At 41.9% G+C, this 140,419-nt stretch overlaps 1 protein-coding gene across 1 annotated transcript; it reads right to left on the bottom strand.

Moving 5' to 3' along the window:
- Positions 1-59,562: 59,562 nt before the first annotated feature.
- Positions 59,563-95,058, bottom strand: KCNK1 (potassium two pore domain channel subfamily K member 1). The gene is made up of 3 exons (XM_075748690.1): positions 94,486-95,058; positions 65,079-65,474; positions 59,563-62,200 (listed from the first exon to the last, which is right to left on the bottom strand). The coding sequence occupies exons 1-3, from the start codon at positions 94,838-94,840 to the stop codon at positions 61,941-61,943; spliced, it is 1,011 nt and encodes a 336-aa protein (XP_075604805.1). The 5' UTR covers positions 94,841-95,058; the 3' UTR covers positions 59,563-61,940.
- Positions 95,059-140,419: the final 45,361 nt, after the last annotated feature.

Genomic DNA, 140,419 nt, shown 5'->3' with positions numbered 1-140,419 from the left:
AATATAAACTGTTCAGTTTCTTCTTTGCCAGGTGCAGTGGAAAATAGAAGTCCTTTATATTTGGAATTGAAAATAGGCCCATTTGTTGTTTTACTACTCATTGTTGGATGAGAAGTGCAGAAATAACTTTTTTTTTTTTTTTGGACATTTTATCATGTCTTGGTGGTGTATGAGCCCTGCCGTTGCCTCTCTTCCCAGTTCAAATTGAAAATTGAAATACAAAGAGCAGAACAGCAGTAACATTTCCTTCCTCCAGCAAGAGGCCCCGAAAGGACTGTAGGATGTGTCAATGACAGAAAATACAGCAGATCTCTTCGATATCTCATATTTTGAGAAATGCCAGAGGCTTGCATCTCAAAGTCAATCTGTGTTCTACATAGGCTTGATATCCCTTCACATTCTGCCATTTCAAGTAATTTGTACTAGAAATAATCATATACAAAACAGAAGTTAAGCAAAGACTAGATACTGTCTTTCAAGTTTTCTGTATTTGTCTGTATTTCATTCCTAGTTTGTCCTTTTCACATCATTGTCCACAGTAAGAGTTTGGCTGAGGCGTGAGCAAAACAATCAGGGAATAAGGAAAAGAGGGAATCATAGCAGCAGTTATCTACCCTGCCTAGCCATGAAAACCCACAGGGGAAAAACAAACAAACCCAAACACCCTCCTCCCCTGCCAAAAAAAAAAAAAAAAAAAAAAAAAAAAAAAAATTAGCCATACATAACAGCCACAAAGATATAGGGGAGAGAATTAAGGACTCTAGAGAAAACTTGAAAGAAAACTTTTAATGGATTTGTGCTCAGAGAGGGCAGTTGCTTCAGTGAATCAGAGCACAATGTTCATATTGTGTTTAAAGTTGCTTATCTGGAAGGTGTGCTAGCCCCAAGAAAAAAAAATCTGATAATTCTCACCCTTCAGATAAACTTTTGTTTTTCTGGTTTGAAGGTGGTTTTTAAGTTGACATTTTTTGATGCAGAAAATGTGTCACTAGCCTTGGACTGCACAGCTTTCTCAGCAGGAGAGATTTCTGAAGAGAAAGGAACACTTGGGGACTGATTTGACAGGCAATTTTTACTGTATAAAATTAATGGCAGCTGTTTGAAGCTGCTCATGTGTCTGAAACATTAAAAATCCCAGAGCTGAATTTTTGATCTGGGAGCATAGAAGATCAAGGAGCATTACACTTTTGACATATGGTTCTATAGTGGGGGGCATAGACGCTTACTTCTATGTATGCATTTTGAGGCCTATTCGTAAGTTAGCCACACTTGTTTTTCCAGGTCTTCTGGAGATAGTTTTGGAAGCTACTATAAGTGTTCTGCTGCACCAATCCAGACCCCACTTCTCCCCACATTATACAGAAAGGTGCCCTCTCTTCACCTTTTGCCACCTACAATGGATATATTTCACCATATCATGGATAAAGACTGTATCTTGCTGCACTTTTTTTCCAGGCTGTTTTTTGAAATTAAAAGACTTCATTAAAAATCTGTTAACAGTATAAAATTTTAGTGAGAGTAACAGTAAGAACCATGGGCAGACAGTTTGCAGAGGTGCTGTGCAGATCCCTCCTGTAGACAACATCCCCATATACTATATACCTACATCGGGGCAGATGTTGGCACTACTATAAGCCTCAGGCCTGCACTGCTTGTAAACTGATACACTACCTGTAAACTGATACAGCATTAAAAAATGAGTTCTTTCATCTTGTATTTCTTTAGTAGATTGTTTTATTGTGGTGATAAATTTGGAACAATAAGATTATTTGATTAAACTGTCTCAGTCACTGCTGAATGGACTACCCTGCTTGTAGAATTAATAAAAAGGCCAAGACACCTCATTAACATGCTCAGTATTGAGCTGGATTGGCAGCGGTGCAGTTTAATCCTGCCAAAGGGCATTTGCTGAGGAAAGTCAGAAAGCTTTTAAATCATATTCTTAAAGGTTGAGGCAGGAGAAGATGACCTTGCAAAAGCTGTAGTCATGAACTGTCCAGACTTCCCCCCCGGCCCATTCATGCTAGAGCTGCTTACTGCACAGAACAATATGGTAAATAATATGGCTTCTCCTTGTGTAATTCAATGCATTAAGCTCAATTTTGCTGTGCATGCTGATTGGGAAGCTAGATAGCAAAGCTTAGTTTGGAAAAAGCTGCATTCACTAGCATCTTCTAGCATTTTTTTTTTAGTTGCTGAAAGTACACTAGCATCACCTGATGGTCTAAAGGTAAACTTTCATTTACGATAATTGATACAGACCCACCACACCACTTTCACCAATGCCTCACATTCTGTATAAGCAATTACACCTCAGAAAGACCTGGAGAAAGTGGATGGAAAGCACCAGTTCTGCATAATTGTGACTATCAAAACATCACAAAGATCAAGATTAACGTCATCATTACTGTTTGAAATCATGCATCTATGGCAGACATAACTACAGAAAGTTATATTGTCAAGCAAATTGCATTATAATTCTCATACACAACAGCCTATAAAACAGATCTCAAAGTTTTTTTTTTAAACACTGTTTAGATTATTTACATCAACCTGTAGGGTGAACATCCTGGGTAATTACGACATTCTTTACAACTGGTTGTCCAGATGGAAACAGGGTTTTTTTCTATGTAGACACAAGCAGCTGCACTTCTCAACAGAAATGAGAAGTGCTCAAGCAAACTAGTTTCAAATCATTAAAATTTAAGGCAAAGTTATCTGCCAAGCTCAATCAATCCAATTTATTTCATGCTGCTGAAACTTCACTAGCTTAATGGAGTTGTCTCCAACATACAGCTTCTGAATTCCCAGGCAGGTTCTCATTCTGAGGAGCACCATGATTTTTGTGATCAATCACTTTATCATATTTTCAAAAGAAGTGTGACTGCAAAAAAAATTTTATTGCAAGTATCTTAACTTTTTCTAATTTTGCTTAAGCTTAGTACATAAGAAGTTCTTAAAAATTGGTAGGTCCTTGTGTTCCTTTATTGGTAACATTTCTTCTAAAGTCAATTTTTATATTACTTTTTCTAGGCTACCTTTATTTATTTGAGCTAAAGATTTTCCTTTTTATATAAGTTTTCCTTTGTTGGCCCATGCAAAATTCCTATTCAAGTAAAAATAGGGGAATGTGAGAAAATCCAGCAAAGACAAATTACACCATATTAGCAACATGATAAACATGAGGCACAGTACATGAAAAGCAAACTAAAAACCATGTATGAAGGTAAGGAAGAAATCACATTATGCTTAGATTACTTCATCAGGAAAGGGACACTTGCCTTGACTGTCTTGAAATACTGTGTTGGTTTTGCGTGGCAAGGTTTTGGTAGCAGGGGGGGCTACAGGGGTGGCTTCTGTGAGAAGCTGCTAGAAGCTTCCCCTGTGTCTGACAGAGCCAATGCCAGCCGGCTCCAAGACGGACCCGCCGCTGGCCAAGGCCAAGCCAATCAGCGCCTCTGTGATAACATATTTAAGAAAGACAAAAACAGTTAGAGAGAGCTTTTGCAGCCAGAGAGAGGAGTGAGAAGATGTAAGAACATCTGCAGACACCAAGGTCAGTGCAGAAGGAGGGGGAGGAGGTGCTCCAGGTGCCGGAGCAGAGATCCCCCTGCAGCCCGTGGTGAAGACCATGGTGAAGCAGGCTGTCCCCCTGCAGCCCATGGAGGGAGGATGAGGGGGTGTAGCGATTCCACCTGCAGCCCGTGGAGGACCCCACACCAGAGCAGGTGGAGACACCTGAAGGAGGCTGTGGCCCCGTGGGAAGCCCGCGCTGGAGCAAGCTCCTGGCAGGACCTGTGGATCCGTGGAGAGAGGAGCCCACGCCAGAGCAGGTTTGCTGGCAGGACTTGTGACCCCGTGGGGGACCCACGCTGGAGCAGTTTGCTCCTGAAGGTCTGCACCCCGTGGAGGAGACTCACGTTGGAGAAGTTTGCGAAGGACTGTCTCCTGTGAGAGGGACCCCATGCTGGAGCGGGGGAACGATGAGTCCTCCCCCTGAGGATGAAGAAGCGGCAGAAACACCGTGTGAGGAACTGACCGTAACCCCCACTCCCTGTCCCCCTGTGCCGCTGAGGGGGGCGGAGGTTGAAGCCGGGAGTGAAGTTGAGCCCGGGAAGATGGGAGGGGTGGGGGGAGGTGTTTTTAAGATTTGGTTTTATTTCTCATTCCTCTACTCTGTTTTGCCTAGTAATAAATAAGATGAATTCCCTCTCTAAGTTTGGTCTGTTTTGCTCCTGATGATAATTAGAGAATGATCTCTCCCTGTCCTTATCTCGACCCGTAAGTTGTTTTTTTTTTCATTGTACCTTTTCTCCCCTGTCTAATGAAAGAGGGGAGTGATAGAGCGGCTCTGGTGGGCACCTGGCCCTCAGAGAAATGTTGTCTTTGAAATAGTAATCCAGAGACAAAAATTACAAAAAGCTTTCCTAGGCTATAGGGCTCCACGGCACTTCAGGAAATGGAAGTGCTGTGTGAGACTGAGGACCTGTGAGAAAGAAACACTCTTCAGGCCACTCCAGGTTTTTTTAATAGAGTATTTGGCTATAAATAAAACCAAAAAATGCTAGCCTTCATATTCTGTTAGTATCTGCAGTAAATAGAAAAAACAAGGATATTGCAAGCTTCCCTAATAGGATTTTTTAATGCTTGTGAGAAATATAAGTTTTAGTTGTATCAAATAGACAAAAAAAATTCAAATAATTCATTATTATTTTATTTTGTTCTCCAACTACATAATGTATGGATGAAGCAGTTGAAATTTCACACATTAAAAAGTTGAAAACCAGTAACATTTTATGCTTTACTATGCATTGAAGAGGTAATTTGCACCCTTTGTATCTCACATGGGATTTTTATATTGCCTTCAATGTATTTTTTGTAAACATTAAAAGGGAATTAAAATAGCCCCTATAAAACACAGCCATTATTACTGCCTGAACACTGAGCTGCAGACAGTGTTTTGCAATCCTCTGGTACTCACATGCTTATATACCAAGATTTTTAGCTCTCAACCGCTATTAAAAATAATGTCTCAGAACCTTAAATACAGTGTTTCTCTACTAAAACAAAATAAATCCTCATCACAACAGATTTTAGCCTGCCTTTTGGCACCAATTATGGACCAAAATTGTTATTTATGACAACAAAAGGAATAAATAAAGGGCCTTTTTTTGTGGCTTCTCCTCCCTCCTGCTCTATGAATAGCCAGTTACCATGATACCCTTCGAGACAAAAGCCCACTCAGACCGTGCAGTTACCAAGGTGGTCACGTCGTTCCCCAGCCCTCCAGTTCACTTTGTGCTGTGTTAGACCATAAAACGCTGCCTTCTCCTTGCAGAGATAAGCAAGGGCTCCCTTCTCTCTCTCTTCCACTGGTTGTGGACATTCACTGCTTTTTCAGGTGTAATTCCTTAGTATTATACACAAGCAGAGATAGTGTAGTGTACAGAAGCCATTTCTTTTTTAAACCTAATCGTAACAGTCAAATTAAAAAACCTCAACAGAAATATATCCAGCTCCGCTCATGAAGTTGAGGAGACACACAAAAACGTGCAAGTTATTAACAGCGATTTTTCTGATGTTGTAATAATCTGTGGACTAGCAGGCTAATTCTAGGTTCTGGTACATTTCCCACTAAAGATTAAATATTCATCTTTCTTCTGTGATCTGTAGTTTTGGTAGCATGTGCTTATTTTAGTATTGAGATATTTTGTGATAGTAGGACAAGTAAAAAATAATCTACAAAATAACTGATGAAAAGTTACCATTGACTGAAACAGGATCTTTAAATTAAGCTGATGAACAATGTGCTTTTTTTAACAATTTTGCCAGTTAGTAAATCCAAGTGGTGACTTTATTAGATCATTCTACAACTAGTGACTAGACCTTGCAAAACAGAAAACAACAGAAACAAGAACTGCAATAGAAGAAAACATGCAAAAATCCTAGCTGCCTCCCAGTTCTTCCAGAGTACACTTTTTGTGTACTTCAAAGAAAAATCTTAGTGGCATTAAGCAAACCTCCATCTATCATGGCAGCACACCACCAGATCATATGCAAAGGTTTATGACAAACCCCTCATGCACTCCCCATGAGATAGACCAGGGAGAAAAGCTATTTTTCAGGTTTGCGCATCAGCAGCACAAACAAAGGTTCACCATTTAGGAGATACTTACTGCTATGGGAAAGGAGAAAATAGGGGTATTGTTTTCACTTTCTCACCAATTTTATTCCCCGCGGGGCAATAGAACTGCACAGGGTAATGTGTCCTTCACTTAAGTTAGCAGATCAGATTATAAACAGAGGGGATGCAGCAAGAAGCTGCCATCTTTACAGAGTCTCACAGTCCTGTAGTTGAGAGACTGGGCAGGAGAAAAACCAAACAGAGATGCTAATATGAATCCCTTGCAGCCATCTGTTATGAGAAAGAGACAATACATCATTTTTCCTGTTTGCCTGGGACAGGAGAAGTAAGGGACTTACATCTCGGCAAAAAGCTTACAGTTTAGACACTGAGCAAAGCTTTGTTTTGGTAAGGATAGTTACCAGCAGAGAAGCGCCTCGCTTAGGGTGTTTGCGGGAGCCTCCATGGCCAGTATTTAAGCAGCTGGACGCACATCTGTCAAGGGGTGAACCCTGACCCATCCAGCTCTGTTCTCCACAGTGGAGGCCTCGATCTCCATTGCTCATTGGCAGCAGCCATTTCACATGGTAGGCCAAAATCATGCCAGAAAACGCACAGACTCAATATTACATTTCTAGAGAAGCATTGCTGCAGTTGCTGTTATTATTCCATTTAATGTTTTGTGTTGCATTAGTCAATAGCTACCTCATTATTTGCGACCTCCTTGGGTTTTCCATTTTATTCCATTTTAGTTGTCAAACAAGACTGAAAAGAAATAAATCCTCGAGCTTGGGTAATGACTTGGTTTCCCTTTTCTGAATGCTCATACTCTGGTTAAGAATGAACCTTTCCTGCTCCTCTCTAGAGTTAAGCTATCATTTAATCTGACAAACTGAAGTTACTCCTGATTCCCAACCCTTACCCATGGATGCTCATCAGCTCTATCGCACATGACTCAGCTCAGAGCTTCAGAGAGCATTACCTGTGTCATGCCTTTCAGAAATGCAGATTGTAGCACTAACTTTTGAAGACATTCTTTGGTGACATTTTGTAAAGATACAAATGAAGAACAAAAGAGATTTCCCTGCAGCCTGCAGCGCAGGGGGTTGTGATGGGGAGCGCTGCTTGCCTGCTTCCCTGGCTCCGATTTCATCACATGCAAGAGGCAGTCATCAAACCAACAAAGCAGAAGCAGCCAAATCACAAAGGAACAGGATCCAGATGAAGGGTGGCCATGATTTCTTCATCAGCCCCTAATGGAAGTAGAAACTACCAAGAAAAAAACAGAACTTCCTCCCACTACCCAGAAGCAGAAAAGGAAGCTTTGGGAGGAGAAAAACCCAGAATATCCTTAAGAACTCAGATTACCATGGAATCTAAATTGCTGAGTATTAGACAAGAAGGGCTATAACTGTTACCACTGGTAGATAACTATCAGCATGCCGTTTTCTTCCAAAGTTCAGCCTGCCCTCTTTTACCTTGTTTTGGGATAGGCAGGATGACAGCAGAGCACCCACTCATCACCTTGAGGTCCAGCTGACTGCAGGGGTTTTCATCCAGTGCCGCCCGTGTTGTGGTATTGCATGGCACAGACCAACAAGACAAGCACACATACAGCAGAGAAGTTCACGAGAGACCAGCTAAACTGATTTGCAGAAAGTACATGTGATATAAAGGTCCAGAAGGAGGGAAGTGAGTCCTCTCATGTGGCTGTGAATGTTTTTTTACCAGAGATGAAAAGGTAATGTGCAATTATAGTGTTCATCTACACTGAACATATCCATTATATTTTTAACTTGAGTTTAAAAAAAGTTCATCCTCCCCACACTTAATTTCTATACCTTTCCTAAGCACCAGTTGATTTTTAAGGTATCTGCCTACACAGACACAGTGCTGCCAATGTTAAGCAAAGGGCAGTAAGAGCTGAAGGGAGGAACAGGAAAATATCCCCGAGAGCAAACTGTGAAATTCTGGGTGTGAAACTGCCTAGTGCCAGCATATACATGTTCTTACCCTCCATCAGTGCCTTCCCAAAGAGGTGCGTGTGTCTGCACACACACACAGCTCCAGTCCAGGGCATCGATCAGCTCATTCTCCGAGCTGCTGTACCAGCTGCAGGCACCACTGGTGGGGCTAGGGCATTTTTACCATCTTCTGCAGAAAGATGGCTAGGCCCTAAATAAACAAAGGATCTAGCAGTAGACGTATATAAAGAGACTTATCTTCCCTCCCTTCCTCTACCTCGAGCATTAAATTTTTAATAGAAGGACAGTTTTGTAGTCTCTCTCCCCTTTGATCATCGAGGAGGTTTTAAAAAACAACTCATTGGTTCCCTTCCTTTTGAAGTTGTACACAGCAGGATCATTAGTGGTAGATAAGCAGACAGATGTAGCACTCAGTGTTAGATTTCCACTGTCACCATAACAACATTGAGTAGGGATGCTGAGCTACCATCATTTGAAACGAGACTGACAAGTGCTGCAGAGTTGTGGGAGGGTGACATAGCTTTAGTTTTGAGGCTGCTCTCTCCAGCAGCAAGCCAAGAATCTGGAGAAGGACCTGTTCCTTCTGGACAAGAGGCTGGAGAGTCTTTATGCTTCGTAGAACAATTAGAAACTTTCAGCTCTGCTTGTCTCATGAGAAGAGATGAAACTTTGCAGGCTTTGGTAATTCATCGTGCAGCTTCTAGTTCTGGCTAGTTTGCAGCTCCTGCTCTAATTGTCAAGCTATAGAGAAGCTTCTGAAAATGGTTGCCTTCTTTCCACCCCTTTCCCCTCTACCATCCCAAATCTATGAACCATCATTAAGTGCAAATCTAATGAGCTCAGTTCAAAATTTAAGTCATTTATGCATAAACACTTCTGTTAGAATTTCCTTTTCTAAGCATCATATTGGTGGAAGGTGGTGGCTGAAAAGTAATATAAGAAAAGTTTCCTTTTTCTCCAGAAACCAGATGTTTAAACTGTGTTTAAATAATTTTTAGGCAATTACAAACATTATGTCATATTAACAGCCCTAGCTTGTCTGCAACAACACTTCATGGGGCTCATTAAAGTCATAAATCCATCCCAGGGGCAGCCTCTTCACTGTGAAGTGCAGTAATCTCCTTTCATATTGGTTGCTTAGTTCTAGACTGGCAGGCAATATACATGGGTAATTAAGGACCTGGTTAAAATGGCAAAAGAGAGTTGTTTGGAATATGTGTTTTAAGGTGAGATAAAGTGATTCCTAAATTTCTATCCTGTTTGATGACAAACAATAAGAGATTCCTGAGGTGTGACACCAGATGCTTCATGGCAGAAGGTGGTGGGAATTGGCAGCAACCTGCACATCACCTGTGCTTCTATGATACATACTATCCAAGAATCACTTCTAAGAAAACAGCATTTCTCTGTGCTGTAGGTAGCTTCAACTATATCTTTCCAGATGGTGACAGTACAGCACAAGAGAGATTTAATATCACCAAAACTTTGTGTTGGGCACAGAAATGAAAGCCCATTTCCTAGTTCTGGCGCCTAACCCGTGACACCCAGTGAACGATAGTGAAGCTTCAAACATGCACTTTTCACTGGTGCTGACACTAACCCTGTCCACTTTGCTATAGGATCACCTTGTGTAACTTGTCCAAACCAAAAAAGCCCACCCAAAATATCCATAAATAACAGTCTCCTCAGTGAGCTCACCTAATGTCAAAGACTTGGAGGCAAGAATACTTTGACATTCAAACAATAGCACAAGAGTTTACTGTCAGGAAGAACAGAGGGGAAATAGCAAAGGACCTTACTTAGGACTTGCTTGTGGGGTTGGCAACGTTATGCTGAGGAACATCATTTCTAGTGACACCAGGCACAGGCAGAAAAAAAAAATCTCAGTGGAATGAGTTTTGGTGCCAAATAACAGCAAGTCGCTAGGCTGTCTCAGTAGACGTAAGTGAAAATCCACATTTCTCTCTATTTGGAGAAGTTCATTTCAGCAGCCTCCAGCCGGTGCAAAAGCAAGGCTTTGGACAGGTGAATGTGGCACAAAGCCCCATGCAGAAGGTTCTGCTGCTGCCACAATGGCACACTAAATTGCTAGCACTTTTAGCTGCTTCCCCTGGTGGCTCTGCTATTCATCCTCTTTTTCCTTCCCGTAACAATTTCTTGTTGTTTATCCAAGCTTCAAGATGCAATAAGTTACTGTGTTTTTGTGCAAATATATTTCTTCTTGCCTGTATAATGAACTCTATTCATTTGTTTCTAATGTTATAATATTAGCTTAGTTAAATATCTACAAATTTCAGTGCTAGAATGAAAATGAACAATACCACACTAACACAAACCTCCTCACTCCATCACATACGCGTTAGAAGAATACTAACTTTGTCCTCCATTGTTCATGCATCTATAGTTTTCCACTGCTTTGCAGATTATAATGACCATATTGATTTTCTCATGTGTACACATACAAAACTCTGCAAAAGAGCTCTGCAGTGAAAAAACCTGCATACTAATATCCTAGCTGGTATGTTAAGGGGCTGCTTGTGGGCACTAATGTCTACTTAGAGCTAAAAGAAACCGAGCCTTCATTTGAGAGTAAATTAGAAACATGACAGAGGCTACTAGACCAGTACAAAGATTTAGATCAAATAACTCAATCAACTGTAAAAGCTACTAGACCAGTACAAAGATTTAGATCAAATAACTCAATCAACTGTAAAAGCCAGCAGTCCATGCTTACACCAAAGCAAACTCTGAGCACACTAATTGAGCAATTTCTACCTGTAGTACTATGAAAACTAGTAGGAATCATGAGCCTCAGAGCAAGAACTTTGAAGTAGAACAACAAAACAGTGTTCTTGTGCATCCCAGTACACAACCTTTGATCAGGATAATCTGAAACAGCAAAATCCTTTGGCCCCCATAAGGGCACTGGCAGTTACACTACTGCACTAAGTATAACAGTTGTTTGTGACTTTAATCTCATGGACATCATCTCCTTTCATTACAGGTTTGGTTTTTGTTTTTTTTAGGCTGCATCTTACCACACATGACTTGGAAACTTTTGAGAGGGGTGATAAGGGTGCTCGCCAACCTTAGATTTGGTGAACGTGAAAGTTAAATGCAGTACCATAGCAAGGAGAGAAGATGTAGTGCAGAAGGAAGGCAATGCAACTAGAGGGAAAGACTATTTACTAAGTTAACTAGATGACTTGGCTCGTATTATAGAGGGTAACATCTATACCACTCACTCTATCATAGCAAAAGGAAGGAGAAATACAGAAACAGAAATTTAGACTGCTCTTAAACTTGCAAATACTGAAGTGGAGTTTATTGGCCTAGGCCCACACTTTTGTACTTCATGGAATATGAACTCTGTACTGAACTCCATACTTCGGGGCCTTTTGATTACTAATTGCAGAGAGTTCATTACAAGCATTACTGTCCGAGTGCAAAACAGTTCAAAGAGGACAGATAAAGGTAAATTCTAAACATAAAAACAAAGAACCAAAACAAAGATGACAGATAAAAGCCCTAAGAAAGGAAGGCAAAAAAAAAAAAAAAAAAAAAAAAAATCACAGAAGACAGACAAAGCCCTGGGATTCCCAGGCTGGCTGGGACTGTCATGCGTCTTTCATGATGCTGGTGGTGATGTTCCTCTAGTACCTCCAGCACTGCTAGAAAAAGCCCACCACAGCTTTCTTATGGACATGGTGTGAACAGTTAGATCTTCTGTTTCTAGAGTGCTTGTGGAGAGACAGTTTTATGTTAGCACTGCATACCCAAAGCAATAAAAACCCCGTAAGAGAGCAGATTACCTCACGCCTCCATTCTGACATGAAGACGGTGCTCTTAAAACATATACTGAATATGCCTTTAATCAGTGCTTTGCATTTATGTATGACAGCAGTGAGCTTTTTTCTCATGACCTTGTCTGTAGCTTTCCCGAGGACTTTTTCCAACATCTCACACTTAAAAAGAAGAGGACACAGGTGTCTGCCTGTCCATTCACTGGAGTGTAGCCTAATCACTAATGAGAGAGTCCAGAGTTTCAGGATTATATGGTCTCTTCCTTTCACTTCTCTCCCCCAACAGCTCACTGTTCCTGAATAAAAGAACCTAATAGGCTTGCTTGGATGAGCTTTGTTCTTCCTAAATCTCAGACACGGCTATAGCACTGTCCTAGGAAAAAAAAAGTGAGATTGAACATCCTCCAGCATACTTTGGATGTGAAAACAGATCTTCCACTTGCGCTGCTTTTATCATAGCATCATCTCAGTCCTGGCATTTTAAAATTAGCGGCCAGACCTGCATTTTCTGTAGGGACTAGAGTCTGCTACCCAGGTTCTGAAAATGTAACTACTGGCCCCCTTGGAAGACCAATATTTCTTCTGGATTCCAAGGAGACTGATGTGAGCTAGAGGCAGAGCTGCACAGCTGAGACTTCTGACCAAAGGAACATGCACAAGCTCAATAAAGGTAGTTTCTAGAATATTGCAGTTCAGTGTCTGTTTTTCTTGCATAGTCAAAACTTTAATCATCATTTTTATCCATCACAGAAATTCACTAAGAGCTTCAGAAGTGATCTTTGATTGCATTAAGGGGCCAAAGTCGAGGTGAGTGATCATCCATTTTCTGTGGCCAGTGAACTTGCACTCATTTATCTCAGGGCCTACTTTGGGCAGACATCTGAAAACACTGTAGTATTATTTCCCCCAGCACTTACAATCCTGCTTTAAGCACTTTAATCAACATCTGATCTGAAGTCACCAACACTATGAAGCAATGTTTAAGGATCACCCAATTGATTAATATTGCATTAAAAATAAAGTCTGGATGTCTTTAAATACATTAAAGGATAAAGTCCCTGAATCCATAATAAACAAGTACTACAGGATTTTACATGAAAGTGAACATTAAGAAGATAGCTCTTGTCTTTGTATACTTAACTGTATGATTCCAAGTAAATGAATTTGTAGCATCATATTTAGAAGATTTTACAATTGTCTTAAGAAATAAAAGCAGCACCATGCTTAGTAGTGAAGAAAGTAATCTGAGGTGAAAGTCTTGTTCTCTCATGATTGCTTTCTCTCTGAGGTTTGTGCACCCTCACTCAGAGCACAAAACAATCTTGTGAGAAGTGCTCGCACAAACCCTTCCAATCCTTCAGGGACTTTTGAAGGACTCAAATCTGATCTCTCTCTCAGCTTTTACTTCCATTTTCCTTTGTTGACTGGCTCAGTGAAACCAGAATCACGTCTTAAGGATGAGTCTTCAGCAGAGCACAGAGTAGGAAAAACACATTGCTGGTGTGACCTGCTCCCCCCAGCATATAGAAGGTACAAGCGTAGGGGTTCCTCCCAGCTCTCTGTTCATTTACATAGAGTGCTCTCAGTTATCTCCTGTTGGTATCTGTGTGAGCTGTACTTGCAGACAGAGCTACACACACTGCTTCCACTGAAAAAAAAAAAAAAAGAATGGACCAAGCAACTCACCTGATCTTATGTGTCCTCTTAGAAGCCAAGCTAAAGAAGCCAGACATCTAATTCCAAAGCAACTTACAATTTCCTCAAGCTTTACCTTTGAGATAAATGCAAGTGTGATTGTCTGCTCAGCCATTAACACAAAAGACTTTCAGTATTGAAGAGTACTGAGCTACCTGAATGCTAAGAATTGTTTTGCTTGGTATAATGTCAAGGCCAACATTATCACACGCATACTCTTTTCATTAACAGGGAGAAAGTGCATTTGAACAGCAGGAAAAGCAGATCTGACTTTGCAATACTTTCCAAAATACCATACACCTGCCTAAGCTAAATGAAGTTTTATCAAGATCTTTTAAAAAAATTAACAGAGTTTCTCTCTTTTCTTGCATGCTTTGATCAGCTGTGAGGAAATTAAAAAGGCCGTCGCTGTTTGGCTTTAGCACTAAAATCCTATTGAGATGAATGGTGCAATTAACACCTCTGAAAGCATTTGCTTAACCATTCATACAGTCCAGAATATCATCTTTCTCAAAGTAAGTGGTTTTTTTTTTATAGTTGGCATTTAAAAATATCAATAAGTGTCAGAGACGCTAAGTTGAAGAATTGTTCTAATGTACAAAATGCAACCTGTAGAGAATTTTTTTCCTAACAGGACCACATAGCTTTTCACTATGCTGGTCTGAACTGGAAGCTCAAATATCATCACTCTGGAGCTAGAAAGATGCATCCAAGTTTTGATTTTTGAAGGACTTTAGCTTAAAAATAAATTAAAAATTTTGAAACCTCATTTTACTAATTCCTAGCAGCTCAATTGTTAATTTGAATTAAAAAGCCCTGTTAAAGTGTAGTAGAATCAAACTGTATTCTAGTATTAAAGTGTTTGTTTACTACAAATATGGAATAGAATTTCAGCAGGTACTGCAGTTATGTAAGAGTTAATATTTGAGCTTGTTTAAGTCTTAAGCTGGTTTTGGAAAATGTTGATCAGTTACAACAAGGAGTGTTTGCCCAAATCTTTTGGTAAGAATGTATTTATACCTATCTGTTATGTCTTTTCCCCAAGATAGAAAGTTCAGAAAACAAAATCCACTGGTTTATTTTTATGGGTGTACATCTACTACTGCCTATTTAGGACTACTTTAGAAAATTAATTACTATATTCAACAGTAGTCACCTACTGCAGCTCATCATTCAGAAGGGGACACAGGGAAGAGCTTAGTGCTCCATCACCATGCTTTAGATGCTATCATCTGAAGTCCTGAGCTGGCTGAGGGTGTTGCAGCCCCCAGTAAGCACACCCAGTGACACATTGATAGAATTGCTGGGAGTTGAAGTCAGGCATATCCTCCAAGATCACTGAGAAGACAATTCAGCTCTGACTCATTCAACAGGCTTTGCAGGGCTTTCAGAATACTTTTCTATAGGTTGTCTTCAGGAGTGAGGAAAAAAAAAAAAAAGTGGCATCAAGGAGGTCTGGCAATTTTACCTTGTGCTTTTCTTGAAGCACAAGCAGAAAGGGCAATCTGAGAAAGCAGTATGCACAGGAAAATAAAAGCAGAGTGCTTAGAGAGGTTCCTTTTATTGACCTTTTTTGAAAGCTTTCATAGCTCTGCAAGAGAGATCTCTTAATTTTGCAGTTCCATCAGATCACTAGTGCAGAGATCTCACTGACTTTATACTGCAGCTTGTAAGACACAGCACAACACTTCGTTTCCAACCCAAGGATCAAACATAGTTTACCCTAACAGACTATTTGAAATAGAATGGGTTATGGCTCAAATAGTTCCCGCAACAGTGATAATAGAAACCTAGAGCATCTGCAGTCAATGTTGAGCAGACAGATTGCATTGCAAAGCTAGCCCAACAGCCCTACGTTACTCCTCCTTCTCACTCCGGATAGGAGTAAAGGCTCCAACAGTAACCTGCCAGTGTTAGTGAGATACACATCACTCTCTCAGTCCCACTTTTCCTCTTTGAATATCAAGTTCTCTTATGCAAAGAGGAAACAAGCAGGACTTTGGAGTAAGCAAGAGGAGACCTACAGTTTGTTCTCATTTGCAATACTGTTCGAGACATCTGGAAGATTCCTCTTTACTAACACAGATTTTGCAATTTCTACTTTCCACATTAAACATCTATACTTCAATATTCAGTATTCTATTACAAAGATAGATATCCCACTTCTTGTTAACACAATGAATATTTGTAGTCCAGTAGCAAATAGTTATAGGTTCTATAAACACAAGAAGAAAAAAAAAAAGGATATTTATATTTCTTATTAAGACAGTTTAAAAAATTGTTAATTATTCTTCCTATTAAACCAGGTAAGCCATAACACTATCAGCAGCATAACACAGAATGTACCTGTTAGAGATCACTGATCCAAAAGCTTTTATAGCTCAGTTATGTATTATATATGTGATAAGTGACTTCCCCTTCCAGCTTAATCAAGATTAAGTGTTTGGACCACAAATACCCTCTATTCTCATATTACTGAAAACAATTATACAAGTACGAAGACATTTCTTATAAAAATTGTGTAACTGAAAATAGGAATCAGCATTAATCAACTTAATCACTGAGTACGGACTGCAGTTCTGTAGTAGAAACCAGTTAATATTCAGTGGTCAGGTAAACATCTTCCAGAGAGCTAGAAGTGTGCCCAAAGTACATCAGCTGCTGAGAGGAGAGGTCAGTAAGAGTATTTCTTCATAAGGGCCACTTCAGAATGAAGACTTGAGGGTTGTGGTTTTGCTAGCAATTAACCACATTTCTGTACTTTCCACAAGAAAGCCCTGTCCTAGATTCATAATCAGCATCTCTCGGCATATCCCCAACAGAGCTTTGGCACGAGATCCCCGGCCATAGCCCAGATGCAGACATTTTTCAGAGCATAGTTCCTCCGGCAGCCCAGCCTCCCCCTCAGCAGCCCCTTTACAGCCCCGCGCAGGCTGGAGCTCCAGCCTCTCTCCACCCTCACCAGCAAAGACCTCGTTCCATTTGTTTCCTCAGTCTTCCAGTCTCTGTTCACAGCTAGACAATCACAGAGGGAGCCGTGGATTACTTCAGCTGAAGCAGAATTCCTAGCGAGAGTATTCAGACACGGCTCTTTCTACTCTGAAGATCATACACTTTGATAGTAAGTGTTCATACGGACGCAATAAATGCAGAGTATATTCCGCAGAAACATAAAGCTAACTATTATTCTTTAAAGGAAACTGTACTTCAGAGAGTATCACTGTTATTAAGAGCACGTTATACTGTAGGTTCAATTCTTATTAAATGCACTTTCTCCAAAATAAAAAAATAATTCCTTACTCATTAAGTATCAGTTGGGTTTTCTTTTAGCATTATTCTGTCTATAAATTATTTCATTGAAAAGGGTTACACAAAACCGGTATCATCATGTCCTCTTGGTATCAGTACTCTATTTTGTAAATCACACACTCAATTAAGCAGCACAAAATGTTCAACACCTTCAGCCTCCGAGGCTTACAATTTGAAGTCTTGAGATGATGGCTGGTGTGGGACAGGGAGGGTCATGGCTTTTGTCTGTTCCCCTCTCACAAGTATATCTTATGGCATGATTGCACCTCAGAACAAGGCAGATTCCAAAACTAGCTTAAAATGATCTGCATTGAAGGGTGCTTTACTATAATTAAAGTATGTGCTTATGTTCTAAAAGCTCCCTCACTTAGTTCTAAGGTCTAAGGCACCATGGGACATCAGCGCTGGAGCTGGATATCCCTGCATGCTCTGGGGTATGATGCACTCTTCAGAGGTCTCCAAATTACCAGTTTCTCATGGGATTCTCATCAAAAAAATCTTTTTAGAGTTATGTGGAAGGGAGAATGGGCCAAGGTCATGTTTGCTGACAGTAGACACAGAAAAAGAAAGGACTAAATTCTAGTTTCACTGCTCTGATTTTAAGTTGTCCCATAATTGCAGAGCTTCATTTCCTGCTTATAAATTGAAAGGCTCATTGCAATGCATTTTTGCAAGCATAATTGCATACCCAAGTAATTCAATCCTTACTGTATTTTCTACTGTGCATTAAACAAGTTGCATTAGAAAACAAACTCAATGGTTCTTAGTTGTTAACACATTTAGGGAATTACATCAAGCTTAAAACCATTGCTGAAGCAAATCTCAAAGCAAATCTTAATACAAATCTCTATCATGTACCCTCTTCTGTAGTTCCGTGTTACACCCTCTTTGGGTAGGAAAGGGAGTACGTGCCAATCTACTTACACTGACAACAGCTTCTAATAGAGTTGTGTCCCCTTCATAAATAATGTTTTGCGTGCACCTTAGTAACTGTGTGTGTGGGAAGCCTCTTTTCCAAGGAATCAGTTGGGTGCAATTGCAAGGATGCCTTTGTCTTCATTTTGACTGGGGCTGACCAAGGTACTCTGCACATTAAGAATCCTCATTGGCAGGCATTTTGGGTGTGCAGACTGTGCAACATAAGACCATGAAATTCTAGTCACTGCTCTTAAACTCCATGAAAAAATAAGTCTTAAGTTACTGATGCAACTGTCTGGTCAATTAGGAAAGAAAAAACCCTAAGATTTCTGAGCTTCTAGTCTAAATTTCAGAAGAACATGCTCCCTGTGGTCTGGCAAACTGTTCAAAAAGTGCCTATCAAAAGAGTTTGAAGGAAGTGAAGGAATGTGGAGATCATACCTACAGAATGCAGGTAAAGCCTTGAACACCTACTCAGCTTCAACATATGGTTAACCATATTCCTCCACCAGCAGCACCTGTCTCAAACATGATCTTGGTTTCTGTTAAAACACATACTCAGGCAAGAATATTTACTCCTTACTACCCCAGTACGTGCAGTTGTCTCCCTCAAACCTCGTCAGACCGATTCTTTTATTCGCAGTGTCAAAATTTCACTCCATTTCTTCCTGCTGTGGAAGGGAGATGTAACCACTAGAAGAGGGGCCTGAACCACTGGGTCTTACACAGTCCAGTCAGCTACAACTTAGTTCTTCCCTTTCCAGTTCCCTCACGATTTTTGGCTTATTGTCTTCTTTTGGCCTAAGCGAGTTTATAGACACATCCTTCACTGGCAGACACACCTGCCAATTTTTTTACCTCTAGTATGACTAATATAAAATGATAGACTACCAACAGTCTTAAGAAGAGCGGTTGGTGTTCTCCAACCTAGCCAGTGGCGAGATACTTTGCTTAAATCAATTTGGGCAATACTTAGAAAGTATTAGGTGGAGAGGGTAGGAAAGTGAGAAAAGTGGCACTTATCTTGATACTATTTGCTTCTCCATTATGAAGGAATCAATTATATCTTTGTTCCTACATTTGTGCAATTCTTTGTAAACTGAAGCTTTATGAAAGGCAAAAGAAAGAAGCAAACCATAATGCTTTATGCAATATAAGCCATGACCTAACAGATGAGTTTAGATGTCTCTGGGATCCATGCAAACACTTTCTACAAATTTCACAGCCTAACACTGCCAGAAGCACAATTATCTTTCTGACAAAAACCAGTCTCCTGGGTAACAACAAGGCTTCACTCGATTTTATTATTTTTTAAAATATTCTTATAAATAAAAAGTCTATAAAACAAAATAGTGTAATATTTCTTTAAAAGGCAGTTTGAAAAATTGTTATTCTCATTATTTTAAAATTGAATATATTTAAGTTGTGATTACAATTAGCGCAAGAACCTTGCAATAATAAGGTAGCGTAGGAAGTGGGGATTCATAACAAAGCATTTGTTTCAACTGATAATTGCTGCGAGTCATTTCTTTTCAGATCCAACCTTTCACCATTGTGTTCTTAATATCTAAAAACCTGAGAAGCAAAGTTTATCTTGTATGTTTTAGACAGGCAAACTAGGGCAAGGAAACCACAGTGCCCCACACACTGAACTAATGTGCCAACTACCAGGTTTTGGGAGGAGATTGAATAGGGAGTTGCTCTGGACTACTAGACCAAACCAGAGGATGAGATAGTATGCGAGGGCGGGCTGAAGGACCCATGCCAGTAATTAATTATTCTATACCCACCAGTTGTCACGAAGTTAGCAACTGGCAGCTCCCCAAAACACGATTCTGCTGATTACACTGCTGCTGAGGAGGGACTGGGAGCTGAAGCCTCCCACCCATGGTCACACTGCATCTCCTCCTGCTCTGCTACCTACCATGAGCACAGGCATCTCACTTTCCACATAGCCACTTGCAGAAACCCCAAACAAGGGGTCTTTGGGACTAAGTCTCCTCCAGGTTGCCTGAGGCACAGAAACCCATCATCCCAACACCTAGCCCTAAATAAGAGGCCATAAGTTAGCACCACAAGACACCAAACGATACCAGAGCAAGAGTGCACTGGAATTTTACACCAGTGGCTGGACCTCTGAAAACTGCAGCCCTTAGCTCTGTTGGGTTTGGCAGCACCAGGAGAGCCCCACAGATCTTGTGAGGCCCACAGTTCCATCTCAAAATGCTTACATGGATTAAATACTTCCTCAATACATCTTAGAGAGCCTAAAGGTGAGTTTAGGCAGGCAAACTGCTGCCTGAGGACAAGTCTCAACAGCTGCAATCAGTTCACTCTACCATCTCCATGCCACCTGGCTGAAGATCTAGACCTCCACACCACACCCACCTGTGTTGGTATGAAGCACACAAGGAGTTGATTTTGTAAGTCCCAGCCCCAAGACCCTAACACAGGGCATCAGATATGCACATCGGTGTCCTTATACCACTGCAAATCAAAAAGAGTACTTTGCTATGGCCTAGGACCATTGATCTCCCAAACACAGGTAGGGGAGAAAAGAGACAAAGACTGGATGGCCTGCATCCCTTATCCTCCACATTGCACACCATTACTCCTAGCACTCGCTTACTTTGGCAGCCCCCTCTCAACACTTAGAGTATATGTATGTGAAAACATAAGCAATGCATACATATACAATAGAACATGGGTGAGTGAGATCAGTTTTGCATAAAATAAGATCACTTGCCCTTTCCATAAGATCCTGCAATGGGTTCTGTTACATTCATTTCCAACATGCAGATCTCATATGAACCCTTCTCATTTTTCATCCTTCTCCAAGACTGCTTTCCTACCTTCCACATCTGACAGCCTTCCCTCAGTACTCTCCAAGCAGCTTCTCTCCATCCCTCCCACTACTGACTCTCCAGCACAACCTCCACTTACTGCTCACTTGTGCCTTGAGAGCTCCCTTTTAGAGCAGTTGTGCCTAATTGGCAATTTGGGGAAGAGGAGGAAGCAGACTTCTTTTAACCCTTTCCAGGCTGCTACAGGGGGAAGAAAAGGGTGCTTATACCTCCACATGGGTTACTATGTGCCAAACTGGATGCCAGGTGCCCACCAAAGCCATTCTATCACTCTCCCTCCTCAAGTGGACAGGCAGCTCGTGGGTAGAGATAAGGACAGAGAGAGATCACTCACTGATTACCGTCACAGGCAAAACAGACTCAACTTGGGAAAAGTAGTTTAATTCATAACCAATCAAATCAGAGTAGAGCAAAGAGAAATAAAACCAAATCTTAAAACATGTCCCCCCACCCCTCCCTTCTTCCCAGGCTCAACTTTACTCCCAATTTCTCTTCCTCCCCCCGCCAGCAGCACAGGGGGATGGGGAATGGGGGTTGTGGTCAGTCCATCACACGTCATCTCTGCCGCTCCTTCCTCCTCACGGGGAGGACTCCTCACACTCTTCCCCTGCTCGAACGTGGGGTCCCTCCCATGGGAGACAGTCCTCCACCAGCTTCTCCAATGTGAGTCCTTCCCATGGGCTGCAGTTCTTCACCAGCTGCTCCAGTGTGGGTCTCTCCCACGGGGTGCAGTCCTTCAGGAACAGACTGCTCCAGCGTGGGTCCCCCACGGGGTCACAAGTCCTGCCAGCAAACCTGCTCTGGCGTGGGCTCCTCTCTCCGTGGGGCCACAGGTCCTGCCAGGAGCTTGCTCCAGCGCAAGTTTCTCATGGCGCCACAGCCTCCTTCAGGTGTCTCCACCTGCTCCAGCGTCGGGTCCTCCAGGGGTTCAGGTGGAATCTCTGCTCCACCATCATCCTCCAGGTGGAATCTCTGCTCCACCATCATCCTCCATGGGCTGCAGGGGGACAGCCTGCCTCACCATGGTCTTCATCATGGGCTGCAGCAGAAGCTCTACTCCAGTGCCTGGAGCACCTCCTCCCCCTCCTTCTTCACTGACCTGGGTGTCTGCAGAGCTTTTCCTCTCACATATTCTCACTCTCTCTGGCTGTAAATGCTGCTGGTTTGGGGTTTTCTGCCCCCCCCCCCCCCCCCTTCTTAACTATGTTATCCCAGAGGTGCTACCACCGTCACTGATGGGCTTGGCCTTGGCCAGCGGCAGGTCCGTCTTGGAGCCAGCTGGCATTGGCTCTATTGGACATGGGGGAAGCTTCTGGCAGGTTCTCACAGAAGCCACCTCTGGAGCCCCCCTGCTACCAAAACCTTGCCATGCAAACCCAATACAGTGCCAAACTTGAGCTGTTATGATTGCATTGCTCAGTGGGCTGGTATAACTCCTGGGCTAAAGCAGACTGAAGGCAGGAGAATTTCTCTGTGGGCTGGTGAGGCTGATATAGCAATACAGTATTCAGCCCCCATTTTTTTTAAAGAACATTGCAAAATCAAATGAGTGCAAAGAACTGTTGTGAAGTGATTCAAGGGCTGGAGGAAATTCCCCATGGTGAAAGACTTTAGGAGGTAGTTTATTTATTTTGTCAACAAAGAGCTTGAGAGGAACATTGACTACAGAACATAGCTGTCTGCATGGAAATAAAAAAACCCCAACAACTCAGTATTAATGATCTCTGTAATCTAGAAGTATAAAAAAATTCAAATGAGAAGGCTCGTGTTTTAACTTTACATGAAATGTAATTTTCAAGAAACCACCCACCAAGAAAATGAATGTATTTCTTTTTCAGTTTTTGTCTTCATTATTTCAGATTTTATAACTTGGTAGCACTTTTTTTTTTTTTTTTTAATTCATATGAAAATCAATATACCTCTATGCCATCAATAAAAATAATTATCTTAAAATTATAAATATTAGGATATTTATATGGTAAAGTTTTATTAAACATAGTAAAATGAGACTAGTATGTGACTCGTGGTTACCTGACTATTAATTATGACTTTGGCAGAAACCTAATTTTGAATATTTTTTCTAGAAAGGACTATAGGTTTCTAAAGAGCTTTAAGGACTAAGGCAGGGGTGGGCTAGAAATAAGCTGCTTCTCAGAAGAAATACAGGCAAAGTGATGCACTTTCCATTTTGGATGTTAATCAATTTATGGGAGATTCCTAGAGAGTCTGACAAAAAAGTTAATGGGTTTTCTCCATGGCAGATCCCCTTAGAAAGTCTACTGAATATCCATGGGGAACTTAAATCATCCTTCCAACTGTATTTTTAAATTGGTGTTCTTGAAATAGCTCTATAGAGAAGGTATTCTGTATTGACTTCTGTAGTTATGACAATAGTTTCTCAAGCAGTCTACTGGTTTAATCTTTATTAAACCCTATAAAGATTTTTCCAAGAGAGCTTAACTATGGTTGAAATCATGTCAGTTTTTGCATAATTTTACATAATTTTATCTTCTTCCTGATGTGCCAAGAGGAGTCAGCAGCTCAGTTGGCCTCCCTCTAGAATAGAGGTGATGTGCCTCAACTGAGCAGATCCATGGTGAGCCCTGCGGCATGCTGCACGGGCAGGCTGAGGACATGGCAAGATGGAGCGCAGTGCAGATATCTTCCAGAACATATGCCGGTGTGTTTCTGTCTTTGAAATGAAGTCATGAGTGTGGGGACGTGGCTGGGTGATAGGCCTGGGTGTTTGGAAAAGCTAGGAGATCCCCAGGTTAGAAATGGCCATTGCTAGTGCCCTCTCCTTTCTAACTCAGCCCCAAGGAGCTGTACCTAAAGGTTCTTTCCTGCCTTCACGCAAGGTTTTCTGTGTTACTTTGACGGGAGCACATAAAAAGTTTAATGGGGAGTTCAATGGGCATGTTTTTGGGTGCTCCTAGCTCCTCCCTGACTTGTAAATCCAACCAACTCCAGCCAAGTGAATGCACTTGCCAGAGAGCACAGCTGCCACCTCAACGAGCCAGCCCTTGCTCCCAGCGAGGAATCCATGGGTGCCAACGCTATCGATGTTCAACTTGGTGTGACCTTGCTTCTGGAAGCTGCCATGGAGAGACAGAAGCAAAAATGCTTCTCTGTCAATCTGTTTTTTTCTGGAGAGGACAGGAGACACTTTCATACCTCTGTGACTCTCTGTACTGTGGTCACCAGGGTCCCCATTGACCAAGTAGTGACAGGAGAGTAAAAATGATTAATGAAGCAAATTCTCCCCTTTTAGCTCACAATGAGGTTCTGGATTTAGGCATGTTTCTAAAGTACCAATAAAGTCTTCAGCAGAATTTCTTCATGTATCTCCTGGATTAATTCTATGGAGTCTTACAATATTTGGAATTTAAAGCATCTTTCTGCTCCACAGAAATGAGATCATTGTTTCCCTCATGAAGAACAACCGAAATTAAAGAAGATTTTGACTGACATTTAATATTACTAAACCAGGACATTTTTACAATTCTGTAATGACAATAAACACCCCAAGCCAGCCCTCCCCACCCCGAAAATAACCAAGAGTGAGAGTAATAGCTCTGAAATATGCCTGTAAGAATGGGGGGAGGGATTGTTTAGTGTGTTGGGTTTTTTTTCATTTGGTAGAGTATGGCAATGTCTCATGAAAAAGGTGGTTTTTTTCTAAAAATCAATCACTTTAGTTCATAATTAAACCATTCCATACATTCCAGAATACCATATGGTATCTCTTTCAGAAGATGCAGGTTTTGACAATCACTCTTCTGGTTTGGATGTGCATTTGTACAGATGTTTAGGAGCTCATGTTTTTATGCAAACACGATACACAAACTGCTTGGATTTCCAGAAACACTTTGACATTCTTTTGCATTGCCCTGACAACAGAAAATCACAGAAAGCAGTTCCTTCATGCTGGCTGTTTTCAAGGGGTCCTCCAGGCTTTCAGAAAGGATCAATGTATTTCAGAGTCAGTATCTGCATTGTGCTGAAATGACTTTGTGAAGCAGAGGGTCAATTCTTTCATTTTCTTTCATTATATTTTAAAAGAATAAAGATTTTTCCAAACATGAGCTCCATTCTTTTTCTCCCTGCCTTAAAAGATCTTTAGGGCAGAAAGTGCACTAAACCATCCTACTTTTAGGTGAATTGTATGCTAAAGCTCCCTCCAGTTCTTTGACTATGAACGCCAAGGGTCAGTATGGTTTACCTACCCAGAATGTATGAGTTTGATCTATACGACACCGTGTGCCCTTGCAGGGCAAGGCTGGTGCACGTCTGGGGCCTCTGGACTCCTGAGAAGACAAGTAGGATAGGCTCCCTAAAACCTGCAGCATTTTGAAGTGTTTCAGCCATGAAAATACTTTTTAAGAAAAAGCTAGTCTAAAAGATGTTGGAGACTATTCTGACCTTTATTATAAAAACTTTACCAAATCTGGACACGGTCCTGGGCATGACCTAGCTGACCCTGGTTAAGCAGAGAGGCTGGACTAGGTGATCTCCAGAGGTGCCTTCCGGCCTCAACTATTCTATCATCAGAGGGTTTTATTTTCTGCCTTGCCAGCTGCTTTCTGCAGCAGTGTTCCCACGCACCTCAAAGCTGTAAGACCCAGCCAAGACTTCTTGTTACATGTTCTCATTTTGTGCAGTGCTGGCCACAGGGGACAGAAGCTTGTCAGCTAGCGGGGGGCAAGGAGAGACGCACACAGACCTTACAGAGGATGTGCAGAAGTCACCAGGGAAAACACAATTCTTCTCATTACCTGGGAGGAGGTAACACCCAGCATGCTGCAAGGTGAGCAGCAGAGCTCTGACGGATGTGCTGTGTCCTGCTGTGGGACCTCACGCCCGCTTTCCAGGTGGCCCTGGGGCTGTCGTGCCATCTTCTGCTCCTGCAGGGATCTGAACCAGATAGAGCAAAGGCTGAAATGGCTAAACCAGGCAGGTTTAGGAGGTGCCAGTAAGATGCAGAATCCTCTGATATCCTAGATCCTCCTAAAACACTGTTGAGCTCGTCCCTGTTTTCAGTATCACATAGCTGTTGGTTGATACACCTAAACAGATCCATACACAGATAAACATACACATTTTACCAACTTGGAAAAAAAAATACAGTCAAACTGTTGCATAAAACCTAGGAATAAGCATTACTAAACGACGTGATGGAATATTAACACACTCCCCCTTTCATTATTACAAATCAAGTGTATTAAACTTGCAAAGAAACACAAAGCAGTCAGAAAGGTGTAGTTTCTGAACACAAATAACAAGCAATAATGCCCGAACACAGAGAGATCCTGAGCCATGTGAAAGGAGCCACCACAAGTGCGATATACTCTATGATTTTCTGCATTTTTTTACTCTGCAAATACTTTCATTTATGCTCTGACAATAGTGTCAATCTGGACAAAAAAAACTGTCACAATGAGTGTTAAGAAACTAGTAACTTGGGAAAGTTAAAAAAAAAATAAAAATGGTAGTTTTCTGCATGGGAGCACCTGTGGAAATTGCAGTTGTCAATGTCATGGCTCATACACATGGAGCCAAACATCTTTGCAGGGGTGATTTTTCAGCCATACAAACTTAGGAATAACTCTGTGGAAAAGAACTTGGAACTATTTGTTTGTACTAAATTTGTCCTAGGTTTAAGTATTTTTCTCTGTAGATTTTTCAGGACAACATTCAGAGACTGCCAACCACACTTATGTCGCCTTACAGAAAACAGAATTTCTGCCGTGATTTCAATTATCACTTCCAAATATGCCCAATTGTATATGTACTGCTTGTTTCTAAGCTGGCAATGTGCAAGATTTCAGTCTAATAAACTATTTTCTTCTTTTCAAATCCACACTTTTGGTATTTGAACCCAAGTAGGTAACAATTGAAAACTGTTATGAAGACTGAAGACCAGTTGAAAACTGGTATGAAGACTGAAGCCTACAGCGTCCGTCTGTTTCTTCATAGAGCTTGAGCAGTATGTCCCAAGGCTTTGGATTTTCCTGCTTCAGCATCTTTCGTGTCCATAAAATCGGATGAAGAATTAAATTTCTTCTCAGCATTTTCACTGAATGGGACTACAGGTGAAATTTTCTTATCTCCTAAAAGAAAGGCACTGTAGAAGGTGCGTGTTGTTTTTCTATATGCAAGAAACAACACTATAGCTGTATTTTACTTTGGATAATAAAAGTAAGTTGGAGAAGTGGAGATATAACTTTGCAAAGACTATACATAATACGGTATTCATACTGATATGGATAGAAAGCTTAAGTATCAGCAAAATCCTGGGAAACAGGCAGAGATCAAAATTCTCCTTGAGAAAATAGCCTTTTATTTGAAGACTGTTACTTGATTTTACTACTGTTCATAAGAGTATTTAAGTATTCGCTGTTCAATATACATGTTCTCTATCTTACCTGTCAAGTTCTCCTTACTGCCTGAGATAAAACCAGCACTCTCCAAATGGATGGGTTGTGACTGGGTCTGCAAATCAAGACAAAGTGCTAATAATGCCTGTTAAAATGCCTCTACACATTACTGTGGGATGAATCAGAGTTGATGTGGGCAGTTAAGAATCTTTTTATGCAGCGTCCCCACTTCTGCTTAGACCCAATGCTAACTACTTCAGCCAGGAGAGTCCTGCTTTCAGGCACTTCTCTTCTTCAGGTCTATTTGTAACTTTGTGAAATGTTATGTTTTTTCCCTCAAGACTATCTTAGCAGAGTGTTGGGTCAAGCAACCACTTTGGAAAGGCATTCCAGCTGCTCTTCAAATAATGAACACCCCAACCCATTTTCTCCTGAAATCTGTTGGGATCTGGCTTTGAGTCTGGCTCAACGTAGCTGAATTCTCACCAGCCTCTAAGGGAGCAGTAAGCTAAGCCATCCTGCCTATTTTAAGGCATTAGAAAGCAAAATGCTAGAATTTTTATGCCATGACGCAAACCAGTTCCAAAGTATATGACCAGCTCAAGGGTTTCAAACTGCCAACGTCACATGCAAAATAAAATGTCGCTTTTCTGTTGTCTGTGTCATTTTAATATAAATCTTCCTTGTCACAAGACTTTTCATGAAAACAACCCTTTATTCAAATAGCATTATCTGAGGGAGGATGAAGTTAAAGAGCTGTGACAGACTGAAGTAAAAAAAAAAAAAAAAGTAATATTATCAAAAGGAGTCTTGTGTGACTCATTCAGTTATTTCATGCCTGTATAAGCACATACTTGCATTGCATGTTTTCATTGATTTTCATCACACAAAAATAATACTTAATTTTTAAGGTAATGTATTCTATATAAAGACAGAAAGATAATTAAAAGTATAATGGTAATCATCTGCCTATAGCACAGAATATTATACCTGGGTGCGTTTTATTGCCTTTCTTCATGGTACTGTCTGAAGCAGCAGCAGGAATTTGGAGACACAGTAAATCCTCCAAGCAAGAAATAGACTAGATGAAGCAGTTGACTTGCATATCCTGGACAGTACAGGTTTCAATTTTTGATTCAGCACAATTTAATTAATTTTTGGACTACTTATGTAGCATGGCAGTGACTGTTCAGTATGGGAAGGTGAGACATTGCACTAAAAATGATTATACACCAGAGAGTGTGTAAGAATAAGAGGGTTGCAAAGGAAAGTGGACATGAAGAGGTGGGGAAATAAATATTGCCCTTGCAGCCTTACCATGATGTGCTTATATACACAGTTTATTGGGGGCATAGGCAGAGCTCTGCACAGGACCTTCCTCCTTCAGATCACAGGAGAGAGCTGCTCGCAGAGTGCATCAAGGCTGTGCAAGGAAAAGGACTGCGAACAACTCCTGTGCCTGTTGTAGGAACTGGAAAGCACACAGCAGATGAGTCAGAAAGGATGAGCTCATGGTTAAGGCAGATTAATGCTGCCCGGGATACAGTTTTTCTATCACTGCCTCAGCCGCAGACGGCTCTGTGAAGTGCCACAATAGTGTCACCCGGTGTAACTCTTTGCACACACACACACTAATAAGCTGCGCTTGATGTGATCCAGGGGTCGATTTGTACAAGTGCTGAGCTGCAAATGGTGGTAGCACCCATGGTGCTGAGTGCTCTCAAAAAGCCAGGCTGGTCATACTGACCTAGGCCCTCCCTCAAACCAGAAGAAAACCTGCGTGTAGCAATGTGCAGAAGTCCCTCTATGTTCAGGATTGCTCTTGCCCATGTTTCATCGGGCTAATATGATCATGAAGACCACAGAGCTTAAGGATTAGAGCTCTCTAATGCCACAAAAGCATGAATTTCCACTTGGAAGGCACTGGTGTGCGCGCTATGGATGAGCTGCTATAGCTGCCAGCTATTTTGATTTGCCCAAACAACACTTAGTGTCTTTCTAATCTAGCCTGGGACTAGCCGGTAGTTCATTTTCTTCAGTTGTTTTCCAGCACCAGTAGCCTCTGTGCTGCCAGAGAAATGCAGTCAGTGAGTGTTCCTTGTGCAAGCCAAACACCAACGTATAGGAAGCATTGGCCTCGTGACAGACTGTGAAATTGTAGTACTGTCATTTTGCCTACGGATACCTTAATGTAGGCTTTATTTTTAAATAGCACTTTAAATTATACTCTGGGGGAAGATATGGGGGCTGTGCAATAACAAATTGCACCCAGATTTTCAAGCTAGAGGATCTGTACTGCTCACCTGGCAAACTCATGCCAGACACTATTTTTCTTCCACAATCCCCTGATCCATGTGAGCTCTGCTCCAACCTCCACTGACTTCAGCAGGCTTTAACTCGTACTGCAGAGGGTGGGTAAGGCGGGTTTGTATAAACTGTAAGTCAAACTGGTATCTAGATAAAGACAAATTACACTTAAATCTTCTTGATTAGCCTTAACCTGAATCAGAAATGACAGATTATGCCTTCATGTGTAGCTGTTCCTAGTACTGCTGTCTCATAAGCCTTTTGGAGACTGTGCGTTCTCCAGCTGTTCTGAATGCAGTCCTTCACATTTCCAAGACCAGTGAGTCTTTTAAGCCAATGGGAGGCAACGATCTTATTTTAAGGACAAGAAAACAGAAGAAGATATGCAAGCTGATTAAAAACCTGGTTAAGCAGACAGACTAGAGCTCACGGTTTCTTAATTATTTCTTTGGAGCCAAGTACTTACTGTGAACATTGTCATTCTGCTTTAATTCAGATAACAGAATTCATATAAATAAAAAAGTGAACTGCTAAATACAAGCCACAAAAATATTTAAAAGTCCAGTTGACAATACTGACAATATTTTTTTTTAATAATCACAATAAATTTAGGAAATAAAGAGGTTTTGTTGTAGCTGAACAATCCTACCTGTTTCAAATCACTGAACAGTTTCAAGTCAGACTAACTGTACTAAATTACTGCTCTTGAAACAAAGTTAGCTGTCCAAAGTCTATGCTGTTGAAGCATGCACTAGCAATGAGACAGAGCTTTAAAGCTCACGTACATTGGAGCCTATGACTTGTGAAAAATATATCAGTAATATTCATTCATGGGAAAAGCAGAAATCTAAGCTGCATCATTGGTTTCACTGCAGTACATTCACAAAAGCTAGAAATGCTATTTTGATTTTAAAGTTATTCTCAATTGCAAACACTTCATTTGATAAACATTTTAAAAATATTATTTATCCTTGCAGGATATTGCATGTATAATATTAATAGAAATCTTTACAGACATTTAGCTGGCTTTCAAAAAGCTTTTGTTTTGGAGGGTACAGATTCAATAGACAACCAGGTCCTGTGTGTTGCAAACAATTAATGCTTATAGTAATTCATGTGCTAAGTTGTTACTTCTTCAAACTCATGCAGTGCCTTGGTTGTTTGTTCAGTGTATGTTTGATAATCCCAAGAGAAAAGAGCTGCAGTATAACCAGACAAAGAGCAACAGCAAAGCTTTCTCAGACTCTAAATGTATATACAGAAGTACAAAGAATACTCTAAGGCGACTTTTATTCCAAAATAATTTTCCCTTCTTGTGCAGATCCTAAGATGATAAACCACAGAATTTTTTTTTAGTGTTTTCCTTGAACTTACCAACCACTTAAGACTATGCCCAGTGCTGTCCCTGGCATTTTTAAAGCAAATGGGATTGAAAATGCCGGTCAGAGTGTTGTCTGGCATACAGAGCTGAGACCAGAGCCAGGTGTGCTCAGAGCACTACATCTGGCAGTAGAGATAAGACAGCCTGTGGGGAATAAGTAGCTCTTCACACCCAGGTGTCAGAATAGTCCTTCCACATTGAAATTGGTGTTTTTCCCTAGTCGAGGTTCTGAAAGGCAAACTGAGATTAAGCCAGATTTCCTCAGCCAAGGGCTGTCCCCACAGCTCATAGTGCCCACCAGTGCAAAAGCCCTCACTGCAGCAATAGTTTTGCTTCTCTGGATGTCCTGGTACCACCTGCCTATGTGGACCACTCCACATTTCTATGGGGCAACCTCCCATGTTACCTACATTGCAGGGAGGGAGGTACCTGTTGTCTTATGGTCCTACCAATATAGTTTTTGGACCCTAATGCACCAAATTTACATACAAGACTGTACAGTGCAGCTGTAATTATGACTCAAGGGGACGGATCTTTCCAGATACATCAGTTACATTACAAGTGCACCTGGAATTTGATCTAGCAAACACAAAATGCCCATTGCTAAAAGTTTGTAGCTAATTTGGGCTGGCAAGCAAAGGATCGTAGTCACTGCAAAGAGATCATGTAAATGGGTAGATGGTTATTGCAACAGTGCCACAGCAAGCTCTTCAGGCAGTATGAGAAAAGCAATTTTGACCTTCTCGAAAGTGCTGGCAAAAAAAAAAAAAACAACAAAAAACAAAAAACATTCTGAAGACCTACAGAGCAGCAACCATCATAACATGGCACGTTTGAGCATTGCATCAAAATACCAGTGCAACTCATGAGGGGACAAATATCTCGGCTGTAGCAGAGCAGCACTGTCCTTGCAGCTCAGGCAACAACTGCAGCATAACATTTACCAGAGACACACTAAGCCTGAGGCAAAGCTAAAGCATAGAGATGTCGTTTTGCTGTGCATTGATGGGGGAAAAATACAGCAGAGCTGGGCTTGCCGGGAGGTTTTGTTCAAGTGTATCAGTGGATGTGTTGACTGATTAGTAAGTCCAGTTGCTAGGTTTTTAACTACTCCCTGGCCCCCAGTTTGGGGTCCTGAAGTGTAAGATCTAACATGATGAGAAGACTTCACAGGGCTTCCTGGCAGTCAGATTTCACTCAGCTGGTAAGGTTTTTCTGCAAAACATCACAGAGCCATGTTGAGTTACTTTGTGCATGGCCAGAGCTCTTCTTCAAAACTGTTTAAGACTCGCATATCCAGGTGGACTTAAATTAATACATTTTACTCTCTCACAGCTGTTTGTAGCTGCTGAGGCTAGAGGTGGGAATAGGGCAAAGGAGAACAAAGATCTGAAATAGAGTAGGCAACCACGACTGCTTCTGGTGGGGGTTAGCGCCAATTTGTACAGAAACACTCTATCTGACCAGTATTTATTTGTACACTGTGGGTGTTAATACAACTCAGAGCCATCTTCACAAGCTGCATGAAAATCTCTGCACACAGGCACTCTTAGGAAGCCATTACTCTCTCAAAGCAACTCCCATTAGTTTCAATAGGAGATCCAAGCTGATATCATGGGAGGTCACAGACCCATTAAAATTTGCAAATGAAAACCATAGCTTCCCATGATTGAAATACTTCTACAGAGATGCCCAGCAAATTTAGACAAGGTTAAGTGTATTCAAACCTGCTCCAAGATCACAGGGAGTGAAAATAGTCACCATTTTTAAATCAATTGTAGCTTGCATGAGCTAGGTGCAATTTTTGGAGCAATCATGTCAGTTTTGCAGATAACCATTGTGCAAGTTAAGAATATAAATTGTATGATATAAAAGAAAGAGAAAAAGCTAATTCCTTTTGAATTCACATAACTTCAAATGAAAGACAGCAAGAAACATCAGGGAGTCACTTCTCATAGAAGCACAGTTAGCAGGGGCTTAATTAGCATCGGATCATATGTATCAGGCTGAAAATGTGTAATGAATAGCTAGCACTTTCACATGAGACAAGGCTGATAATCTGCTCTATTCTTTCAGAAAACATTTATCTACGTAGAGAAATGATCCCGGCCAGAAATAATCACACTGACTGCTGTAGACCTGCAGAAAGGATAAATTTGAGCATAAAACACCTAAAAATGAGCATTAAAATGTATATTCAATAAGGCTGTAGTTTATATATGGCAGAAACCAGAACCTTCTGCCAGACTAAGCCACATCAGAGATGTACAGTTTACCTTTAATGAAAACAACCTACAGCAATTTTTTGGGTTGCTCGGATTTATTTTCCTTGCATCTGACTAAGATGAAGTACGTCATGTTTAGGATCTATACTGGTACATTTTTGGGACAATTTTGTAGAGCTGTATTAACTGCTACAAGTTTTAAAGTTACTTGAATTTTTGCACCAAGATGGCTGAAAAGAGAGTGAATGGGTTGAACACTGTATAGGGAAGCTGGTGGTGTCAGGGAGAGATAAATTTATATAAGTAATCCCATTTCCAGACAAATGAGACACCAGCTGGGGAACACATTTGCATTACGTCTTCATCCAGATGTTACAGAACTTACCAGCATGCCTCTAGGGACTTCTCCTCAGCCTCCAGCTTGCAGGACTGGCCACGCAGACCGATCTTTAATAACCATTACCTCTCGACTTAATAACTTCTTTCAACTTTCTCCCCCTTTTCCTCAGCAAAGACTTTCACTTGCAGATTCCTACTAATGACTGCTCTGGTGATAATATTTTATGAGGACCTGGCTGTCCCCTGCTCCTCCAAGCTGTCTCTGCAGAGTAAGCCCAGCCCTGGGCAAGTATATGTTTACAGTAAATAAAAATTTGAGGCATGCTTAACTTGCAGGCCCTTGCTCTTCTTTCAGAGCACTGCTGAGTTACCTGTCTTGCTCTGTCATAGTTTCAGTATGTGCCAGAAGAGTATTTCCTACAATGCCTCCCCCTTCCTTTCTTTCCCCACATTGTTGTGGTTCCTGCTGTGCAGCCAGGACAACCAGGGCTCAACCAAATCTATCCCTTGTCGCCCAGTTTGCTCATAGATCAATCTGCTATTTTTCACTGCCATCATGTGACATAATCCTTCATCTACCAGTCCATCATGGGAAATAATCCTTCACACAGCACAGCAGAGTGTAGATCTGAACACTACTGCTTCCTTCCATGGTCCTGTAAGAGCTTATTTAAAAAATTAGACAGAAAATAGTATCAGTATTTAAAAATAATGTTTCATAGAATCATAGAATGTCCTGAGTTAGAAGGGACCCATAAGGATCATCGACTCCAACTCCTGGCTCCACACAAGACCAGCCGAATCAGAGCATATGACTGAGAGCGTTGTCCAGATGCTTCTTGAACTCAGTCAAGCTCGGTGCTGTGACCACTTCCCTGGGGAGCCTGTTCCAGTGCCTGACCACCCTCTCAGTGAAGAACCTTTTCCTGATATCCAACCTAAACCTCCCCTCTCGCAGCTTCATGCCGTTCACTTGGGTTCTATCACTGGTCACCAGAGGGAGAAGATCAGCGTCTGCCCCTTCGCTCCCCCTCGTGAGGAAGCTGTAGGCCGTGATGAGGTCTCCCCTTGTGAGAAACTGGACTGTAAGAACTTTTGTTTCAAAGATTGCTTTGCTCAAGTGGGAAACCCCTCCAGCTACTGAATTCGATAAGGACAATAAGGACGATTGCTGGGTCGTCAAGACTTTCAACGTGCGAAAAACGCCTTGCCCAGTCATGTGTCATGGAGTCAGATAACAGTTGGGTGAAGAACGGGGGTGGAACTGTGTTTACGCATGTGCAGGAACGTGGAAGGCGTATCATACGTGCCATCGTGAAGACCACTACCAGTATAAAAGGGGACTGCCAAGATGAGGGTGGCACGCCTTCACCCACTGCCGCAGAACAAGAGATTTGGACTCTCCCGAGACAGGTCTCTGAGACGCTGTGGACCCGCGCCGCGCCTTCATCCACGGGACGGCGTGGACTCGCGTCTTCGTCCGCCGTCGCAGAACGAGAGATTTGGACCCCTCCACCAAGACACCGTGGATCCGTGGCGGTGACTATTCTTGCGGTTCTATCCAGGAGTCTTGCTTGGTTTTCTGCCTTTCTTTTCTGCCCTGTCCTATCGCTCTTATCAGTTACCTTTACCTTTTCTTTTTTACTCTTTTCATAATAAAACCTGTTTCTGTATACAGCATTTGACCTCATTTGTGTCTTAATCTTGCTCTTGGGATCGTATCGAAACCTCCCCGATATTGGATTGGAACACCCCTCAGTCTCCTCTTCTCTAGGCTGAACAAACCAAGGGACTTCAGCCTCTCCTCATACGTCTTCCCCTCTAGACCCTTCACCATCTTTGTTGCCCTTCTTTGGACACTCTCCAATAGTTTTATGTCCTTTTTGTACTGTGGCGCCCAAAACTGCACACAGTACTCAAGGTGAGGCCACACCAGCACAGTGTAGAGTGGGACAATCACTTCCCTAGACCAGCTAGCAATGCCGTGCTTGATGCACCCCAGGATACGGTTGGCCTTCCTGGCAGCCTGGGCACACTGCTGACTCATGTTCAACTTGCTGTCGACCAAGACCCCCCAAGTCCCTTTCAGCATGGCTGGTCTCCAGCGTCTCACCACCCAGTCTGTATGTATAGCCAGGGTTGCCCCTTCCCAGGTGCAGAATCTGGTACTTGCCCTTGTTAAACCTCATGTGGTTGGTGATTGCCCAGTTCTCCAATCTGACCAGATCTCTCTGCAAGGCCTCTCCACCCTCGACGGAATCAACAGCTCTTCCCAATTTGGTGTAATCTGCAAACTTGCTCACAACACCTTCTAGTCCTACATCCAAGTCATTTATGAAAACATTAAAAAGAACTGGCCCTAAAATTGAGCCCTGGGGAACCCCACTAGTGACTGGCCGCCAGCCTGATGTAATCCCATTTACCACAACTCTTAGGGCCTGACCCATCAGCCAGTTGCTCACCCATCACACTATGTTTTTGTCAAGCCGTATGCTGGACATTTTGTCCAGAAGGATACCATGAGAAACAGTATCGAAAGCTTTACTGAAATCTAAAAAAATGACATCAACTGGCTTCCCTTGGTCAACTAGATGGGTGACCTTGTTGTAAAAGGAAACTAAGTTTGTTAGACAGGCCCTTCCTCTCACGAACCTGTGTTGGCTGTGACCAGTGACTGCATTGTCCTTCAAGTGTTTTTTGATAACTCCCAGCATAATTTCCTCCATAATTTTACCAGGCACTGAAGTGAGACTGACAGGCCTGTAATTACCAGGGTCTTCTTTCTTGCCCTTCTTCAAGACTGGAACAACGTTTGCCGGCTTCCAGTCCACTGGGACCTCTCCAGATTCCCAAGACCATTGAAAAATAATGGAGAGAGGTCTCGCAATGACATCAGCCAGCTCTCTCAGCACCTGGGGATGAATCCCATCAGGCCCCATGGACTTGTATGCATCCAGGTGGAGCAGCAAGTCCCACACAATTTCAGGGTCAGCTGGGAGTTTATCGTTACTGCAGTCATGGTCCTGCAACTTGGGGCAACTGGGGTCCCAGAGCCCGTCATCAGTGTTGAAGACAGAGGTGAAGGAGGCATTAAACATCTCTGCTTTATCTATGTCCCTGTTTGTAAGGTGACCATTCTCGTCGAGTAACGAGCCAATATTCTCTCTGGTCCTCCTTTTGTTATTAATGTACTTTAAAAAGCCCTTTTTATTATCCCCCACAGTATTGGCCAGTTTCAACTCTAACAGCTTTGGCCGCATGAATTTTCTCCCTACAAAGGCGAGCCTATTATTATGCTCTTCTTACTTTACCCTAATTTCTCTCTTTGTTCCACACTGCAAACATTGATTCTACAGGGAGCAAGACTCAATAGTTCACCGTAGAAGAGGACAGTAAAAAAATTCAGATTTTCATCTGCACGTTGTTCATTTTCCTACACAACTCCAAAACAGACTTTAAACAAGAGCTTTTAGTGACCCAAAGAGATTTCTGAAAATCCTGCTTGTTGATGGAGTTTACAAATTTACTTGCACCTTTTCTATACCAGCATTTCCCCCTGCCTCAAATATTTCTCATAAATCCCTGAAAGAGAGCTTTTAAGAGCAGAGGAAACACTTCAGCCAGGGGGATGACTGCTTAGCTTTGGCCAGAACTGAACCTGATTTATGATGTTTGAACAAGACCAAGAATTAAAGCACAGTCTTTGGACACCATGCTTTAAACTAGACAGATAAATAATTTTTATACCTGGATGCTTCTGTTTATCTAATTCATGATGCCTTTAGTTTAATAGCTTAATATTTCTTTGAACAATCATGAGATAAAAAGAGGATTTCAGAATTGCTTCTCATCTGTATTAGTAAATTACAGACTAAGTTGCAGAAGTTCTCTGAATTCGAACTGATGAGGGCATACAAGATGTGATGGTTTATCATTAAAGCACCGAAGATTTCTTTTTTGTGTGGTTTTCTCCCTAAACATTCAAATCCCTCTCATATCCACATACATGTGGACCATGATCAAGTCACCTCTAACCTTCAACTGCAGTAAGCAAATAGATTAAATTTTATATCCTTTTCCTCCCATTTTAAAATCTTTCTTGAATACTTTTGCACAAAGCGTGCTAAGACACACCCTAGAGTGGGTTGTTATATTCCTGCAGTGGGGGTGGTATTATCCTGTACGGAAGCAAGACACTATTTCTGCTCATGTGATATTCCCCTGTTTATATATGCTTTGACACAATGCCAGGCAGATTCTTCATTGTCACAAAAAGGTATTTGAGTAGTGCTACAGGGAACATCAGAGCAGTGTACCGCCTGATTCCCGTTGAGTCAGGGAGCAAAATACAAATCTATTAATTAATTAATCAGATTTAAGTCCCACTTTTTGCCTTTAATATTGATCGAACATAGACTGTTGTTGTTGGCACTTTTTTTAAATAAAATACTGTTTACAGAATACAAGACAGGTCCCTAACTGTACCTGTCAGTTTAATATCCTGACTAAATACTCCCTCTGTTCATACTTCCATTACAAATGTCTTTAAGATGGAAGTAAAAAATAGCAATGACATATATAAATGCACAGATTTAAAAATTATATATGTTAATAGGTATGTTGATATATGTTAAATACGCACTTGTAGGCATAATATCAATCCAAACTAATTACACTTATTAGATATCAAAAGAATAATTTAAAAAATCTGTATCAACATAGGTATTTTGTCACAATCCTCCCCCACTCATTTTTCCTGAAGCACATTTGCCTTTTGAGAACTATAACTGGGCTTTTCTTACTTGTTCCAGAACCACATTCTTTTCCTCCATCAAGCTGTACTGTGATCATGCCTTGCTTATAGGTAGCTGTAGGAATTAATTGTTAAACTAGAAACATTTTTTAGAGATAATTCTATCTACCAGACACAGAATAATCCTAAACCGGTGGCAATACCTTGTTTGGAAAAATCACATTTAGAGACTTGACAGGTATTTTGCCATTGGCAGGGATAGCCCTATGGTATCTGTATTTAGACTTGAAATCAGCCATTATAATGCAGATCCTTTCTGCCTATGAAGAAGCTGCTTATCTAGGTCATTCCCCTGATTTGGGAACCCTTGCAGACTCCCTGGCAGCAAGTCCCATCACTGAACCAGGGGTGCTCTACACATCCCCTTTCAATTTGTCAATAATTACAGCAGATAACATCACACCCTGTGCGAAGTGCCAGTCCCTTCTGCCTTTCACCAGCCAGCGGTTCACGGGAAACTCATTTTTTTCCTTTTTGGCTTGGAGAGTGTGCATTAGGAAAAAAGAAATTCCAACACATTCATACATCCAGATTTAAGTCAAACTGAAGATGATATCCCAGCATGTTATGACTTTATGGAAACTATTTGCACGCAATTTTTACTGGAATTTTTTTTTCTGTATCAGTGGAAGGGAAGCTCATGAAGGAGTTTCCACATATTATTATACAAAGCAACTTGTTTATCAGAGTTTGTTATTTAAAATCTTCATTAGGCACTCAACAGCTAATTTGGAATTCTGAAAACCACAAGTGGTCTGCAGCTTTTGAACCTCAGGCTACTTTCTCACTTGAGGCACTTGAAAACTAGTATATGTGATATATATAATGAAGTTTGCAATGGAAACTGCAGTCCCAAAAGATCTTCCTTCCAAGAGCTAATGGGACTTATAAATCCTATTTTCACATGCCACTTTTATACACTCGATATGCATGAGCATGGTTTCTGGCTATTTATTTCCAGCTTTTTACATCAGCTGTATGTTTTCATCTCCATTTTTTTTTCCCCCAGTAGGAGAACTTCTCCATGCCTGTTAAGTAGATGCACCTCATCTATGAGTATAAAGTAAGGCAGAAAACAAGCAGAGATTTTATGTGACTTCCACTGTTCTCCAACAAATCTAGCACCTTACGGTACTTCCATATGCTATAGACTTTGAGTCATGCTCTTCTGGAAAAAGAAAATGAAAAAGGCTCCTCAGCCTGTCTATAAGCAACATGGTACATGTGTGTGTGCCAGAAAGCCTCAGCCTGAGAAGGAGAGTCTCTTAGCTGCGACTCAAGGATGGAAATATCTGCTAGCAGGTCAAAGTGAATGCAAAATCCTGTGAAAACTGAAAAGGAGCACTGAGGTACATGACCTGAGCAGCAGCAGGACAGGGGGCCTGCAATGGTGAAACCAGGACAGTGCCGTCCTGGGGATGATCTTTCAAAGATTTTTAGGGCAATAAGTGAGCAGCCAGCCATCATTTTGACGAGAAGTATCCTGAAGTTTAAACTAAAAGGGAACATGCTTGACTGGTGAAGAGCAACAGGATAAGAACATTTGAAAACTTCCGCCTATCAATTACTTGAAGAGAAAAACACATTTATATAAGAAAATGTGTACAACACTTGGGCTAAGCGAAGGCGGACACACAACTTGCCTCCAAACTGATGAGGACAGCATAACTATTTTTTTCATAAATAAGTAAAAAAACCCTCTGCCTGGGAAGCAAGTTATGACTAATTGAGAGAAGTCAAGGTGTGAAGGCACTGGCCCCACTGTAGTACCGAGGAGCTGATGGAGAATGGAAGCATTCACATAAGATGCAGAAACAAGCCTCTACCAACTGCACGTGTCACCTTTTGAGGACAAGGGCAGGGAACAGTGAAGTGCCCAAAGTGGTCAGGTGAGACATGGGGGATATCTGCTAACACTGAGGCAGTGGAAAGTTGGAAGAAGAAATGAGAAGAGTGACACCACCCTCCCTCAAGAGTCTAGCCATGCCCAATTAATGTGCTTCCTTGCTCCTGTTGCAAAGATGGAAAAAGAAGCCTCTGTATCCAGGGAAGAGACACTTATACTCATTTTTTGAGTCAGGTGGGCTAATACTCTAGGAATGGAGGCTGCAACTGCTATTTGATCTCTCCCATATCCCTCCCAGTGTTCAAAGAAGCTCCAGGAGAACTTCATCTATGAATTTTGGTCAAATTAAGTGACTAGTTTTGAATACATTAAAAAATACAATTGGGATTAAGAACATGATTTTTTTTTTCCTGAAATGGTTACTTTTGAAAAATATATTTTTAAAAAGAATGCTTCAATTAATTTTAAAAGATCAAATTTATACCTGTCCTAATATGTGCTAACACTCAATAAAAAAAAGCGTGATTAAGAGCTCCCTCTCACAACAGGATTACTTTTCATAAAAGTCTCATAAAGAACCCACAAACCTGAACTTTTCCTTTCAGGTTCAAGTCCTTTATTCTTTGTTTTGTTTTGTTTTGTTTTATTGTTTGGGTTTTTTTGTTCAGTCATCACAGCAGGAGGAAGAACCCCAGTCCATTATCAATTCCACCCAGACGGCAGGCAGCAGGTGATGACCCATTGTATGAGAGACCCTGCCTTGCATGATGATGACTGTACAGAGGAGGCAAGTGATGAACAGACAAACTACGCCCTCATCCAACTCTTCCTCGCCTCTTCCCCTACTCCTTCTGTCGATTAGGTCCCGTCACTCAAATGATATACTTTCCCACACCAAAGGCAGTTTCCAAAATGCTGTTTAGCTGTTGCTTCGGCCATATTACTTTTATTTACAGCCTTTCTTTTAACCATCATGCCAAATACGTAGCCTTACTGCACAGCATTGCCAGTGCAGACACTACTTGGTCCTACAGCCCTAGGGAGAGTGCCATAAATTTAAGACAAGCTCTCTCCTGGCATGTCAACCATTTCCTTTTGGAGAGAATTTCTACTGAACACGCCTGTGACAAATCTCTTTTCTCCTTCCCTTTTCTTGGATTATGAGTGTAATAAAACACACTCTATGACGTTAATGGTCTGGTAATATTGGTTGAACTATCTGGATGCTAGGAGACATCACAACTGAGGTAATTTGTTCAAAAAATGTATTGGATTACAGGATTCTTTTTGTTTTGCTTTTCCCTGCAGCACCCATTTGTACACTGAACGAAGTACGCGCTTGCTTAATACAGCTATTCAGAGTTTTGTCTCACCTTCATTGTCTTGTCTAACCAAACGGTATTTCTATTCTTCTGTAACAGGAGAACTGTCACTTCTCCCCTACTGTTCTGTGCACTCACACTATAATGTCTGAATCCATAATAAATAGGTGTACATTTACTGTCACAGCAATCTGGTGTTGGGGGACTTTCAGTTTCTCTCCCTTTTTACAGGTGGAGGATCAAGGGAAATTGAACTATGAAACCATCCATTCCTTGCGTGGTCAGCTTCAGACAGGTAGGATTTCTCCTTTTAGAGTGCTTATATTATACAAACTTGTAATACGTGATAATTATACAGTTCTATAACAACAGATGTGCTGGGGATGTGGTGACACTAATTCAAATTAGTAGTGCTGGGAGAGCCACAAAAATTGCAGTATTTGCATTTTGCAAGTGAGTGCCTTCCCTCTCAGACCAGTGCTACATCGTCTAGGCACGATCTCCAGCTTTGAAGCCCAGTTCCTAGCTATTTAAAAGTGGTGTGTTTGAGCATTAAGTGCTTTTGTAAGTCTTACAACAGAAAATAGGGGGTTAAAATTAAAGGATTTTTAAAGGATTTGTCTGCACAGCAAGATGAGATGTGTCAACTTTTGCATGGACAAGCTAGTACAGCTAATGCCATGAGTGAAGGGGACTCAAGTAGGCTTTGCAATATGTCACCCGGGGAAGGACACAGGCACCTGCGGATGCTCAATAGTTATGGCCCATGCACGCAGGCAAAACTTTTTCTTTATGGTTCTGTTTATAGTTTGCAGGAGCACATACACATTTACTAAGCAGTTACGCATGGTAATTCTAAAATGAGGCCACTCTTTGTCGGTTCCTAAGAGTCAGCACAGTCTCAAAGTAAAGATTCGGGTGGGCACTCAGTGCGTGGAGACAGCTGCTTGCCTGATGTCAGTCGGAGAGGTCATTGCTGGAGAGATCCTTCTCACAGAGACTTAGAACATAGGTTTTGCAAAATTTTCCCCTCAAAACTGCATCTTCCCACTAAGAAAAGCAATATGATTTATGGACCTTTCTTCCTGAAGCTGTCACTGGCAACAGAAAATTGTAGAGGATGAAAGTCTTTCTCTCCATGCCAGTTACAAAAGGTCAAATCAATACCCCCTTCTCTACATGTCTTATTTCTCCTTTGTGGCCCCTTTCTTTCTTCCCTTGGTGGCCCCCCATCCTTCTCCTCTCCTGCTTCCCTCAGCCGCAGGCACAGCATTTGAAGGCTCCTGCTCCACTGGATGCTCCTGCAGGACCTCACCCCACCTCTGCCAACACTTTGTGCCCAAACACGTTAGAAAGTAAATCAACATTTCAAGTTGCTACAGGCTTGGGCAGAAAGTCCAGAGAGAGTGGTTTCTCTCTTAATTTTCTCCAAGATAAAAAAGATCAAAACGATTGATTCTGCTGTGAACAGTGCCCCAGAGCCCCAGAGATCTCTCTGATAAGGTGAGGTACAATTAGTTCCACAGCAAACACAGGGCACAGAGAGCAAGCAAGGCAACACAGGGCACCAAAACCAAATAGCCCAACCGCTGACATGATGAAAGCTTACAGCTGATAGTGCCTGAAAAGGCCTTACTTCTTCCAGTGAACACCAGGTATTTATTACAAAGTCCGATCTGGGTTTGAAGGCAAGTATTTTTTAGCCATAAAACCTACAAACATGTGAAACCTGGAGGCCAGGTGTACTGTTCACATCAGCTGAACAGCTTGGGAGAGACTGGCGTTACACACGTGAAATTCAGAGGATTCAGAATTTCTTTGCCTTTCTTCCTTTCACTCATCCTTACTTTTTGGTAGAACAGAGAATGGCAAGCACCGGTTTTGAAAGCAACAAACCTGAATGCAGCCATAAAGGGTTTATACTCCTTTTTAGAAGGAAGTATCAGCTGCTGAGATCTGCGCACAAGTGACCTACCCTAAGGCTGAACTAATAGGAAAACAATGTGGAAAGGAGCCAAACATTGCAGAGGATAGAAGGGGAAAAGCAGCTGGCTAGCCACACCTGGGACTGCACTCATCAAACAGGAACTGGAAAAAAACTACCAGGCATTTCAGAGCGTGAAATAGGAGCACTGGGAACTCCCTTTAGGCCAAACCTCAAGAGATACGGAGATGGTGGTTTATTGGCTGTCGCCGAGGCTAAATCAGCAAAGCTGAGGCCCGTGGGGAAAGATTAAATAGAGGCAGGTCATTATTTGGGGAAGGAAAAGGTGTGAAAAGGGATTGCTGGGTAAAACAACTCATATGATTGGGGCTCTGTGGGTTACGTGTCAAACATCCGTGCAGCTGATCAACACAGCCTGGAGCAGGACAATAAACCTGGTTTTGTGACCATACTGTGTGCACCTAGCTTGCTTCCCTTGTCAGAGAGGTCCAGAGGGCATCCTCAAATGTGAGGCTGGAAGGGGTTGGAGGATGGACTGAACACCACTTTAATATCAGTGGTCCTAATCAATCTTCCTAACATACACCCAACTTTATTTTGTTTATTTATTTTCATTAAAATGAAGATTTAGGGCAAGAATAAGTGTTTTGAAGTAGGTCACGTTATTGGTCTAAGCCTATTTACACTCTTCTACCGCATCGTCCTTTGAAGCAGCCCTTTGATGAGCGCAGCTGCGGGGGCAATGTCCGTGCTTCAGCAACACCTTGGTGTTCTGGCCATACCCTGTCCCACTTGTTTTCCTTCATTAATATACTGCTCAGGGAAGGTTGAGGGACTTGCCAAAACTGGGCAATTTCTGGAGTTGTTTCCCTCAGTAAAGCGGTACACAGGAGATTGTGTCAGTCTGTCTTGTGGCTGTGCCCTTGTTCTCTTTCCACATTTGTGTGCTCCTCTCTACATTATTCCCTGTCAAATAGTTTCCCTGGTTAGCAGACCAGAAATGAAACGTCAGCAATACAGAGAATTCCTATGAGTGCTGGCAATGATCAGTTTCTACTTGAGCCAGTGGATCTCTATGTTAATTCACTCACGAAGAAAGTTTAGGAGAGAAAAAAAAAAATCTATTAGATGGAAAAGAAAAAAAATTAAAAATGGATGCATTTGTAGCTGACAGCCAGCTAAGGATAAACTCAGGAGCAAAAGCTCTGGCAGGCTGCAGCCATGCAGTGCAATCCTTTCCCAATCCAGTCACGCAAAGGGTGGTTGGATAAATCAAACACAGAAGCTGCAATTCTGCATGTCACGGGCAATTCCCTCACTGAATTTTGGTGCGATAATAAAAAAAGAAAATAACCCCCGACTCCTCTGCCAGGCGTGCTTGGTGCGAGGTGCCACCTGGGGCATCCTGGCCTTGCGGGCAGAGAGGAGAGCCTTGCCAACATCACGGCTTCCTTCAAGCCATAGCTGCCTTCAGCTGAGGCTGTGTGAGATGCAGGCAGGGCACGAGCCCCCCCTTAAGGAAAACATACCAAAGAGAAGGTCTACAGGCAGGCAGAGGCCTGTAATTGCAACTACAGGTCCCCAAACCCTACTTCTATACGAGGCACCTCCAAAAAGGCTAAAACCCCTATTCCAAATGGAGTTTTCCTTCATGCCCTGTGTTGGGACTCCAGGAGCAGCACCAGAGCCTGGGCTTGGCATTTTCCCTGGAGAGGACACCCTCAGCCAGGATGTTGTGACAGACCAAGCACCTTGGGGCAAGAAATGTACGCTTTCTCCAGGAAAAAAAAGAAGGGTCCTGTCCACAGCTCATGCTTATCTGTTGTGCTCAGGTCCTGTGCCCCCCTCCACAGCTATAGCTCCTGCCTGGCTGTGGGGTCACGCAGAGCCTCAGCACACACCCCCATGCTCCGCGAGCCACTGCATGGGTGAGGTTTTCATACCAGCTCAGACTCAAGCCGGGCCAGGGTGTCTGCTCTTTTGTACGCTCCTATGTCTCATCCCTAGATGATCACCTTCTTCTCACGGGCCCTGCTCACATATCATGGTTTCTCGTGTCCTGCTTTTAATGGTTAGCACCAAGCAGGAAATACATTTGAATTGTGTGCAGGAAATACATTCGCTATGCGAGATTTCACTCGACCTAAATCGAGCCAAGCACTGGCCTTACAAGGAGATCAAATGGAGGTCATATCATTACAGATGTGGTTTAGGGCATTGACATACACCTCCACCTCCCTACAGGCTTGAGGGGATGTCCCCATGCAAAAATTTCTTCCAAATAAGCACAGTAGGGTCATATCAAGCTTCCAGTCTCTGACAGCCTACGTTTTACTGAAGGTTACTTCATTTTTTGGAACTTCGTCAGCAGTCATCCCTAACCTCTGACACTCCACAGCAGTCAGCCATTTGGCATTCATTTGGCATCACAGTGGGGTGATTCTTTCCCCTGAGAAGTGTCCCAAGCAGCTGGGTTTCTAAAGGCGCCAGAGCCTCACCTCAAAGATACTTTTGCTTGCCAGTGGGTTTTAAAGCAGCCATTCACTTGGTGAACTGAGCAGAGAGAGAGGAAACAAGACCCCAGGGGTACCCAGAAGGGGATGGTGTGGCAGGAGGTGGTCAGAGGAGAGGGAGGACAAGGGTGAAGGAAAGACTGGGAAGAGAAAGGAAGCGGGCAATCAAGTGGAAAGTAAGGACTTACAGCGACGACAGCGATATGGGTGACAGCTGGGGTTTTATGAAGCATATGAAAGAGTGCCATGCTTTTTAGGCATTTTGAGCCTTTTCCGCTGCTGTGTGATAAGGGAAATGCAGCTGCAAAAGGCATATGGCTCAGATAAGAGGCTAATAAACATATGGATGAGGTTTAAACCCAGCTAGATCAAAGGAATGTATTTGGCTATTCTCATAACAAGGGTTTTATCCTTGCCTTGCTATTTCCCCTCAGAAAGGAAACTCATCCTTTAGTCCCAGGGCAGTTCAGCTTTTTTTCTCTAGGTCTCCAAACAGCACTTGCAAGGGTCTAAAAAGAAAATTGATCTCCTGGCTTACATTTGCTCCCAGCACAGCCCTCTGATTTCTCTCTAGTCTCAGCTTCTGGCTCCGCAGCATCACCCTCAGTCCTTTACAGCTGCACCCACCCCAAGCAGCAGTCACATCCCCTCACCAGCCCCTGCACCCCCAGATCAGGCCAGGATGCTCCACAGTTCTGGCCCTGGGCCGGGGAAAGGCACAGCAAATAGGAGATGCACGCTCAGACCTTACCTTTCTCCAGGAGCGAGGCCAGAGCTGTTGCACATACATGGATGCGCTGACCTAGATAGGCTGCCTGCGAGGCTGCTAACACCTCCCGCACCCGCCAGCACCGATAAAACCCACCATCACTCTCTGCTGCAAGTCCTCACTCCATAGCTAAAGATGCCAGGACTTGTTTTACCAGGTGTTTATCCTGTGCACGTTGCTTAGATTTTTGTGATGTTCCTTTTTAGCTAGCCTGACCCTCTGCAGAGGAGAAGCTCTTGCCCCTCAAACCACAGAGCTTTCCCCACCCAGGCACTGACTGCCGTTACCTACCCCAGCTGCCCGGCTTTGGTTCAAGGGAGAGCTGCCTGAACCCCAGAGGATATGCTTTTCCTTTAGGGAGCTCAGCAGATCACTCTGTGCCCGTTCACTCACATTTAATCCAGCAAAGTTAGCAAACATGTTTAGCTAAAAGAAAATGACAACATCTTAAAGATAGCATTGACTGTGATTTGGGGGCATTTGGTTCACTGAGGAATAATAACTCCCCCTTTAAGGTAATATCTACTTTATCTGTTGCAAAAAAATACAGCTACGTTTACTCTCTATTGGTATTTGCCCAGCAGACAATATTGTCTAGTTTTGAAAGCACATCAGGCCACACAAAAGAGCTGCCAGATTCTTACTGAGCTGATGATTCCTTTTGTATCCTCGTTTTCCTTATCTTGGGATCCAGGCTGTCATCTTTAATTATTTTTAAATGAACTGCCGCATCTTATCTCTTTTAGAATATTTTATCCTCTGTTCACTCTTGTATCTCTTCCTTATTCACAACATTAAAAGGAAAGAATTTTGATTGTTCTTCTTTGATTAGCTTTAGTTTTAGCTCATTGCTTCTTAAATTGGGGAACTTTTAAAAAAAACGATTTATACTCAGCTTCCCTATTCTGGTTCTCTGGTGTGAGTGTCCTTACTGGCTGCTCAGCTCTTTCCAGCAGACTTTTCGCCTATGCTGGATGATGAAGCTCCACATCCTCCAGTTTGCCTGGAACGTATCAGCTACGTGACATTGGAGGAGAAGGACTCAGAGACTAGAACAGGCGATACACGAACCCACCTGCTCTGTCTGCATTACTCCACTTCTCCTGCCACATTAACCACAGGTCTGACATCGTGACCGCTATGCCCCTCCCTGCCAGCCCAAACACCATGGCCCTTTCCGCCCTGCTTGACACAGTTTTTGTTAATAATTGCTATCTATCTAGGCACAATAAATTTGTGCATGGAGTTTGCAGTCTCCAGGCTCTACTTCACACCAAAGAAATACAGTATTTCACAGTTGCACCCTGCTCTGCAAGAAGGAGTGAATATGCCCATGAGTGTACCTGAGCATACCCATCAGGGTACATCGCTGTCACGGGGCTTGGCTATAGTCTGGGGAGTCAGGACAAACACCAAAGGGAGTGGCATTTAGGATAAAATTTTAAGAACTCTTGCTATGAGTGGCGTGAATGGACTGAGGATCTTTTTTAGATACTTGAAGTGTTTGTGAGATGTCCATAGAAGCCTTCCTAGTCCCTTGGCACCTGAATATTCTTAGGTCTGCGGGGCATCCACCCACAGGCTGTGATGTGGTGGGCCCCACGTGGTCGCTGCGTTATGGCCAGCCAGCATCAGCAGCCGCTCGCTGGTGGCCACTGCGGCCTGGGAGAGGAGAAAGCTGCTGCACCTCCAGGAGCTGTCTGCGGGGGTTGAGGGCCATCTTCAAAGCTGACTTTGGCGTGTGCGTGCTTCTTTAGAAAACAGGCAGGTGGTCTAAAAAGGTGACGGGCAGAGCTCTGAGTGGGAGAGGAGGGATCGTGGCTCTTAGAAACCAGCTTTCCTTTAAGATTATTTTAATTTTGGCCTCTTATTCGCAAAAATCAAACTGATTTACACAATCTAGTCCCACCATAGCATGGACAATATGTAGATAAATGCCTAGGTAGCTACATTTCTATTTGTTTAGCACAACACATGCTTCTAGTGGGCAATAAAATACAAATTTGGAAAAGTGGGGATTGAGTGAAATAGGTTTTTAGCATTTTGATTATCACAGGCAGAATGTAATAAAGTAGCTCTATGCCAAAACACTCAAACCGGCATCTTATAATGTGTGAGTGTGCCTGTCAAGAGCCATTTATTTAATATTTTATCGTATTAGCCTTAAAATTAAGAAATATTCTGTACAGAATAACAATCACATGAATCTGTGAATACAAGAGGGTAGTTAAAAGCTGGGACACGCAGGTGCGGAGTAGAAGTGAACCAAGTATACACATTAGTAAGAAGTGAGGATGCGACACCGGGCAACAAGCTGCACTGATACGGACATGGAAATAACTAGAAGCGGCCCAAAGAGTGGTGTACAGCACCCAGCAAAGCAATCGGAGCTCCGCACCGGAGAGCAGAACAGTAACTGGCATCAGAGCAGAAGCTGAAATGAAAGCTGACAGTGGAACAAATGTTGGTCGGTAAAACACAGGCTGATTATATATACCAGTTAGCATTGATTCGGATGCCAAGAATAACAGCAGGCACTGGAACAGAGTGGGGGAGTGCGAGGCACTGAGAAAGAGCTCGGCACAACAGAGCAGGAGATGATTAAACAAACAAACAAACATACAGACAAACAACCCCCCACCCCAAGGAAGAAATGACTAAAGCGGCACAAACAGGGGGCTGCAGCCACCTTCTGTGGGAAGCACATTCCGCGGTGAGCTGGCAGACCTGGGAAGCCATCAAATGGCAACTTCAAATTACTGGGGGGAAATGAATCTGGGTTAGCCATTAGCCTGATACGTTTGACCTTTCTGAGAAAACTGGCATAAGTGCTTTTATTAATGACCACGGCAGGGAGATGGGCTGGCGTGGAAGGAGGTTTGATTTCCGGACCATCTGCGAACCTGCCTGCCAAGCGATGGTAAGGCTGGTGGCCACCAGCCAGCGCTGGCCCAGGGCAGCGTCCCTTCTCACAGGCAAGGGAAGGTGAGACCCGCTCATCCGCACTTCCCTTATGCAGGGGTCTCATTTAACTCCTGAGCACTGGCATTTGGATTTGGGGACCTGTTGGAAGCTGTCATGCGAACAGGCACCGCTCGCCTGGGGAGCGGCACAGCCAGGCTCTGTGCAGCCACCTCATACCGGGAGAGAGGGAAGGGTAACAGGAAGACGCACCCAACAGGTTAAACCATGTCAGATCTTGTATTTCATGATACATAAAGCCCATGTTTCTGTATCCATCAAGTCATTTCTTTTTTCTTTCAAGTACCCATGGCAGGTTTTTTTGTCTCCTTTGTTACATTTTATCAACGAGCAGGGGTGAAGCTAGGCAGATAACAAAAAACATCACGTGCACTGAAAAGAATTAGAAAAGGTGATCGTAGAAATAGCTGGTTATTATGTACCAGTGCATACAGATGGAGAGTGCTGCGAAAAAGGTTATTCCAGTTAAGAGCATAGATTGGTTGGCCTCATCTCTACAGAAGAATTTAGTACAGTGACTCACAAGGATTTCTTTGTAACACTGGGATGTACTGTAAGAATTATAAACAGCGTAAGGACTTGGGTGAAGAGGACAGTATAAGAACATTAATTGGTAGGAGCGTTACCAGCACGTAGAAGTATCAAATCACAAATTAGCCCATTTCCCTTCATGCCTACGGTGCAAGACGAGGCCTGCGTTTATAATGGATGATGGGATAATTTCATGGGAAGAATTAGGTAGTCCTGGGGCTAGTGAAAGCATGAAAGGTGATGGAAAAAAAATGTGGCATAATTCACCTGGGGACAAAAGTCTGTTGCCGTGTGCTGAGATGTTATCAAGGGATGCTGGGGAGGAGGGTGACCTGGGTGCACTGCAAAACGATACGCTGCCGCTGAGCCTCCTGCACCGCACAGCCGGGGCAGACGCGATGGCAGATCCAGGAGGAGACAGGTGAGATGTTTTCCACAGCGGCAGGGAAGGCGCTGGTGCTGGCTAAGGCACCACAAGAGCCTCATTGAGCTGTCGGTGTGCTCTTCTCATCACCTGCCTTTCAAAAAGATGATTTTAAACAGACAAATGGGAAAAGGGCTGATTTTCTCTGTTTCTTAAGGGCGGGTTAAATAGCCTGTCTCGTGTAGCTGTGTTAATAGAAGGTTGAGGGAGGGTTGGATTACATTTGAGCAATAAATACAGGAAGGGAGAGGAAATATGTCCATTCAGATAAAAGCTACTACAAGATCTACCAGGTGCGCACTGACCCTGAATGAATTTGGGTTGCAAAGAAGATGATGATATTTAACTTTAAGAACTGCTTTCTGGAGCAGCCTTTGAACAGGGATGCTGGGAGAAGGTGTCTGACTGTTACAAGATAATGTCGGACTAAGTTACAGAAGAGATTGTGTGAACACAGGGATGGTTCTTGGTTTTGGAAATGATTGTGTAAGATATGGGGTTTCAATTCCTTTAGTATTATTCAGGGTTCTAGTTGAAAGGAGACTCAGTCATGTGTGTTTGTGACACTAGCTTTAGCCATTCAATCCCATGCTAGGTTGGTTTCCTGGTTATCCCCAGACTCCAGAACAGATTTTCTCTTTCTTGGTTAATGCTGTTCATTTTGATTTTTACTTTTCTTTAGGGCACTACAGCTGTTGCAGACAGCAACAGGGTGTTGGTCCAGGTGCATGGATGCCTCAGTGGCGCAGAGACCACTTTTAGGCACCCCAACCAGTTTGTGTCCCTCCCAATCCCAGAGTGGTCTGTCAGCTGAGACAGTTTTTCTTGCTCTTTTCCATGAAATTTTAACTTGCATTAGATATGATGGGAGAAGACTCTCCTGTTTGGCAATGGACAGAGCATGAAACTGGAGGAAAGAATATGATGAAGAAAGGCATTTCCATCTGCAACTGAGAAGTCCTTGCAACTGATGGACTTTTTCCTTTGACCTGGGCTGAGTCCAGTCCTGCAAACATTTCCACACGTCAGTACATCTGGCCTGGGAGAGACCCTCTGATTTTGGGGGAAATTTACCTACAGAAACCATGAGTATTGGTAAAGTGGGGCTTTCAGCCAGTACCCTTCCCAAGCTGAATGCTCATCCAGGCTTTCTTGTTTTATTAGAACAGAGAACCAAATCCTGTTGAGTGACAACAAAGAGCAAACGTTGCATATAAGTACCCCAAGAGGTAACAACCCATTTAAACATAACCAAAGGATCTGTTATTTAAAGTACATATTTTTTACCCAGGAATATTTCCCAGCTGTTAATCTGCAATGTAAATGGGCACAAAGTCTTTCTTCCTCAGCAGGAGTACCACTTACCCCAAACCTCCTTCAGAACCAGTCTTGCCCAGCCATTAAACACACTGGATGTATTTAGACTAAGCCATTTGCCAGCAGCATCTCTCAGAGGACCAGTAACTGAGCAAGACTTAAGCCTGAGAAAAGCATACACAGCTCTGTTGTGGCTTTAATACATACCTACAGCTAATATAAAGCCTAGGTCTCTATTGGTTTTGAATTTGCCCCTCTAGATGATAAATATTTATCCAGCATCTCCCAGTCTGTTATAAATATTTTCTTGCAATCCATTTAGCTGGGCTTCAGATTAAATAGTACCTCGAGGAAGAGCTGTTAATGCTATGGCTTGTGTACAACATGAAAGTTTGGATGTGAAATAGGCCCAATTTATGTTAAAATTGCTAAGCTCCCACGTAAGTGTGTATCATGACTGCTGCATGGGGGTGAGAATATGAATTGAATTGAAGCAAGAGGGGAACAGAAATTCACATCCCAGCTCAATGCCTGTTCGTGCTTCCTCACAGTCCTTCAGAAACCAGTTTGTCATTAAAGAGCTGAATTTGGGCTCTTGGGATTGAAGGAGAAGTCCCAGGTCTTGTACACATTTCTGATTCTCGGATAAACTCTGTCAATACAGTCATCTCTAGTAAAATAGTAGCAAAAATATGAGGGGGATAGAATGTGGCTGCACATCTAAAGTATGATAAAGCCACAATCTATCAGCAGCTGTGTTTATAAAATAAATAAAGAAGATAAGGAGCACCTCTCCTATGAAGACAGGCTGAGAGAGTTGGGGTTGTTCAGCCTGGAGAAGAGAAGGCTCCGGGGAGACCTTACAGTAGCCTTCCAGTACCTGAAGGGACCTACAGGAAAGCTGGAGAGGGACAGTTTACAAGGGCATGGAATGACAGGACAAGGGGTAATGGGTTTAAGCTGAAGGAGGGTAGATTTAGATCAGGTATTCAGAAGAAATTCTTCCCTGTGAGGGTGGTGAGGCACTGGACCAGGTTGCCCAGAGCAGCTTTGGCTGCCCCCTCCCTGGCAGTGTTCAAGGCCAGGTTGGATGGGGCTTTGGGCAACCTGCTCTAGTGGAGGGTGTCCCTGCCCATGGCACAGGGGTTGGAACTAGATGATCTTTAGGGTCCCTTCTAACCCAAACCATTCTGTGATTCTGCAGACTTGGTTCCTTTTGAGAGAGGTGCAAAACTACTGGCTGAAATTGGAGTGGTAATTCCTTGTATTATTCAATGCGTGGGTTTTCTACTGATTTTATATCTCAACACTTCACGAGATATGAGGGGTTATTAAAATGCCAGATTGACCATGGTGGCCTCAGTGAATGCCTCATGGAGCTGCCAACATGATGGCATTAGGACCCCATTGTGTTGCTGATGCAACATCTCTAATTTCAAAATAAACTTGGACTGCATTCAAGAAGGATGGTATCCCCTGGATTACAGGATGACTGCAAAGTGTAGCATCGATAAAAAGGTAGAAAAATAGCAGAAGCAAATGGTTGTGTTAGCTATCCCACTCAGTTACTTTGGTGCATAGACATCCTCTTGTTTCTTGGGATGCAGCAAAATGACCTTCCTGGGGTCTTGCTGAACTGGGGTGGTGTGCTTTCCATTTATTCCTGCTTCTCTGCTCCGGCTATCATCTCTGAGAGGTTCCCACAGGCTTAGATTTTGCAGCTGGGGAAGAAAGTCCTGGGGAATTATTTGCTCAGTGGATCTATTTTTGTTCAAGCATTCAGTGTCAGTCTCCTGTCTGTGTACAGATCAATACATTATTCTGTTTAGTCACCAAAATCACATTTAAGGGCATTCAGGACTAAAACCATTGGAAAAACTATTGACGTTTTGAGATTAGTTTTTGTTTCAATGCCTAACATGCAAAGAAAAAAACCTTATTAGCCTCCTTTGTGGGAAGGTGAGATAGCAATACTTGCACCATCAAAATAATCAGTAACTTGGCAGATACTCACAGGTTTTTGGATTGGTTAGAGGTGGGTCCTCGGTGCCTGACTCAGCACATTGCCTCCCCCACCTCGGTATCCTGGAGTTAGGGCTCTTGCCTCATCTCTAAAAGGAAATTGCAGCCTCAGCTGCATTTTAATCAAAGCCAGACCTCGCTAAGGGGGTCGCAGCACCAGTTTTCCCTGTGTGCATCACAGGGGCACTGTCTGTCACAGGGGAATGGTACAGCCTGAGAGCAGCTCCAGTGAATGCAACAGATGATTATTTTTTGAGCTGTACCCTGAAGTTAATAAAAATACCTCTCCCCTCTCTCTGCAATGCCCACCCTGCAAGGTGCTTCACTCCCTACCAAAGGTGCATTTATACTCTCAGACGTGTGCTCAGCACCTTATTGATGCCCGAGGTGCTGCCAGGAGGGTGAGAGGATTGATGAGTTACCCCTACTGTCGAAAATCAGTGCTCTGGGATTCCCTGAAGTAAATGTGTAATTCTCCCTTCCAGCCGGTCAGCCTGTTTCTTTGAGCTCTGACAACCTCTCGCATCCTGAGGATCAACACAAGACACAAACAGCTCCTGCCCAGCAGGCTGGGCAGATGGGCTGGAAGGGGGTTACAAAGCTCCTGGCTCTTGTTGGGTGCAGCAGATCGTGTTTAAAATGAACGTCACTGTATCACACACTTAGGACCATGTGGGGCAGAGAGGACTTGGTGCTGCCACAGCCTCTCCCCTATCCCCACGCATCTCCCCTTGGGTTAAGAGGGGTAGGGACAAGTACCCCCTGCCCTGCAGCCCCGGCTGTGGCACCAGCCATGCCCCACGGGGCTGGGTGAGGAGAGGGATGAAGGGAAACCTTGGGGTCCCCAGGGAGAGAGAAAACAGGGTGGTGGGGGCATGGTGGCTAATGCCATCTCCCCTTTCTGCTCCATGGCCACAGCCCAGCCTCCTCTGCAGGGGGGTACGGGCAGAAGCATGGCACCCTGGTTTCAGCGCCTGCACTGAAAAATGCATGTTGAAAAACTGAGCCAGGAATGAGCTGAGCTTTTGATACGATGCTTGCGTTCAGTGCCCAGAGCTCAGCCTGCTTCGCCTATTAAGGAGGACATTGAGGGATGCTCACCCACTTTCTCAGGACAAGCTGATAGCTAATGTAACGTAGTCTGTCACCTAGCAGACATAAACATAACAAAGCCCTATAGAAATGCTGCTTTTGGAACAATTAATTAGAAATTGTGCAGCCAGACAAAGGAAACAGGAAATTTTTAAGAGAGAAGGTAATTAGCTTCTGGGACAGGGGATGAGAGCTAGGGCAGAGTCTCTGTAAGACTCGGAAATCTCATCTGTCTTAAAACAGCTACTGCTGATGTGTCTTGACTCCTGCAAGAGGTCAGGGAAGAGCATTCGCAAGGGTCATTTCTGCCTTTAGAAGACAGAAGTCCATATTTTCTCTCAACACCTCCTAATTTTCACAGATTTCCCAGTTCCTGCTTCTCTGTGTTTCTTTGCAGTACACTTCAAAGCTCCCCACAACTCAGTGTGGAAGATGAAAAGTAACTTGAAAAAGCAACACCACCACCACCCCCTTTGATAATCCTGATACCAAATTATTTCACTCCTTTCTTCATGTTGCAGCAGGCGCAGGTCCTCCCCCAGGGGCTGGAGCAGGCTGTCTGCCCCTGCCCCCTCCAAGTCCCACTGCGTGTCCCCTCCTTTACTGCCCGTCTTTGCTATTTACCTTGGGCCTCAGAGCAGCTCTGGTTTCTCCTCTTGCATCCCAGAGAAGCTGCTCTTCCCTCACCGCTCCCCCAGGCCACCCCACCTCCTGAAGGCCAGGGATGTTGCTTGTAAGCCTTGCTGGGGCAAAGACTGCCTTCCTCCATGCTCTGCATGGGCCTGGACAGCCAGGGGATTTTCCAGCTCTGAGCATGGTTCAGCACTACCAGGGCAAACTCCCTGGGAGGTGGGGTATGAAATAAGGTCATCTTCTTTCATATTGATTTTTTTTTCTTTTCTCTGAACATGCAGTAGGAATTTGAGTTAAATGGAGTGTGGATTTTAATTTTTGCATAATAAATTTCAAACAAGGCCTTATTACCCCTTGCAAATAGGATTAATCTGCAAAAGCAGCTAACTAAACATTTGGGGGACTTAATCCCAAAGGTGATATTGTACTTTATTACTGGACATCAATATTTTTTGTATCTCTGTTCAGAAAGCATGCCTCAAATCACAGCTACCAATCGCTAAACAAATTTAACAGATCTTTGCCCATAATAAGGAAACCAGCCCAGGAATGCAGAATTAGGATTTGCTAATTCCCATTTAAACTGATACTACAGTTTGTTGTCTTCTGTTTATGCAAGCATACGAATTAATTTTTGCCCATGCGTGGCTGAGACAGAAGCTTTACAGTTGCGGGATAATGTGTCATTTGCAGGCCAGAATAAAATTAGTCTAAATAATGCCCAGAAGCACAGCAACGATGCACTTAAAAAGAAAAATAAAATAATTTAATTCTTCTAGATGAGCTATTAGTTTTTATAGTCATTACGTTACTAGCAGCATGAACTTTGGCTGACATACAGAGAACGCAGCTGGGTGAATCATACAGTCCTTATAGACATTGGAACAAGGTTTTGATATAAACCGGCACACCTAGCGGTGGCTGCAGCTGAAGGTAACGTATACTCGTGGGCAGGGATGGGGCTTTCCCAAAGACTAGCTCTCCTCTCACCTATTCTCATCACGGCTCCTCCTTAGGGCAGATGGTACACAGTCCCTTCTGTTCTCTTCATCTCACCTCACCGCCTGCTGAAGCGGCACAGCAAAGTACCAGTGAGCGCTCAGTGAACGGTGTAAGTCACATTCTTAAACGAGGAAGATAAATTCACAAGGTTGAGTGGGTTGACCAGTCCCAGAAAATTAGGCGTAGAAAAACTGAGTCCCAGTTCTCTGTGCTGCTCTGGATACTTGCACATGTAAACTATAAGCTCAAGACTACAAGACCTCTGGGATTGGCACAAAATGGGTTTGAGGAGCTTTGAGCCTCCCATAAGAGTGGGTTCCTCACTTTTTATGGTACAGGTTCCACTTTTTCTAGACAGTGTGGACTTTAAAAAGGGAGGCAGCCCTAGTGTCCTGAGCCACATTTGCCTCTGGAAAGTTTCAGCAGTGTTGCTGACTTATGCTCCTGCTCAGGGGTCTGAACAGAGTGACCTTAACACAGAAAAACTTACTATGATAGCAAGTATAACTTGCTTCAGGGAGCACAGGGACCATCTACACTGGGGAAATGCCAAACTTTTCTTGGTTCATGGTACATACAGTGCAACTGAAGTAACAGAGAGCTGCAGACTATAGACAAATTGTGAAAAAGGGTAATTCCATTGAACTTCATTTCAGATGACTTTTGATAATGTCCTTTCTCTGGAAACATTTTCCTCTTACTCCTAGCGACAGGCAACGAAGCCAGGTGAAAACTATGTGGTCACTTAGCAGTCTGCCAGGATGGTTTTGTCCTGACGTTGGCTGTCAGCCCATGCAACTGCTCCCAGCCACATTGTCCCTCCTCGTTACCTCAGTCTGTCACTTGGCCCCAACTGCCGCACGTGAGGTAGTCTCACTGTCAGCTAAGGCAATGGCTCTGACAAACCGGCATTATCACCAGCAAAATAACTCTACATTGCAGCACTCATCATCACTGGCAACATGATGACCTTTGAAGATAATTGGGGCAAGAAATCCAGGGTAATAAGCAACTAGAATGGTAACTTAGGAATTAATGAGACTAACACAGTGGGCATTAAAATGACACACATTAAGTGCGTAATATACATTAGCGAGCATGTGAATTTGCAGAGCTAGCCACAGTGATTTCAAAAATTACTGTTTCTGTTTGAAACAAGTAACATGAAAATATACACTTTTTTGTCTATCTAGGAGCTTCTTGATATTATGATGACAGTTACTAGTAGAACTCTCCACATCATAGAACAGAAATCCTGTTCTTTTTTACTGGTGCACACCTGGAATAACACTGCTTCCAGCTACAGGAACTTTCTTTTGCTTCAGTAGAAAGCAGCATCTAGAAGAATGAATAATAATGGGGTAGCATTAGGGCAGTAATGTTTTTAGCAACTTACAGTTCATCTCAGTACACTTCTGACTACAAAGCAAATGGTAATGTGGAGTTGCAAGATTTGGCATTAGCAAACAGGTTTTGCATATGTTCCTACCCACTCAGAGGAGAGCAATGTCCAAGGAACAGCATGTAACAGGCCTTCTCGTGCTTTTCTTCCCTTTTTCAAGAACCCATCCCATGCTTTCATGGTTTTAGTGCTGCCCCACCTGGTTACTGCAAAGCCCTTAACTTGAAACTGCTTTCTGGGAAAGTAACAGGTAATCTTCATTTGATCCTGTGTAGTACAGTCTCTTACTGACCAAAACAGAGAGCACGCACATCAGTGCAGCACGTCTTCTACACAGCATACCTACACTGACTTTCCGTACCTCCTACATACTATCATAGATCAGGGCTGCACGTTGGTGGGAGCTAGAAGAATGTTCTGGGGAACTGTTGCTACATGCTTGCCCTCTCCCTACACAAGTTCACACATATCCGCTCTTGGCCGTTGCCAGAGACAAAATACTGAGCTAGACAAATATTTAGTGTAATCCAGAACTGCTGCTCTTGTGCAATTGCTCTGACATAAACACCCAACTAGGTAACTTTTGTATTACTGGCATTAAAACTGCAAACCACCCAAGTCTCTGAAGCAACCTACTTAGAAATAACTCATTTCAACCTTCAGCAAGTGTTGTGTTCACCCATACTAGGTGCAATTGGTGAACCTTCAAAGAAACTCTTAGGGAAGAGGGCATTTTCTCAAAGGGACAAACGTGGCTGTCACTCAGCTCCAAGATCAAAACTCAAGTGGGTTCTTCCATTTTCTTTCCCCCAGCACAACTGAATGGCCTGCCAGTTCTTTCCCTTGAAATAATATTAAAACACATTTAATGACTGAAAGACAATGAGAAGATGGCAAGTGTCATCAGTAGCATGGCAATAAAGCTATTAATGGGCTATAAGCCTGGATCAATGGAAGACACGAGAGTGAGGATAGGACCCAGGCACTTCTCTTCTTCGTACAAGTCATTTGCTCACAGTTCTAACTCCCTCTTGCAACTTTTATTTCAGCACTGTTGTTTTATGACCCATGCTCTCCATTTCGGTTTACACGCACCCACTTCACAGTTTGCCTCTGGGAAAGATAAGGACTTTATACTAAGGTTCTTGCACGATAATCTTTCTCCTTCTAATCTAGATTCCGGTTTAACTATTCTGATCTTGTGTGTTAGCTTCACATGAAGAAGTAAAAGCTGTAGAAAATGAAGGCAATTGTTTTCATCAGTGGTACTGGTAACCTGCAATGACAGTTTTTCAGATTTCCTCAAATATTGGAGTAGTTGGGTTATATTGGAGTAGTTAGGTTATAAAGACAAGATAAATGTTATGTCACTATTTTTTATTTGCTATAATCAGTCAGCATCTGAAAGAAAAACAAACACACTTCAGAATGCTTTTTTTCTATAGGAATAATCAACACAATACTAAGCTACAATTAATATCAAGGTTAGGTAACACACTCTGGCATTAATGGTCCCTCCTTGAGTTGAGGAAGACTGAGGGATGCACAATCTTGACAAACGCAGACAAGATTTTTGCACAGTATGTGCACGCACACACACTACTAAAGAAAATACTCCCCGCTTCATAGTGCAGGCAGGCAAAAGCCAGACTTTTTATTTAAGTTTAAAATAAGAAATACTCACCTACATCACAGTATACTGCTTAGTTTATCGCTTCTGCTTTGAATTCTGTGCTTTCATTTCACGTGTCTACATTTTGCAATTGTGTACACGCTGCAAAATTAACTTTATATATCATTTAGCATGTGTGCATATCCTTTAGAGCTTAATGTTACACTGAAATTAAAAGAAATCTTGAATTTTAAGGTACCGAAAACAAATCAATAAAATTCCACTGAAAAAAACCCAGTATAAATGTTTCTTGTAGTACAGTACTCTTAATTTTATGTCAGTGTCATTTTAATGCCATAGATTTCAATTATTCACTCTATAAAGAGAAGCCTAGGGAAAAAAATTATCTAAAATGCCATTTCTAAGTCTGTTAAACTCTGGTGATTTGATATATGTACAGTATATAAATATATTTATGTATATATGTACATATATATTGGTTAACATTCATTATAAATAGAACTGTGTTAACTTAAGCAGTATAAAAATAGCCACTTTCCTGGGAACATGCAAACACAGTATGCTCTCACCTAATCTATAAAACCCAAACCAACCAAAACCTTTAGCTCTGGTTTTCTATAAATATAAATTTTAATTGAAGACTTTCAGATCATTTAACCATAAAGTAAGTTTTTCCAGTAAAGATACAAAATTCTGTTTGATGCTAGCTATAATTAAGCTCAAACACAGTATATTTTGGGTTATTTACTTTCAAGTATTTTTCCCACGTGCGCTAAATCTAGACACACTGCATTTTTTTTTTCTTTTACAGTAAAATGTTATTCAGCTCTAAACACTAAAAGCCAAATTACAGGCAATCTGGCATGCTTGCACTGCAGGGAAAAGGCTCTCCTCTACACTAATCCTATGTGGGAGGCTGTCCTAATATGGCTATTTGTGCTCCAGATCTTTTGTTCATTGCAAGGCATTATCAAGATTCCCATATTGTAGATTCTTAAGGCCAGAAGAGAGAGTACTACAACCACTTAAGTCTCATCTCCTGCTCACTGGAATTCACTCCGAGGTCCCTGCGTTCAGCACAGTGACTGGTAGCTGGACTAAAACGCCTCTCCTGTTACAGCCAAAGAGGTTTCGGCTTCAGAAGTTGAGCGAGATCTTGACTTTTTAGTGACTTTTCCCAAGGGGAAAAAATTTCGGTTCCATCTGAACCAAATGTGACATTTTTCCTTTTTTCTTGCCATATGAAAAACTGAAAAATTGTTTTGCCCTGAAACATTCCCTTCTCCTTCAAAGTGCTCTGCGTACTAGTTAGAAAAGCAAAAGCAGAAAAAGGGGCTCCGTTCAAAGGTGACACTATTCCTGTTCCTCCACTCACTCAGGTCAGCGGAGAGCATGCACTGGGCTGAACTGCAGAAGGAACAGTGTTGAGTCCTGCTGCTGCTGAACAGATTTCAACCATCTACTAGAACGCTGTAAGCACATGACTATGCCAATTGTGGCATATGCTGACTCATTCTATTCCACATAGCTAAAAACCCACTGCGTCCCCATATCAGAAGACAGAACTGAAATGCAGCTGTCTCCCTTCCCTACAACCCCATCTCACCCAGCCCTTTGAATTGGTCTTGCTATCTCTCAAGAGTTTACAAAAGTATTTCATACAAAGACAAACAGCATGGAAGACTCAAGGCACACTCTCTTCAGGACAATATTTTTCTTGTGATTAGGGGACCTTTTAAGGAAGTAGGAAATTTGAATGTAAATTGCATGGGCAAAGGAAGGACCAGAGCCTTGTTTTTTCATTGCTAGAATTATTATTTGCACCTGCAAGTTAATGGGTAACAGAGGGATGATCTAGATACTCCCCCCTCCAGCAGATCTATAGACATTGCTCTGGAAATGTCTTCCAGATTAAGATATTTGGTGTGTTTGGATTAAATCTGTGACTACACTTCTGACAATCAAAAGTGCACATCCCAAAATTTACTATGTCACCCAGTTGCAAGATGGGGCGTGCACCTAAATGAGTTGGATGCAGTGAAGGCCTACTCTCCTAAAGATGTTGGATGAAGTTGCTTGTGCAAGCCTTTCTCTCTGGCACCTCTGAAAGTGGCACACCTAACTCCTTATGCCTCAAGCAAAATGGCCTAATGTTTCCAGCCACATCCTACATGTTTTTCCCTATTCCCAGGGTGTCTCCCACATTTTTCCCAGAAGTCTTTTTTTACGTCAGAAGTGATGAATCCTTGTTAAAGTAGTACAGTCTTCCAGCTTTTATATTTTCAGAAAAAAAATAATAATGAGGCGTTCTATTTCTTATGGTAAGTAGCATAAATGCACCAAAACAATGGTATGGATACCCCTGCATTAATTGTTTAGAGAGCTGTCATTGGAAGTCGGGGACTGGGAAGTCACAAAGGGCTCGTTTGCCTTCTGATCATCCTTCATGGAGGCTGCTTGGTCTGAGATGGAAGAGAAGGAGAGCTGGTCATGTTCCATTATATGCACTTGGTCCTCTTCCTTGTCCTTCTTCACATAAAACAACTTCCTAAACTTTTTGAGCTCATGGAGTTCACAGAAAGTCTCGAGAACCACCAACATCGCGATAAGGCCCAGTAACAGATAACCTGAGTACAAAAAAAAAAAAAAAAAAGTGTTTTATTAGCAAATTAAGTGAGGCTAGAACAGTTTTAACCCTATAACTCTTCCCACCCTTGTCATCTCTGACCAGTATGTTAATTTTCTTTATGACCCAGTTTCAGAGCTCTGTAACCCACTTTGGATTGTCAAATTCTTTTTCTCCTTTTTCATTTACAAGACCTCACACAATCAAAAAAAGTAATGCTAGTGGCTTTAATTCTGTTACAAATGTACAGGAGAAAAATACATAAAGGCATTAAATGAAACAGAATACTAAAATTTAACTCATGCTCCCCCACTTACTTATGACCTTCATGGTTAAGTGCTCTTCAAAATATTTTAGTTCCCTTAATATTCCTACATGTTACATATAAAAGTAAAAATATGGCAGCTCATTATGGTTACTTGTTGTTTGTACCAGTTTAGCAGGGCAAATCACTTATATTTCATGAAAACTTGATTTATTTTCCTTTAAAATTATAAGAAGATACGCAACACTCTGAAATGAGTGGAAAAACAAAGCAACTAGAAATGCGTACAAAATCAATAAAATCCAAAAGAAAAATTACTGTAAGATTACTGCTGATATTTTAAAAACCTGACAAAGTTGCTATATCTGATGACACCTTGAAGATTGCTTGTAATGTTTTACTAACATACATAAACAATCCAAACTTGGAAGTGTTACTTAAATGATATTATTGATGACTTTGGTGGTGTACTGACTCTGATTTTTAAAGGTAACAGTCAATTCTCATAGACTGAGACTTTTGGAAATGGAGCTTTGTATGGTTAACAGCCCACTGTGCTTTTTTTTTTTCCCCTCTCCAAACATATGCATCTAGAATTTGAGGGAAGGTGTTAAAATGAGCATTTCTTAATGTGAATGTTTCATTAGATCCCTGCTACTGATCATTACAATTTAATGAGAAGCATGACTACTTGAATATTCTATCATTTCAATGAGTAAATCAAGCAGAAGCTAAGTGTATAATTATTAGTACAACATGCTCATCCAAAGGCTGAACATTAAATGTGCTGAAATACCAACACAGATTAATTATTATAGTCTACATATGGTCGCTGTTCTGTTACCTAAAGGCATAAATATTTCACCTGTAGTTACACATTATTCACCAGCAACAACACTCTTCTTTTCCTTCCAGGAGCACCACTAAATCAATATTGCAATACCAGGTACTGATCTAAATTTGCACTACTGCTAAAATTTATAAATTGTTTTTAAGTTTTGTCTCATGACATCAAATGGGAGCTATGCATTAATGCAAGGAAGAAGTGACAAAGCTATGCCAATTAAAAGACATCTATAAATCTGCACTGAGAATTCTGTAATTATCTCTGAAACTTAGTCCAGCTGATCACCACTTGATTTAGAACAGGACTTGTGTTCTCCTAAAAATTCTTGAAAAGCCTGTAGCACTCATTAAGCGTTTCCTGATGTAAAACTCAAAAACTTCTCTTGAAGAAAATTTAAGTTCAGCAAGAGAAAACATTTTATACATCCTGTTTGGTTCCTTGAATTGTTCACATGAAAGGAAAAGAATAATTTAAAAGTTATGACCTTAAAACCTGTTGAAATTAAATATTCTAAGGTCATAATTTTGCCTAAAAGCTACTTTTTCCTTTTAGTATTGCCTGCAATTTATTTCATAAGTTGAAAAAGGATGATCTGAGCCATAATGTTTTCTTCTGATTTTGAGTTTTCAGAATAGCTAGGATTTTTACAAGGCCTTTACTAAGTGTGACTTCCACCATTCACTTCATTATTTAACATCCTCAAATCAACTCTACAGATCAACAGGGTAATAAAAGCTACTGCTGGTAGGATAAACATAATGGGTAGAGGGGCAAATCTCCTGCAATGACAACAGGCTTGGCAGGAGAATAAAGTGCTCTGTTGGCTAGTTCAAGGCCCTGCTTCAAGGAATGAAAATTCAAGGCCCAATCTTTCTTTAGGTAAAACACAAAACCAAATTAATGGACACTTTGCCTACATTAAGATTGCTGGATCATGCACAGGAGCACAGACAAATGCATACCAACCTAAGAAATGGACCTGACAATAAAGGTTTGTTTTGGCCATTCAGATCTCTTAACTGGTGCGTCTCATGACCCAGGACTGCACGGACTGAAGTCATATCAAAAACTGGGATGCTTCAAAACACTATCACTGGAGAATACAGCCCTCAGCATACATTCATTCAGAATACCAACATAAAGATAATTTTCGTAGCTCTACTTTGATCAAATCACTGATCACTGTGCCTCTCTTCTGTGTCAAACATAATTAAACAATTTAAATTTAACATTCATGGTCTTGCTTTGCTATCATCCTGGTCTACTTGTCTCTCTGACAGCTAGTATGTGCCAGTGCCAGTGCCAGCTTCAGCTACCTCCTGTTATAACTGGAGCCAGAAACTTTGCTATTCTGCTGCATTTCCCATTGCTCCTCAATTTGTCTCTGTCCACCTGTCATCTCACCTTACGACATGACCTTAAGTTACAAGGATCATCTTCCTGGCTCTGTGATGCACTCAAATCTTAGCCCAAGATGCTTGTAACAATTTTTGTAACAGTAATGTGAGCATTTTTTTGTACTATTAATAAGAGAGTAAGTAGCTATGGTTTAGCACAATAGAATTCTGGTTTTGGCTTCTTCTTTCTTAACTAAGCAAGCTGACCTTATTTAAAGATTTCCTCTTTGCACAGCTACCTACAATGCCCAGTTTGCTAGCTGACAGCTCACAAAACAATGACCATGCACAGAATGGAGAGGGAAAGCCTGATTTTTTATTTTATTTTTTATAAAATGTCTTTTATTTAGCCGGTTAGTTTGACACTTACAAGTAATTCCGATTTTATATAGCTCTCGGAATTTTTGATTGTAGCCTTCTCCCGGCACATAGTCTCCAAGGCCAATGGTGCTCAGGGAAATGAAACAAAAGTAAAAAGATTCCAAAAAATTCCAGTCATCTTCCAGAACAGAAAATATTGCTGCTGGGATTAAGAAGAAGCACGAGACGGTGATGAACCCAAGGACTATAGCGTGGATGATTGCAACAACCTGCTTGGAGAAACCCCAGCGAATGTGGAAATACAGTACAGGCCGCCTGGTGACATATACTATGATGCGCTGTACCACTGCTGTCAGGAAAAGCAGTGTAAATGGGATCCCAATGACTGAGTAGATGATGCAGAAGGCCTTTCCCCCATCAGATAAAGGCACTGTGTGTCCATAACCTGGAACAAAGCAGAAGAGGCAGAGGTTGAGCTAAAGCTAGGAGCTCACGTACCAATTGGATATTTGCTATACTGTGTGAGAAAAAAGAACAACCACTTCGTTATTGCTAATTCTGAATTCTGCTACTCTTGACAAATGCTGTTCAAAGGTCTGTTTTAAGCAGGCAAACAAAGCCTAAGTACTAGCAATAAGCAAGTAAAAATAAAAAAATATGGGTTTTTATTTCAAAATTGTAAACATAATTTTATAAATGCTTTTTTGGAGAAGTAATGCCTAGTCAGGATTGGGAACCTATGCCAGGAAATCTGTGTTTTATTCTAGGTTTTCCTGCTGACCTTTCTGTTTAATTTTAGAGAGTGATGTAACTTCTTTTACCCACCTTGTCAAGTGGAAAGATCCATACTTCAGAAAAATGTTCCTACATCCACTTTGTAGTAAAACACTCTAAGACCTTTTGTGAAAATAATTTAAATTACATAGAGGTATTATAATCAGCATTCCACACAATATAATTCCATGCTTCTGCAAGGTGTTTAGATGATAATCCATCAAAGATATCTAAAAGCAGAACAAATGTTTTCACAGCAAAACTCCTGGGATCTAACCACTGTGGCTGGACTTTTTCTTAGTCATTTACACAGGAAATGTACTAATAGCGACCTGTTCAGAGTGCAGGAATGTGTCCACTGGTGTACTGGCTGATCATGGCCAGCAATCTCAATTCCACAAATGTGTGCAATTACACTTGTACGCAGCGCAAGCAGCTACGCTGCCAAAGCACACTCTGCCAGGCAGCCTAGTTCTAAATGTAAATCATAGGCACAGAAAAGAACAGTAAATCCAGCATAAATCAGGAATGCTTTCTTCTGTTTGCCAACCAAAAAATGAGTATTTTGTTTTCGTTGCAGCAAGGATGAGGAAATCTCTTGAACTCTACTTCGGGTAGTCTTTACACTGGTATCAAACCAAGCAAGTGCAGACAGGCCCTAGTAATTCTGCAGCCCCAAATCTGCCAGTTCATTTGGGTTACGTTAGTGCTGTACAACGAGGCATTTTCCAGAGCTACTGCAAGTAGCTATCTTGAGGAGTCCAGGCAGAGTCCAGTGCATACAGGGTTGTGCTGCTTCTGATTTCTGAAGTGGGCTCACTCTGCACTCGCCCAGTCTGCCCAGTGCAGCACTGGACCAGGCAGACATTTTCCAAGGACTCCCGGGAACCCCCTGCCTGCTCCTCTGTGAAACCGGCTGCTCAGCAAGCCCCTTTGGGTTTTATATGAGCACGGGAGAGACAGTAGAAGCATTGCTCCTTTAAGTTTTCCAGCAAAGTAAGAAAAGGAAATTATCTTTTCATTTAAGATCCATAGAGATACTTCCAGACAATGAAAGACGGGCAAAATATCTTATCATTAGAACATACAAAGTCTTAGAGAAGAAACGCATGCAGTGTGGTTTCTCTGTGTTGACTAACCCGACAGGAAACCAGTTGTATTTGAATTTTAATGACATTATGAATAATTTACCAAAGCTGAGTCTTTTGAAAAAGAAAGAAAAACGTATTAATTAATGGCTTGTTTTCTTGCTCACCTTCCGTTTGCTTTATCCACTTTGAGATAACAGAACTGGAATTGCACAGAGCATGCCAGATGCAGCTGAATCCGATTCATGAAGCTGCAGCGAAGGTTTCTCACCTTGCATTCTACTCCATCCCTAATAACACTGGACATTTGACTGGCATTTCTGACTTCCACTGAGCTGACACTTTCTTGGCCCTGTCTATCAGAACCCCAAGATCTTGCCCCTCAGAGGTATCCAGGGATCCACCAGTGCAGATCCCATCACTTCATATGTGAAACTATGACTGGTTTTGCTGTGTGCATGACTTAACATCTTACCCACACTCATTTTTAAGTACCATTTTATTGCCCAGTTGCCCTGCGGCTCTTCCATCATCCTTACCGCCTTAAATAATTTTGTGTCTTTAGTAAACTTTGTTACCTCCCTCTTCCAGGTAATTTATGAATGTGTTGAACAGCACATGCCCCAACCCAGGCCTCCAAGGAACAACCCTTGTGACATTCCCCTACTTCAAGAACTAACCATTTTCTCCTACTCTGTTTTCTCTCTTTCCCTATCACACATCCATATTAGGACCAGCCTCAGTTGCTTTGTTTTCCTGAAAGCATTTTGTGACAGGCAATCAACGCCAAATTTGGAAGAGAAGATAGATGTGTGCTTTGAGTAGATCATAAGGCACCTAAAACTGACCCATATGACACAAACATAAAAAAAGCAAACTGCAGTGCTCCGTCACATCAAGGTGTCTTCAGTAAAGCAGAACTAGAGGTGTGTTATTTGAGTAAGACACAGATCAGACCTCATCTGGACTAATCGACCTCACTCTGTATACCCACACTTAAAGAATGAATTCACACTGGAAGAAGAGCAGAGAAAGGTTACTGAAACCATCAGGGGAATAGAGACTATTTTAGAAGAGGAAGATAAAAAGTGGTTGGCTTCCTTGGCACAGCTGAATGGAGGCTGAAAAGTGATATAGTATCTCCCTGTTAATGCGTCAGCATACAAGTACTATCAAGGGAAAAGAAATGCTTTAGATGAAGACTAATATTGCCACACAAACAAATAGCTCTGATGTAGCATGAATAAATTTAGTCTAGAAATTAGAAAAAGGTTTTTAAGCTTCAGAGAAGAGTTCTGGAGCAGCCATCCACTTTCCGTACTGGGGAAAGAACTCAACTATGTTTAAAATGGAGCCTGATGAAGCTTGGTAACTTTATGGATGGTGCAATATCACAAGGCTATATATGACAAGCTGAAACTGATATTGCAGGCCTAGAAAGTCCTTTGCAAGCTCCAGGTTCCTAAGTTTAACATATGTTTGCACTGTACAATTAATCTGAGCTTTCATTAATTTGAACCTAAACATCTGCATCATGCGTACAAAAAAAATAAATCTCTGACACATTTGTTGGTTCATTATGCACTGAGCAGGTTGATGGGGATTTGATCCCAGCCTCTGCACTGACCCAGGCAGCAATCAGCTCATTTCTTGGTGAGGAGGGGTTCTGTTACCTCTCCAATACTGCTCTCGTAACTCCTTCTGAAGGACTGACATTATCTTTCCAGGTGCTACACTGTATGCACCCAGACTCAGAGGAAAATGTAGAATGAGAAAGACTTTACTACAGGAAATTCGCAACAATTCGTTACATTAAACTAGGTGCTCAGACTAGCCTTCCTGGTTAACTCTTACAGCAATTTTCCTAATTCACAGAATTAGTTGAGGTGCCTGAAGCAGATGCTACCTTTTAAGGTCTGCTCTGCCGTTCTGGTGAGGTTGTCACATCACTTAAGGGACAGCTGAGGGGATTGTGTATCTGCTCCTCAGCTGCTAACAGTTACAGGAAGAGCAGTTACTAACAGTTACTAAAGAGCTGTGACAGTTTCAGACTAAGGAAAGCTTAGATGCTCCACTCAACCAGCAGCAGTAAAAGGATGACATCTTCCAAAAGCAATGGATGAATGATCAATGTTTGCTTGCTACTCAGGATACAGAATCACTGCTTGGGAGTGATTATATTGAAAAGCTTGAGCTAAACCAGTCACAATTTATGAGGCTGTGGCAAGTGGGGAGGAAAAAGATCCATATTTTTTCCCAGTATGAAATTGCTTTTCTGTGACTTTTCCTAACAAAGCCTATAATCTTAGTCATCACTGTACAAAAGTCATTAAAAAAACCCAACACAGCCATACATTAAAAAAGAGGAAATTACAGATCCTAGGCAGGAGATACTCCATGTCTGCTTTCAGACATTTGTGCTCTATTGCCTCCCATCTCTGCTCCTGCACCTGTTTGTAGCTTCTTTGTACTATAACCTCTTCAGGGAAATTCCCTTCTATAATCCTTCTGTAAAGTGCCTAGCACATGCTAGTTCTACATAAATAATAGATAACAAAATGTATGCCAAATTCCTTTTTTTCAGTGGAAACTACCATGTTCAGAAGCATTACAATCACAAACCTAGGATATTCTTTTTGTTACGAGAAAAGGATGCTCACAAAAAGGGGACTACTTATGAAGACATTTCTTCGTTCTATTAAGGAGACTTGCTTTGGGTGACTAGAATTAAATTGCCCATGTAGCATATCTGATAACTGTATTACTGATTATGAAGACAGACAAGATGTACTGAATGCTGTATTTTCATATGTATAATGCAAATATCAGATAACAATCACCTGTTTAAAAGCACTGACCTTTGAAAAACCAAACCCCCAGATAACCTGCCCAAACTCAGAAGCAAAGTGACACCAGAGATAAAAGGATATTACGCACATATAATCCCTTCTATTGTCTATTCATAGCTTAGAGGTACCATTCCTTCAAAACAGCTCACAGGAGAAAAAAAACCAAAAACATGTGCAAGACCAGCAGTTTCTGCCAAATTAAATAAGATCAACATTCCATCTGGCTCAGTGTCTTCAGACAGACCATATTTGATTGATCATACAAAGAGCAAAACCCCCCAAGGTGTACAGTTGGGTTTCAGTTCTGTTCACATATGGGAATTTTTTCCTTAAAAGTCATTTACTCTCTTATGACTTGGAAGACTTCTACTGTTGTAAGTTTACATAAATATACAAGACATCTTTATCTGTTCTGATGTAATTTTGAATGTCATCATAGTCTACAAAAGTGCTTATTTTAAAAAATAATTTTAAATGCTTAAATCTTTTTACATTGATCTTGGTGCTGTCAGTTATACAGGTCAATTATGTGTTCAATAAAATATTTACTCTTCCATTTGCTGTCTTTCAAGTTAGTCTTTTGCTCATATATCCTTCTAAAAAGGCTTGGTCATGACTATTTTATACTTTTCAGTGGTTTGTATCCCTCCTTGTGCAAGTTCCTCTTTTAGTTATTTTCTCTTCTGTCTTACCTGCATCAAATTGTTCCTGTTAGATCACTTTCTAAAGAAATATGCAGAATTGATCATTGTATTCCAGGTAAGATGTATTCTCTCCCTCCATTTTTATAAACCATCACACTGTTTTCCGTAGTCTCTAGATAGCTTGCAACAATGTCCAACTCATAACAGCCTGTATCAAACTCAGCATGGTGTACATGCATTTCACAGTACTCTTCCATCCTGTTAGCTTGGCACACGTTGGCACTGGGTGTTATCTCCTTTCATCCTTCTCAGATACTGCTTTGACCAATCTGAGTAGTTCTGTAGCATCACCGCTTTGTCTTTCTGTAGTTCAGTTCCTCCTGTAGCTCATTCATTGGTCCTCTCTCCAATAAGAAAGAGTGGCCTTCTTACAGGTCTTTCAGGACCCTGATAGGAGCATTTAGTGCCAGAGTGCAGAGGTGCTGCAATTCTGTGTTGTGATAACCCAGCCTGGACTTCCACACAGAAGACCCCAGAGGCCGCCCGAAGGGCAGATGTTGGAGTGTTGTAAATGGATCTGACATCAGGTGAGACAAGCAACAAGCAAAGAGAGGTGCCACAGCCCTTGAAAAGTTTCCCCTAGACAGCCTCTTCCAGGCTATGGTGATGAAGCCTGGAAGGTGCGTATGCAGGCTGCAGCACTCCCTCTTTCTCTTGCCCCTCTGTTACATTCCTGGGGCATTGGCTGTCCATGATTGCTCTCATGGGCTGGTCCCATGAATGGGGACCACTGTCCACAGCATTAAAGCTCACTCTTCTCCCTTCATGAATTAAACACTCAATGGTTTTGTGCTGTCTGTTTTCTTCTGCCAGGTACTCTTCTCCCTCTTTCCTGCCACAGGTTTTGTCAAGCCACTGCTCCCTCAGGTTCCCCTAGCCCCAGGTGACCTGATGCAACACCATCAACCCTATGTGGCACCGCCAAGCTTCTCAAGGGAGGTTATCTTCAGCACATCCAGTGTCCTTCCCAACACACCCATTGAGACAGCTGAGTCATAACACCCAACCCAATGTGGCGGCACAACACGACAAGCCTGCTCATCCCTTTGCTGGTTTGAGTCAGCGTCCCTGAAGAGAAGTCAGCCCTTTAAGTCTGCTCATAATCTCAAAATGCCCCAACAGATGAAATGAAGCATGTGCTATGTATTAGTTATGCAAAAATCTTTCATTCACATCAAGCGTAACATGACTCACTGGAATATGATGATGGTCAATGATAATATTTACATAATTTCTACACTGTTATTTTTATAAACTTTTGACATTTTTCACTGTGTTTAACAGTGAAATACATCCTTCTTCATAACTGGTCTATTATCTTCTAAGATAAAAAGGAAATGTCAGGTGATGGTAGATCTGTGTAAGACAGATCACAAGTAAGTCTCAAGTATTTTGTCTATTGCAAGGAAAAGCATAGCAGCAACCAAAGTGATGAGGAACTTGCCCTACAGAGTTCAAATCAACAACATGATGATTGAAGTAGCTGATTAGGAAGTTTATGTAAATTATAGCAACTGGCTGTGCCATAAATTTGCAGGTAAAACATCACCTAACATACAGAATGAAAGAAATTAGAAAAAGATATGCTATATTATGCAGCATATCTACACATGCCAAGGCAGCTGCTCAGAATCAAATTCTTTCAGAAAAGGTATTTTGCTTTTTCTGTTTCTATAGGGTGTGCACTGAGAAGGACCAGCTTTAAGGACGGCTGATAGCACACCATTGCACATAAGCCTCTCTTCCCTGTAATACAGATAGAAAAAAAAGAATGTAGAGGACTAAACAGATGTGAAAACTGGTCCATAGCTAAAAATGTGCAAAACAGCAGTAGCATTGTGCTCCTAGGAAAGACTTTTCAGAACTCTTAGTCAGAGGTCTGAGCCACAGCAATATCATTAAAACAAGATATTAAAACAGAATTATATGTTAACAAGGGGTAAAAATCAAAAGTTTGCTAAACAAACCTGAGAACTTTGATTTCCAGCCAGGCTGAGATAAGCTACCCTATATAGCAGAAAGGAGGAGGAAAAACTCCACTATGATAGGCATTTTTTAAGCAGAGGAAATCCATTTGGATGTTAACATTTTGCTACCTCCTGCGTTGAGCTAACGGAACCGGTTTTGTGTGCATTGGAGAAGGGAGGAGGAAGAGGGAGTGTAAACTGAATTGATGAAATTATCTGGGTAAAAAAAAAAAAAAAAGAGGGAATATGAGGAGGAGATCTGTCTGAAACCTAGTTCATTTCACTAATAAAAGCTGAGGGCTGCATTGCACTGGCATAATCAGGGAGGTGATGAAGGGTGTGGCAGAAACCTCTTAAACCAGTTTTGCCACTGAAGAAAACATTCATTAGGTTGATCCTCACACAGCACCAGTAAGGGTGGTTTAAACTTCAGATGAGATGATCTAGTATGGTGCTATTCCAGCTCCCTTCAATAATAATATATCGCTCAGACCTCATCAGAATAAAAGTAGTAAAAATATATTTAAACAATTAAATTAACCATGAGCATTAGATCTGCTCCATAACAATTTTTCACCTAATCACTTTCAGAATAGAATTGGTTTGTTTTGCCCATTTCTGGTGTCACAGGATTTCTTAAAAAAAAGAAAGAGATATTCCAACACACTGATTTGCATCTTCTACTAATGGTACATGGTCTCAATTCCTTCTGAGACTGTCCTTTGCTGCCATTATCAAAGCTGAAGACTGCTAATTCCTCCAAATCAATGTCCTAGGTAGGCTTGGAGTTGCCTTGGAAAGGACCAGATTCATATAATCATCTCACAAATGTCACCTGCTGCACCAAGAAAGGCTGAAATGGCTTTGAAAATAGTCAGTTTAGTAATAAGGCTATATCAGTAATTTGGCTGGCTGTCAGCAACATCTGAACCCAAGAAACAAGCCAATAGCATGGAAATATTGGCTTCTACGTTCAAAGCCAGTTTCAAAATCAGTTTCTACCAGAACAGCTATACCTCGGGACATTTATATCTTGCAAAGCATATAAAGTTTGCCACATCTGTTCCTGCACAGTGAATAGGGGAATCTAATTATCGTAGAACAATTTAAAAAAAAAAAAAAAAAAAAAAAAAGAATATAACTTGGCAATACTTGAGTCAGGCCCCACAAACTCAGGCTTCACCTGTCTCATGCTCCAGTACAAAAGAAAACAATTAATAATATAGTTGGAATGCAAACAGGATAAGAGAAGCCGTAAATTAGGGAATAGTCCTTGGGTATGAACTAGAAAAGACACAAAGTTTGAGGCAACCTGATAAAGGAAGGCCCAACATGCCAACAAGCCTGGGACCATCTGGGCAGGATGGATAACAAGGTTGCTGAGCTTGCAAAACAGAGATAATGAAGAAGAGGTCACCCAACTCTGTACACTGAAGAAGAGGAGAAAGAGGAAGATTTGAGGAGGACGACCCCTGACGACCACCTGAGAAAGAAACTGCGCAGGCGTATCAGGACATTAGCATATATTCAGGAGTTCCCGGAATAATAATGAATATGTATTAAATTTATTGGAAACCTAATGACTATGTAAACTCTTTTGTAATATAAATCACGAACAATTTGTTTCTCGTCGAGACGCACGTTCGTGGAAATATCCCGGTGCGACTCCCAGCGCTGCAATAAAGGATACCTGCTTAATAGTCACATTGGCTATTGAGTGAATTTTCTTTGATTCAGATTACCAGAACAGCTATACCTCGGGACATTTATATCTTGCAAAGCATATAAAGTTTGCCACATCCATTCCTGCACAGGAAGCAGTATTTCACCTGCCCAAAGAAAGCAAACTAGAAACTGCATTCACAGATACTGGGAAAAAAAGAGATGCTGATGAATGAAACTGCAGGAAATATTTGTATGAGGACAAGGGATACTTCCACACTGCTTATGTGAATACATTGAGAGAAACAGCTTGCTTTATGGTCTTATATTTGGTATTGTTTAAACTGCCCTAGGATTTGTACCAGTGCTGGCAAAACACTGATGTTCAGGTCTTGTTCTGACTAATATTTAGGTCAGCCTAAATAACCGGTGTGACAGTAAATATAGCTACATAGTGACATGTAACAAACACATCCACATTCAGAAAGCATGGCAACTGTTAATCAAAAATAGATAAATGCATAAACCCAGCATCTCATGTGGGTAGCAGAAGGAGTAATGATTCCAATTTCCTACTGAGGGCTGCCGAGCTCTCTGAAAAGTTATCCCTTTTTCTGCAATAAGCTCAATCCCAACTCCATGCCTTCTCTGGGAGTCCCACATGAAGAGACAGTAAAAGCTCTTACTGACCTGGACCTATGCACTGGGTGGCAATTCAGGTGGAAAATAACTTCTATAGAAATAAAATAAATAATTACCCATATAAAAATACATTAAAAATTCAGTATTTAACAAATACTTTGTGTATATGATATTATTTTAAATAAATGTAATAAGCATGCAGAACTTAATACATAAATCAGTATTTAAACCTAAACTGAAACTCATATGAAAGTATTTCATATATCCCACAATAAATATCACTACTGTTTATATTCTTTTCAGCTATTGTATACTTATTGTGCTACCAAAACAGAATAAAAATATTTCCTTGCCCTCAAAACGTACAACTTCACTATAAAATATAAGGCAGCCAGTGAATGCGAACAGAAGGGTGGAAAAGAATGAGAAGATACTGGGCAATGCACGACACAAGAGCATCCATATGCCACCTGCATCATCGCTACTTAACCTACCCTTTCAGGTATTTATATACATTGATGAGCTCCTTCCTCCCAGAGCCTTCTCTTCTCCAGGCTCTCCCACCCCTCATAGGACAGATCCCTTCAGCATCTCAGTAGCACTTTGCTGGACTCTCTCCAGTAGCTCCATATCTTTTTTTGTACTGGGGAGCCCAGACCTGGACTCAGCACTCCAGCTGTGGCCTCATCAGCACTGAATAGAGGGGAAGGATCACCTCTCTCGACCTGCTGGCAACTCTCCTAACGCAGCCCAAGATACCATTAGCCCTCTTTGCCGCTGCGGCATGTTCCTGGCTCTCCTTCGCCATTAATTATGCAAGGAAAATTCAAAGTGCATTAGGCCTTTCTAGATGAGTTTACCAATTGGAACTGGAATAAAACCATACATTGTGTATCTATGTATTTTCTTAATTATAGAAAAATTACAGTACCATTTCTTTATAACAAGAACTCCTGTATCTCTTTTGCTATTATAAGTCCACTTACAATTTTCTAGAGCAATACATGCTTCTGCAGCTTAGCAGTCCTGGGAACTCCCAAGTTCCAAAAAACATTTTATCATTCCAAAATTATGGCACAGAAATCCTTACATTATTCATGTTTACCATTAACCCATTTCTGTGATCTCCAAGGAATATTTTTTTCTTTCCAGCTAGGAAATGTGTTACGATGGTTGTTACCTTTGTTCCAACCTAGCTGCTGATGCTGGAGAATTGTCTGTTCGAGGCAAAATTTCTGTACCCTGTACTATTTTAGGGTTGCTGTGCACCTTTATATATGAACGTGAGATATAGGAGGTGGGAATATTGACACTGTGGCCTGGGCATGTCTTTCCAATTCCATTTTTTTTTTCTGTACCAATTATGTAGCAGGAGGAACTGTTGTTACCTTAAATATTCAGGACAAATTACAATAAATCACAAATAACCTTTTCCTTCTTCAAATTCTGACATACTTTCATATGAATTATGAGTATTTTCTCTCATGTAGAGATTAAAATATAGATATGTCTTTTCAAACTAGGAAAAAAACATGTTCTTGAAGATGGTGAAAAATAGCTTTGCTCCACCTGTGAGTTAGCTGCTCTCGTGATCCACAAACACTAATATAAAAATGCATGTTAAAAACATTTTTCAATCAAATTTGAGTGACAAAACATAAAGCAGTACAAGTACCCTGCTGTCATTTCAATCAACAAGAGAAGAGCTGGAGTCAATGCAGGGGGACCCCTGGAAATTATATATTTATAGATGGCAATTTTCCATTTTATAAATGTGATCATTTTTTATACTCTTCATGTCCCACAGAGGTAGTGGGAGAAATTACAAGACGTCACGATGAAGAAAATGTTTTTGGGTTGTTGGGCTTGTCAGCAAACCCAATCCTTTAAAACATGAAAATAGTTTGGTTGCAATAGGAGCTGAGATTTTATTCTAAAAATCTCATCTGAATGTAATGAAAAAAAGCCACATTTGATGACATTACTTAAAGGATCATGTATCTGCCAATTCCTGCCCAGAACCAATTATTTTGACTATTGGAATGTAAAGTATAGCAACAGAAAAATAAATGAAAAAAAACAAAGAAAGAAGAAAAATAATTGCATAGTCACCTTGTTTACATCAGTATTACAGCACTGTAAATGTGGATCCATAGAATGGAATAGTTGATAGCACAGACCTAAATTCATCGTTACATTTAGGGAAGCCAGGGTTTACTTCAGATTTGTTCTATTCTGTTTGCAAAGACTGGATGCCCAGTAACAGCTGAGGCATGCTTCCCTGCTCTCCACAAGTGCCTGTTTCAGGTTGTTCAACTGAAAAGAAGTCCAGTGTGCACACTCCAAAACTGCTCTGCAAGTGTGAACCAAAAGTGGGAAGTGGGAGTGATCTGGAGCTTTGTTTCAGCAGTGCACTCTTGATCTGAACCAAAACACTACCATGGGGCCAAGAAATCTGGCAGACTTCAGCTGCCTTCCGAGTTTGAAATTGAAGTCAACAGCACTTCTCTAGCATCAGCTACCGCACTTGTGTTCAGCAGGGCTATGTCAGAGTGCCTTAAAAGCACAGTTCCCCATACATGAAATGTTTCTACTTCTCTGATGGGCTCCACATTTTTTGTAGGAAAGACTTTCACTTGTAGTTTCTGAATTGCCATCATGACTCAATAAGATGAACAACAACAGTCTGTGAGGCTACCTGAACCACAGGTCGCTCAAGAGCATACAAGGATGCTCCATGAAGTGAAGGGAAACTAGATATAACTCTGGGCCAAACTAAACAAATGCTAATATTTTCTAATTCTGACCCAGATATTCTACGCTTCCTTTCATGAGAAAGTTCACCCATATCTGGGAAGTTCACCCATGTCTCGCTCACATCACCATGCAAGGCAATGCACGCATACTAGATGCAAAGACTACAGTCTGATGGGCATCCTGAACGCCTAGCAAGCAGTAACATTTTGACCACTTACAGTGACTGCTGTTTTAGACAGTATTCACCCATAGATACTATCTAATGAAGTGATAAACATTACAACTGTATAGCAGTGATGCTAATGGTGAAGTCATTCCCATACCAGCAATTAAGATCCATATGGACAGGGTTATAAGGAAGTGCTCAGTACAGATACTGCAGAGTAGAAGGATGTGCTGTACTAAAGCAGCACAACAGTAGATGAAATCCACTGCACAGGAACTAAATGCAGACAAAAGAGTAAGTACAGAAATTAGTATGTCCCTCCCACATCTGAGACGATTATTAGCAAGCGTTTGGTGCATTACCATCTCTTCTCAACAAAAGTATTGGAAAGAAATACAACTCAAAAGATAATAATGTTAAGTGGAAAACGATAGCATTCTTTCACACCACCACCGACACCAGATCTTGCTAATCCTGCCTGGATACATTATGCATGAGTAAAGCAGACACAACCAACCCAAGGGAACTGTTCGACCCTTCCAGCAGAGTCTTCACAAGACCGTGCATTGCTCGCCACCAAAAAGGGACCTACCATGTGTGAGACAAAGGTAGGAGGACTCCAGGTGAGGCACATACTCCATTCCAGGGCTAGTAAACATGCCTTTAGAAAGGACACACTCTACAGGAAGAGCTCGGGTTCTCCAGGCACTCAGATGGCAAAGTTTTCCCACTTATCCTTCAAGAGCAGATTTTTCAAACCCTAGCTGTAAGCTACAGAGCTTCTTGTCAAACTATCCATTGAGAAACTCCTTTTTGTTGTGACATGCTAAACCTTCAGTCTGACATGAGGTTTGTGTGGGCTGGACCTGTGCTCCCAGAGAGCCCTGACAGCTTCAGTCATGTTTGTTGAAGGGACATGCCATTAAAGACTTCATGCCCTCTGTGTGCTTCACACCATGTTCAAGGCAGGAGCAAAGATGAAATACGTGAGTGCATCCAGCAGACAGAGGTCTGAACCTCTGTGGCAAAGCATTCAAGCTTTACTTCTATCATAGATGACAGCCAAGAGATATGCATGCATTTCTGGGTTTGCTGTTTGCGTTTGGTTTACTGTTGTTCTTTAAAGTTAACAGCACCATTTTTTTAAACCCAAAGTCTTTATACTAGAAATTGGCTCCTCTTAGTGTTATCCTGGATTTAAGACCCTATAAGGGTTAAACTGCAATCAAATCAGGATCCATCTGGTGTTGGGATTTCCCCCACACACACCCTCTCAAGAACAGTACATCTCTAGAAATACCTATCCAAAACATGAACATCATATCTTTAGATCTGCCTCTAGCAAAGATTTCGCATAAGAAACCTGTATCTTCTTTCAACAGTTATTTTCCCTGTTATCTCAGATTCATTTTTCAATGGAGGAAAAAAAATTGAAAATGACAAAAGTCTGCTGAACAAAACCCAACCAACAGGTCAAAAGCAAGGTGAGACTTCCTGAGGGCTCCTCTGAGAATTCAGCCAGGAAAATTCCAATTATTCTTTTATTGGTTTACTTGCCTGCTAGGCAACAGATGGTCAAAAATCTGTATCAAAGTAGGGGCCCTACCAACAGACTACTTTAGTATGAATGTTTCCTGATGGCACAAACTCTGTAAGTCTCAAACTTAAACTTGATAAAAGAGAAATATGAATGAGCTTTATTAGGAAAGCTTTACTTGTAGTCCTCAGAAATGTTAGAAAACAAGACGAGGTTTTATGCTGGTCTTTTGTTAAGGGGTTTTGTACTGTTATGTTCGGCACCACATGTACAGCAGCATTCCCACAATAATGGATTTTTAAAGGCACTGATCACCAAGATTAACATGCAATCAGAGGAACATGTTCATTAAAAACCTTCTTAGGAGCTTCAACACCAACTTCAAGGTATTGAAAGGGGTAGAAGCCTTTCTGCAGTTCTTCCTGGGACTGAGATTCTGAAATACTCAAAGTAGGAAAAAAATTAAAAAAATAAAATCTTAACATGGACAATGTTTTGACAGAGAGACCAGGAAAGAGAAAATGACATTATTGACTAGATTCAGCCAATAGCTTGTCCATGATAGTGATCTTCCCATCTGTCATGCTTGGTAAAAAGTGTGATGAGACTTCCACCTTGACTGCAGCATAACAGTGATGTTCTTACACAACAGCAATGCTTCCAGATTTTGTCTGCAGATATGGCAGTCTGCACCTATGGAAAAACTTGTTTTAGCAGCTAAGACACATTTAGCATCTAACTGGCAGCGAAGCTGAGAGGATACACACTTTCTGAAGAGACAGGTAGAAGATGGAGCTTTTTCTTTCCAGAAAAGATCTGGAACCATGGTTTGATTTCATGCTGCAACTTTCTCTTTCCCCACTCCCTCTAATTTTCCTGTAACAGGTTTTAAAGTTCTATCAATTACTTCTGCCTTCACCACTAGAAAGATCTTGTTTATGCATGGTATACCACAGGGATGTGCCAGCTGCTGCTGCTGAGCCCAGCACCTATGCAGTATGACACTCTGCTTGAAGCCTGGTGCAGTTTACCGGGAAGAGGTTTCTAAAAATTGGTAATTTGCACCTGTTACTATTCAAATGCACCTTGGGATGTGTCAAAAGCTTTGAATGTGTTGCAGTGGCACTTACTGCAGTGTTTTAATCATGTATCCAATTAGTGAAGAATACCTATCTAGCCTTGCTAAGTTATCATTTCTTGCACTAAAATGAGCCACAGTTGTTCTTCCTACCATCTGGGAATAAAAAGAAACAACCAGCTGCAAATTAGTATGCTTCCCACCTCCACTTCTGAAACAAAAATTGCTTTATTGCACCATCAGAAAGAACAGAGCATGAAAACAGTGAGTGAAACTGGTATTGTGGGCAGTAAGGAATTATCACATAATATTAAAAAATTAGGCTGTTTCATGCTGTGGAGTTAAAATCAAATCTGTGAGCAGCATCTTTGCATTAAAATGCAACCTCACATGGAAGAAAGTGTTATCTACTAGATACAGCAGAGGAATAGGAATTTATACTTCTAATCTTGTTATTGATTCAACATGTGGAACTCAGGGAAATTACTACCATCAGCTCCCTTGTTTGGCAGAGGAAGACACGTAGTCCTTATCTATCTTGATTTACATATGAAATATTGAAGTATCTTACAATCAGACATCATAATGCATTTGCATACAAATAAATCCTATATCTGTCTTCTGTTTTAATAGCTATTGCGCAGAAATATGAAGAATTCAACAGCACACAAAGCAAAACAGAAGCAAATAAATTTAAAACAAATAGCAAAAATCACTAAAGCAACTAAGAAAACCACACTGAACTGAAGTGCATCAGTCTCCACTCTTACACATGGCATATTCCATCTGGAATATTAATTTCTAACTTAAAATTAATAATTAAGAGACCATATTTACAGAAGGGCCAAAGTGCGATACTTTTTCAGATGAGATGATTTGTTCTAAACTCTAAATCATAGTCCTAAATATGATGGTACTCTGCCATCTGAATATAGCCTAGCTGAATATACACACAGTTTCATGCTCAAAATACAACATTAATTTGCAAGGCCCAATGGGGAAATACTTCAACTGTTTCGAGAACTAGTTTACTGAACCATAAGCAAATTTTACAAATACATTAGTCCCATAGAATCATTCACATGTTTAGGACATCCTGCAGAGCGAACACTAATTGTGGGAACCATAAATTTGATTAGTTACACTGGAATCAGGATACCCAGGATAATCACAACTGTATGTCCTAACAATAAATAAAGGGAAAGGAAAAGAACAGCATTGTAAGTTGCACATACTATTTATGTTCACTAGAGGATGAAATGTAGATGGTTTTGCCTATCTAGAAGTTATTTAGAAATAAATAGTGATGTAGCATTTAGAAAGGCAAGCTACAGATACAAGACATTTAGCCAGAAGTGTAAAGATGCAGACTGAGCAACTTAAATGCTCTGTGGTTTTCAAACACTATAGTGTCTGTTTATATAAATGGCAATTTACTTTAAAACTGTGAACCTCTCTTCAGTTAGAGAAATGTCTCTTGGTGGGATATTTGACGTTTCCAGAAATTCTTACAACTATAGGATGATCTTCCTAGTGAAAAAGGCTGGATCAATGCAATCTGTGACTCTCTAAGGAAAGTGGGATGCCTCTCAGACATCAGTATAAAGGGAGGGGGAATGTAAAATGGTCAGTAATTCCAAAATAAAGGCCTAGCATTGAAGAGCTTGGGCAGCAATGCGTAAATTGATAGTTAACACATCTTTTCAAGGCAGGAATTTCTTTGCACGTGTCTGGCTCTATGAATGCATCCAGTTTCTTGTAATTGTCAATAATCAGAATTTGTAAACTAGTTACGGTAACCAAACACAACAGTATGACTACATTACTTCCTCACTAGTTTCAAAGACTATACAATTTATCACATAACACTAGTTACCCAGTGAGAAAAAAATAGAGTTCCCCTTGAGATACATGTACTTGAGGTATACCAGATAGAAATATTGTAGCTGTGGCATCTGTATTAACAAAGAGGAGTCCTGTTATGTACTTTCAACTTTGCTAGCTGTCATTTTAATCCTGCTTGAAATAATGCTCCTTTACGAGGGGCAGCCGGCAATTGTCAGATACATTATTGTTAGAACTGTCAGATACATTATTGTCAGAAACACGTTCTTAGGTTGCCAGCTCCTTTCTTAGATCTTTTGTTAATTTGGCCCTACATTTTTGATTCTTTCTGTGCTTTTACCAAGTTGTTACATGAAAATCTAATCTAATCCCAGAGTTATTGCTGAGAAAGAAGATTCTTTTCTCCAGGTGGGTCTACCCCCTCTTGCATTGGTTGTAGTTTACCTGACTGCAATAACTCGGAGCAAACTCATCCAGCAGAAAGTGAGTATGTTTCTTCCAGTCTGATTAACTGACTTGGCTTACTGTTGTGGTCCAGTAGGCAATAGTCCTAGCACAGGGAATAAGATTGGACCATAGGGTGGGAATCAGGAGTCCAAGAATCAACCTTCCGCTGGCAGAGCGGTTAAGTAGGCTCAGCCCATTTTGTTTTACATCACCCTGAGCAAACATTTTACTAGGTATAAGGAAAAGCAACCAGTAGACTAAAGCAGAGCAAACACTGCCTTCTTCCCACAAAGGCTACTCACACATTTGGTAAATTATGTGGGCTGTATTATCAGATGTTTAGTTTGTTTTCTACACACAGTACACAAGTGAACAATTTCCTAGAAGGGAGTGGCAATATTTCTAGAGTGTCCATTGAAGGAAAGACACAGAAATGTGTATTGCATGCTTTGTTAAGAGTTTCTGTAAGTCCCTATTCAAGTAGCTGCAATTTCCTCTAATATTACTGAGTAGAAAAACTATTACTAAAGGAAAAGAAAAAAGAATATCCAATGCAAGGAAATGAAAGCATGCTGAAGTGCATCCACAGGATGGGAAATCAGCTCACTGTACAGGAATGCAGCCTAGCAGCGGGAGCTGAGAAGTGCAAGACAAAATTCACAGGCTCCTAATCTCAACCATACTAATGGCTCTTACATGATCTTTCACAACTGCTTTCCTCTTAGTCTTAGTTCATCTTTTTGCAAAATACATACGGAAATATCACTCTAATCTCACAAGATGCAGAACATAATAAAAGTGCTCTAATCAGAAAAGTAGTTCCTGGTACACATGCTTCAGGATCTACTCTTAAAAGGCAGTTCAGAAACATGAAAGATTATCGCCATCTCCCTCATGGCATCTAAGGACATGGTGTAATGCAAGGCTAAAACCTGGAACTCAAACTTCTGTTTGAGATGTTAAAAGATATGACTGAAAGATAAAGATTTATCTTTGCACTATAGGTAGGCATAACAACTCCAGTAATGAATTAAGGCAGGAGTTTGCCCTTAGATGTACTCTTTTCTTATCAACATGAATTGTTGATTCATGCAACGCAACATCATGTAGTGTTTATGGTTCTTTGCTTGCCCAACTGGAGTTACAGCAGTGGACCAGAAGCCAGGTCAGGGGCCTGGATTTCTCAACAGATGTGCAAATGCACATAGGTAAATTAAACAATCTCTTACCCTCACATGAGAGCGCTTCATTGCCAACTATTAACCATTCAAATGATTTACAGTGTTTTGCACTCATTTCTGTGCATCACTCTTAGAGCTTACAGTAGCTAGGACTTTCAAATAGTAACACAATGATATGTCTTTAAGCCTTAGTAATTTTTGCTATACTGCTGAGTCAGCATTCCAATACTAAGTAAAAATATAGCCATGAAAATAAGTAACAAGACATGCTGTGAAGTGTTTAAAATTTAATTGCCCATTACTAAATCATACAGCCTACAGCTCTCAAAACTCTACAAGAGATGGAAGTTCTACGGTTTGCTTTAGGGTTTTCTCATTTCCTTTAGGCTGTAGGCTTCAAACAGAAAGGTCTATGCCATTCTTGTACAGCACAGAGTTGGGTAAATAGCTACTTAAATAATACACAGAGTAAAGATTTCATTGCCTTCTTACAGTAATTTTAAATACAACAAGCAATTTTTAGGGCTCTTTTTCCCCTTTTATGAAGTGAGATGTATAGGATTGTACAATGAAGTCCAAGAGTTGAACATGCAAGCTACTTAATTTTTTAGCACATCTCTGAACATGTCGCTACTTTCCGATCACAAAGGGGTTTTTTTCACTACAGCTTTCTTTGAAGCCATATATAGTATGATCCCAGCCTACTGGGGAGGAGGTAAATTCAAAATCTTTGCCTTGCCTTTGCATTTAGTGACTGAAGTAACAAACCCCTTTTCAAACTATATTGTAAACAAAGAAGGATACCTACTCTAGCTTGCGTCTGGACTTTGGCATTACTACTGCACGTTGCGATGTCTAAGCCTGCCAATCACTTTTTAAAAGCTCAACTGAGTAAAATACGTGTTCAGTGTGCCATGTAGGTTTAAAATAACAAAGCAAGTAAAAGACCAAGTGTGACGTAAGAGACAATTCAGTACAGACTTTAAAACAAAACCATGCATAAACCCATTCCAGCCAGTGCTGCCATCATTTGAGGTCTTCTGAGGTATCACTTTTGCCTCTTAATGCTGAGAAATCTTCTCACATTTTGAAATAATTAAAGTTTTAGCATGTATTTAACCCTTGCGTGTAACAAAAAGGTAGAAGAACTTTCTGAAACTATAGTAAATTTTACAGTCTTTGTTGAGCTGGCTGCCTCCTTTTTCCTTGATGGAGGAGACCTTTTCCCTGCAAGTCTGTGCTCAGCTTAGCTTCGGGATACTCATGTGTCACCTTTAGGCACATTACTGCACTCCTGACAGAATTCCCAGTAGGCTTCATAGTTGTATAATTTTCTGTAGGGCAGACTATTTTTCTTTTGCCAACAGACCACGTATTGTCTGACTTTTAGTCTCACTGCATATTTCTATTTGAAAAGCCTGGTACACAGCTTTTACCAACATTGCAGGAAACACACTGAAGAAAATGGGTAACTTATTTGCTATTTTTTAATGGCATATAGCCATATCAACTAAATGCAGTGCCTTTACTGTAGACACTGAATAAAGAATATTTAACCTTTAAATAAAATATTTTCAGTAAAGTTGGGAAAATGATTCCTTTTACAGTCATTTCAGCATTCTACAACTAGCAATATCATACAGCCAGTACAACAAAGAGACTAGGTCCCAAAATCTAAGCACTGCCTGAAATGAATTTTCTTTTGCAAAAGCCAGAATTCTGAAGCTAGATTAATCTATCATTGAACTTCTGCTTAGGAAAAAAGAAAGAAAAAAAAAGAAAAAAGAAAAGAAGGGTACAATGTCTTAACTCTATCATTTCAATATCCAATTCTGGTCAGTCCCATGCCCCCCCCCAACCTATTCATATTTCTACTCTTAGAAACCATTTGTGAAGTAGCTACTATTAAAGAATGTAAGGATTTAAGGTTATTTAGCTGATTCAATTTAAACAGTCTTTAAATAATTGAAAGACACAGGAAGAGGTACTTAGATACTACATGTAGGATGAAATCCAGAGGTACATTTTAACCTTTTCATTTTAGCTTCTGGAGTTATTTTTAACAGCTTCAGAAAATACATTCAGCGTATGGAACATGAAATGCACGAGGAGCAAAAGAGATGACAAAACCCCATTCTCATGGTATCAGTTCTCTCAAAAGCTGCATTTGCAATAATATTAAAACATGCTTGAAAGCATTCTGTATAGAAGTTCTGGTTACTCCAGAAGTTTTCACTTTGCAGCAGAGGACAGTAAAAAGATGCAGAAAGCCTCTACTCCCTGTTAGCATAACAACAGTCTGGACTCACGACTTGGAGGAGAAAACTGCTGTTAAAGTTTCTACTGGTAAATAGTACGCAACTTTGTCAGAGGGCACAGCCTCACTGTCTCCACGCAAGCAGAGCGGTACTCAGAAGACGACTGGGCCGGCTTGTTCTGCTGGCAAAACCTGTTCCTCAGCCCAACCTTCTCTCTCAGCTGCTGCCAGGGAATACTGCCTAAGTGATCTCCTTGCTTCTGCATCTGCATTCCCCCAGTTCCTCAAGGATGCTGTGATACCTTCTGAAGCTGCTTAAGCTACTGGCACAGAATCAGTTTAGAGCACAGACTATGGTAATACCTAGGAAGCATCAGTTAGTAAACGTTTGGGGTCTGGTTACAGCTGGTGCACCACTTTGATCCATATGTGCTTTTCCTGCAAGGAAGTTTTCATACTCTGTTTTCAGAGATGAATGTGTATCTTTTTCTTTCCAGAGGAGAAAAAGTCTGTATGTTCTTGCAAAAGCCACTCTGATACTTTTCTGAAGTACAGACACTTGAAAAGCTTTGCTCCATTCATTCCTTTCAGTCCTGGTCTTAATGAGGACCACATTGTTGGTTTTTTCCTCATAAGAAATGCAATCTGTTTAAGGTTTCAGCTAGGTTCTTAAGTGAAAAAGCAAACTGACACATTTGTCCTAGGGTCTTCTGGGTCACCATCAGTAACTGCTCTAGGACTTCAGCTGAATTTTGTACAAATGTCATAACCTTCAAGCAGGTGAGGTCAGATCCAGAGAGACAGTAGGAATTCAGGTAGCTAATTCCCGAGAAACATTTTATTGCTATTCTTTAATCCTGAAGGCATCAAAACTCTCATAGGTATCCTAATTTTTCTTGAATTGCTAAAATTCCACTTCTGCCCATGCCAAGAAATATCCCGGTCTTCATATGAGTTAGCAGCTTGTGGCCTACTTTATAATTAACCTGGAGCAGTTGCTAAAGTAGACATTTCTCCATATATTATGATGTTCTTCTATTAAAAACTCCATAGATTATTGAAATGATGATGCAATGGGCCAAAGTGAAACAAAGAAAGAACAAAAGCCAGCCAACAAATAAATGAAAACAGGAGAAACTACAGATTTGAAAGAAGACTTATTTTAAATTGCATTCACATAAAAGTGAAAATCTTACTCAGCAATGGTCAGAAACGGCAGGATTTGATTGCTAAGTTTTAGAAGTCCTGCTCGGAAAGTGTACTGAACTTTTAGCTTCGGATTTGATTTGGAGACATCAGTAGAAGAGTAATAAAAATTCCAGCTTTGCAAAAGGATTACAAATAGAAACTTTTTAATGAAAGGCAATTTTTTTGAGATTACTTTCTTCCTTCCAACAAGGATGTAAATCTCACAGAACAAAATAAAGCCAGAGTAATAATTAGAAATAATAGTAGAGTAACAGGATGGCATGTAATCCGTCTATGACAAACAGCAAATAATTTCAACATAGCGAAATTAGGAAAAACCCAGAGAAACAGGAAAGTTAACATTTACAAAAAATGAGCCAATTAATAAGCCCAGGGTGGAACAGCATTAACTCAGTCCTGACCACAGCTGCGCTCTGTGTATCACACTAAGTTCAATGGACTGGTTTTGTTATTTTTTTTTTGTCTTTTTTTTTTTTTTTTTAATTTCAGCAGAGGAACAATGACCCTAGACCTGACATAGAAGGACTACAGAGGCAGCAATTGCAGTCTCTTCATCTGTGGAGAGTTGCTGGGCTGGCTCTCATCCTTGGGAATTTAGCAAGGCAGGTGGAACAGCAGGACACAGAAGTGACGACAGAGTTGGTAGGAGACACTCTGTCTGTCAGCAGCCAGCACTGCTCCAAACAATAATATGCTACTCCATGGCTTCTCTGATTTCTGCCAGGAGATGGTTTTTACTACTCATTGGCCTGTAAAGCATAAACATTGGATTAGAGCTACTCTTGCCACCCTTTGTTTCAGCAAGCACAAGCAGGAGCTTGGCACAGCTGATGGCTGTACTCATATGAGAAACCAGGAACTGCCACCCTGCATGGAACACAGAACAAGACAGACCCGGATTTCCTCTCCGCTACTGCCTACTTCAGTAGAGAAAACAAGAACTTTGTCCCTTTGTCCTGGACACACAAGAGATAATGCGACCAGTCTCCTGGCTGTAACTGTCATCTCTGGTAACTAAAGAGTGACTTGCGTCCTGAAGCAGAGAGCCTAATACCCTTCCCAAAATAGTTTATTATCATTAATTTTGACAAATACAGGTATTTTGGAGATATTCATACAAGAGATTTTTTGTTTCTGGTTTTTTTTTGTGGGTTTGCTTGTTGGTATTTTTTAAACTCCTTAAGTCCCTTCTCTTCTTGTTTTAAATTTGATGTCTATTTTATTTCATTGAACATTCCCATGTTTTTGTGTTGTAAGACAGGGAGACCAGAAGCATTCAATCTGCTGTCTCAGTATTAGTCCATACATATTCATCTTACCTCGTCTTACAGCTTCTCTAGATGGTAGTCTTTTTGTCTCCTCTTCCTAAAGACATCTAGAAAACCTTAGTTCAAATCCTTGTCCTGAGAATGGCATTAAAGCAGAACTCAAGTGAAACCTCCCACATCTCATGAGGCATCATCTTAACCCTGGGGCCAGACTAGAACATGACAGCAGCAAGTCTGGAGCTGTCCTATGGTGTATAAAATACAGGCATTTTCCCTGAGAGGAAAGCAGACACACAGGCAGACAGAATGAATCTTGAGTGTTTATGCTATGTAATCTGAGAGGTGGGATGCCTGGTTCCAGGACGGTCTACTGATCTATCTGGAAGGGGACAGCTGCGGGGACAGTAACTATGACTGACTACCCTGTCCCAGAACACCCTGTAGCTTTCAGTCACCCTCCTGGGGCTCAGTTTGAAATCCCTCCAGGCAAAGGAGGATAAAGAATGTGGTTTCTCACACCCCACGTCAGTGCCCAAACAGTTGGCCTATTGAATGTTATCCTTCTCCTCTGGCATCTTTCTCAACCTACCTCTTCATTTCCTTTGCTTTTCTTAGAAGCACTCCAGGATAAAAACCACTCTGTTGCAGAACACAGCACAACCTCGCTTTCTCTCCAAGATAATCCCCAGCAAATTACCTTTTCCTGTAGATGTGTTGCTAAGTAATAAACAACTCTTAAAAGAGAAACAAAGTTCCTTCCCAAAGTTTGGCATACCCACCCTGGTGAATAGCTGCAATTTATCACACATATTTAAATGATCTATGAGTGCTCCAGTCAGAGCAGTAGTACAATGAAGCTTCAGTTTTCTGCTGGAGTCAGAGGTGACTACCAGAGAGACTGATCTGAGTTTAAACCATCACAAAGTTTGTACATTTCATACAAGAGGCAACAGAGAATCTTATGTCAGGTCTCTAGACATACATTTGGTATGAATTATGAAATGTATTTATTTGGTGTGTATTAATGAGCTAATACAGGCATCCTCTGGGACACAGGCCACATATTCTCATGCCAGCAAAATAAAATATGCATTTTACATTAAATTCAAGTATGGGCCAAAAAATTTTGCTCCCTTAAAGCCTCTGTGAACTATCCTCTTTCTAATAAAGCTAAATTTACACTCTTCCATAAGGTACGAAAGACCCAAGCAGCCTCTTCCACCCAAGGGCTCTATTGTAACAGCATATGAATCTTACAACGGAGCATTACAAAGACATCATGATGCTTTCATGGCATGCCCTAATCTTCCATGGATTTGTTAAGATCTGTACTGCACTACACATGCATTGGATGTGAGGTCTGTTCCCCTGGAGGGGGAAGAAGAGAGAGAAAGACCATTTCTAGACAGAAGAACATGGAGAAAATTATGGAGACTGACAGGTTTCTCTCTCCCTGGTCTCTTCATATGGACTGCACCTTCTTTTGCAGTACCTCCACTGAACCCAGCACAAGCTCCCAGCCTCTTATCTTTCGTAAAGGCATAGTTTAGTTTCTCTTGCAAATCATCAGTAGTAATGCTTATGAGAATCAGACCTAACAGAGAACGCCCTTATGAATCAAATTATATATGCATTAATACTAACTCTTCATACTGCTTGCCAGTAAGACACTTAAGCTATTTAACTTGAATGCAAAACTTTCCCTGAAAGCCATAGTTTCTTTACTAGTCCTTCAACCAAGCAGTCTTACGGTAACAGCCACTGTCAGCATTTAGCTACAACTACTGTTCCTTATTATCTTCAGAATACAGAAAGCAGAAACGTGAATTCAGTACATCACAGACCTTGGGTGTCACTCCTTGCCATGCAGTATAATACACCCATCCTTGGCACCAACACTGAAACCGGTACAGGCTAAATTCCAGAGAAGATGCTGATATGCACTAACCACCTTGCAGACAACCATGTTATGGGCTTCAGAAGCAGCTGAATACTAACAGCCCTCTCCTCTCTTCTCTTACTGTCTTGACTCCTGTGGCTCAAATGAGAGTCCAGCCTGATTTTAACCAAAAAAAAATAAAAATGTGCATTGCCATCACTGAAGATGCAACTTCTCCTCACCTTTCCTCTGCAAATCCCTAGATCAGGACAAGGCTATCCTAGCTTCCTTGTAATGCATATCTTGCAGACTGTATCACAACAGAGAAGGATCCACAGAAGTTCTTTCTCAGCATCCCTCTGGTATCCAAATGGGTATGAATTATAAAATGAAACCTACAGTCATGTTTGTGATGGAGGCAAAAATACTCAAAGCTGGACAGTCAGAATAAGACTTATGGTCCTTCTGCTAAAAGGCCATGGAATATCCTTACTCTGAGAAGACCTTTTCCAGAAACAAATGTAAAAACACAGGCCCTAAGTTCCTCAATTGGCATCTTCTTTCCTTCAACAAACAGAAGCCACCTTACTTTTCATATCTTGCAATACAACCAATAGCAATTTATTTTTTTACTCCATTCTGCCTACAGTTCACATAGTGCAGCATTCCCATATCGCACCAAAACAAGATAAGATCTTAAAGCCTAACAGCATGCCAAAAACAGTGAGAACACATAACCTGAGAGAGAGTGCAAAAAATTACTTCATTTTTATTGTTAGAAATAAAACACATATTCTTACAGATGGCCTCACAACAAAGCCAACCAGAAACAACTGCTTCAGCAAGATCTTTCATGACATCTAGCACTGAGACAAGCGATGACCATAGATGTTCGTAAGGTCATAATTACAGAGTTTCCAAGACAGATGCTATTTAAATGCACACAGTTGTATATTCTCAGTGTTTATGTTGTCAGTGATTAATGACCAAATTGCTTCCTCTTGCACACTACTCATATGGCAATCTGTATGACTGCTTAAGTTGCATAGGGAGGAATAAAGTTGCTAGAAGAGAAACTTGCTGCCAGTCACTGCTATAATCTGCTGCAGCCTCGCCCCCAGTTCATTTCATTGCCCTTTGTTTGCCCGTCCTTCAAGCAGCTTGTGACAGTCCTGTGACAGTCCATGTGTGCAGTAATATGAAATGCTTTCAAGAAACAATTTGTTTTACAGTGTTTATTCAGCAAACTCCCTCCATTGAAGAATTTTTCCAAATTCTTAACTGGCTTTATGATTTTCTTCAAAAATTTTCTCTAGTTAGTGAGAAGCCAAAGAATATAATAAGGATGGGATGGAACAAGAATTGCAGTTGGGAATGCTAAAATTAAATGCTTTCCTCATATAGAAAACTAAAAGGCTGTGAAATAAGCCTTGTCCTCTGTACAAGGGGTAGGTGTGCATTTATTTACATGATGAATCACAAATTCAGTCAGCTGAACATAATTGCTCTCTGCAATTTCATTTCACTTATCCTAGCACAGAAGCAATCCTCAGCTGGTACCATTAGTACCAGGGTTCTCTTTTCTGTATATGTCCTTGCTGTACTCGGGAAAGAGAGGGTATTTCAGGTGTACAGTTTGTAACAATAGAGAATTTTCCGAATGTTCAAACACTTCCAAGCAGCTGTTTGAGATGGCCAGGCAGGTTCTGCTTCTTGCTTGTCTTTCATTTTAATGATCATTTCACAAGACTTGGAAGATTTCTTGCACAAGTGCAGAGTAAATTGGGGGTGGGGGGGATGTAGCTTACCAGAAACCTATGTGCTCTGGGAAGAATTTGAGCAAGTGTTGGACATACTATAGTGGTCTGGATTTATACTTCTTTACTTGTACAAGTTCTCATTTATATTAAATAGGACATAAGTAAAGCTAAAGGTCACTGCATAAAACAAGAAACAGATGGATTTTGTTAAAAGGGGCTCAACCCAAAGAACTACTGGACATAGAAGGAAGTACCATCATTTGATGTCTGGTCTATTATGCCAACGATGACTAGCTGAACTTCAGTTTCTGAAATTCAGAGAAATAATGATAATGCACACATTTCAGACCTCTGTGTTTTCTAAGTGTATGCCATTTAAGTGGAGTTTTCTAAAAGGTTTTCAATTTGAACAATGGTACTTTGTGTTTCCAATACTATCCTTGTAGGGCCTCTATGATCAAATCAGCTAAACATGCAGTACCAGGTTATGCCTTGCCCTTAACCAGATGTGCAGTGGGAAAGAGATCTGTGCCTGAACTGTACTACCAAATCCAAACGTCCTGTAGGTATGTCTTAGTAGGCGGTACTAAAGTGTTACCAACTCAGTCCTATCCCCACTGTCCTGATTGTGAACATTTTTGATTGATTCATCTCTGAAATCAATATTGCCAGATTTAAAAATAACAAGTGCAGGGATTGTGGATTAGATTTTTGTTTGATCAAAGAAAAAAAAAGTTACTTACACTACACTATATAAGAACACATAGAAAAGCAGGGCCTTTTTAAATATCTTTTTTGAAAGTGTGGGTTGTTATTGTATAGAAAACATAATTTGAATATTGAAATAGCTCTTGGACAAAGTAATTTACATTTTATAGTACCAGAAAGTGCATTTAATTAGGAATGGAAACTGACATCATAAGGTCAATTTGGCACCTTAAGTTTAAAGTACTTTATGGTTTTACTGGGGGGGTGGAAAGTGCTGAAGTACTATCACAATTCCAAGCTTTTCTCACCACTATTATGACTATCCATTGATTAAAGCTTAGGTACTTATTCACTGCAAGCATATAACTGTCACAAGCATGTCACTTTATCTGTTCTTATGAGCTCTTAACTTCAGTTGTTAAGATGGGGTGGGTGGGTGGGTGGATGTGTTACAGGGACACCCATAACCCTATTTTACTTTAAAAAAAAAACAACAACAAAACAACTCCTTATGACAAGCAGACAACCTGATCTGTATACTCAATGACAACTGCTTTTAGGACAAGCATTGCCTGTTTGAAATCAGTCAGGAAGTACCAAAATAAGATCAAGTAAGTAAATTATTAAATGTCACTATTGGTATCAGCTGATTATATTTCTCATTATAGAAAGAGTGCTCTCTGGGAGTAGAGGAAGGTAGAGGTAAGTATTGCATCTTTTATAGTAGTATCAATGTACTGCCAAGGCCTCTGGTTGGACTAATTTTAGGGTGATTTTTAAAAAATCTTTTCTTATTCAAGAAGCCTTTGTTACTTATTTCAGTGAGCCACATTCAAATCAGCACAGCTCAGCTCCCCAGCACAAATGCCTGCACTCATCCTTTACAAGAAGGCTGCCCACTACAATCTTACGTGAAACACGACTGTTGTAAAAATAAGTGCTTATAAAAACTACGGCCAAAGGAACGTTTCCTCGACCTTTTCAAAATACCAATGAAAATTGCTATTGGGAAGCAAATTAGCGTTATTTTTCAGTCTTCTACATGCATGTATTGGGCTGAAATTGAAGGTAAAATATAAAACTGAAGTTTAACTTCATTATTATACTCAGGTTAGCAGTTCTCCCCCCCCCCCAATTCAGACTGAAAAGAATGCAAAGGAGACCAAGAGCTTAAGGAGACACCCCTAAAAGCATTTAAAGGTTAAAAAAAAAAAGGGGGGGGAGAGAGAGAGAGATGGCCACCTCGCCGGCTTTTCAAAAGCACCAAAATTTTTAAGGGGGGCGGGAGTTGGCAATCTGGCTTTTAATAGGAAATAGGGTGGGCTTAAAATACAGGTGAGGCATCTTACATAAAATATTCCTCTCACACAAGAGAGTTTGAGAAGTAACGATCACTCCGGAGCCCAAGCGCCGCCGCACCCCCCCCCCCCCCCCCCCCCCACGCCCGGGGACGCGGGACTGGTGCGGGGCCGGTCGGCCCCGCACCAGCCCCGCGTCCCCGGGCGTAGGGGGGAGGAGGGGGTTGGCAGGCCCCAGTCCCCCCTACCCACAGGCCCTGCTGCTCCCACGCTGCAGGGAAGGCAGCCCCACATCAACCCTTCCACCTCCACGGCTGCCCTGAGGGGGTCCGGGCCTCCCCGGAAGGCCTCCGGCGGCGGGTGAGCTGCCGTTCCCTTACCCGTGGTGGAGAGGACGGTGCTGGCGAAGAAAAGGGAGGAGGTGAAGTCCCAGTTCCAGTTGCCCGAAGCGTTGCTGAGCACCGAGACGCCGTAGTTGCTGGCCTCCAGTACCCGCATCAGGAACTGCTCCAGCTGCTGCTCCGAGAGGCAGGCGTGCTCCTCCAGGAAGCGCTGCTTCAGCTTGCCCAGCTCCTGGCGCAGCAGGTCCTCGTAGGGCAGCTCCACCGAGGAGAAGACCACGGCGCCGAACACCAGGTACAGCAGGTAACCCAGCACCAGCAGAGCGAAGCACCAAGCCGACCGGTGCTGCTCCACCAGCCGCACGCAGGAGCTACCCGCAAGTGACTGCAACATCTTCCCGAACCGGGGCCGGCTGCGCCCCGGGCCGGACCGCCGAAGGGGAGCGAGGGGTTGAGGGGAAAGGGGAGGGGGAGAAAAGCACGGCCGATGCGGCCGCCGCCTGCCCTCCCTGTGGCCGCTGACTTTGAAGGCGCGGAGCGGCGGTGATGTGGCGCTCACGTGGCCGCGGCGCAGGTACCGCGGCTGAGGGACGGCCTGCTGCCGCCAACCGCCCGCCCGGCCCGGCCCCGCCGCCTCACCCACCTCACGCCTTTGCTGCCGATTAAAAAGGCGGTTTTCTCTCTTTTTTTTGTTTCGTGGCCGCAGCTAACGTTCGGTAAAGCCGACCGAGAGCCTCCGTTCTTTGTGGCGGGGTGGTGTGCGGCCGGGCGCCGCGCGGAGATTTCTTCCTCTTGTCACACAAAAGTGACCGGAGATTTCCTCGCCTCGCTGACCCCCCATCCAGTGAGAAACCCCCAAAGCAGCAATTCCTTCCACTAGGTTTGGGGGTTTCGGTGGGGTTTTTTGGTGTTTGGTTTTGGTTTTTTGTTTTGGGTTTTTTTTTTTTTTTGGGGGGGGGTGTCGTATTTCAAAAGGTGCTGGGCAAAGCAGAAGATGATAACACCAGAGACGGAGCAGTGTGAAGCAGGAGGCTGAATTTCAGTTCGGGGATGTGATGTGTTCAAGGAGGAACCCTGATGGCAGGTGTTAATGTCCTCCCTCAGGCCCGCTAGGACAGAACTTCAAAATGGGGCCATGGGGGTGTGGTTTGAACCAGGTAACCTCCAGAAGTCCCATCCAAGCTAAGTGAGTCTTTACTTCTGTGCTGCGCTCCTGCACATCCTTACCGTTCAAAGGTACAAAGTACCCAGCTAGTGCTCAGAGCAGCGTCCACGATGAATACGAATGCACTTGTCCAGCCAGCCCTCTGTGTGGTCCGAACCAGTCATCTTCCCAAGTTTCACTTCAAAAGCTTCTTTCTTCATCCATCTTGAACTCCGGCCAGCAATCATACAGTTAACCTGCTGAGAAGTTCCCCACCACATGAAAAGCAGCAGTAAAAATTGTAACTTCTCAGTGTCCCTTAAGGTGACTAAAGGCAGCTTCTGGTAAAGGAGAGAGAGGCGATTCCCTGGTTGCATGCTGCAGGGCTCATCCGCTTCCCTTTCACGTCTCAGCTGATGGCAATTTACACAATTACAGAAACAAAGTAGTAGCTTGTAAATGAGAAACTTACTCTGGCTGAGCCAGTGAGTTCGGACAGAGTTTATCAAATCCAGCAACATACCTTAAGCCATGAGGTACCCTTCTAAGTTGTAAGGACTAAAATGGGAAAAGAATACAAAAATGAAAGGCACGAAACAATTTTTCATGCTAGAAACTCAAAATGATGTGTCAACATTTCCTTTTATACAAAAGCTGTGCTGGGCTATGGGATGAATCTGGCCTGGCTGAATGGCTCATCCAGTTCCTGGCCCATTCCCCACTGCCAGCTACAGCTCAGTTGTTCCAGGGGCTTAACCCCCACTCCCTTGTTGGATGATCAAAATGTAGATGTGTTCATGTGTGGGAAAAAACAGCTGCTTCACTGCATGGTCAAATCGCACACTTGGGGGATGCAATAGGTACACACCCGACAGGTCCAGCAAGCAGACCCTTGATGCCGTGCGAGGAGTGCACACGTGTTCTGGCCTGCACATGTGCGCCTGTCCTGTGTGTGCGTGTGCACCTTTTGCATGCACATTCCATCATACAACTAGGGAGGGGGCACCGTGGGCACTTGTGTATTTTGGTAGGAAGATAAAGTTTTCCCCCATGGCTGAACTCCTGAACTGTTGCAAGGTGAAGTGCCTTCTTCATATGTATGAATTGTTGCACCGGACAGAGGTGCAGCATAATTAAATTCAGGGAGGGGTTTGAAATGAGCAACCAAAGAGAATCTATGCTGTATATCCAGAAGTTAATTCACAGAAGAACAGACAAAGGCAGAGATGTCACATCCCTGCACTACCACTTCAGCACCAGTGTATCTTTAAATTGTAGTTTTTTGCTGTAAACCAGTGATGTGTAGGAAAAAGGCAATCTAAATCAATAGCAATGACAATTAATAATGGATACTGTCTGAAAGAATGTAATGCAGACAAGCTTTTGAAGGGAGTATTCCAAACAAATGTTTTATTGCATTGCACTAAGACAGCATGCATTTAAGCATCATTACAGGAAAAGAGGTCAAGGAACCTCATTGACCAATTTGGTATGCTTGGCTAACTCCATCCAATTACTTAATCACTTGTCCCCTCAAATTCCAAATGACTGAGTATCTCTATCTATAATAGAAAAGCCATTTAAAACAATATGTGTGACATACTGGGCTCCATTTTGATCAAGTGTACTTGCTTTGCCAGATACAATAGGTTTCATAATGTGATACAATTTATGGCAACATCTGGTATGTACAGTTGCATTAGTGGCAAGGAATGGGCATGTCTTCACTATGAAACAAAATTTTCCCAACTTTCAAGCTAAATATTTGTCTAAAGATTAAAAAATGTTTGCCTAAGAACACACCCCTCTTCAGTGGTAATAGGAAACCGTGGCTGGGTAGCTGAGCTGGCCTCCTTCAGTTTTCCATTTTTATGAATCACTCATTCTCCATTTTTAGAAGTCTCTCACACTTGGAGGCTTGCTGGGCTAGAGAGAAAAGAAGGACTCTGCTGAACAGAACCTGCACTGCTCTTATAACTCCATTTTTCCCCCACAGGTTTTCGGAGGCATGGGCTGGGGGGAACAGCAGCAGAGCAGCACAGCTGTGTCACCGAAGCGTTCGCGTTCTTACTTCCAAAGGAAACGCCTAGACAGCCTGAGTTTTAGCCACCATTGTTTATGTTCATGTTTTAACTCAAATCCGTTAACATACCTGATAATTTAATTACAGATTTCATTGGGATAGATGTGCAGAAAGGTGTCATAATGTTCAGATTTCTGACATCAAGTGATCATATTTACTATGTGTGTTGGTTTTGCATGGCAAGGTTTTGGTAGCGGGGGGGCTACAGGGGTGGCTTCTGTGAGAAGCTGCTAGAAGCTTCCCCTGTGTCTGACAGAGCCAATGCCAGCCGGCTCCAAGACGGACCCGCCGCTGGCCAAGGCCAAGCCAATCAGCGCCTCTGTGATAACATATTTAAGAAAGAGAAAAACAGTTAGAGAGAGCTTTTGCAGCCAGAGAGAGGAGTGAGAAGATGTAAGAACATCTGCAGACACCAAGGTCAGTGAAGAAGGAGGGGGAGGAGGTGCTCCAGGCGCCGGAGCAGAGATTCCCCTGCAGCCCGTGGTGAGGACCATGGTGAAGCAGGCTGTCCCCCTGCAGCCCATGGAGGGAGGATGAGGGGGTGTAGAGATTCCACCTGCAGCCCGTGGAGGACCCCACGCCGGAGCAGGTGGAGACACCTGAAGGAGGCTGTGGCCCCGTGGGAAGTCCGCGCTGGAGCAAGCTCCTGGCAGGACCTGTGGATCCGTGGAGAGAGGAGCCCACGCCAGAGCAGGTTTGCTGACAGGACTTGTGACCCCGTGGGGGACCCACGCTGGAGCAGTTTGCTCCCGAAGGTCTGCACCCCGTGGAGGAGACTCACGCTGGAGAAGGCCGTGAAGGACTGTCTCCCGTGAGAGGGACCCCACGCTGGAGCAGGGGAACAATGAGTCCTCCCCCTGAGGATGAAGAAGCGGCAGAAACACCGCGTGATGAACTGACCGTAACCCCCACTCCCCGTCCCCCTGTGCCGCTGGGGGGGGCGGAGGTTGAAGCCGGGAGTGAAGTTGAGCCCGGGAAGATGGGAGGGGTGGGGGGAGGTGTTTTAAGATTTTGGTTTTATTTCTCATTCCTCTACTCTGTTTTGCTTAGTAATAAATAAGATGAATTCCCTCTCTAAGTTCGGTCTGTTTTGCTCGTGATGATAATTAGAGAATGATCTCTCCCTGTCCTTATCTCGACCCGTAAGTTTTCTTTCATTGTACCTTTTCTCCCCTGTCTAATGAATCAGGGGAGTGATAGAGTGGCTCTGGTGGGCACCTGGCCCTCAGCCAGGGTCAACCCACCACACTATGATAGTATTATATCTGAATGCAATTATGTCATTCCAGTTTCATTCCAGAGTATGCTATGTCCATTTTCACATTGTTTTACTAGTCAAGGATCAGGCTAGTCACAGATTCAGTGTACTGAACTTAGTGTTATGTACTGTATACCAGAAAGGTGCAACATGCTTCAGCAAGGAGTGACTGAAATTCTGGAGCAGGCTGTTACAGAACAGTCTTTTTCCAGCAGAAGTTTCATTCTACTGTGATCATCCCTCTTAATAAAACATGAATCCAGTTAATAAAGCGTACCACATTGTCACATCACTCATCCACTAGCTACGGTCAGTGAGGACTGGGCTCCTTACTGCCAGAGAAGTCCAGCTGCTAGCAGGGATAAGAAACCCGCTACTGGAAGATACTGGTGCTCTCTATCGCACCAAACTCCAAGGTACAGAAAATGCAAGTACAAGCTGCCTGTCTGCAAGGGTAGAAGAGAACACGGACACACTCATCCACTGAGATAGAAATCATGTTTGTGCCCTGGGGTGCTAGAAAACCATAGAGAAAGTTAGCAGTTTCTCTAACTGTGCTGCTTGGGGAATTATGACAACTCCCCTATCGCATCACTGGGTTAGCAGCTTCTCTGGTGGTGGTCAGAGATCGGGAAAATCCTCTCTCGTACATAAGAAATGTAAGGCCCTTGTAGAGCTGTGTGTATCGCATTTTCTCTTAGGAGAGGTGAAATTGAAATAAAGAGGTTTTGTGTTAATGGCAGCCTATTTTTTTCTGAGCTTTTTGGTTAACTAAAAAAATTCTTCTATTATTGACGCATTTCTAGTAAAACGCTGAAGTGTGCCAAACACTGGAAGACAAGGAGATGGTGGTGGCCTGGAGGGAGATGACAGCCTGGCAAAGAGGAGATTTGATGCTGGGGCTCTGCTGCTCTGATCACAGAGCTCTAGACCCTGAGGGGGATGAGTCTGGGGAAACACCCATGTTTGGCGCTCTTCCTAATATTAAGACTTTAAAAAATTTTCATCACCACACAGAAATAACTGAAAATGACTCAAATACACAGAGTTTCAAGTTCACTGAAAGGCGGGGTTTTTTGTTTTGTTTTTTTTTCCAAAAGAGCTAGTCTCCTGGCAAAATCACAAACAAAATCCTCCGTTTTGACATCAGTCTTAGAAGAAAATGTCCTTCCTCTCAAAAAAGTATAAATAATTACACTGAAGAACCTTAAGTCCTAAGAAGCAGGGTAAATAAAATCAGTTACTAGGCAATACTCATCCTGCCAAACCTGTTCTGCTCTGGTGTACCTATAGCATGAGCTTACAGTACAGTGAACAGAGGAGGTGGTATGGAGGGCGGGGGAAGAGTGGGACAAACCAGGACAGTGTGGGAGCCAGTAAACAGTTATGTGCGGAGAACATGAAATAGTGTCAAAGCTGTGTCACCCTGACAGCTGAATATTGAATAGCAATAGGGAACCGATTTGTCCTTCAGGGGTTTTCTTCAAATTTATCATGCGGATAAATTCAGTGGTTATAACAAGTCTAAAGTCTAAAGTCTAATTTAGGACTGATCTGTCCTAAATTATGTGTGCATGAAGAAAGATAGCCATAAATGTAAGATTCTCTGAATTCACTTGCATTAAGGATTCTGCTACATTTTACTGTTCCCATGATTATTTTTTTTTTTAAATGAAACTGAGAAGTAGAATCCTTCATAATTTGCTATATCTGTTAAATGAAGGCTGGAACACAATACATTTCCTGTTGTAGAAGAAAGTACATCTGAACAATTGTTTCTGAACACACAATTTGTGGGCTTTTGCAGAAGTTAATATACGGTTGTCTAGTGGCTCTCATCATTGAATGTCATGCCCCCGTGAGCAGGCAGGATGCAGAGTTACAAGAATCACATCTTCAGAGGCACCAACACAAATGTAGTGAAGTTGTGAAGGAGTCAGATGGCTTGCCATGTATTCTGTTTTGGGTAAGGTGTTCTGTTTTGACTAAAAGGAATCATCTACATTTGGGTCAAATACCGGTAATCTTCTAAAAATTGAAACACCACAGCCTGACTTTATAGGAGAAAGTAATCTTTGAAGAGGGGATTCATTCCCATCTTAATGTGGCAGGAGGATGGAGTTGCGATAGCAGAGTACAGACATATTTAGGTCTTTAAAATTTATCACCAAGCAAGCTGGTGACAGTAGAAATACTGCCATGGAAGAAAAAGAGTCAGCGAAGTCTGTGTCTGTGCCATTTCCAATATCCTGCCTGGCTGCATTCTACTTGAGAGGGAAAGGAGAAGGCTTGAGATTTAGTGGCTTCCTCAAAAAAAATCATTTTATGCCATTAACTTAATGGTGCACACTGTCCACAAAGGTTAAGACCACTGATCTGTGATAGCAAAAGAACGAATGTGCCTGGTTTGGGGGCTGTATTTCGGGGAAGGTTTACATCACAGAGTAGTAGTATTTAGAATCAAGAAAGTTTGTATGCATGGTCAAGCACAATTTCTTTTTCGAGTGAGTCATGCCTTGTTCAGTGTATATGTAATTTTCCTTAGAGTTGCAATAAGTATTCATAGTTAGCCAATGATCTCGTTGCCCGGATGGAATAACTGATAGATAATGGGTTTAGTAAGATAAGCATTTTATGTCACGGAAAAAGTAATTTCATGTATACTTGCCATCAGATTTACCCAATGGCATTTTCCAAAAGGGAACTTGATCACTCTAAGAGGTATAGGTTCAATGGGGATGAGGGCCGCATATATGTACATAAATACATGCATTCATATATATACACATATATGTTTGTATATAATTATATATATGGTGTGCTTCCTCAAACTTTTCACTCTTATATTCTAAGTTGTGCCATATCTTGGTAGAAAGGTAATTACCCATGATTTGTAGGATTGTGTTAATGCTGAAGGAATGTAATAGCTCAGAGAATTCAGGATGTCAACATGACCTTATTAGAGCATTACATTAAATAAAATTCAGTGTTTTAAATAAAGTGACCTTGCCCTCCTAAGTCCTGTGGCAGTCAGCCAACAGAATCAGTCTTTTTAACTTCTTGTACAAGATGCTGAAAAGAGGAAAACCAGTTAAGATACTTAATACTTTGTACTGAAAATAAGGTTTCACAAAATACTTTATTTCCCTTTCTTCTACTCTGTAGAATTTTTAGTACTTCTTTCCCCTTCTTGGCAACCCGTTTTTAAGGATGGTTATGGGCAGAAATAAAAGAATGCAGTAGCTGAGGTGGGCTGGAACAGCTGTGGGTGTCCAAGCCTCCCACCTGATCTTACCACCCCCAGGACCGATCTTGGTTTTGTCTGAGAGACGTTGTGCTGGTTCTTGGGCACCCAGGAAAGGACGGTGCCAGCAAAGCCCACCAGCTTTCTCTGGGTCACTTTCAAAACACACAGCCCCGGAAAGGGTTACGCACTAAATGGCCTGCCTGTAATTACTTTTTTCAGTAGTTAGGCTGTATTTCCATCATTTCTGGGTTTGGTTAATTGAGGCCCAGTCCCAGCCTCTTAGTTTAGTGCTGCCATTGGGGAGTATTGGAAGGTCCTTTTGCCTGTTTTAATTCAGTCTGCATTGCCTTAGAGTTTGCGCACCCGTATAATCAATTTTATGCAACAAGCCGAGTTGGACTTGTGTTACAGCGGGATATGTAGAAGTAAACCTGGACCCAGCAGTGGTGACATTTTCACTGACAAGTAACACACCCTCTTGCCCATTCGTGGAGAGGTCATGTTAACTTGCCAAAATAGCTTTCAGCTTCAGCTCCATTTGACTGTGTTTTCCTGGGCCCCGGCGTATGTACACAGCACAGCACGGCTCTCTGGGGCCTCCCTGACCTGGGTAATTAGTTCAGACCAAACCGTGTGCACACTTGGACTTCACGCACGTGAACTGGTGTGCTGAAGCCTGGTCCTGACACTGTGCATTCTTTGGCTCTGCTTTGGGCAGTTGGGCTCAGGTGGCTGGAGATGTTTTTGAAGCTGTTGTCCTTTGTTACAGTGAACTTCTGGATGCCTGCAACCATCCTGGCCTGTGTGAGACCTTGTGGTGACTATACATCGCCTCCAGGCCAAGTTACTTTGCTGAAGTAGGGAAGTCTGGTGCTGGATGTGGCTGCCTGTGTGTGGATCATCCAGAGGCCACAAGGCAGGTTCTTAGGATGACTTTCAGATGCAGCCCAAGCAGAATGGGACCCTGGAAGGAGTAGGATTGCAGCTTTGGGAAAGGATCTCTCTTTCCTGCTGCAGCCATAGCTGATGATAGCTAGGATGTGCAGCAACTTGGCTTTTCAGTGCTCAAGACTCCTAGAGAATTTGAATTCTAGAGAGAGACCTATCTTGCAGATCATTGCCAGTCTCTAATACATAAAACATGCTCTCGCCCAGATCCTCAGCTATACCTGATAACAACCCTTGTGCCTGACAATATTTCTTATGCTGGATGGATTCTACAACCTGAAAGAGCTTAATGTTTATCTGTAGGCTGGCACAAGCTCCAATACTTTCCTACAACTGTCGTAACAGGATGGAAAACCCAGGCAACCCTCTCCCCAAGGCAAATGTTTTACAGCCAGCACATGGTGGGGGTGAGCGTTGAAGCAGGCGCCTTTCCCTTGTTACTCCTGCAGAGCAAATCCATCTCTTCCAGTGATCAGTCCTGATGGCTCTGAGGTCTCATACCTCTGCACTGGGAGTGCAGCACAAAACAACACACCGTACCAGAAACCCTCAGCTGTGGCGTTTATTTGTCGTTGCTGAAGGCCCACGTTACTACAATGAAGTCAGCAGGAATTACTATTCACAGATGAGGAAATACAAGGAAAACCATCTAATCTGTGATGCTCCCACCCAGCCATGCTATTTGAACAGGTGCATTTTCCAGGGAACCTTTCTGCCTCAGCAGAGTTAAATTTTAATAAGTGCAGTTCATTGCCTTGCTGAACCAACGTCTGGAACAGCCCATGGGTACTATTGCCACATGCACCTGCTATAATGAATACCAAAGCCTACTTCAGTGACCTGAATCTTTTGAAAATTTAGTCCTTTATTTTTATCTACTTAGAAGGAACACAAGCTGCAGTGTCCTACTTTTTCTCAACTGTGTCATCTGACTCATCAATCAAAACTGAATTTGAGTCCTATTTTCACCCACTGACTCTCAATCAAACTAACAAACCTATCAGAAGCACAAAAGGACAATTTTGTCACTCAGCCCAAGATACCTTTGCAAATCTTGAGTCATGTGAGATATTTTAAGGTTTAAAAAAATTACAATTTCAGCAAGGCCAAATTCCACACTTTCTCCTGAAAAAGATACACTTGGATAGAAAGAACATCACAAGACAAGAGAAAAAGTTCTGTGAAGTAAGAAAACTTTAATGTGATTTTAATGGGATTTTATGCTATTGGGTTGATTGTTTTTTAATAGAATGCAATAGTACCATTGTTTTATCCACTTCTGTCAGAGTGCACTGCACACTCTTGTAACATTACCAGATATTGAGGAGGGCATGTGTGCTGAGAAAGAAATACACAAGCTGTCTGGCCTACAGTTGGTTAAAGAAAAGGCTTAAAATCTAGGCCTATCCAAGAAAACCTCAGTTAAAAACCTGACAGTTTTTTCCCCCCTGTATTTTCAGAAATGCATGAAGTGATTAAAAAAACACCACCACCACCAAAATCTGGTTTTCTTGCAGTTATGGCAAAACAAGTGTCAGTGACCTGATCCTATTCTGTCTGGCTCCTGAGACACATATGGGAAACAATTACAACATATGCTAGAAGATCATTCCTTCTTTCCTCTTGAAATCTCTTTTCCCAGAATCCAGCCTGCTATCATTCCAGCAAGTCTTTAATCTTGCCAGAAATAAAGAATAAAAGACTGAAAAACACAGTTTCCAAGGAAAAAACATTTCTCACAGTGCCACTGTTTCTCTTCTGATCTCTCACACCTGATTTTAAGACAGATCTACAACACACTTTGAGAAGGTGAGGCTGAGAACCAACATTTGCAGCCCCTTTGAACATTGCCAGCTATGGATTCTGATTTTATGGTGCATTATGATTTTCTCTACCTCTCCCACTTCTTTGTTTAGTCTAATTACACCTGTGCCTGTTCTTGCTCCTAAACAAAGTCCTCTTCTCCCACACAATTCACATCAACTGAATTTAGGACTAGATTTTCATAAACAGGAAAATGAAATTAAATTAACAGAATGTATATTTCTCAAGATGTCTTTTCATTAATGAAATCCTAAGCATTACCTCATGCAAATAACTAATGATAAAATCTTAAACCAGGCTGCAGAATTGATCGTTAGCATAGGTTTTCCAATGAAGCTGAATTGATGTTAAACGAATTTTGGGACAGTACATATACAACTTAGTGTTAGGAACAATCTTCCTGAAAGGCTTTATGCATTAGATGGACCTCTGTTTTCTCTTCAAGTCAACATCAGATCCCTCATCAACATAAAACAATCAAAATATTAATAATTAATATTAAAGTTATAATTAATAGCAAATCGATATATTGCCACAATGGCAATTACTCTTATTTGTGTTTCCTAAGTAAAGGGAAGTATTTTTCTAGGCAGCATACAGAGAAGGAAAGAGGAAGAAGAAACCCATAATATTATTAGGTATTAGAATAACTTGTAATATTACTAGTCAATAGGGACAAATAAATTGTTTTCACATTGTATTGATGTCTTCTATTTCACTACAGTTAAATTTTTACTGTGTCTAGTTTGACTATAAAATACAAAGGCTTTCACATGCTGTGTGGCTACCAAACCACATGAAATGTTTCTTTTTGAAAAAGCTTTATCAGTAGAGTACAATTTACCTGCAGCAGTGCGAACCAGTGTTGGTGAGCAAAAGCGAGTCTGCTGATGAAATTCAGTACATCCCAAATCCATGACTGAATAGAAAGGGAAAGTATTGATTATAGAAGAAGTAGCTCATGGGCTCTATACTCTTCTTTAGTTAATTTGAGGTTTGATTACAATAATGAAACATAAGGCACAGTATGTTCCAAGGACCCAAAACGGAGAAGAATCAACTGTAATAAACTGTAATAAAAGGAAGTTTCAGCAAGATTTTTGTAAGAATGATGCATGGTGATATATATTGAACATTAAGCTTCACTGATACTAAGCTTTTAGGTTAGTGCTGAACAGACCCCTCAGTCCTCAAAGGATTCTCAGTCCAGTCGCATAAAGGAAACAAGCATGAGAAGAAATAGCTAGAGGCTGAATGTTGTCCTGTCAGAATACCAGTAAAGACAAGACTCCCCTCGCCAAAACCAGTGAAAGGATCTTGTGAAGTTGCCTTAAACTGTTTAAGGCACCTAGAAGAGAAGTACTACTCATCAGCTAATAATAACGACAAGAATCACAGAATGGGTGAGGTTGGACAGGATTATGTTTATGATGAAAATGATGATGATTATTCCTACTACACAAAACCATAGCAATTAGGTCCAGGGTTACAAAGAACTTTCTCCTCAGTATGTTATTGCATAATTCTATCCTTGTGCTATTATCAAATCTATTCAGCCACCAAATTTATCTAAGTTGTTATTGTGCCATAATTACTGAGCAGCTTAATGATTCTGAGCACTGAAAAGAGAGAAAGTTTCAGCGCTTTTAATCTCCCAAGAGCCTTTGAGTGAGGAATTTCTGTTGTCCTCATTTTATATCTGGAAAATGGAGTCATACAAACAGAAGATCACTTTTTGAATCCCAGTCACCACAGGATGCGGAGAGGCATTTAGTAACATAGTCAAGAGTGCCAGCAAAACCCTACTGCAATCATGAGGAAGTTGACAGGTACAGTTCATAGCATTATTCTTTTCAGTCTCATGAAGGACTTGCCTGCCTCCTAAACCTCTAATCCCCAGTGACTAAAGTCACTGCTCGGAGGAGAAAACAATGATGGAATCAGGTATTTGCTACCAGCAAATAAGTCTATGTGCAAAGCACAGGCAAAGTGTATTTTTCTACAGTACGTGGAAGGGATGTCCAATTTCCAGGCTGGCCTCCGCCAGCAAGTTTTGTCCCCTGGTGGGGTCTTACCTTGCTCCTTTTCTGGTCCACACTCTTTATCCATTAGTACTTCCTGCAGGCTTTTCTGGATGTTTGTATCCATGCAGGCATGTCTAAAAACTCATCCGTGTCCCAGCTGCTCTGTTGCCAGTCACCACTGGCCCTTTCCACGTGACAACCTCCCCTGCTAATGATGCAGCATCTCCCCCCACTAAGAAACAGAAGTTGTTTTCAGTGCAAGCATCAATGGATGAAAAATCCTTTTGGTGCGTAGCTCTTACTTTCCAGCATAACACTTCTGGGAGAGCCGGCCTTAGCGATTTATCGTGGCGTCCAGGCTGTGATGGAAATGTGTGACATACACCAGGGATGCCCCAGCTGCTGGCATGCTGCTGCCTGCCGTACGGCAGTGCGTGGCCCATGGATGACTATTTCCCCAGGCCGAGGGGACAACAGACCCGAAGGAGCCTTATGCAGAAGGACCTGTAACAGCATGGCACCTTAGGGAAGCCAAGGGGCTTGTGGTTAGTTTCCTAAACACCAATTCAGAAACTTGAAGGTAGGGGCTCTGAAATTTTTAGCCACAGGCTTCTGTCTGCTTAGACATTCCCATTCATATTGTCTGATAGATAGTCAGACATTATTTCGGAAGAACAAAATGTGCTATTACCACAGGATCGTATAAATGCTGCCTGTCTTCTGGGAAGTTCAGATTGAAAGAAAAGCTGGATGTAACTATCCTAAACCATTAAATATTTATGAAACGTATATATCATGCCATTATATGTACAATTGTGCAATATACTTTAGTGACTTTGCTCCCAAGGTACTTCTTTAATATCTTAAGTTGTTGACAAATGGCACGATGCTTTGCAGCAGGAAAAGATCTCCCCTCCAGCCCCCCAAATGAACTTCCTAAGATATATTTCTTCTGCTTGATGTTAAAGCAGAAAACTGAATTTTCACCTCATCATTTTATATTGAAATGGCTTTGGTTATGAAAGTAGAATAATCAAGAAAACTACTTTAAATATAGCTTCACTGAACTACAGAGGAAATTACATTGTCTGCTGAGTTTGAAAATCTGTCTATAATTAGATTTAAATGTCACTCCTTTCAGTGCATCTTAGCATTTCTGCAGACTATAGTCCTTATGAAATATATAGTTTCAGAGTGTAGCCTTCCTCTTATGAAAATTACGACCCCATGGCATGCTTTCAGGAGAGTATGTCTTTGTATTAGCTATAAAAGATAATCTAATAGTTGATGCAGTTGTTGACTAATTTCCTCTCATTTCAGTAGCATAATTTGTTATCATTTGCTTTTCTCTATGTATTGTTGCGTCCCATAAGTTTGAGAGGAAAATGATTCATCTGTAGCTAAGGACAGTACAGAATTTTACTATAAATGTCTGTGTTTCATATTTTACAAGTGATGCTTGTATAAAGGAAATGCTGTTTACTCCATTTAAACAGTAGTGGAATTTCAGCAATTGTAATATTTTCTTTTGTTCTGTGGTCTTACTATACAAATAAAGCAAAAATGTTATTGAAATGAAAAATATTTATATGGCTGTGCTTTTGCAGAAAAGATGCTAACTGACCAGATGTTGTTGGGTTTTTTCATTATCTGTAACACCACAACAATGCCGTCACTTGTAAGGTTAGATTTTTTTACTTGTCCACTTGTGATGGCCGTTTCCAAATTGAGGCTTGTTTCTTTGAAAAAGAAACTGAAGAGTAAAAAGTGATTCCTAAAGAAACTGTTGGTATTTCATCTAGTTATCAAGACATTGCTGTGCTTTAATGCCTTCTGGAAACACCTACGGCATGTGGTGTGTGAACAGGGTGGATAGCTGGGGAGCCGGGGGGGGAACACACACGAGGGAGCTGTTGTGTCCACTTCCCACCACGGTTCCCTGCCATGCGTCCTGGTGATGTGCGCTCCCCCAGTAGCAACCACAGCACTGGGAAGCCTCCGCGATCCTTCTCCCCCTCATCTTCCAGTCCATTTCTAACATTTGACCAGCTCAGATATGGCTCCCAAACTGGCCTCTGAGCAGTGACAGGGAGTGCGGGGAACAGGGAGTAGAGATGCACAAGGTCAGATCATTAGCCAGCATTGATCAGAGTAAAGAAGACTAATGGAGATGGCTTATCCCACCTGCATTTTAAATGTGGGTGCCTCCATCCCTGAGAAGAGCAGAGCTGCACCCCCCTCTCCACCATGGACTACTCATTCTCAGGTGTTCAGCCACTGCTGGATTTTTGTTTAAACCAATTGAAATATAATGCAGGGGAAATATTTTCCCTTCAAGACCTCTGATTTTCAGAAGAAATAGTTCCCCTTGTTAGCCAGGAATGAACTGTAAAAATCACACCTCAGCCCAAATGAATTCTGACTGTACTTGAAACTTTAACCTAATTAAACTGTTAACTTCAAACTCTGGCATAAAAAGAAAAAAAGAACATTGTCATCTTTGACATTAGGTAGGTAAGGCAGCATCTCCTATTTTAGCACATTTTGTACCATACAATGGTGAGTTCAGATATTTCAAATCTAATTAGGACATATACAGTGGACTTTCACTAAATTGTCATGTAAGTAGAGCCATCATTTACAGCGCGAGCAGCTCTGGTGACCCAGCCTGCCTGGCCCTCCTGGCTTCCACACAATGTGGCTGGATGAAACAACACGATTTCTTTTATCAAGAACTCCTGGCTCCAAAGATCTGTCATTGCAAACGGCCACTGGAGCAAATCATATGTCAGCCTAAAAAATCAATATTGAAGAACAAATTGAAGTCTAATAGTGTGTCTGGTTATTTAAAAATAAATGAACGAAGAAAATGCAAAGGACAGGAAGCAGCCAAGAGAGGTTTACAGAGATTACTCAAAGGTGGAAAAATTGAAAAGAAACTTCTTCCAGAAACAGCCTGGTTCAACACCCACAGAAACCAAAGAAGCAGTTCCGTCCCTTGACTTTGAAAGTGTCACCCATGTGTCTTCTCAGACACATCATTTGTGTCTTCGCAAACACAAATAGATAGCATCTAATTTCCTTTTTTGCCTATAGGCTCATACTAAGGCCCATTAATATTGCCCAAATAATGTAAAGGGAAAGGTCTTGGACACATAACGAGCTAGCCTTTGGACCATAAACTTTTAAGGAAATGGAGCACAACAAATTTATCAACAAATAGAGTGAGTTAAGATTGTCCCAAGAGGTCTTATTAAAGTTACGAGAGAATTATAAACACATTCAAAAGGTTCTACTGAAAATCACTATTGAAACCTCTGAACTGTTATGAGTATCCCTTGGCGATACTCTTGAGTCTTCCTGTAACATTCTACAGAAGATGCAAATCTCCTTTAAACTCCACAGAGTGCTTCAAAAGCCTGCAAGGGTTTCTCATTTTCTAATAAATACTGTTGTATTGAACAGTTCTTTTAAAATGCTCTTTCAAAGAGAAAAACTATTGCAAAGAAAAAAGAAAAATCACTTAGAAGGCAGTTTTCATTATAAAGTAGAAAGGAGATAGTTGAAAAAATTTAGTATGCATATATCAGTAAGTGTGAATATTGTGAAACTCAAGGATTGATAAATTAATGACCTTAATGAACCACTAACAGTGATCTACAAATAATTACACATTAAAGGCTTCTAAAAGTGGCTTGGTGAAGTTCTAAGAAATATCACTAAACCTGTCTGTCTCAATTACCTCCCAAAGCTACAGAGGGCATAAATTTTACTTATAAATACTGCTGTCACTTATCTGTCCCAGCAGTTCAGAAGGCAGAAATATTCTTTACAGCCAGAACTAAAGCTCTTTGTATGTCATCTGGACTTGCCATCTTGGACAACACGACAAGCACTGATTTGTGATTCCTGTTGAACAGCACGTGTGTAGGTGTTAAGCTTGGGTGTAGAAGCAACGTAGTGATTTTTAGAGGGCCTTGTACCTGAGCTGGTAAGAGCTGCAAGTGCACTCTTAGGAGATGTTAAGTCCCCGTGTGAAACCAGCTCTACTCATATGTTTCTGCTCTGCAGCAACACGTCCCTATAAACATCTGCTGCTTTATAGTCACTGAGCCTTATTCATAGTTCAGCATAGAGTTAAGCTTGGTTTCTGTTAAGAGAGCAGCTTGTCTATAATTCTATATTCCTCATCCTTTCTCAGAGCATGCACTTTTTTATTTTTCTTTTTTTCCCCCCTCCTTTTGTCCTTGGTAAGGAAAGCTTAAGGGTTACTTCAGTTGCGATTATCAGTGAGGAACCCAGGGAGCTTGGTGGTGGTCTGAGTAAGTTCTTACAAAGCTTGATTGTATATGGTATGATAAAACACCTGCTGTCTTCACAATCTGAGGAAAGCTAGCTGTGACAAATGGATAAACCTCACTTACGTTTTGTATCTTGGCATTCTGCTGCCTTGAAGAAAGTCTGTTTGAGCTTTGAAACTCTTTCTATCTGATCCCGTATGCATTTAAGGGAAAGAGAAAGAATTGATATTACAGTTATTTATGTAACATTAGCCGGTGATTATTTCTTGCTTGGAGAAAAATGTCCCTTTATTCATGGGAATGCCTGTGAATGTGAATGGCTCCAGGGGATAACAACAGCCACTGAAAAGTTGGTATTTGGGACTTGTCTAATTCCTGACACTTTTGTTGGATAAACATCTTCTGAGAGCTAGACTCACAGGAATAAACCTTGCTGGGTGCCATATCAGAGTGGGTAGGTTTTCTCTGGAAACTAACTTTGAAATGCTAACAATTTTTTGAAAGTTTTTTACAAATTATTCCTAGAATTATTCTGTGCAGCTGCTCCATTTCTCATCATCGGGATTGTTCCCGTCAGGCAGGGGGAACATGTGGGCTCCAAATTGTGACCGACCTGTTTCTCAGAGCTGGCCAGGGGGTTCACTATGGGAAAGGCTCATCTGATACCAGCGCCCTGAATACTGCGCTTGAGTCAGCTCCTGGCTCCGTGGTTGTCAGAAGCTCCTGGCTGCTAGTGAGCAACTTTGGTAACAATTTTATTCCTGAATATTTTTTCCTGAAGAAGCTGAAATAAATGAAGTATGTTAGCTTGTTCTACAAGAAGTCCATCTTGCTTTTACAGAGCTAATTACCCTGTAGTCATATAGCTGGTTATGTTTTTCTAATGCATTATGAAATCTGGTGAATCTGGAGCCAGAGTAATTACGACACCTCAGGTTCATTTGTGATTAAAAGTGGTGAACATTTGTACAGCTCACAGTTCATCGGAGAAACTCGGAGCATTTTATAAACACCAGTACCTCTCAGAACAGTTGGAGGAATATATAAATTACTAATAAGAAATATTATTATATTTGAACCTTACACACTGGCTTTTCTTCTCCAAATGTTTTCCGAATATACAAATACCTAAAAGCTCCGTTCTATGTGGCACTATATACAGTATATGAGCAACCCAATAGGGTTTAGGGTAGGAAGTGAAACCGTAGTTGCCAGTAAAAATGACAGAAACCATTCTGAGATGCAAAAAGTAAATACGCAAGTTAGAATTTGGCTAGGATCTGAAAGCTAAAACCTCTGTGCTCTTGGAAATGCAATAATGCCCTTTTTAATGACTGCAGTGTCAAGGGTGTTCACTTAGAACTGTTCAAACACAACTCCTGTTAACGCAAATCTGGACTTTATGTTAACACAGGGTCAGAGAGATGAGTCATACACAGTGAAGTAATAGTGAATCACTGAACCCACCTATAATAGGTGTCCTCTAGACTGGCTAGGCATTAATGATGCATGACTGCTCTGCTTAAGGTGGCACAACAGCAACGCTCAGCAGGGACAGGACGGGATTTCTCTCTGTTTGCAGGAGAGAGCATGTACTCCCGTCCTGGGTCACAGGAAGGATGTGCAAACCCGCACAGAGGACGGGGAAGGTTTAGGTACGGACAGGCAGCCACATCGCTCCATCCGTTCTGAGGCTCTGTGTGGTAGATGCGGGTTTCAGGTAGGGGCAGGCAGCTGATGTGGGTTTGCGGCACGCCTGCGAGAGAAGGAAGCCATCCTGCCATCCTGGCATCCCGCAAACGCCAGAGGTGCTCGGGCTGGGGCAGGGGAGGGCTGTTGGGTGCCTGCGTCAGGGCACGTCCCAAAGAACCTGCTGATTAATGGCAGGGTGATTAAACCAAGGCGCAAGGATTTTGGTAAATCACGCAACTATCTGATAAGAGAGAGAGGATATTTTACAGGCTGAGAACTGAGACAGTAATGAGGTGCCTAAATTAAACCCAAATGTGCGAGACAGCTAAGAAATTATCTAACATGATTCCCTGCCCAGGTTCTTAAAGCAGACAGCCTTACGTGCTCCGCTCTGTCCCTACAGCCTCTGTGAGAGGCTGTCCCTGCCAACTAGCTTGCGCTGGATTGCATGCTAAAAAAATACTGTGCATGAGGAAAGGCTCAGAGCCTATAGGGTTGTAGAAGCCTTAATTAAAAATGCAATTAAAACTCCAGAATGACTTACTGTTAGCCAAAGGGGCTAGGAGAAACCAGAGGGTTGGTTTGTGCGTTTTTTTCTCCCTAATATATTGGAGTGGGAATGGAGCTAGAGAGATAACAGGGCAATTAAAAATGAGAAATGGATGAAATTAATGATGACTCAAAATGTCTGGGAAAGGCTGACTTTTTTTTTAACATCTGTCTATAGTGTATTAAATAAAGAAGTTTGAATAATCAGGAAGTCAGAATGATGCTGTAAAATTAATTGCTGATTAAGAACACAGAAAGAGTAATGGGAAAATGTAAAATATATGATGTAATGGCTCCAGTAATACATATCTCCAAGGAGCAAGAAGAGTTGTGGAGGCTGAATGGATTTGACAGGGCGCTGTAGGGTGTTCGCAACATCTGGCTTTATGTAGCTAACAGCAGTCCTAAGTTACTGCTACTCTGTAGTCACGGTGAGGGCGTCACCTCCAGAAGACAATACTATAAATGAAGATCCAGGAGTCTCTGAGGGGAGCCAACCCATTCACCTGGGCATCTGAACTAGTGCCTCAATGCAGGTGATGTGAAAATCCCACTTTGTTTCACATTGCAACACTCCATGGAAAGGCCAAGGGAAATAACAGTGTTTTCCATCAGAGATGGATGTGATGAAACCTGCCGCTGCTGATGCTACAGCTCCACTCAGGTTATTACAGTGTTCTTATTACCAGGACATTAGAGCCTTACTGATATTGAGTTTGCACTCGCTCTGTATTCCCTTAACTCCATCAGCTTCCAAGGGAAAAAATGAAGGAAACTCTGAGACAGAAATGAGGCATCTTCAAAGGGCAAAGCTGCCGCTTCAGCTGCTTGTACCAGCACTGAGCTCAGAAGGGTGAACTTCACAGAGAGTGAAGCCTCTTTTCTTCAGCAGCTGGATGAAGCAAACATAACACATATCAGCACAGAGATGGTTTTCCTGACTCCAGAGCTAAGAAAACATCTTTCATGCATCTAAAGACTAGGAAATCAAAAGTGATTCCCTTTTGATTTCATCCTTGTGCCTTCATCCTTTAATCAGAAATGATCCCTGGCAAGAATCTGTTTTGTTAACAGGAACTAGCAGAGAACTGTAGAGTCAGTACACCTCAAAATAGGATCAATCTGCTAAAATAGCCAGTGGAAAGACAAGACAATAAGATATCCAGACACCAGTGCTTCATCCTTCCATGGCGTACCAGCCGTGCCTTCTTCACTGCCTGCTGAAGATTTATGCATCCTTGATCATTTGCATCTGCTGCCTGGGCTCTGAAAGCGGTGCGGAGTGACAGTACACAGGGTAGTCTGAAGGGAACGTTCCAGTCGTCGCATAAGGAAAGCCCTGGTGTACTGGTGTGAAAGGAGAGAAAACAGCTCTGTCAAGCAGACCACGTATGAAATATTAAAACCCTACCTACCCTGCTACCGTGGGCTTGTATCCAGCATTAGTACACCCTATGCTATCAACAGTGGGCACCAGGGAGTTTTAGAAAGCAAGGGAAAAACTATTTTGCATACTGTTTTTCTCCTATAGACTGCTAATTAAAAACAAACATACCAAAAAAACCCAGAAGAAAGTATTTTCTTCACTGCCCCGCCTTTCCTAAGCAGCCCAGCCGGGACAGAGCTGGCTGTGTGCTGCCGTTCCCAGCGGCACGCGGTGTCCACCCTTCCAGTTCCACAGAAACTTCCCGGAAAAGGGCAGAGAGGTGAGCAGCACGCAGGCAGCACGTTTCCCTCACCAGTTTGAGCTGGAGTAAGGGTAGAGACCTAAAGCTCCCAGTTCAGTCTAGAAACAGGCATACAGCTTCATCGCCTTCCATCTCAGAGACCAGCAAAAGCCATCAGTGGGTAAGATGGGACAACAGAAGACCCCAAGCCACTGAATGGACAAATAATCTTTCTTAACTTCTGCTTCCAGGGCCTGCTCCCACTGGCCTCCACCTTACCCATTAAATCAGCTGGAATCAGGCTAGGAATCGGTGCCTTCCCCTGGCTGAGTCGTCTTAACGCATGCGTGCAGGGGAAGGCAGGAGAAGACTGAATGGCAGTTTTTACAGCTTTAGCCTCTCAGGAAAAATCTGCGGCAGCCATCGGTGGCAGATTTTTTCCTTAGCCTGCTTGCAGTCTAGAAGTCTCACGTACATCCCACTTGTTATTTTACAGGCAGCATGTTGGCATTTAGTCAGAGGGGAAGACCTGCTGCAGGCAAATGAAAGATAGCTGAGCAAAATATTTCCATCTAATTCTGCCATGAACACCAGCTGGTCACCTACACCTTTCTTGTTCAGAAACCCTGGGGATAAATTTACATGAAACTGTGTATATGCACACTGAGAATGCAAGCAGTGCACCTGTTGGGAGAAACTAGGACCACAGCAGAAGGACAAACTGGAATCTCTTGGTCAACCAGAGGTGACTAACATTCCTTGGTACATTCTCCTGTGCTTTCCTGACAGGAGATGTTAGACTGGATACACTCCTGCATTGTTACACAGAAGGTCAAATACAACCCCAACACTTCTACTGCCTGTACGTAGAAATCATCAGCACTGAACTCATGCATGAGTTTATCACCTGCAGTCCTCAGCCTGCCTTCAGGTGTAGGTAGCACTGAAACACATGAAAATAAAATTCCACATAATATCTATGCTACTAATCCATGCCTTATTTTAATCCCACTTAATAACCCCTTAGAGCATATTACGATCCTTAGTTGTTTTGCCAGTGATGCCTACTCTAAAGGAATCAGGTACCTTTACCCTAACCCAGTGACACAAAATAAATGACAAAATGTTAAGAAGAGCTCCTGATAGCTTTGCATTGCCTAATTATCTCAAAATCATGGCTTCGATGCACTAAAAAATCCACTCCATAATCAGTATAATTAAAACCTTATGTACATCTTCCTGTTTCCCTTGCAAAGAGGTCGTTTGTTAAAGTGCCAGATAAGGTTGCTGCATCAGCTTTGCATTTCAACCCGACTCCATGGTGTAACAAGCCACACGCAATCGCTCTCTGTGCCTCCTTACACGTAGGTGTATCAGTCCTTGTCTAATAACTGTTGTACTAACCAGCCAATTTCAATCAAATCTTTGGAGGTCTCAATGGTGTTCTGCTCCTGTAAGATTTACAACAATAGATAACTATGTGGAGGGAGAATTTTCTGTACGTGCTTTTTTGGAAAGAATTGTAAGCATCATCCACTTTATGAGGTGTAAGGGAATCCACACAGGAGCCCAATTAAGCTTTATTAGTCCTCTGGTTTACCAAACTATTTGTAGGTAACGTGATCATCCCACATGGACAGAATCATTGCAAAATAAGGAAGACAGGGACCTCCGGAGGGCTTCTAGACCAACCAACTGGATAAATGATACTGTGTCATACCTGATAAACATCTGTCTAACCTGTTAAAGATTTCCAACCCTGAAGGCTCCCCAGGCAATTATACAAGCATACATCTTTATTCCACACCATCCTGTACTACAGCTGAAACACTGTAATACATTAGTGAAGCTCTATAAAATATGGTTCCAAGCCTGCCGTTCGTGGCTGCGTTTGCATTTCAATTTACAGAAGTCTAGGTAAGGGAAGGAAGGTAAAACAATGCCGCAGCATTGATTTCTCTCAGGGACATGATAGTTGCATAAAGGGCTCTGCTAATTATAGCCACCAGCTATCAACAGACTCAACAAAAGCCACAGCAGCATTGCAGCGATTTGGTGCCTGCCATAGTCCATAACTCTCTAAGCTAAAAGCATTTGTCATGTATAAGAATTGATTTTCAAAGGTAATGCCCCAGCAGCCCCCTGCAATAAAACATGGGTGGACTTGACTCTGAAAGGTCCTTCAGATGGTGAGTCGCTGGCAGAGCACTTTCCTCCAGCGTACCTGGTTTTTAATTGATGGGACTTCTCAGAAGGTGGATCCATTATACATGACTCGCTCAACTTCAGGACCTTAATCTCAGGGAAGCTACCAGCAACGCTCCCTTAAATTTATGTTGGAAATGATGTGGACCATCCTTAAGAGCAGAAAGTGCAGTATTTAGGCAGAGATAGACTATTCAGTAAAAGACTCAAGAAAGTCATTGCTTCTCAAAACACCGGTACCTATTTTCCTAGTTAAAGGGAATGGATCAGGCTAGGTAAAAATTACTGTCTTCATGCAGATTTTTCACTGCCTAAATCTGAGGTTACATTCGGAGGGATATATGATAATTTTAAACACACTTAAAAGCAGACCCTCAAGGAGGACTGGGAAGACTGTGAAATGCAGATCTCTCTCTTTTCTCTGGCTTGAGGGATTCTCAACTGTTTGCTCTGTTGCTTCCTTCTGACCTGACACCAAAGTTCTGCCCACGACCCGTCTGGGTCCCTAGGTTGTGTGTATGGTTTTGTAAGGTTTGGGGAAAGAAGATGATGAAGCAATATCCCTGCAAAAGAGTCTCAGGAATTTTCCTTGACCAGATCTTAGCTCTGTGCCTCTTGAAATGAAATTCTCTTTGGTGAAAATCCTTGGTTCTGTTTTCAGTGTCTTAAAAATCTAATATCTTCTGCTGCTGCAACTTGGCACAACTCCCTCTGCGTGAGGGGGGTTGTGTTGGTTTCTGTCAGGTTTGGTGCTGCCATCAGCCTGGCAATACAAGAAGGTAATTCCTCAAATGAGGGAGATAACTATAGAACAAGGGAGCGATGGCATTCGTACTCTGCTCTCCCTAAGCCTGCCTTCTTGCCAAACAATAACAAAATATTTAAGCATAACATAACTTTTAAATTGTCTCTGGCATTTGGAGTTGAAACTCTAAGCAATAATTATGCTAATGAGAAATAAAGTATTTTCTTGGCACCAGAATACTTTTTTGTTGGCATTGTTGTTGACTTGTTTATTTGCTGCTTTCTTGTCATCATTGCTGGCTTCCATTTGTGTGCATAAATGGCATTTACAGATGTCCTTGAGAAAACTGCTGCAGCTTCCAGCTTTCCCATTTCTTTTTCTCTTGTTTCAAAAGTAACAGCTTTTTGTCTTATCAGGCCTTTGACAACAGCATGCCACGTAGCTATTCCCTGAGGAGGGTAATGACTTTCTCACCAGCGCAGTACGGCAGCGCACCAGGGGAATAGATGTGGGGGCTTGCCATTACAGCAGATATGAGAGAAATGAAGTGCCCATCCACAGAGGCCTCAGTATTGGGCTGAACGATCACAATCCCATTTCAGTTCTTAATTGCACAATGAGCAGGAGGAAATGGAGTAGATCCAGGGGGATCTGCAAAGGAAGAAAGTAAATAGTCAGCCAGAGCTTGCTGCAGAGAAATGATCTTCTTCAACTTACACATTTTGAGCATCAGGAGCAGCTGTATGTGACCAAAGCCATTTTCATAGGGAAGTCCCTTGAAAAACTGGCGGTTCAATTCTGTTTTCACTTAATTGAGTGGACTAGCCCCAGTGGCCTCCTCTAAAGACGAGTCTTTGCTGAGCTGGACACAGGGAGAGGTGAACTGGGGTGGGAAGGCCAGGGAGGAGAGGCCGGGCAGTGTCACAGTGTCTCCCTGCGATGGGGTGTGCGGTGGCCACCGCTGCAAACACCGGCAGCGGAAAGCCTGCAGTCCTCAAAGCTTCTGCCCTGCCTGGTTTAGAGCTGTGTATAGATGCTCTCTGCTTGTAGAGGAGTCCCACCTACTCATGGAGGATCTTTAGCCTCCCAGCGTACCGTGAGGAAGGGAAGCAGCAGTTCAGCCGCAGTGAAATTGATGCCTCAGTTCACCTAAGTGATGGGTCAGAGAACTGACCCACTCATTAGTGTGATCTGCACAAGCCAGAAAACCCCTTGCTGTGGGAGCAGGGTCACGAGCTCTGTGGAGGAGCACTGGTGTACAGTGACTGTGACATGGACCAGACCTGGGGAATGTTTACACAGAGCCTTTAAAATGGATGCAGGGCTGGTTTCCCAGTTTCCCCTGTCACATCTGTGGACAAATCACATCTGTGGATAAATCACAGCGGGTTTTTGGCATTTCATATTAAGATACAACAGACTCCATCCAGTGACTGAGTTATCCTGTGACACTTGTTCGAAATAACGTAAATAGAAAGTGAAATCTGTTTTACTTTTTTTTTATTTATATGAGTTCCTGAGATTTTGATCATAGTTTAATAGAAGGTCTAATTACTGGGTAATTGAGTTAAAGGTGAGATACTGCAAATGCAATTCATTAAAGCTTGAATTTTAAACTACTAATGTGTGTGTAGCTGTTAGAAATGAGAAACAGAATAATGTCTGCTGGATCCACTGTCTCCGCATTGCATGTCTAGCATGCAATAAATGACATTCTTTTCTTCTTTTTCTCTTCGGGGATATTGCCTGAAAAATCTATTACTTACCAGATCAGTGAATCAATAGATGTTATTTTTCTCCTTGTGCTAGATCTGCACTCAGCACAGCAAGGAAAATCTGCCTCTCAGTGCACTGAAGTTCGTGATTGTTAACACATAAAATGGTCATTATATAAAAGCTATATCTTCTAGCACTTTGTGTTCCACATCACCATTTCTACACCTTTGTGCATGCTTGGTGAACAGTTGTGGGAGTTTTTAATAAAGAGGATATCTGATTTCCAAAATTACAGAATCATCTGTAATTAAAGAGCCACAGACTGACCCAAATAAACCTTGTTGCTTGCTTCAGGTTATATTAGAAGCGGCTTTCTCAGGGCCTGGCACTCGGCAGGTGTTTCTGAGAGCTGCCCTGCTGCATTATGAGCGGTTGTTGATAACAATCCTGCCACCCCAGCATGTCTGCTGCTATATTGACACAGCCCCACTGTCTCTAATTCTGCTTCTTGTTGGAGGATCAGACCTACCCAGGGCACAGTGCTGAAGGGAAAACAATGTCTTTGTATAGACACAAAATCAAAACAACCAGGAATCACGCAGATGCATGTAAGAACATATACTTCGCGCTGACAAACGTCAATGCAAGCACAACCTGGTGGAAATTAAGGCTGTACTCCCTCACAGATGCATTTCCTACTTCTGCGTGCTGGCTTTGATTCTTTCCTCCCTTATTTCTTTACTCAGTAGTTACACTGTGCAACATGCCTGTAATGCCCCAAACGTGAAAACCAAAACAAAATAGAGATCGAGGGAGCAGGTCACCAGCTCCATAATACAGCTTTGCATGTACAAGATGCACGACCTTTCCATGGGGCTCGGAGTGAGGCACTGATGTATCCAAATTTGTTCCTTGATACCCAGGTGAGCAGAAAGGAAAGGAGGAGATAAGAAATTGATGCCACATCAGTATCTGTTTCCTACAAACACCCAGCCCAGGTAATCACTTACACCCCTGCCCAGGGTTTGTAAGACCCGTTTGTCCTGAGCTGCACTGCAAATCCATTTTGCACTCATAAGGAACAAGCAGATGAAAGCTCAAGACCAACGCATTTCTATCCGCCTTCATGTGCCATTCATCAGTAGCTCCCCCTCTCAGAAACCTCAGGATTTTTGTTTTCAGCTACCTGCAAGAGGCAGCTTTTGTGTGCAGCTGTGGGTTACCCAGGAGATTAGCCTCACGGAGAACTGGTGCTCCCTGTGCCAGCCTTCTGTATCCTAAAGGTGACCGAAAAGCCCACCACCAATGATATATCAGGATTTAGATTTCCTCAAATGTGTGCCTTGAAATATATCCCGATTCCAAAACGGGAAGGTTACTGCAGTTACTTTAAAATAAATGAGGACATTACATTGCTTTTAGAAAAGCAAAGAAGAAAACAGTGATGTGGGACTCAATCCCGAAGTCTGAATTAATTTTCAGTGTGTTGCTGGATGAACGTTTGGGTGCTTGGTTTTGCTGCACTAGGGAGTTTTCTTTCAGTTTCAGGAGTCTGAGAATCAATTTTCTATAACCAAGTAGCATGATACCTCTTAAAGATCTAGGAAGAACTATACCAGGTTCTTTCAATGTGTTAATAGCTATGGGTTTTATTAGTTTAGAAGAAGGATAAAGAGGAGGCAGGTGGCAGTCACTGGACAAATAATCTTCATAATGTGGAAACTACTAAGCAGTTTCAAAGATGCTGCTGTAGCAAGAATTTTCCAAGTGCTGCTGACTAGCTAGGAGATAATTCATACGCGGTTGGATGAAGCTGCACTTGATTTGTGCAAGACAATGAAGGGTAAATAAGGCAAGGCAGTATGACCTTGGGTTTTGTTTTCAACCAGAAGCACCAAGGTTAAGTCCACCAAGTGTTGTCTCCAGAGTGGACAAACTGCCTGAAAGACACCTACCTGCTCCAGGTGCCCAGGACTGAGCACCTCTGGGAACAAAGTCAGGGTGCTCACACGTGGGCCACCCCACTCCTCACTGCCCGGTTTCTGCCTCTGCACAGGAGGCCCACGAGGAGCAAGGACAAAGCCAGCAGAGCATCGCTCTTCGGGTGCCTGTCTGCGTTTTCCACATGTAAAGCTGCAAGATCTGAATGGTTCATTAGTCTTCAGGGTTTATAAACAGCAGAACTTCTGCTGATTGTGACTGCCTGTTTTTTCTTTACATAGCTGAGCGTTCAGCTTTTATGTTCTTTCTTTTTAAGATGCCACATATCCATCCAGGAACTTCCCTCCATCCCCCTTAAGCAGCCCTGACAACACTCATGTTCTAAGTCTAAAAGTCTTCTGAAACTTTGGGACTCATCACAGAACTTAAATCTCTGGTTTATAAAGATTATTAAATTTCTGCCCATCATAAAACATTCAGTTGAAATCTGCCTCATAGTTAGAGCTGACTAAAGAAAGTTTTATTTCACATAAGATCTAGATGTTTCAAAACCTGGTTTTCCTCCAGTTCCAACAGTCCCCTGGTACTTCTAAAGTTTCTACAGACTGGAAGGGAACAGCCTACACTGAGGTGGACCAGGAGCCTGGGAGGCCAAAGAGCTCCCTGAGAGTCCCTGGAGCAACCCAAACTCCTGGCTCCCTGACAGTCACCCGGGAAGTGAAAACACGGTTTGTGTCTATGGGAGGTGGGAGACAACTACCGTCGCATGGAAAAGTGGCTTCGGGGCAGAAGTTCAGACACTGATCATGTTTTGCAGAGACTTGTGTACATAATATTGATCAAAGAGGTGGTGTGGCTGCTGAGATTATTTTGAAGATACAGTACCTTGCAGTGCCATGGTTACATGTGAAATCAAAAAAAAAGTCCACTTCACTTGAAACCTATACAGAATATTTCAGCAGATTTGGAGCTTCATGACTGCAGATTCCAATATGTACTCAGCACAATCTCATTCTTTATTTGGTTTATGAAACCATAAATTGATTTCAAAGTGCATATACATATATACAGTAAGTTATGCCTGCCTCTTTTTTACATGCTGTTATGGATGTGAACATTAAAAGATTAGTTTGCAAAGAACACATATTGTAACATGGAGAAGAATATAATGAAAGGGCAGGACACTCTTCCTTGTGATTTAGCCAAAACCAGGTTGGATTTTGATATTCATCTGGTTCAAATGAAGCATATCTAAACCATTCATTCTGCTATCTGTGGTTCATTTACTAATACGATTTTACATAATCTTGACAGCTATAAATTATATTAAGGTACTTATAAATGCCTTTCAAGGCATCTTAGCTCTTGATGTATGATGACCCAATCCATTCCTTGGCAGCTGGAATGTCAGAAAACAACAGCCCACCACAGAACTCCCACTGTTGGACTTTGCCAATTAAAGGTCTGTCTCTCCTGATTTTTGCCCTTCTGCAGAAATCAGAATTGAAGCATATTTTATTTGGCATCTTCTCAGGCATTTCTGTGCCAGATGTGAGTTTCCCGGGTACACAAAAGCACCCGACCTTTACCAGGACATTCCGTTTCACGTTATAGCTGATCAAAAGTGACACTATGTGAAAAAGTGTTACATATTTACTGTTTTATCCTTCTGCTCTGAGTACCCTGTACATGCCCTTTGTGTTTATGGCAGGTCTTATAGAGATGTCCATTGGTTTTATAAGTAACACAATAACCTCCAAAGGTTTGTAGGTATGATTTGGACAAGTGTGCTAGGATCGCACTTGGTAATTATTTTGAGCTGGATTTCAGCCTTGCTGAAATGAGGACAGAGTAATTAGACTTGGACTTTTCAGCTGAAGAGACAGCTGAGAGGGGAGATAATAGAGGTTTATAATGATAACTGAAGTAAACAGGGAACAATTACTCAATCTTCTACCCACTATGAGAATTAGAAGGCACCCCAATTATCAGGCAGCAGGTTTAAAACAAAGAGAAAAAATACCTTTTCTCGTAACATCTAATTAAACTGTGAAGCTAACTGCTCATGGAAGTTGCAGAGGCCAAACGTACCAATGAATTAAAAAAGGGATCAGACAAATTCATGTAACCATGAATGTCCAGTGTGGTGAGGGAACGTGACTGTCTGGATGCGACCTCTGGCTCAAGAAGCACCTGAAGGAAGTTGGGAAGGTACAACTTTGCATTTGTCCTGTTTTTTACGCTCTTTCATAAGGACCTGTTGCTGGCCACAGCTGGAGCCGGGATGCTGGGTGGACCTTTGGGCAGCCCAAAGGTCCACCCAGTATAGTTGCTTTTATGTTTTAATTATGGTCTTCACTATGCTGCCACAGGAAGATTTCAGGCTTTGGTATCATGAGCAATACAGTAACAGAAGAACTGTGAGAGATGCTGATGCTCCCTGAGATGCTGAGGAGCTACTGGATGTGTCCATCATGCCCCCAGCAGTGCAGCTACCCTGAGCTGGGTACCAGGGTGCCCAAGGCATGGCCCTAGGACAGTCCATCTGTGGCCTGGCCTACTTCTGCACAGCCAAGTCACTGCACTGGGAACTGCATTTAAGCAGCCACCGTGACAGGAGGGTCACCACAACAGCATCCTCCCGCCCCGAGCATGATGGGCTCTGCAGCCTCAGCCAGCATGGTCAAGTGGAGAAGCACATCCCTGCTCAGCCTCCTCAGGACTTTTATTATAATAAAAGATTGTAAAGGCAAACTATAGAATTGATCTCTCGGTGGAGAATAATATCACCTAGTCATTGGGTGCACTGCAGTTACTGTCTCAGTCCTTACTTTTCAGTTTTCTGCTCCTCCAAATTTTGGCGTATTGTAAACTGGAAAAGGCACATATACACCCAGAAAGGCACGGCATTCAGCACACGTAACACATTTGCTTTCTTCTCAAATATCACCGACTGGGAGGAAATGGGGACTGTTCAGCCAGTGTCACTGCTTTGTACCTTCTGCTGCCTGCCACTTTTTCCCTCCCAGGAAGTATACCCACAGGGCACAGCCCTCCAGTCAGTAGAAATACAGTTGTGAGAGAATCAAGAAGATGATCTCACATTAAAATATAATTTGATTCATCAGAGGAATGAAATAATCTCTCCAGACAAAACAAAAGCCTATTTCAGATATAATACTTCAAGAAAAAAACATTCTTTTAAGTCATGGAAATCACTGAAGAACCGAAATGGTGCAAACTTCAGATATGGGGCACATCACCTCACCAAAGTGACAGAAAGCGCCCTTTTAGGTCCTCACAAATCACAGAGGAGAAAAAGCTGAAAGACTCAAAACTAAATCAATATACTTTCCTCCTGAATGAAGGTTGGTTTCATTCTAGTGTTCTCTTTTTAAAAAAGGGGGGGAAATGGCAACAGAAAACCTCAAAGAAATAATATAGTTGCTTTCCATCACAGTTCTTTCAAAGCCGATTTCAGATCGTAATTTGCCTGGAATTGCTTCTTGAACAGTCCCTTGGTTTGCTGTCTGCTGTTCCAGGTTGAATGAAAGACACAGTTGCTGCTGGTAAAATAAGCTTTCTCCTTTGTAAATGTGCCAACTTGCACTCTCTGCCATCAGCAGACAAGCCAAATGCTTCTTCTGGGGAAATATGAATTTCCAGGCAACTCAGCTGTTCAAAGCTTCAGCATAATAATACCAAGGGGGGGGGGGGGGGGGGGAAGCAATCCAGAAAATAATCATTTCTGTGTCATCCACAAAGACAAAACAAAGAGATCAAAATTATATCATCATCCACCTAATTTGAATCTATGTGAGAAAAGCGTGCAAGGGGGTTTCAGGAAATTGCAGAATTGCTAATGCTACAGCTTATCTATACAGAAAAGGTTTACCTTTTGATCCAGTGTAATTCTATCAATAGATAAGTTGCAGGTGATACAACCTTCTGTGTGGCAATCCAGATCACCCCCACCACCCCAAAAAAAAGGAGATGGGAGAGTCAGGCTGCACTGACTCTGTCCACCTTCTGCCATTTGCTTCCCGGGAGAAGCATCAGCCCAGCTTGCTGCTGATGGAGCTGGCCCAAACCAGATGGGAACGGAACCATCTCCACAGGAGCAAATATGGCAGATGAAGCCGCAGGACCGCTCTCTGGGCCAGGCTGTGGAAGGCTTGGCATGATCCCAGCCTCCGCTGCATGTTTGTCCTCTCCGCCAGAGAGCACTGCTCATGCAGCGAGGCTGGGAGAGCAAGGCGTATCCCCAAACCTCCTTGAAGTCTTAAACAAGCACTCCTTTATTTTCATTTTTAGCTAAACAGTCAGATTTTGTATGGAAGCAACTGAGAGGCAAATGCATTTAGTTCCCCTTTGCCTATTCCCCTGTAGTAAGCAGTAACCTCCAGCAGAAGGGCAGCTCTCTACAGCTGGGGGGTGGAGGGGCAACCCCAGCTTCAAGCGTGGCAGCCGTCTGCTGGGTGGCCACGTACCAGTGCCCAGAGGCGGCTGTCTGTGCCTGCACCTGAGCAACCGCGCCGGTGGCAGAGATTAATCATCAGGCTGGTTTTCTTCTGCTGAAAAAGATGTTCTTTCCCTTTCATTGTGCCTTGTTGAGAAACCATTTCATTTTGTCAAGGAATGTGAAAAAACTATCTTGGAGCTTACGGCATCAAGTGAGGGAGAAAAAATCCCCCCAGCCACAAAGCCCTAATTAAAACTCACACAGCTATAGGAATAGAAAGCCGTGTTTTGATCTTAATAGTGCTAGTGGAAAAGGCTTTATGCTGGTGATTTTTGAGGCTTTCTGGCTGCCCCTTGCCGAGCAGAGCTGCAGAAAGCCGAGGCCGGTATCGATCACACAGCAGTGCTCGCGTTCTCCCCGAGCCTGCTGGGCAGGAGTTGTTTTCCAGTCCATACATCATGTACAATGTGGTCCTGCGTTTCCACGAAAGCTGGAGCGTTTCGTCACTAAAGCCTTATTTCACAACAAAGTCAGCATTGGCTACGGGATAGGAAAAATCAGGTCTCAGGTGGCAGCAGCCCAGAAGAGGTTGAGCCCTATGTGGCCTTCAGGCTGCCCCAGCAGCGAGGCCTGTGAAAGGTGGGAAGCCTGTACGCCTGCAGCCCAGCACAGGGTCACCAGGGGAAAGGCTGGGGCAGGATGAGCAGGAGAACACAGGCGGGATCAGCAGCAGACCAGCAGTTACCTCGATCCATCTTTCTTGGCTCCCACCATTCAGACTCTTGGCAAACGCAAGGTTTTCCTATAAAAGCCCTTCCTAAAGCATGATGTTGTGCTGTTAATGGACCGCCACTGCTACAATACTGATAGACTGCATTACAAAGAGAAAAAATCATCATAAACGTGAGAAGTTATGTTCTTGCCCAGGAAACTGTTCAGACAGGGGGAACTTTGTCAGACATTTTCTGCATAAGCTGGCTGCAGAAAGCATGACAAAAGGGTAAAATCCATGTCACGCCTCACCTGGCAAATTCAGAAGCACTCTGATCTAAATCAGAGGGTGACAGCACAAACCAGTAGTTCCAGTTCACTGTGGTTTGTACGCTCCAGAGGCTTTTCTAATAGCAAAGCCTCTCTGAACTTTACTTAGCCAGCAACACGAGATGAGATCTAGTCATATATTTCACTTTGGAAACTCGTTCCCTGGTCTGTCAACATGCTTGATGCACCTGAATGTGGGGTCATTAGTCAGGGAGAGGTGTTGAAGAGAAAAAGGGGGAAATGGTCTCATAAAAGAAGAGAGACTTGATGGCACAGATTCAGTCTGCAGCATGTTTTTAGGAATAGTCAGTGGAAAGCAGAGATGTAAAGTTTATTCTACAAGATAACAGCAGCTAATACTACCAAGGCAATGACATTCCCAGAACTTATTGTGTGCAGGATCTAGGGCTATTTGCATGAAAGATTTACAAACAGGCTGTCATCTGCATGGAGAGGGGTTAGCTTAGAGTAGAATACAGAAGAAATGAGGAGGGTCTGAGCTGAGAGGAAAAAAGAGAGAGACAAAGAGGGGAGAAATGAGTAGCTGAGCAAAGCTTATGACACTTCAGTAAGAATAATCCTTTCTCAGACCACAAAAACATTTAGAGAGGAAATGTTGCAATAAACCTCAGAGAGGCATTGATGAGAGACTGTAAATTCAGTTCCAAATGTTTGAGAGGTTGTTAAGTGGACTAATATTAAGTGGGATTATAAATGTAATGGCATGTAATATAGCTTTTAAGTAACTAGGGAAGCATTATATGAACTGACAATGGTGATCTGCGGCTGTGGGACCTTAATAAATTTATGAGAGTTTATTACTGAATTTCATTTATTGCTATCATAGGGAATGCTTACGCATGAGAACGTTACATGAATTGAGATAATTGATCACCCAGGGAAATGTCTAAACGCATTTAAAGGAAACTTTCAAATACCAATTTTAAATGAACAAGAAAAAAAAATATGTTAAAATCTATTCAGGGAATATTGTTATTACCAGGACACAGTCAAGCCCCTTAGGCAAGAAATGTTCCCTGTTACAAGGTATTTGATCTTGACTGCAGGAGAAGAAAAGTTTTAAACCACTCCTCCCAGTACAGATCCTCTCCCCAAAGACACCATAGTACCCGTGAACAGACGCAACACCCCGCAGCACCCTTTAGCACTGAAATCAATTCACTCGAGGTCTAAGTATCAGCGCGAGCTCTGGTTGCCCACATGCCCTCGTTGCGGCTTCACGTTCAGCAAGTTACTGTCCTGCCCTATATGCTGTGCCATACATCCAAGGAAAAAGCAATGAGGGTTTCTTCAACATGAGTGTAGCTCAGGCTGGAAGGTGGCCCCAGGGGCACCCAGCCCAGCATCTGCTCAGCTTTCCCCAAGGAGAACAGTAGGGAGACATGGGAACACGAGGGTTTTCTGCCCTCAGGCTGAGCTGGGGGGAGCACAGGGACAGGTCCCCTCCCCACAAGGCTGTAAGCCACTTGTGGATCTGCTGTAGAGTCACCGATGGCTACAGCTGAGCTCCTGCAGAGATGAGGGAAGGAAGGAGGGAGAGGAGGAAAGAAAAAGGTTCAGCAAAAATGATAAAAGATTGAGAAAGAAAATAAAAGAAAATATTAGAGAAAGGGTATGGAAAAAAGAAAAGAGAAAGTGCCAGGCATAAGAGAAACAGCAAAAGGAAGGGTTCTTATATGTGGAAAAGGGAGGAACAGAAATAAACAGGCTAAGAAATCAAAGAGAAAATGTACTTGAGGGATGGATGAAGGACAGTAAAAATGAAGGAATAGAAAAAGGAAGCAAAGGACAGAAGTTGGGGATGCAAACTCTATTATAGTTTTATTGAAGTCCAGTGTCAGATCTCACTGAACATAAATTGGTTCTTTTATGTTTGAATAATATTTTTTGATGGATTTTGTGGATTTCGTGGATTTCTACAGTAGTCCAAAGAGCTCCTGCTTCAGTGCAGTTGCAGTTGTACAAGAGTAGCTGATGTCAAAACGGATATGAAAAACTAAAGGGAGATAAGATTAAAAGGCTGCAGGGTATCCAGGCGGCACTATGAATTACATATTGGTCAAACCAGACCTTGGCTAATGCCTTGAGCAAGAAAGAAAGAAATCATGTGGCCTGGAGCCACATAACTCAGCTGGGACCTAAGTGACACCAGTCCAGGATCAGGGGAGAAAAAGCTACAGCTTCCCAGCTGAACGTCCTTCTGTCTTTCCCTGACCTCCCTGTTCTTCTCTACCAAGATCTCACCCATCCTTCCAACTTACAAACCCTAAATATTGTCCCTTATTGCTTATTCACTCCTAGGTCTTGGTGCATCAATTTGCCTGGCCTTTCTCTCAGGCATTTTTATTTGAAAGCTTTTTACTATATATATTCAGTGCCAGTGAGTGCTTGTTAAATGAATTTGTCTGAAGGTCTTCAGCAAATTAAACTGTTAAATGATGTGAGGTAGTTTTCCATGGGACAGCGCTGAAACAGGCAATTGGATCCAGGAGCAGTGTTGAGTTTTACTGCAGCAGAAGCACTGTTAAAACTCTAAAGAAAGCATCTAGCAAATTAACAGAATATTAAATACAATCAAATAAGGTAAAGTCAAGAGACATCTCCAGTGTAGCTTTGATGGGGATTTACTGAATTAATATGTTTGTTTATTAAAGGCAGCTGGTGACCTCAGGAACCTCTCTGTCGTGCAAGCCTGCACATGCCCCAGCTGGGAACCAGCTGGGAGCTGAAATCAAAAGTTTTCCTGCACGAGGGCATCTGCAGAGAACAAGCAGTGAGAGAGCAGGTCTGTTTAAACCTCTGCTACATTAGAAGCAGGCAGTGGGACATTGCCATTTTAAACTTATGTTCGTGCTTGGCCAAGACTTTTTTTTGGTGATACATTTCCAACCGCAGAAGCCTGTGTCTAATTGGCCCCGCATCATCAGGATGCAAACACGGGTCATCTCCACTGAGTCACATGTGGCACAGGTGGTGGGAAAACAAATGGGAGAAGGAGAAATGAGAATCCTGGTGTCTTTGCCTTTCCCTTTCTTTTCATCTATGTCCTTTCCTAGCCATTAGTCCATTTAAAAAAAAAAAAAAGTCCTAGTTGTCTGGCATTTGCCCACTTGTATTTGTGAAAAAGTGCTGCAAGTCAGCGAAGTGATGTCCTAGCGCCACAGCGTGGGTTGAAGGTTGCTCTGTACACTGGATCTGCTTCTTCTTCATGCCTTTGAAGTGTAAATGCAAACATCCTTGGTCATGAGTCATCATGAGCCTGAGAGGTTTTGAACAAAGGCCGGGCAGCTCAATGAACCGATACGTTTCTAATGAAACTGTGCTTTAATGGAAAAAATTCAATGGGCACATCGATGGCATATTTTTCCCCTTCTTTCCCTGTACTTGCTGGGGTATGGAGATCTAGGGTCAGTAAGGTTAGAAAAATAAACTGACTGGAGAGATACTAACTCCAGCCCTACTTTTGGAATTGATTTCTTGTCGTCCTTGCTCCAAAATGGGAGAGCAGGCATGCTGTCTCTGGTGACAAGACTTCTGAAGCCTTTAATCAGTTTTCTCAGCAGACAAAAAGTTTAGTGGTGGCTGTAGGAGTCTGAGTCACTGAGGTGTTCCTATGGTGGCACCTAGGAGGCTCAAAGGACAGACTTAGCAATGCTACAATTCTTGTTACGCACCTGTCCCGCTCCCAGCCCCATGCTATCCCACGGTAGCATCCCTTAACTGTTCTGTCCTGTCTGGATACAGGTGTGGACCAGGGACACAGAGATGAAGGAAGAAGGCTGGTTCCATCCCCTCTTGGGTTCCTGGCAGTACCTGGCACTATGTGTTCATCTCCCACTAGATATTCAGCATGTATTATTTGCATTCATTCTAACTGAAAGCATCCATATCCTTCTTTACCCCTGCACCCTCTTCCTCATGTCTTGAAGCTGTAATAATCCCTGCTTGCCTCTTTGCATCTGCTAGTCTGAAATCCTGTTTTTAGAATACACATACACATACTTGGGAACTCAAGCCCTTTAGAAATCAGAAATCAGCTTTTATGAACTCATATGCTTGTGGGACCACATGGTGGTGACCTCTTTTCCATCTCAGGATGAAAGGAGGGAGTTCCCCTGAGATTTCATTTGAAGCTCTATAAATATTTTATGTTTTCATTTTAAAATGCAAATTCTTGCGTGTTTTCAAACTGAAATGAAACTTCTGAAGATCTCAAAAAGGTCTCCCTTCTGAGAGGGAATCCAAGGTGCATGGTATGGTACACAGTATACAAAAAAAGTCCCAAATGATGCAGAGAAGGGGATATAGAAAGAAATTCATTCCTCTAGTACAGGTCAGACACCAAGGTCACAATCAACAGATCTTTTGCCAGAAAAGATCTTGCGGGGAGAAAGCTTCTTGCATCAAAGAGAATTCCTGGACTACAGTGCATGATTCTTGCTCTCCACTCAGTTTTCATCTTTATTTCCATCTAAGTAATTTTGAAGAGCAGAGATGAACGGAAAAAATAAATTGTGAGGAGCACAGGCAGCTCCAGGATTAAAATGATTGATGCACCTTGCACTGAAGGACATTCGAGAGTGAAGGCTGATCTCTGGATATAGCTCTAAGTCCTGTAATGACTCATCCAGTATTAAATCTTTTTGTTGCAGTTAAATAAATTACCTAAGAAATAAGAAATTCGTTAAATGTTTTCAACATGGATTGGATCTTGAACAAAGAAAAAAGGCTTTTTCTCATAAAAAGGCACTTTCTTATACAGCTCTGAGTATGATTTTGAACTCCTGAGGAGCAGCACGGAAGAGTCACTTGAACAGTGAACTCAGCAGGAACTGGAGGCCTGGAGCTGCTGCCTCACCCAGGAAAAAGTAATTTTTTGTGAGAGGTGAAGGGGGTCCTGCCGAGGGAACTGTGGCAGGAGTCACAAAACACAGACTCGCTCATCAAACCTTTGCCTGTGATGAGGCAAAGAGCCCTGGCTCTTTGTCGGTGCTGAAATCAGCATCATGCATGACCCCACGGCATCTCAACTCTCGTGAGCAGCTGCTGGAGGAGCTCAGGGCAGTGGATACACCACTACCTCCCACTTACCAGCTTGCCAGAGAGCAAGTCTGGGGTAAGGGGACAGCAGCCATCTTGATCTAGTCTCTCCCTCCACCCTCTCTCTCCAAAAAGAGGACGTGTATCACCACTCTCTATGGAGCCCAGTGCTGACAGTAAAATCTCAGCAGAAGGCGCTCTCGGCTCCTTCACAGCCAGTCAAGGGGGAGGTTTAAGGTCTATGGAAGAAATGGGACTTGTCTCTGACTCTAGGTGGGGGTCTGAAAGCCCTTTCCTTGGAAAAACTTGGAGCATTGGAAGGATCAGCTTGAAGAAAGCAAGCTGGTGTTGCCTCAGAGCAGTGTCACTCAGGCAGATGTCATAGAGGCTGCTTCATGCCTCCCTACACCTACTGAGTTAGTCAGTGAAGGAAATGGTGCCACTTGGTACCACAGGCTTCAGTGCATTTAAGATCAAACCTTTAAAAGCCAAGGAAACACTTAGCTTGCTTCAATCAGATCCTCACCAAAGAGAAAAACAGTGAGTCTGCCTGAGACCAGCTTGGTGGATTTGTCCCTTGACAACAGTAGGTGACACAGGAGGGAACATTTTTTTCTTGGACTTCCTCCTGAAAGCCCAAATGAAAGGTCTGAAATTGTCACTTCCAGCCTTTCCCAGCTCTGGCAAACAAATCAATCCCAGACTCAACGGTGATGACAGAAAACAGCCTTACACAGCCATGCAACCTGGCACAGCCTGACTTTCTGGGGGTGCTCTAGAAAGGTGCAACCGTGCAACACCCCCTTGTCTCTAACACCCCACCCTTGCCCAAAGCAATGTCCTGCGACGCGCTCTTACTGCCATCCTAGGGCACCCCGCACAGGGCTGCACTTCAGAGCTTCATCTTTCAGCTGAGTAGCAAACAAACCTTACAGCATTCATCAGCGGGGTCATGGTCCTAGCTGTGTATTTATGGAGCTGTAAACCAAACAGGAGTGTGAGAATGTGGGTATAAAACACATACGGTCATACTTTTCTTACTTATTTCCTCCACTGCAGACTTACTCAAACTTTGTACCAGACCACTGGTACAAACCAGTGGTGTTGAAGGCAGTAACAATTTGATATTTGGGAGGATGCCTGTTCCTCTCACCCTTCATCTCAAACACTGAAAACTCAAACAATGCCCTAATTTAGCCCTGGCAGCATCTGTGTACTGTTGGTGCAGCTCAGGGGGCCAAAAGCTCACGGCCAGCACAATCTAGTGCTTTCTGGCCAAACACTTTGGAAGAATAAAATTTACTTCAGCTAACGCCAGTTTCTATCGTTAACCAGTAAGCATATCAAGACCTTGAAAAGCAAGGAGACATAAAAAGAAAGGAAGGAAACAGAGAAAAAGAAGACTTTCCATAAGCAAAAATTTTTTACTGGGGCCATGGGTGCATTTTGAATTGTAACTCTAATTTTCAGTGCTCATGTTTTGGAATAGACTTTCTTTATGTGAGGATATGCTCTTTCTCCAGTACCTTTTCTTTACAACTTTAGATAAACATATAGAAACTTCTGGCACTGGTGGGCAAAGCACGAAGCCCAATGGTGCTTACAATGTCCAAAATAATAGTCTGTTTGCGGGCATAGCAACATCATATTTACATTTAAGAGGGTAGCTCCATCGGTACGTGCCACACATTAGTTAAAGTGCACTTGAGGAAGGCTGTGCTGTGACTCTTTCATTCTTTGAAAGCTATTGCAGAATGGTTGGTAGGGCTAAATGATTGAAATGATTGATAATGCTTGGTTGTTGGGTAAATGATTGAATAGCACAAGTATGAAGGAAGAAATAACACAAAATGTTATTCATGTGCACTTGAGTTGGTAGAAATACCTCAGAAAATATATCATACAGCTTGAGAAACAGTGTTTAATGGAGGATGATTACCAGTGATATTCAAAGACATCTTCTCAGTTAATGCCATGTATTATAATCTAATCTTTTCTACCATCTGGAGCACTTTATAATATTTTCCCCATTTTTTCCTTGAGATTAAACCAAATGTAGATCTGACATGTTCTGTACAACAGAGCCTACAACAACTAAGACCTCAACAACATCTTTTGCTTCTATTTTTTTATATAGAAAGAATAAAATCCACTGAAAGATAAAAACAATTTAGGTATTTCATAAGAGCTAGAGAAAATATGTTATTCATGCCCCTGCTTGTCTCAAAGAACATCAAGCAGAATTTAGAACAATTACTAGTCAATGTAAAATAATGTATAATTCTACACCTAACTTTGCTATGAACTGGAGGCTTGAAAGGCTATGAAATTGCTGCAATTACCATCTCCCACAAGGGACTCATTAAAAAAAAAATACAGTAGATGATCTGAACAATATGGGCAAGAAATTCAGACTAACCAGCTGGTATGTTTTTATGGCTGTAGTGTTACATCTAATACAACAGGTGGGAAAACATGCTATGCGTCTGAATTGTAGTATTCATGATGCAGACAGTGCCAGACATACCACTTAAAGGAAAAACATGATGTAGAAACGCTACCCTTTTTCCATTAAGGAACTTTGCATGATCAGTCTCTAAAACTCTGATCCATGATGACGCCACATTTGCTATTCAAGACTTAGGTATGCTGTATTTAAAAGATTTCAAGGAACAGGTGAGTTCCATCTTCACTTCCTCCTCCCATCAGAATCTCGGCACAGAGTTAAATTAAAATGACCACATTTGAAACATTAATGAAGAAGGAAAGGAAGGAAACGTGGTTGTGCTACATTAAACCTCAGACACTTCTGTGTGGTGCCATTAGCTTCAAAGAGTGCATCACTCTGAAGGGAAAAGATAGTTCAAAACCAGATTCGGATGCTGAAAGAAGCCTCCCACAATATGAAAGAACATAATGAAAATGACAGATTATGACAGCAGCAGAAGTAAAATCTAAATGGTCAAAAGAACAGCTATTTAATTTTTAAATAAAATGAGACAATTTAAGTCTCAAAATAATAATAAAAATAAAGAGGTTGATCCTTGTTTTATAAAGGACAGCTAAAAATAGGACTAAATAAACTAAACTAAAAATAGGACAAAGAACAAGAAAGGTTTTATTAAATAAACAAGTGAGGAATCAAGGAGATCTCCAAATGCACAACAGCAAGAAAATATTTCTAATTTCTTGAAGAGGTACAAGTAAAGGTGTAACAAAAGCTAAGGGGAACAATTTATCTGCAGTCTGCTTTGAAGAATGGTTGCAAAGACGATTGAAAACATTTCCAAAAGCACAACTATCTAATATGTAGTGAAAGGGTGGAACACTTCTAAGGAGAAGCATGAACAGAAGAGAAAAAGCTATGAGAACTATCAAAATTAAATCCCTTCCACTTGCAAAAACAAGGAACACTGACGACTTCTGTGATCTGAACTGCAGGGTTTGGTGCTTTATGCTGACCGAGGAATTTTACCACTGACTTTAGAATGAGATTAAACCATTGTAAAAAAACCACTGAAAAAATACAGCAAAGTTAGTTAATGAATTTCAAATGCTGGTCACCAGCAATGGGAACCTTTCTGGAGAGAACATAAGGTCCTCTGAAGGACTGAAGTTGGCTGAAATGAAAAATACTGCCAGGTTTTATAAAGTCCCTACTTTGTACAGGATAATAAATCTTAGCCATATCACAATCCAGATTTAAGGGGCAAAATACAGCTATCTGCAAGGATGGTTGAATGTAGGGCATAACTGCAAGCAAGCCAAGGTCTCTCACTGAGCTACCGACAACGTTTTGAAGCCTCTTCTCTGCACTGAAAATGTGATTCTACAGTTCTCTCTATCTATTATAACTCTATCTTATTCTGTCATTTACTACAGAGGCAAGTGGTGACATCAGGAAAGGATTGCCTGGTTCCTGCCATCTAGCTTCCTGTTAATATTTTCCATGCTATATGTCTGGTTCAGCCTGAATTATTTGTACATGGCAGCTTTAGTATTTTCTTAAACTGGGAATAGCTGTCCCATACTCTGAACAGTTTGTGGTTTAAGGGTGAGACCTCAAACTCTATTTCTAGAGGTGAAAGTATTACGGAGTTCAGTCTAGAAATTACGAAGATTTGGATCTGGAAGTGGATCAACTCTTGCCCACATCACTGGCAAAAGACTGAAGTGGAGGATTTCATGCAGCCATAAGCTCTAGGATTGTCAGACTGGTACTTCTCATCAGCACAATGTGTATTTTAGAAAAAAAAAATTAAAAATTCAGCACTGAAGCAATTTATGATAGTTCTAGACCTAAGCAAGCTTGAAATCAGTCCCCTAAGACTTGATCTTGATATCTCCAGCTAAGTCTGCTCCACTCTTTTATGGTGATGTAGTCTTCATTTCAAAAGTGTGAAATCAGATTAGAAAAAAGGTGAGACATATTTATAGATTAGTAATGACTAAAACTAGAAATGACCCTTGGCAGACAGAAATGAAAGTAAATGAAGAGAAAATGAGAAAGGTGCCAGAAGTGTTTACTACTGACATTGATTTGGCAACTTGCTCACCCTGGGATGAAATAGGACACGGTATGAGGACAGAAGAGCTGGCTTGAAGAACTCTCTGGTTTAACAATATTTGATGGCAACTTGGGGCAAGAATGTGGCCCAGTCACTCCTGAAGTTATTAACAGATTCCCAGTGGGCAACAGGATTTAGGAGGCCTTTTAAATGTAAAGCCTATGCTGCACAGGTTTAAGCAGAGGAAATGGAGTGCTGGAGGAAGAAATGCCTACAATTTATTTATACTTTTAAAAGTTCTCTGAGTGTGGATGAGCCATGACAAGCATCCTGAGACACTGAGACTGTACTTGCTTTCAGGCTCATCCAAGTTGTTTCTTCCCTTTAGAAAAATGAAAGGCTGGCTCTCTTTTACACTAACATGGAAAAAAATAAATCATCTTCTATTGTCCATACCTTGATTATGGAACTGTTATTTCTGTGATAATATAAAATTTCTTGGACTGTGCTGAGAATCCCAGGTCATTGGGTGATTTGAGAGTACAATTGCAACGGTGATTTTAAAATTATTCATGTGCCAGTGAAAGGAATGTGACTGAGACCAGAAGAGGACCAAGAAGGTGTTGGGATGGAATAAGCATCGTTGAAGCAGTAACGGGACCAGGAAATGGGAAAAGAAGGTTAAGCTAGGTATGTTATTGAATATAAATAGGCTTATTTCTCTCCAACAATTCATGGAGCAATTTTCTTTAGCTTATTAAGAATCTGCTTGGTATCATGTCCATTTAAGATCTCCTTTCTGCTTTGTATACTGCACTGTCCTCACTGGGTCAGGGAGCGGGGAGTGTGGTTTCTTCTGCTTAGAAGGACCTTCTATATAGAAGATTTCTATGAATCTGTAAATATAGATTTATGTTAAATGAGAGAAGATAGATCTGATTTTATTTCTCTCTTAGAAAATATAATCGCTATTTGAAAATTCCTAAGCGCTTAATTGATTAGGACAAATGCTCCTCATTCAGCATCAAAGAGCCTTGAGAAAGTAATAAGCATTTTCTTTAGTCTGAGAGTTTTGAGCTACAGGTATTTTATTTGATTATAGAAATTTTAAATAGCATGAGCTAATGAAATTTAAACAGCAAAAGAAATTACTAATACATTAGAAGACACATGGATATAAGCCAATAAAATGGAGACACTTAGTTAAATAAGTGTCTGGTGAATATTGTCTAAATGTTTTTCCCCTTAGGAATGTTGCTAAACTTGATTCAATTTATTAATATAGTTTAGTAGATGGGACTTCAATTATGAAAAAATAGTAATATTATGAAGTGAGCAAGTAGGATCCTTTTCTAGGTGCTGCCTTGCTGATTTTGTTACACAGTAGGTTTACAAAAAAATATTACCATGGTTGTGTATGCAGGAAACCTAAGTCAGCATACTGGACTTTCTGCCAGCATTAAGCATGCCACCCAGGGACTTGGCCAAATCACCCTAACAGGATTATTTCCCTTGGTTTTAAGTGTTGAAACATATTCTCCAGTGCATTTAATACCTCATTCAGAGTGCATTGAACACATTAAGCCTAATTAGTCAGCACTGTAAGATCAAGAAATGCAAGCAAATTTGTTGCACAGTTGACACAGTAGTTTTCGACAATACTGCATCATGGTTCTTGATTTCAGTCTGTTATAGAGGTTTTCTCTGTATGTTTTCCTCTTAGTTCCCTGTGTTTCCTTCTGTTCCCTGTGGCTGAATACATTTTGAAATTCTTGGATGAAAGATAGTCAGCAAAGGCAGGGGTCATATCTCACATTGCCCAGCAAAATAGTCAGCAACCCACAGCAGTTCGATTCCTTCTCCACAGATTCAAAACTGATGCACTTGTCATTATAACCTTGCCAATTCTCTGAATTATCCAATTGTCTCCTTCCTCAAATACTGCTTAAAAACTTCAGCATGTGAGTCACCCTGCCTTTCTAACAAGTGTGCTGAGGCACATTGAAGAGATTTCATTAGAATTCTCTGCAGGCTGGAATAGGTTATAATAAGATTACTGTCACCAGCAGAGGGAAAACTGCAAAGGTAGATAAGAAATTCTGAAAGTTGCTGCACATATAAGGGATGCTAGAAAAATAGGATTCATTCAAAATAAACAGAGCAATCAAACCCCCTTAGGAAACTGTTAGCAATAAAGTTTGCAGTGAGGTTTCAGAAATGGTTGAAGAACTGTGTAGCAGAAACCTTCCACATCCTCCAGTGGGAAAGAATTTGCAGATCTACGTGAATTTACAAAGAAAAACTTTGAGGTTAATGACTTAAAACGAGTTTCTCTAACTCTCATAAGAAAACTATAGTAGTCTGCAGACATACATAACACTATGGTTTACTTTTGAAAAACAGCTGGGCTAACATGCTGCTTAGAGCTGAGGAAGTATGCTATAGCTGGATCCAAAACTTTTCCAAGGCACAGGAGCAGAGGTACCGGGGAACATGAACAAGCAAAAGAAAGCTAAAAGGGAGCATCATTTCTAAACAGTGGAAAAATTATACTGATTTCCGCTCCACGTCACCCCATAGCATCTTCATCTCCTTGTAACATTTTGAAGGAGCCACATTCTAAAGCCCCTTGTGTGCCCTGCTATGATTGGAGGGAACAAATTCAAAACGCAGGCAAAGCCAACTGATTACCACCTTTAAATCCTCCTTTGCTATTTTTCTTGTTTAACAGCAACAACTAGACATTTTACAGCAATTAAGATGCAGATCTGCTGGGAATTGCTGGCTGTCACAGCAGCCAATATTGTCTTACTGTTTCATTTTAGCCCCTCATCTGACTGCATCTCTCTGCTATCTTTTGTCTGTCTTTAGGTTTCTGCTCTTTGGGAGAGGAATAATTTTTGTCTTTCTGCTTACAGAGTGTGCTGCAAACTCTGACTGAGCTGCCACCACAGCACAACGATAACAGTAAAGCATTTCCAGGAGCCAAGATTAGGCAAAAATAGAAGAGTGGGAAAACGTCTATCCTTTCCCTTTGAAATGGGAGTCTCAGCAGGAACACAAATTCCCTTTGTGCTTTATTTGCTGATGGGACAACAATGCAAGGCTGTTATTTTAGTTCCAACATGCATTTTGTTATAAAGAATGTTTTTATTCAAGATTTATCCCAAAAGAAACATATTTACTCCTCTGCATTCCTGGGAAGAATGCAGAGAAACTGTCCGAGCAGCCAGGGATCAGGTTAGGAAAGATAAAGCCCCGATAGAATTAAATCTGGCCAGGGATGTCAAGGGCAGCAAGAAAAGCTTCTATAGGTACATCAGTGATAAATCAAAGACTAGGAAAAATGTGGGCCTTCTCCAGAAGGAAAAAGAGAGACCTGGTTACCCAAGATACAGAGAAGGCTGAGGTACTCAATGACTTTTTCGCCTCAGTCTTCATTGGCTAGTGCTCTAGCCACACCACACAAGTTGCACAAGGCAAAGGCAGGGACTAGGAGAATGAACACCCACTGTTCAGGTTCAAGACCATCCAAGGAACCTGAAGGTGCACAAGTC

Source organism: Balearica regulorum, chromosome 3, assembly GCF_011004875.1.
Source record: "Balearica regulorum gibbericeps isolate bBalReg1 chromosome 3, bBalReg1.pri, whole genome shotgun sequence".
Lineage (NCBI taxonomy): Eukaryota > Metazoa > Chordata > Aves > Gruiformes > Gruidae > Balearica > Balearica regulorum.
This window is presented reverse-complemented; position numbering and strand designations above follow the sequence as displayed.

Bases quoted from the DNA above. Each gene is read 5' to 3' on its own strand.
- KCNK1 (XM_075748690.1), bottom strand. From the start codon at position 94,840: ATGTTGCAGTCACTTGCGGGTAGCTCCTGCGTGCGGCTGGTGGAGCAG. The intron at 65,475-94,485 runs GTAAGGGAACGG...GCTTTGTTCCAG, and splicing joins CACCGTCCTCTCCACCACGG to GTTATGGACACACAGTGCCT. The intron at 62,201-65,078 runs GTAAGTGTCAAA...TTTTGTACTCAG, and splicing joins ATATAAAATCGGAATTACTT to GTTATCTGTTACTGGGCCTT.